At 41.6% G+C, this 144,179-nt stretch overlaps 2 protein-coding genes across 3 annotated transcripts; one reads left to right on the top strand and one right to left on the bottom strand.

The window, feature by feature from the left end:
- The first annotated feature begins 44,511 nt into the window (after positions 1-44,511).
- On the top strand, positions 44,512-48,109 carry CCN2 (cellular communication network factor 2). The gene is made up of 5 exons (XM_038397598.2): positions 44,512-44,992; positions 45,109-45,331; positions 45,710-45,961; positions 46,203-46,414; positions 46,789-48,109. The coding sequence occupies exons 1-5, from the start codon at positions 44,573-44,575 to the stop codon at positions 47,083-47,085; spliced, it is 1,404 nt and encodes a 467-aa protein (XP_038253526.1). The 5' UTR covers positions 44,512-44,572; the 3' UTR covers positions 47,086-48,109.
- Positions 48,110-67,327: 19,218 nt separating this feature from the next.
- ENPP1 (ectonucleotide pyrophosphatase/phosphodiesterase 1) lies at positions 67,328-143,826 on the bottom strand. Of its 2 annotated transcripts, XM_038394985.2 has the most exons (25): positions 143,480-143,804; positions 117,007-117,079; positions 115,666-115,782; positions 114,726-114,851; positions 114,268-114,328; positions 111,637-111,734; positions 103,678-103,757; positions 100,782-100,901; positions 98,919-99,028; positions 93,953-94,018; positions 92,580-92,652; positions 90,366-90,474; positions 89,161-89,292; positions 88,286-88,317; positions 85,882-86,009; positions 84,007-84,076; positions 81,329-81,416; positions 79,077-79,249; positions 78,494-78,545; positions 75,547-75,701; positions 73,688-73,823; positions 72,082-72,159; positions 71,103-71,235; positions 70,137-70,293; positions 67,328-69,166 (listed from the first exon to the last, which is right to left on the bottom strand). In XM_038394985.2, the coding sequence occupies exons 1-25, from the start codon at positions 143,660-143,662 to the stop codon at positions 68,999-69,001; spliced, it is 2,718 nt and encodes a 905-aa protein (XP_038250913.1). In that variant the 5' UTR covers positions 143,663-143,804; the 3' UTR covers positions 67,328-68,998. The 2 variants fall into 2 exon arrangements, with proteins under 2 accessions (XP_038250913.1, XP_038250914.1); XM_038394986.2 differs by lacking the exons at positions 67,328-69,166; positions 71,103-71,235 and having other exon boundaries at positions 70,157-70,293; positions 143,480-143,826.
- Between the last annotated feature and the right edge of the window lie 353 nt (positions 143,827-144,179).

Genomic DNA, 144,179 nt, shown 5'->3' with positions numbered 1-144,179 from the left:
ACTAAAATGTCAATTAAAAACACATTAAAGAAAGTGAGGCCATTTCTAACATTACACAATGGAAACAATTTTGAAATCATTTGCAATTATTTTCCAACCAGCCCTAGGTATTCGCTGTTCATAGTGTATATTTATCAAGTATATTTATTCAAAATGGCCTTAATAAATAAGGCTTTTTCCCTCAGTGGTCAGCCCCTTTAAATTTAACCATTTGTAGAAGTATTTTTAAAGCTTTCTTATGACTTGCCCAACTGAAGAATGCCATGGAGCTGTGCCAGGCATGGTTCTGATGCTGAGCCCAGGAAACTGAGTAAAGGAGTATTTTTAATTACAGAGCTACCCCATCTACTTGTGATTATTAAAGTGCAGTTGACCCCACCAGCTGCCTAATCCTTCCTTTTAATTTCTCCATGATCTGTTAAACATCCCCACATACAAGTCTCTCTGCTGGAGAAAGGCTCTTGCAGTGTCTATCTTTCTAGCTGCCTGAAAAACCCTTTTGCTGGCAATGAGATTGTACAGAAATCCTTTCATATATTACAGTACGTAGGCTTACTCATGACCTTGCAACAGTATGCTCCTACACTGGGTCAATTTCACTGACAAAGATTAAAATGCTACCTATGGTGTCCCGTGGCTGGATTTTCCAGCAGCCCTGTAGCTTCAAAGAGAAGCTGATATAAGTGTTTGGTGTCCTGTAACACTACTCTTATGCAAGGACTCTCTTTTGCACAGACTCTGGACCATGGCAAGGAAAACATCTGCTTTTTATCTGAGCTGCTGTGAGAATACTGTGTGCAGAGAAAACAGTAAGGCCCAAATGAGCTAACAAACCACTGCAATTCAGGCATGCCCTCTTCTGATCTGGTTACTATGATACAATAGGTCCCTCATTGATAGCCTCTGGATATAAAGGGGGTTTTAAAGCTATTTCCCTTTCTGCTGGATTAATTTGTACTAACACCTTCAAACTCACCCCAAATAACAATAGGGAAATTACAGTCTTTATGAACAACCTAGTACAACATGCAGTATATGTCCTCTGCATGGGAAGAAAGCCCCAGAATTCACATGCCTGTAAAGTAGCTATTAATGAATTCAGACTTAAAGGTGAAATGTAAACAGACATTTGAAAAATAATGTCTGAGAGCGCAAATTATTCTCTTAATTTAGATTGTCAATCCTAGGGCAGATTGTCAATCCCAGGATGAGATTGTCTCTCACTGTGTTTGCATGGTATCCAGAACAATGAGGTCACAGCACTAAATGGAAGATTGAGCATTACTGTAATATAAATAAATAATAACTCACAATTAGTAGCAGAATTTAAATGTTGCTTTTAAAAATATATTTTTTAATGTTGAGGTTTTGCACTTGTGAAAACATTGGCACTAAATTCTGCCCTTACTTGCACCTTGTGCAACCCCATCAAGTCAGAGCATACTCTTGGTCCTGTAAACAAAAGTCCTCTCTTTTTATCCACAGAACAGCTATTACAGTCAGCCACAGCGCAAGCTTCCTCTGACTTAACCCAACTGACCTTACACTAGGTGGGAGAGGATCCTTTAGTCTCCATGATCATTCCAGCCTTGGTTTCTCAGCTGAGACGGCCAATAAGGTATGAGTTAGTGTCAACTGAGTGGGAGTCGGCTTGAGATGTTGACACCTATCCCTTGGTAAATAGGTACCCCCAGTTTCCTAACAACCATTAAATGGTAACAATTTCCATTCACTATTGATGTAGGCTGGGTTTGAATCAGCAACCCAGAGATGAAAGATCCTATAGTGCTTCATCAAATCTCCAAGTCATCAGCCCCCATGAAGTGTTGTTGAAGTAAGCTTTTACTCTAACTCAGTGTTGCCAAGTCTCAATTTAGTTTTTGTTAAAGGCCCAGCACCTGAAGTCATGAGATTACATGAGACTCTCAGCTTTCATTTTTTTGTAAATAAAGTAAGTTTCTTGCACTCATGACTGGGGAGAAAAGCTTAAAAACATGGGCTGAGTGAAACCTAACAGCTCAGAAAGCTACAGAGAACCTAAAACGTATTTTTGGTTTAAAAATCTCATGATTTTTGGGGACCTCAGTCAAGATTTTTGAATGCCTGGGATTAGCAATATTGCTAACTACACTATTAAAATTTGGGAGGTTTCTGACTAATAAAATTATAACTTGCGGGTATGTGAAATAAAAATAACATTAAATATTTTAATTCTTATGTCTACATTGCAGAAGAGACTCCACTTGCTGCTTTGTCCCTATGCTCATCCACTCCCTTCTTCCTATTGGTAACACAAGAGAGGGATCTGATCAGAATGCAAATAGGACACATCAGTTCAGCATGCAGAGCTTTATGCATGCTGATGAAGTGGAGTCACAACACTCCTGTCCCGTAGGAACATCTTGCTGTCTCCATTTCAGAGATGGGAAGACTGAGGCACAGAGAAATTAAGTGACACATGGCCAAGAACACTTCAGAGCAGGGACTGCCTTCAGAGCAATGTCTTGTATAAAGGAGCCCTAATCTTTGTTGGGCCCGGGGCACTATTGTAACAGAAATAAAGTAATATTAATAAGTAAAAAACATACACGACTGACACATAAAAGGTAACTCTTCTATTTGATGTGTTTGCATGATATCAACACTCCATATTAGAACTAAGGCTCACAGAATCTCCACAAGTTTGTGGTCCAGATCCTCAACTGGTGTAAACTGGCATAGTTCCACTGAAGTCAATGGAGCTACACCCTTTACACAAGCTGAAGAGCTGGCCCATATAGTTCTAATGTCCAATACTTTTGAAACAGTCATGAAAGCTCTATTCAACTCCCTTATGTGTTTTTCAACCCATTTTTTAACATTTAAATGGTTCATTTCATTGGAAAAATGGAAATTATCTTGAACGACATAAAACTTATTTCATTCTACACATCTGTGACTTGAAAACCCCCCCAGCAGATAGTTATATTTATAGATTCCTTAGACAATTCAAAGGAGTACTTGTGGCACCTTAGAGACTAACAAATTTATTAGAGCATAAGCTTTCGTGAGCTACAGCTCACTTCATCGGATGCATTGTAGCTCACGAAAGCTTATGCTCTAATAAATTTGTTAGTCTCTAAGGTGCCACAAGTACTCCTTTTCTTTTTGCGAATACAGACTAACACGGCTGCTACTCTGAAATTAGACAATTCAATATGCCAGGGTTGAATTCCTTTGTGAAGTTCTTTGTCTGTGGCTCTTTCCTCTGCCAGTCATCTCATTCTGTTTCTAAAGCTTGATCTGTCTGGTTAGTCTAGTCTGTCCTTACTAAGAACTCAACCATATCACAACCAGAGATTTACACAGTAGGCCACACAAAGAGACAGACACAAAGAGACTCCATCCCCCTTTGTTCTTTCAAGCTTCTTTTGCTTCACTCCTCCTGTCTTCAAGACCACTCTAATGGCTCCAGTGCTACAGAACCTTTCTTGTTTCTAGGCTGGGACCTTTAGAAGGCTTCTTCTATAGTCCTCTCTTTCTGTCTTAGCCAAGCCCCATTCCTCTTTCAGGCTCCTCTCTTGCTACCTGACAATGAGCTTGTCACATAAAAGTTCCCAGTGTAATTTCTGTTCAGCTTTGCCTCTTCCCCTCCTCCTTTTCCACACACAACTGCTCGGACTGATTGGTTGGCAGAGGAAGGAAACCATTCCATAAATTCTCTTCCCTCAGATAAGTTTAAAGGGATAGTTTTTAAATATAATGTGAGCAGGAAAATAAGCAGTTCTGTCAGAAATGTTGAACCCACAATGTCCAAATTCTCAAAATGAACTCCTAGGCACTAAAGCAATGCTCTGTGAAGTTTGAAAGCTTATCTCCTTGGCACTTAGCAAATGGTTTTTATGTGTGCATTCTGCTTTTTTTTTCTGTCCAGGTTTTCATCTTGGAATTTAGATTAAATAAATTAGATTAATTCAATTACAGGTATTAGTTTAGTACTGTGTTGCTCATTGTATCATTCTCCAAACAAAAATGGTCATCGTATTTTCTGTAGATGTAAGCAAATAATCTGCGAAGACTAATTAAATAGTATAGTCATGAAGAAGTGTCGATACACGAATTGAACTCTCAAGACTATTACCTCTTATTCTGTACCATGTTTTGGAAGTTATACTATTTGTGCAAAACATTTTCTGAATAGAGAACAAATAGTATAACTTGGGATGTCATTTAATATGTAGCAGATGCAGGCTATTGTGGATGTAGTGGATGCATAACTGATCAGACTTGAGGACATGGCTATTCTGAGACATGGTAATGAAGATGAGAATCTAGATATGAAGGAAATTGTCTCTATGTATTCTAAGGTTTCAGAGTAGCAGCCGTGTTAGTCTGTATTCGCAAAAAGAAAAGGAGTACTTGTGGCACCTTAGAGACTAACAACTTTATTAGAGCATAAGCTTTCGTGAGCTACAGCTCACTTCATCGGATGCATTTGGTGGAAAAAACAGAGGAGAGATTTATATACACACACACAGAGAACATGAAACAATGGGTTTATCATACACACTGTAAGGAGAGTGATCACTTAAGATAAGCCATCACCAACAGCAGGGGGGGGAAGGAGGAAAACCTTTCATGGTGACAAGCAGGTAGGCTAATTCCAGCAGTTAACAAGAATATCAGAGGAACAGTGGGGGGTAGGGTGTTAGTCTGTATTCGCAAAAAGAAAAGGAGTACTTGTGGCACCTTAGAGACTAACAAATTTATTAGAGCATAAGCTTTCGTGAGCTACAGCTCACTTCATCGGATGCATTTGGTGGAAAAAACAGAGGAGAGATTTATATACACACACACAGAGAACATGAAACAATGGGTTTATCATACACACTGTAAGGAGAGTGATCACTTAAGATAAGCCATCACCAACAGCAGGGGGGGGAAGGAGGAAAACCTTTCATGGTGACAAGCAGGTAGGCTAATTCCAGCAGTTAACAAGAATATCAGAGGAACAGTGGGGGGTAGGGTGGGAGGGAGAAATACCATGGGGAAATAGTTTTACTTTATTCCCCATGGTATTTCTCCCTCCCACCCCCCCCCCCACTGTTCCTCTGATATTCTTGTTAACTGCTGGAATTAGCCTACCTGCTTGTCACCATGAAAGGTTTTCCTCCTTCCCCCCCCTGCTGTTGGTGATGGCTTATCTTAAGTGATCACTCTCCTTACAGTGTGTATGATAAACCCATTGTTTCATGTTCTCTGTGTGTGTGTATATAAATCTCTCCTCTGTTTTTTCCACCAAATGCATCCGATGAAGTGAGCTGTAGCTCACGAAAGCTTATGCTCTAATAAATTTGTTAGTCTCTAAGGTGCCACAAGTACTCCTTTTCTTTTTATGTATTCTAAGTATTTCTAAGGTACTAATCACTGTCGTACTTAAGTACCAAGGATATCCACAAGGGGACAGAATTTTGCGCTCAAAGATTGTGCTTACGCTAGCAGTTTTTGAGAAACATCTCATAGTTGCACTAGTACCAGTATGTGTAACACGGTATTGTATAGATTGACTTTGAACAGACTTAGACAACATGGCGGCAAAAGTACCAGGGGCTGGTTTACACTAGTGCTCCCATCATTGCTAGAACAGGTGGAGCTATGCTAATGCAATTGTGTGACAATTCCCCAAAGTTGACCATGGAGAGGAGACTAGCCCCACTGACTTCACTGGGCTACGCTGAGTAACTGAGAGAAAAATTTGGCCCTAGATGAGTTAATCTGATACATCAGCAGAAGTGATCTGGCACCCAACAACCTGACCTTTGAGAAGGAAGGAAAAAGCAAGAGAATTAAGGGCCATGTTTCTATTTATAAATGGTCAATAAAGGATTAATAGAGGCAGCCGCAGTTCCCACTTTCAGCCCCACGCACAGCGGGCTCCTTCTGTCAAAATTGCGGTAGAAGTCTAATATTGCAGAATCTTCAATTTCCACAATAATGCAAGTTAAGCAAGGCCTCAATAATAACTGATTAGCTATTTATTATAAACATATAGTAAGAATTTATGAACCTTTATAAAGAGGTCCTTAATATAAGGATGAACTAATTCAATTTAAGATCAGGCACCACTGACCTATTTTATAGGACTCCACAAAGTCCTACTGCTCAGTGGTGGCACTCAGCAAGAGGGTCCCTGGTATCACTTTTGTTAATACTATACACATCTGTACATATAATGCCCTTTCAGAACATTGATTTAGGGCCAAATTGGGACTGGATCTTATGTACATATGTGATGGGGAAAGTGGAAGGGCAAAAGGCGCATGTATCCTAAAGGTGGCGCACTGTGTCTAAGTGGGCTGTTTAAAGAGGGATTTCACCTCTCAGATCTCCTCTTCAGGTAGAGTACAGGGTTATATGTATAGCGGATAAACTGGCCCTTAATGATTGGATAAAATCATTAAAGACATTACCAGCCTTTAGTATCTAAATTCAGAAGAGTAAATTATAACGTTTAGCCAGTCTTCAACTCTAATATGTTGCATGCTGTGGTCGAACCCTCCAACATCTGGGTTGTGAATATGATACTGCCAAAGTTTTAGTCTGCGGTTGCCAAATTGCTGAGTCCATGTGTGGCTCCACAGTTTGATCTCTATGGATCTCGACAGTCATTCCAGTTCAGAGAAATCATGACATATTTCAGCAGCATGAATCAGCAATTGGGAAGGGATCCCTTATATAAAACAATTAAACCTGACCATATATGGAATATAATCTTTAATGAAGTCAGTGAACTCCACTGAACATGACATTATTCAGGTGGTTACTACACAATACAGCTAACTGGCAACATTTCTACTCTCAGTGACAATGGTGTAAATCCAAACTAAGTCCATTTTCTTCAATGAGTGCAGAATTTGTTCCACTGTGTACTTTAATGTACATATATACAGGCTTTCTGCCTGTTTTTTTCTGGAATGATAAAGTGCTCCTTATGGTAGATTTTGGAATTCTCCACACAGCGAGGGAGAACATGTCATAATAAAAGAAAGACTTCACTGGGATTGCAAGGAATGTAGCAGAATTTAGTCCCTTATGTTTGAAAAACAAAAATATGTAATTTGACAATGAATTTATAGATGTGAATCGTAAAAAAACAAAATATTGTATTTTTACACATACCCACACACTGTGTAGTTAACTCCGTAATGGACTTTCCCACTCCCCTAAAAATTTATTCAGCAACGTAACCCTTTTTTCTATTTGTGGCTATTCAGTTATCATATCATGATTCCCTTCAATTTATTAATTGTTAAAATTTATTAGATTATTTTCTCTATCACGCTGTGACACTCTTTACCCTAAAGTAACACCCCATATTTACGATGATGATATAATTATGATATGTTTTGCACAAAGTATGCCTTGAAAGATATCATTCTAAAAGTCTTGATCCATTGAATATTAATATCCTCTTGGATAGTATGTACTGTTGTTGTACCTGAAGTTCTGAATATTGACTATGTACCAGTATTTCAAATGTGTCTGCTCCTGGGGTGACACCCATAAGATAGTTTACATCCAGTCTAGCTAGCACATTGTGAATGAACCATTCAAGGTGATAGCCAATTAAGAACACTATAGGCCATAGAAGAAGCTTATCCCCACCTGATGGGTTTTCCTATGGACACTTCAGCCAGTATATAAATAATAACTGCTATGGCTCATCAAAGCATGCAAGGGCATGTGACTAGATCATATGATACTGGACTCCATCTTATGCCAGTTCTTTTCCACAAACTGGGCCGGGGACTTTGTTTTGAACAAAAAAGTATCCTTGACATAAAAGAAGCTATAAAAGCAGGAAGTGACATCATCACTTGGCCTCACTTCCCTCACAGCTCAACACCTGGAAACACCTTAGGTACAAAGTCTGAACTGGGGAGGTGATCCCAGGTAGGAAAGGAGGAATCCCAGCTTGTGTATGGAAGACTGGTGAACTGTTTGTGCCATCAGGGTGAGACACTGCTTGATTCAAATCCTGCCTAGTTTATAGAATTTAGATTGCAATTTTGTTTTATTTCTTAGGTAATCTACTTTGATTTATACACTTATTACTTATCATCACTTAAAATCTATCTTTCTGTAGTTAATAAATCTGTTTTATATTTTTTTACCTCAAATGGTGTGTTGGTTGAAGTGCAAAGGGAAATCTGCTCAGGAACAAGGGCGGTGCATTGTCCTCTTCACATTGAAGAGACTGCGTAATAAACTTACATTGGTCAGGCTTCTGACCAAGGCAAGATGGTACAGCTCTGGGGTCCTAGGCTGGGGAGCTGTGGGGAATTGGCTTGAGCCCCTCTATTTGTGGTTCATGAATGGCTGGCGAAAGCATTAATGTAACTCAGCTGGGTGTGTCCCTGCCTGTAAATGGCTGTGTAAGTGCAGGACCTGGAGGGGTCTGCAGCTTGTCACAGCATCACAATATGAGAGGGAGCCCAGGCTGGTAAGACAGAGGGCTCAGCGGTACCCCAGTTCCAGGTTGCACCCTGGGGAAGTACATCACACATACTCTATAGAGTAAAACATTGGAACATTGGAACTTCCAGCTGTATTTCTTAGTTCTGATTGGTGAGATAGAAACAACATCATCTGACCTATTCCCTGGTTGGCTGAACAGAGGGTGGGAGCACTAGAGAAGATATAATATTCTGCTTACAGGAAGCATGAGTGTGATACAGATTGATGGATGATAAAGAACAAACCAAGGCAGAATAATTGCTGTTGCAGTTCAAGTTGAGCAGTTCACACAGCACCACACAAAATAGGAAAAGCTTCCTTTTTAATATAGGATGAGAGATAAGCAGTCCTGTTCCCCATTCCCTCCTCCACACTGGTGATTGAATGAAGTGGAGATAGTGAGCTAAAAATAAAGCACATCTAGGTCAATTAGCATGGAAAGTCAATTCACTGAAGCCTGATGGATGTCTCTGGGAATCACACACTTCACAGCAAGAATCTGGCTGCAATGCCACACTCTCAGCACCTCAAAGAAGAATAGAATGCTACTCTCCCTTAGCCCAAGGCCTGAGGTGGGCTTTCTTAACCCCAGCACAACCCCCTTGCTGGAAGTGTGTGGGGAGGGCCCGGCAACTTATTCTCCCCTGCTTGTGCTCTATAGCACCTTCCTGCAATTTTACATGGGAAGGAGGAGCCAAAGCAGCTCATAATTCCACCAGGTCTATGTGTTGATCTCAGTAATTAGTGCCAGCTCCTTCCACCAGCTTTCATACAGAGAGTGTTACATACTGGCTAATTCACTCAGGCCACATTTATACTATAAACTTTCATTAACACAAGTTATGCCATCATACAGCCACTAAAGTGTGTACATCATTTGTACACACGAATACTTGGCTGCTTGCATCTGCACTGCATGTACTCACCAGGAGTGCTCGTGTCAATGCAAAGTGTGGTGCACCACAGGTATGTATCCCCATGTGCCACATGCCACCATTTGGTGCAATGCTTTTTGGTAAAGTTTCACTATGTGCTGGTGGGGGTAGAACTGACTTACTCAGGAATCTCTGTAAGCTAGGGTGTCAAGTTCCCAACATGTGATTGTCTCCATCCCATAATTCCATCCATAGCCCATAATTTTCACACTTATGCTTTTAAATACCACAACTGACATGTCACTTTTTGGCCTGCAGAGTTCTGCACTATTCTCATGAACTTTGCAAATAAAGGATGCAAAATATTTCTGTACTTGCAGACCCGCAGGAGGAACCGCAACAATGATGGAACATGACAATTTCTTTGGTGACAGATTGCTGAAGGATATAGCAAAAAACAGTTCAGGGTTTTGGTGGTGGCATTCATGGAGCAGTTGCAGACTGGATGCAAAAGGCCACCCTCATGGATCTGTGTGCCCAGCTCAGCCCAGCCCTCCTGCATAGGGGCACCAGAATGAGAGCTTCACTGACAATGGAGAAGTGTGTGTTGATTGCCCTCTGGAAGATGGCAACACCAGATTGCTACAGGTCACTGGGAAATCACTTTGGAGTTGGAAAAGTCACAGTGGGGGGCATTGTCACGCAAATATGTAGGGCCATTAAGCAGCTCCTGCTATGCAGGCCTGTGACTTTTGATAATACACGACATAGTGGATAGATTTGCAAGAACGGACTTCCTGAACTGCAGTGGGGTGATAGAATGCGCGCACATTCCTATTTGGGCACCAGCCCACCTTGCCATTGGTAAATCAACAGAAAGGGTACTTTTCTATGGTTATGCAAGCATTGGTTGATCAGCAGGGATGCTTCATTGACATGAGTGTAGGCTGGTGAGGGAAGGTGCATGACACTAACCTCTCTAAGAACACAGGACTATTCAGAAAGCTGCAAGCAGGGACATTTCTTCCTGATGGGCAGATTACCATTGGTGATATTGAAATGCCAGGAGTGATTCTGGACCCAACCTACCCTTTGCTTCTCTACCAGTCATACAATGTCCTCTTGACAGCACCAAGGAAAAATTCAACTACCGACTCAGCAGGTGTGGAATGACAGTTGAATGTGCTTTTGGTAGAATGAAGGAGCACTGGTATTTAGTCACTAGACTAGATCTCAGTGAGAAAATGGTCCCAGTGGTTATCGCTGCCTGCTGGGTCCTGACTCCTGCATCACGTCTGTGAGGCAGAGTGGGAATAGTTGCCACCAGAGTGGAGGTGAAGTGGCTGTTTGCTGAGTTTGAACAGCCAGACACAAGGGCCATTACAAGAGCCCAATGTAGAACTATTTGGTTGAGGGAGGCTTGGGAAGAGCACTTTAACAGGCCATCACTGTAGTGTTCTGGGCCTGGAGCTTTGGGTGTTGGTGGGAATTGTGTAGTGCTTGCTCTACAGGTATAACTGGGACTGTGTATTTTACTGAAGCTAGGAATCCTGCAGTGTTTACTATACATTCATAAATATGACTAGGTGTTTTCTTGAACCTATGAGTTCTGTGATGCTCTACACTGGATGCTGAGGACCATTAGGCATTCTGAAATATGTGTTGTGAATTAATAAAGATAATTTTATTTTCAAAAAATAGAAATGTATTGAGTGACAAAACAGTGCAAAAAAAACAACAGACAATGCGACGCAATCTATAAATGTAAATTAACAGAATGAGACTTTAAAATTGGAGAGGCAGCAAACATTTCTATCCATTTCAGTGCACAAAGAGTCTGCGGTGGCTGCACATACACCAGTTATGATTCTCACAGGTCTGTGTGTGTGAAGCTGTGGTTTTCCTTTCTGTCCCCGGGCATGGAGTGGTGAGGGTATGAATGTGGCCTGTGAAGCCACATGGCATGTTGAGGGGTGTAGGGAGCTGCTGGTGTGGAATTCTCCAAGGACTGCAAAGGGTGAGGATGCTAAGACTTTTGGACCTGTAGGTCAAGCAGCATTTTTTGCAGCATTTATATTTGCTGCCTGAAAAGGCCAACTATGTCCTGGTGCATCTCCCTCTCCTTTTCCTCTTTTCCCCTCTCTGTTTTCTCCTTCTCCATGCTGTCTGCGATGTTGGCCCTCCAGGCCCTTTGTTTGCAATCCGATGCATCATTGGCTTGCAGGATTTTGCTGAACACGTTCTCCCTCGTCCTCTTCTTTCTCCTCTTCAGGGTCAGGCATTCTGTTGGTGTGGAGGGGTTACCTCTCAAGTCTATAATGGCAGATAAAACAGACAGATGTATCATTGGGTTTACAATCACAACAGAAAGGGAAAGATAGGTTTAAAAACTTTCTTCTCTTATTCTCATAATAACTTTCAATAAGACATGTTTATTGAGACTCCAGCTTTAAAGCACTTCTGCACAGCCCGGCTCTCCAGCCCCAAGCATGATGAGTATGGCCCAGCAGGAATGTTAGATGGGGAGGAATGCTGGTTGCACAAGACAATAATATTTGGGTCCTTATTCCACAGATACAGCTTTAGGGCAATGGAACTGAATATAGGCAGTATTTTCCATATGTAGTGGTGATTTTAGCCAATATCTCACTCCTGAGGGTAACAAAGTCACAGAAATCCCAGAGGCTACCGGCATCCTGAAGCTGCTCAGGCCCTTATGCCAGTAGCCTGTGTACTGCAATGGTGCCTGTGAGCTTGTTGTGGAGTCGCATGGGAAAGTGTCCTTCTGTGGAGGAAGAAATAAGGCAGCCATCCGTAAAAACCTTCGGGAATGGATTGGAGAATATCTCAATGAAAGTTTCATCGAGATCTCAAGGGATAGCCCTATGTACAGAAACAGCCTAACCCTAGAGGGGAATGAAAAGCAGATAACCCTACCTCTGTTTGTTGTATTGCTATCTCTTCTTGTACGAGTAAAACAATGAAATGTCAATACCTGTGTCCAGATACCTTGGGGAGATGGGCCAGGCACCATCTTTAAATTTAAACATTGCAAGAGAAAATACCTACACAACATTACCTGAGGTCCCTTCCCTTTCATTGGGCTTGTCCATGCTCAACTGCTGAGACTGGCTAGAGTGTGGTGGTGTCTTGAACAGGTCCTGGCTTGTGGCATGGCTGCACCCCGTCAGCCGCATCTCCCCCCTCCTCTTCCTCCTCCTCCTTTCTGTCCACAGCAGGGGTCTCTGTCTCAGGCTCCTCCAAGGAACCCAGAGTGGTCTGCAGGATGCTGCAGGGTTTCTGCCAGCTATGGCATGCAGCTCATTCTAAGAGTAGTCTGCAGCTCAGCACCAGCTCAATTGTTGGCCTCCCTGGTCCTGTGGTATGTCTGCCATAGTTCCTTCTCTTTCCTATGGCACTGCTGCTGATCCCTGTAGTGCCCTTTGCCAGTAATCTTTTTGTAGATGTCCACATTTCTACAGCTGGTCTGTAGCTCTGCCTGCACATCCTTTTCTCCCCACAGGCTCAGGAGATCCAATACCTCCTGTTTATCAAGGCTGGAGTGTGTCTAGTGCGTGAAGCCAGCATGGCTGGTTGGGCAGTTGCACATAACAAGAGAATGCTGCTAGGTGTGTTTGTCAAGGTGGGCAATCAGGAAAAGGCATTGCAAAAATATGTGAGAGGTTGTAAGGGAGTAGGGAGATGCTTCCAGTCTCTGTGGTGTATGGGCAATGAAGTTCACAACTGTGACCAGATCAGTCACTGTCACAGGTAATGGGGCATTGTGGGAGAGCTGCTAGAGCACTGTTAGGGTTAATACATGTGCAGTTATCTACATGTGGACTGCGTCGACTTCAGTAGGTCGACCATGATTCCACAGTTTTTTGGGAGGTGGTTTTACAGCGTCACCATAATAGGGCACTTATGTCAGCAGAAGACAAATTTGAGTGTAGACACAGGCACAAATAGGTCGATACTAGGCAACTTATTTTGACCTAACATCATAGTGTAGATCAGGCTCAATGATGAAGGAAACAGACATATTGGAGCGAGTCACAGTTGAGCTTGGCTTCTTTTTGCCATTCTGCTGGTATAAAGTGGCCTTAAAGGGAATGCACTGGCTTGCATAGAGCTGCCAAAGTAGTTTTTTGCTCCTCCCAGTCCCCAGTGTAGCAGGTATGAGACGGTGGGTTGGGAGAGGAAGTGTGCATAGCCAAAACTCAGTGATCCAGCTCTTCTCTGCTTCCCATGTCCCAGGAGGTCTGAAAGCCCCCAGATGATTCCAAAATATAGTGAGCACAAAGATGGCTTAAATGATAGATTTCATGATTGCAAGAAAAGGAAGGAATAAGAGTAGCAGAGTAAGAACAATGATTTTCAAAAAAGCAGATTTTAACAAACTCAGAGAACAGGTAAGTAAGGTCCCGTGGAAAAAAAAACATCCTAAGGAGTTCAAGAAACCTGGCAGTTTCTCAATGAGACAATATTAAAGGCACAACTAAGAACTATCCCAATGCAAAAGAGAGATAGGAAGAATAGTAGGAAGCCAATATGCTCCTTCAGGAGTTCTTTAATGATCTGAAAAATCAGAAAGGAACCCTACAAAAAGTGGAAACATGAACACATTGCTAAAGAAGAGTACAAAAGAATAGCACAAGCATGTTGGAACAAAATCAGAAAGGCTAAAGTACAAAATGAGTTACACCTAACAAGGGCAATAAAAGGCAATAAGAAGCAAGAGATAGATGAAAGAAAGTGCAGATCCTCTATTTAGGGGGAAGGAGAGCTAATAACTGATGACATCAAGAAGACTGAGGTGTTTAATGCCTATTTTGCTTCACTCTTCACTAAAAAGATTAATGGTGACCAGATACTCAACACATTTAATATTAACAACAAGGGGGAAGGAACACAAGCCAAAATAGGGAAAGAACAGGTTAAAGAATACTGAGATAAGTTAGATGTATTCAAGTTGGCAGGGTCTTATGAAATTCATCCTAGGGTACTTGAGGAACTAGCTGAAAGCAATATCAGAACCATTAGCGATCATCTTCAAGGTGTCATGGAAGACAGGAGAGGTCCCAGAGTACTGGAGAAGGCAAACATAGTACCTATCTTTAAAGGGAGGGACAAATAGGACCCAGAGAATTATAGACCAGTCAGCCTAACTTTGATATCTGGAAAGATACTAGAACAAATTGTTAAATGATCATATTTTTAAGCATCTAGAGCAGTGGTCTCCAAACTTTTTGGCTCGCGCACCCCGAGGGTGACCTGCTGCAGGCATGCCACCGACGGAAGAAGACCGGAAGACCTGCTGCAGGCATGCCGCTGGAGGGGAACACCAGCCATGGACGTGCAGAGCTGCCGCCGAAGAAAAAAAATGGTGGAGTGCTGTCCAGTGGCGCTACTGTGGCCGCGGACCCCCTGGGATCATTTCGGTGCACGCACCCCAGTTGTAGACCACTGACCGAGAGAATAATAGGGGTTATAAGAAATAGCCAGCACAGATTTGTCAAAAACAAATAATGCCTGACCAATCTCATTTCCTTCTATTACAGTTTTACTGGCCTAGTGAATGAGGGGAAAGACATCAGTGTGACATATCTTGATTTTAGTAAGGCTTTTGACCCAGTCTGACCTGGCAGTCTCGTAGACAAACTAGGGAAATGTGGTCTAGATGAAATTACTATAAGGTGGGTGCACAACTGGTTGAAAGACAGTACTCAGAGAGGGGTTATCAATGGTTTGCTGTTAAAATGGAGGGAGTAGTTAGTGGGGTCCCACAGGAGTCAGTCCTGGGTTCAGTACTATTCAATATTTTCATTAATTACTTGGATAACAGAGAGTATGCTTATAAAATTAGAGGATGACACCACGCAGGGAGAGGTTGCTACCACTTTGGTGTATATTAACATGAGTGTTGTATACCAGGCACGGGCAGTAATTGTCCTGCTCTATTCGGCACTGGTGAGGCCTCAGCTGAAGTACTGTGTCCAAATCTGGGTGCCACACTTTAGGAAAGATGTGAACAAATTGGAGAGAGAGAGAGTCCAGAGGTGAGCAACAAAAATGATAAATGGTTTAGAAAAGCTGACCTGGGAGGATGTTTAAAAATATCAGGAATATTTAGTCTTGTGAAAAAAGGACTGAGCAGGCATCTGGTAACAGTCTTCAAATATGTTAAGGGCTGTTCTAAATAGGATGGTGATTAATTGTTCTCCATGTCAGTTGAAGGTAGGGCAGGAAATAATGGGCTGCATCTGCAGCAAGGTTAGATGTTAAGAAAATCTTTCTAACTACAAGGGAATAGGTTTCCATAGGAGGTTGTGGAATCTCCATTATTGGAAATTTTTAAGAACAGATTAGAAAAACACCTGTCGGGAATGGTGTAGGTCTACCTGATTCTGCCTCCGCATAGGGGGCTGGACTTGATAACGTCTCAAGGTCCCTTCCTGCCCTACATTTCTATGATACTATAATTCTCTCCTAATCCTCTTGTCCTTATGCTGAGGAGGGGAAGAGTATAACAAAGAATCAAGGCCCTGGTGTGAGCAGCTGCTTCTACACTGCTGATGGCAATTCCTTGGACCTCAGTGCTCAACGGTCCGAAATATGAAGTCTACCTTTATACTCAGAGCCCAGAGCCCCATGCTAAAAAGGAGTTTACCTTAATCTGCCTCTGGTGGCCAGAGTAGAACTAGATCTGTTCTCTCTGGAGATTGTGGTGATCTTTATTTACATGCATTTGGACCAACCATCAACCTGCTTTAGAGACTCAGGTATTTCCATCCTCTGTTTAAAAGAGCTAGCACTGTAAAATTTACAAGAGATAGGATAAGTCTCCTTCACCTCTTTCATTGCTTGGGAAATGCCAGCATGGCATCAAATTAACAATGGCCAATAAAAGAGAGACAGCAGCAGGGGCTGGAGTGATGGGGAACTGGGTGACAGAACTCATTGGAATAGGGAGCCTTTCATAAGACTTTCTAAGATTATGTCTACACTGCAATTGGACACCCGTGGCTGGCCCATGCCAGCTGACTCAGGCTCATGAGCCTGAGGCTAAGGGGCTGCTTAATTGTGGTGCAAACATTGAGGCTCAGGCTGGAGCCATGGGACTCTGCAAGGTGGAAGGGTCCTAGAGTCCGAGCTCCAGCCTGAACCTGAATGTCTACACTGCAATTAAACAGCCCCTTAGGCTGAGCCCTGCAAGACCAAGTCAGCTGGCAGAGGCCAGCCACAGGTGTCTAATTGCAGTGTAGATATACCCTAAGTTTGCTGCTTCAAATTCATCCCCAGTCAGTAGTGATTAAAGATTTTCTATTTGATCACACTTTTGGTGACCTTGGCATGGTACCTTCAGTCCAGCTCCTAATCAAGAAATGTCCACATCCTTGAACCATCACTACTGGGGTTTGTAACCTGGTTTGCAGGACTGGCAGAAATCAGTGATGGAAAGGGCCTGGAAACTGGATCACTGTCTAACTCCTAGAGGTGGCCTGTAAAGTCAAGAATATGATAGATTGCAGGGAGGGTTGATGGGTAGGGCAGCCTGCACTGTACCTGTTCTGGGCCCAATTTGCCATTGCTCTGCATCTTATGAAATCACTTACTCTAGTTCAAACAGTGAGTGTAAAAATGTTGCTACCGAGTTAGAAAGGTAATATTTTACACCCACTTTGCACTGGTGTAAGTGACTCTGCAAGGTGCAGGAAACCATGAATAAAGAGAGGCCTTCAACCAGAGCTGTCAATCCAGCACCTTTCACAGGCTGTAAATTCACTTACAAGGTTTTTTTAGTTCCTTTTTTTTTATTACCCCAGAAACAGCTCTAGTGCCTCAGACTGAGTAGCAAACAAAACACTCTGTTTGTCTTGGCAGCAAACACACGCATATAAAACCTCCTCCCCACACACAAATACAAGGAATTTGTCTGTCTCTTTTCAAGTGTATACCAGCAGGAATGTACACATTGTAAAAAATGGAGCAAGACAACATTAACAGTAACATTTTCCATACATGTGGTTTTATTCTGCTCACAACAATTCTTTCTACTGTTAGCAGGGATAAAAAAATTACAGTTGCAGGCAACATTGGAGTTAGCTGTGCAGTCGCCAGTCGAGGCACCATGCAAATGAGACTACACCTTCCAAACATCCTCCTAACAGTAAGGAAAGAACTAGCTGTAAATAAAAATACCACCCCTTCCTTGAACCAGCCTCCTCCCATTGTGTAAAACATGAGTTTCCATGTAAATAAGACTGCTCCTTCTGAGGGTCTGCCTGCTCTCATTTGTGAAGACAGGCTCTTAAGTACATTGGTTTGTCCTTTTTGCAAACTATCAAGTAGAACTAAGAGTGATGTAAATAGCATTTACATTATTTTTACTCAGGGAAAATCTAGTTCCTTCTTTTGGAAAACTAAGTCCTTAGGTTCCATCTGTGTATTAAATTCCATGAGTCAATCCAAGTCTTTCCTCAGTGTTCCTCTAAGGGAGATTGCTTTATGCACAAATTACTTTCCAATAGAATATGGAAATATGTTTTAATATGGAAAAGTTACCTTACACAGTCAGCCTTCTCAGGTTTTTACATTGATATTGTATTGGTCCCTTAGCTCCAACTTATGTTTTATGGACTCTGCTAACAATAGAAACAATGACGTTTTAAATACATCCTCGTTTTCCACACACACATATTCCAAATAACGTGCAAAGTTTATTTGGGGGTATTCCCACCTCAGTACAAATTCAGGATGCATGTCCCAATAGGTAAATAACTAAACTGCAGCCAGTAGTCAATGTAAGCTTTTCCAGATGCCACAATGGTTTTCAAGACCAACTGAACCGGCTCTAAATCAGCTCTGTTTGAGGACAAAAAAAAGCATAGATACCAATAAAACATTATCATTGGACAGTAAATGAATTATCTGGAAACACTTAGGATTTCTAGGTTGAAAAGGGAATCAACTTGAAGGCATTATCAAAGCAAAAACACAGTTCTGAAGTATGCTCCTCACTTACAGTAACATTTGAGAAATGAAATATGTGGACTTCTGGTTCCCTAAACTAGATATATGGGACATAATGAAAGTGCTTGTAATGGCCTGCACTGTAGCCAAGAAGGTGGTTTTTATAAAACTGGGAAAGGGTGGATTGCATTCCCACAGAAATTATGGAAACACAGATGTTGTCTAAGTTTAAAAAAGTAAAATTGCCCATGTTTTTGATGTTTGCACCAAAGGAGGAACTACTTCTTGGACCATTTGATGGAAAAGTATTAAAGAAAACCATTAATGATAGTTATTGGGCTCCCACTAGCACTAGAAGAGTCCAGAGTTTGCCAGAATTTTCATTATTAATCCATTTTTCAGAAGAATATCTTTTGACTAGATGTATTAAGTTGGGGCTGAAATATGGAATGCATGCTTTCAACTTGGAACTGAAAGCCAATTTGGCCATTTACAAAATAATAGTCGGCAAAAAAACAATAGAATTTGTATTAGTTTTAGTCCTTTTGTTACTGTTGTGTTACAGTGGTCATCAGTGATGAGCAACTTCAAGAGGTTTGAAATCAGTTCAGATAAGCATCCAAATTTTGTGTGCTCACTTAAACTATCTACAACAAGCAAACCTGCAAAATTCAGCTGGAAATCATGAAATAGTTCAAAAATAATTCTCAAAGTCCCACAAATAAAACCCATTATCACAACACAAAGATTCACACTCAGTTCTGGCTCTTCTGCCAGACATGGAACTTTTCTTCTGTCCCAGTTTGCTCTTCCTGGAGCCAACATTCCCAGCACTTTCTATCTGGAGCTCAACTTTCTGTCTCAGGCTTCCTTCTCTTTTTGGCATCTCTCCTGTTCTGAAGTAGAAGGCAGTGTATATACTGCCCTCCTTCAGAGAGCTCATCCTGATTGGCTGGGAGAGAGGGGAACCGTGTCCACTCTATACAAAAGGACCCTTAAAAGGACAGTGTCCTGGGTTTTCCGCATCCAACTACTAATTCTCTGGGATCACTTTCTCTTTTCCAGATTCCACCATTTCCTGCACCGTTGTTCATTCCAATATTTCTGGAACAAGGTCTTCTGGCTGTGTAAAGAGGTTAGCCGGGGCTCGTCTCTATCCAGGGTGGCAGGAAACCACACCACCTCACTAGACTCGGGAAGATGTCTTGTGGGGAATTAGTTCGGCCATGGGAGTTTTCCTCTGCGGCCTTCGTGAGGATAGAAATAAACACAGTAAGCCCAGGCCCTAGGTCAGGGTGGGGCAATGGTGAGTCAGGCGCTCAGGCCCTCTGGCAGGGCTAAGCCTTAACAATATATAATCACATGCCCAGGCCCTAGGTTCCAAAGGGCCTGGGAGATGGAGAGACTGCCATCCATGAGTTGGGTGGCAGGGGGGATGCAGGATCTCCCACTCCACTGTGTCCCAGCCCGGGGCCCAGCAGAGGTAGAAGACATGCTGCTGCATCAGTGGGGATCCTGTCCACAACACACTGACTTGGGTTCTGGCAGTGCTGCAGCCAGATTAGAGTCAGCTGCCCCTGGGCTACTTCCAGACTCCCCTTCTTGAGGTACCTAGGTCGGGGTGGTGTCCTCCGGGGGATCCAGTACCATGGGTTCCTCGGGATAGCTGGCGCAGGGCAGACTCGTCAGCTCCTCTGGGTAGCTGGAGAGGGGCAGGTTGGGTCAGTCCTTGGGTTTACTGCAGGCCGCTGGGGTTTTCCAATCACAAGCTAGGCTGGAGGCGTCACGCCTCCCTGGCGGCTGCTCTTCCAGTAAGCTCTGGGGTCGGGCCTTTATACTTCCAGTGCAACGCCTGATCCTCTGCGGGGTGGACTCAGAGCTCCCTGGCTCTACCCACTCTGGTGTCCAAAGGGACTTGTCTCCCTCCAGGGCAGCAGGGAACCACACCGCCTCACTACATGTCCCCTGTAGGCTTAAAGTGCCAGTATATCTTACTACAAATGCATATTTTATTTTACTGCACCACACCAAGGTACCTCCTGGGATCACAATACTAGTTTCTATCTGCTACTGTTGCATTGCTCACTGTTCACACTGAGCCAAAAAGCCACTTCACGTACACACATTCCCTTCCACCTCCTTTCTCTCTATTTCTACAGTCTTCGTCCACATTTCAACCACCAGACCTGTAGAAAGAAGAATTGAAGACCATGAAATCCATTGGGGATCTCACTGTGCAAATATAACTAACCTGTGAAACATTCAGATAACTATGGTAATGGGCTCTAGTACAAAGGCCATTTATCTAGATGCACAGAACCCCCATGGAACAGAAACAAACAATCCCTGGCCCAGGAGATCTTCCATCACAGACAGCAGCAGCTCCACCAGGGCCATGCATGCTCTCTACCCCATAGCCTTTCTGACATTATTACAATCACTGACCTTTAGAACTTGGACGCTATTGACCAGACTTTAAAAAAGCTTACATTTAGGCACCAAAATAAGTGTCCAGCTATTTACTCCACACATTAAGTCACAAGTGTCACAACAGGAGTTGCTGGGTATAGCGTTCATTTGAAAATCTGGCCTTATGTTCCACCATTGTGGTTGTTCCTCTTCTCAGCATTCCCCTCTCTACTACCACCACTACTCCTTAGTTCCCCAACTGTAGAAATATAGGCCTACATTAGACCGGGGTGAACTATGATTTTAAATTAAGTTTGGATGTTAGTATGTGTGATAGGCCAAAAGTATGTGACTAAAAGGAATGGGTTCATGAGAAAGAAAACATGTTTGTGTTAACTTTGTAGTGCTCCTGGAAATACCAGTGTAATCTTATTGAAGATCTGGGCTGCAGTAATAGAAATAAAGTAAATATGGTTGACTGGGGACCAGGTGCAGTGTTTAGCCCTAAGACTTTGTGTGTGTGTGTGTGTGTGTCTCTCTCTCTCTTTGGCTAAAGTCCAATAACACCACTTGTTTTTTAGGGCATATAAAAAGCAAGGTCTTCTAGGGGTTCGTTGTCAGAGCTTTTCCTTACCCCTCTGGAGTCACATCATGGAGGGAAGATGTATCCCAGACCTGAACCTCTTGTAAGTATGTTGGCCAATGCTTATAACTATATTGTTACTAGGATAGAAAATATGAGGATGTATGTGCATACCCTGATATTTTGGATGTAATCAGTACCAAGTGGCCTTTGAACTAATAAAGGAATGCTTGGGTGGAAATTAAGTCATGGTAAACCTTAATAAATTTATTAGGGACATTATTTACTACACCAACCGTCTTCACCCATGTTCTCCTTTTCTCCCTTGCAGCCACCTCTCCAGTAATTCTCTCCTCTCCCTCCCTTTACCGTTAGCTTCCTCCTACAATCTTCCACCCTATCCACCTATTCTCCTGCTCTTTTCAACTTCAGTTTCTCCCCTAAACTCAAAATAACTGACCTGTGATGTTAAAATTATTATTGTTGAATTACCGTATCCCCTAGGAGCCCTAGTCACAGAACAAGACCACACTGTGCTAGGTGCTGTACAAACATAGAACAAAAAGACTGTCCGTATCCCAAACAGTTTGCAGTGTAAGAATATGACAAGAAACAACTGCTGGATACAGACAGACCTGGGAGTACGTGGAAACAATGAGACAACATTGATGATAGGCAGAAGTCAAAGCACACCAGCAGCCCAACCATTGTCAGGTTTGTTGTAGGAATCGAGCAAAGGAGAGTGTTGAAGAGGGATTTGAAGGTGGATAATGAGGAACCTCATGTTTCAGTATATGACTATATAGTATAGACCTAGTATATATAGACCTAGTAACCATAGCACCTTCTTGTTCACCCTGTCCCTGCTTCTCCTGCCATTCTGTCTTAGATCCCTTCATCTGTGCAGAACAACCTGCAGGATCAGAGCCTTTGACTATAAGCTCTTCAGTTCAGGGACAGTATCTTACTATGAGCTTTTTGCAGCAACTTACATAATTGGGCCCCAATCCTGATCAGAGCTTCTAGGCACTAGCTTAATATAGATAAATCACACACATCCTGAAAGTGTGGCCTAGGATCACAATCCTTTCCTAGTTCAATAAATGGGTAAAATACCTTATTTTAATTGCTTGACTATTTAGATATATTGGAAAGATTTAACAAAGTCACTAATTCCTCCACTAACCCTTCCTCCCTCCCCCCGCATTTGTCTGTGAACAACATCTACATATTAGTGTCTGGAAAGTATCTTGGAAACAAAACAAAAAACAACCAGTTGGTGAAAGACCAATAAACACACCCTAAATTACAAAGGTTTGAACAAGAAACACTGATCCCTGTATGGCTGTTCCAGAAATGGAAAATGAGAGAGATTCTTAACATCCAAATAGGGTGAGAAGACAGCGTTCCAACAACAGATTTAAAAAAATGTCTTTTCAGATCCAAATGGTTTTGAAAATGAAAACTGGGATAAAAAAATAATTAAAAAATGGAAAGCTGAAACATATTCCCATGATTTTTTTTTATTGTTTCACTTTAAAAGGAACACTAAATACAAACCAGGTCCTGTTGTCACGCAGCACCCTGTGTATTTTCTGTGGCTTGCAGATAAGGTCCTTTTGACAAAGATGGGATTTAAGACAAGTACAAATAGCCAAAGCTTCATTTAAAAACATAAATGGAAGAGGTGTGTGGGGGTCAATAATTTATAAACCACTAGGAAGGTTCTAGGCAAATCAGGTGCCATGGGTTGCTCCCACTCCAACTTTTCTCGGTGGGAATCTGTCATGGTGATTCTGAAACAGCAGCTGATCTGAAATCTTATCCTGTCCATGCTTCACAGGCTTTCCCTTGTGGGATTCTATTGCCCTTTGTTCTCAGTAGGAGGGAAAGCATGGGTAGTGTGATGTGTTTGATAGCAGCTCTCTTAACTCAAGATAATATTTTGCATTACACAGAGCACTTTTCCATCCAAAGGTTTCAAAGTGATTTCAAAGGCTGGGTAAGCATTAATATCCCCATTTCACAGATGGGATCACTGAGGCACAGAGGCTCATATTCATCCATACTCCCAAGCAGAGTCTGACACAGGGGCAGGGAGTGAACAAGAATGGTTCACCTGTGAGCTGCCCTATCTTGCACCTGGCTATCAACACCTTTTATGGACTGTACTGGTAGCTGTGAGGAAACGACGTGTTAGAACCTTTAGCCACATTCCCACTTCCCTGGAAATGCCACTGCTATGTCCCCTGTGCTCGGGGTTCCTGAGGAGGCATGACCTATAGCCAGCTCAGACTACTGGGGATGCTTCCTATGATGGATAAGTTCCACAGGGCCACTTAGGTCAACTTTATATTGATATTTTGGAGATGATGAATCAGGCCCAGGCAGGTTAATGCCAACCCTGCAACATGTAAAGCCCCTCCTGAGAAATGCAGAGCACTCCCAAACTCTCATTGTGAGATCCTGTAGGACTGGGTCCGAAACTCTCTGTACCTCAGTAAACTCATCTGTAAACCTAAGGAAGAAAAAGTGCTACATATAATGCAAAATATGATCTAGGGATGCGGAAGCTTCAGCAAAACATTTTAAAAAATACATTACACTTTCAAATGTCACTCTCCTCCAGTTGATATGAAGAGCAATGGAATCCTGTAGGTGGAGTCTGGGGAACTTGTACTCGGTGGAGGTAACAGTCAATCGGAGCTGAAGGTAGGTAGCACCTCACAGTATTGGCCACTCAGTCATTTGCTCAAAGTCGCCAAACATGTTAGTGGCAGAGTCAGTAATAGATAATACTAGATAATCTAGACAGTCTAGATAATACTTAGTCCTGCCATGAGTGCAGGGGACTGGACTAGATGACCTCTCGAGGTCCCTTTTAGTCCTATGATTCTATTAATAGAAGCCCAGATTTCTGGACTCCCAGCCCTTATATCCAGGAATTGGATCTTTACACTACTTAACCCAGCCAGGCTTCACAGAGTAAATCATTCATAATAATAGGCTTAGGGTTGCAAACACCCACAGTAATGGAAAGCAATAAAAATGTTTTGCCAAGTATGTTTTACATAACAGCCTTTACTGGCTCAGAACAAATTATTAATCTAGAGGTATAACATTTAAGAGAAATATTAACTTTACAGACCATAATGGCTTCTATAGGCCTGCTTCTGTCAGTGAGAAAAAATCATGTATATATGATCCCTAAATTCAATTTTTAAAAAGATTATTGTGAGTGGGAGATATTCAGATATACAAAGGGCATTTAGGCACCCAACTCCTATTGGCTGTCAGTGAGAGTTGGGCAATTAATTACCCTTTGTGCCTTTGAAACTCTCCTCTCATAATTTTCACTTCTGTTTTAAGATATCACTACTTTGTCCAACTGACAGACCACAAAAGTTTCCAAAGATTATTAAAAAAAAAGAAGAAGAAGAATTGCTATTCCCATCCTGGTTCTCCTGCTTGGCAAGCACAGTTTTCTTAGGTTTCAGAGTAGCAGCCGTGTTAGTCTGTATTCGCAAAAAGAAAAGGAGTACTTGTGGCACCTTAGAGACTAACAAATTTATTAGAGCATAAGCTTTCGTGAGCTACAGCTCACTTCATCGGATGCATTTGGTGGAAAAAACAGAGGAGAGATTTATATACACACACACAGAGAACATGAAACAATGGGTTTATCATACACACTGTAAGGAGAGTGATCACTTAAGATAAGCCATCACCAACAGCAGGGGGGGGAAGGAGGAAAACCTTTCATGGTGACAAGCAGGTAGGCTAATTCCAGCAGTTAACAAGAATATCAGAGGAACAGTGGGGGGTGGGGTGGGAGGGAGAAATACCATGGGGAAATAGTTTTACTTTGTGTAATGACTCATCCATTCCCAGTCTCTATTCAAGCCTAAGTTAATTGTATCCAGTTTGCAAATTAATTCCAATTCAGCAGTCTCTCGTTGGAGTCTGTTTTTGAAGCTTTTTTGTTGAAGTATAGCCACTCTTAGGTCTGTGATCGAGTGACCAGAGAGATTGAAGTGTTCTCCAACTGGTTTTTGAATGTTATAATTCTTGACGTCTGATTTGTGTCCATTCATTCTTTTACGTAGAGACTGTCCAGTTTGGCCAATGTACATGGCAGAGGGGCATTGCTGGCACATGATGGCATATATCACATTGGTAGATGCGCAGGTGAACGAGCCTCTGATAGTGTGGCTGATGTGATTAGGCCCTATGATGGTATCCCCTGAATAGATATGTGGACAGAGTTGGCAACGGGCTTTGTTGCAAGGATAGGTTCCTGGGTTAGTGGTTCTGTTGTGTGGTGTGTGGTTGCTGGTGAGTATTTGCTTCAGATTGGGGGGCTGTCTGTAAGCAAGGACTGGTCTGTCTCCCAAGATCTGAGAGAGCGATGGCTCGTCCTTCAGGATAGGTTGTAGATCCTTGATGATGCGTTGGAGGGGTTTTAGTTGGGGGCTGAAGGTGATGGCTAGTGGCGTTCTGTTGTTTTCTTTGTTGGGCCTGTCCTGTAGTAGGTGACTTCTGGGTACTCTTCTGGCTCTGTCAATCTGTTTCTTCACTTCAGCAGGTGGGTACTGTAGTTGTAGGAATGCATGATAGAGATCTTGTAGGTGTTTGTCTCTGTCTGAGGGGTTGGAGCAAATGCGGTTATATCGTAGCGCTTGGCTGTAGACAATGGATCGAGTGGTATGATCTGGATGAAAGCTAGAGGCATGTAGGTAGGAATAGCGGTCAGTAGGTTTCCGATATAGGGTGGTGTTTATGTGACCATCGCTTATTAGCACCGTAGTGTCCAGGAAGTGGATCTCTTGTGTGGACTGGTCCAGGCTGAGGTTGATGGTGGGATGGAAATTGTTGAAATCATGGTGGAATTCCTCAAGAGCTTCTTTTCCATGGGTCCAGATGATGAAGATGTCATCAATGTAGCGCAAGTAGAGTAGGGGCATTAGGGAACGAGAGCTGAGGAAGCGTTGTTCTAAGTCAGCCATAAAAATGTTGGCATTCCACCAAATGCATCCGATGAAGTGAGCTGTAGCTCACGAAAGCTTATGCTCTAATAAATTTGTTAGTCTCTAAGGTGCCACAAGTACTCCTTTTCTTTTTGCGAATACAGACTAACACGGCTGCTACTCTGAAACCTGTGATTATGCAAGGCACTGAATTTAGCCGTATAGAGTGGAAATCTGTCAACTTCATGAAAAAACTCGCACAGATACAGACAGACATCATCTTCCTCTCCAAATGCAAACAGATGGACATCATACCGAAAGGACTGAAGGTAAAAAATCCATTACAATCTACATACCACACAGACTATGCTGACAGCTTGTGCCACACACTCTCAAGGAAACTGCGGAACCACCTGATCAACATCCTCTACAGCAAACAGGGAAAGATTAAGAATGAGCTCTCAAAACTGGATACTCTCATAAAGAACCAACCTTCCACACAAACTTCCTCGTGGCTGGACTTTACAAAAACTAGACAAGCCATTTACAAAACACACTTTGATTCTCTACAAAAGAAAAAGGACACTAAGCTATCTAAACTACTATATGCCACAAGGGGCCACAACAATGGTTCCCGTAACCCACCCAGCAATATTGTTAATCTATCCAACTATACTCTTAGCCCAGCGGAAGAATCTGTCCTATCTCGGGGCCTCTCCTTTTGCCCCTCCACCCCCACGAACATGATACAGTTCTGTGGTGACCTAGAATCCTATTTTCGACGTCTCAGACTCAAGGAATATTTCCAACACACCTCTGACCAACATATTAACCCACAGAGACCTTCCTGCCAACACTACAAAAAGAAGGATTCTAGGTGGACTCCTCCTGAAGGTCGAAACAGCAGCCTGGATTTCTACATAGACTGCTTCCGCCGACGTGCACGAGCTGAAATTGTGGAAAAGCAGCATCGCTTACCCCATAACCTCAGCCATGCAGAACACAGTGCCATCCACAGCTTCAGAAACAACTCTGACATCATAATCAAAAAGGCTGACAAAGGAGGTGCTGTCGTCATCATGAATAGGTCAGAGTATGAACAAGAGGCTACTAGGCAGCTCTCCAACACCACTTTCTACAAGCCATTACCCTCTGATCCCACTGAGAGTTACCAAAAGAAACTACAGCATTTGCTCAAGAAACTCCCTGAAAAAGCACAAGAACAAATCCGCACAGACACACCCCTGGAGCCAGGACCTGGGGTATTCTATCTGCTACCCAAGATCCATAAACCTGGAAATCCTGGACGCCCCATCATCTCAGGCATTGGCACCCTGACAGCAGGATTGTCTGGCTATGTAGACTCCCTCCTCAGGCCCTTCGTTACCAGCACTCCCAGCTATCTTCGAGACACCACCGATTTCCTGAGGAAACTACAGTCCATTGGTGATCTTCCTAAAAACACCATCCTAGCCACTATGGATGTAGAAGCCCTCTACACCAACATTCCACACAAAGATGGACTACAAGCCGTCAGGAACAGTATCCCCGATACTGTCACGGCTAACCTGGTGGCAGAACTTTGTGACTTTGTCCTGACCCATAACTATTTCACATTTGGTGACAATGTATACCTTCAAATCAGCGGCACTGCGATGGGTACCCGCATGGCCCCACAGTATGCCAACATTTTTATGGCTGACTTAGAACAACGCTTCCTCAGCTCTCGTTCCCTAATGCCCCTACTCTACTTGCGCTACATTGATGACATCTTCATCATCTGGACCCATGGAAAAGAAGCTCTTGAGGAATTCCACCATGATTTCAACAATTTCCATCCCACCATCAACCTCAGCCTGGACCAGTCCACACAAGAGATCCACTTCCTGGACACTACGGTGCTAATAAGCGATGGTCACATAAACACCACCCTATATCGGAAACCTACTGACCGCTATTCCTACCTACATGCCTCTAGCTTTCATCCAGATCATACCACTCGATCCATTGTCTACAGCCAAGCGCTACGATATAACCGCATTTGCTCCAACCCCTCAGACAGAGACAAACACCTACAAGATCTCTATCATGCATTCCTACAACTACAGTACCCACCTGCTGAAGTGAAGAAACAGATTGACAGAGCCAGAAGAGTACCCAGAAGTCACCTACTACAGGACAGGCCCAACAAAGAAAACAACAGAACGCCACTAGCCATCACCTTCAGCCCCCAACTAAAACCCCTCCAACGCATCATCAAGGATCTACAACCTATCCTGAAGGACGAGCCATCGCTCTCTCAGATCTTGGGAGACAGACCAGTCCTTGCTTACAGACAGCCCCCCAATCTGAAGCAAATACTCACCAGCAACCACACACCACACAACAGAACCACTAACCCAGGAACCTATCCTTGCAACAAAGCCCGTTGCCAACTCTGTCCACATATCTATTCAGGGGATACCATCATAGGGCCTAATCACATCAGCCACACTATCAGAGGCTCGTTCACCTGCGCATCTACCAATGTGATATATGCCATCATGTGCCAGCAATGCCCCTCTGCCATGTACATTGGCCAAACTGGACAGTCTCTACGTAAAAGAATGAATGGACACAAATCAGACGTCAAGAATTATAACATTCAAAAACCAGTTGGAGAACACTTCAATCTCTCTGGTCACTCGATCACAGACCTAAGAGTGGCTATACTTCAACAAAAAAGCTTCAAAAACAGACTCCAACGAGAGACTGCTGAATTGGAATTAATTTGCAAACTGGATACAATTAACTTAGGCTTGAATAGAGACTGGGAATGGATGAGTCATTACACAAAGTAAAACTATTTCCCCATGGTATTTCTCCCTCCCACCCCACCCCCCACTGTTCCTCTGATATTCTTGTTAACTGCTGGAATTAGCCTACCTGCTTGTCACCATGAAAGGTTTTCCTCCTTCCCCCCCCTGCTGTTGGTGATGGCTTATCTTAAGTGATCACTCTCCTTACAGTGTGTATGATAAACCCATTGTTTCATGTTCTCTGTGTGTGTGTATATAAATCTCTCCTCTGTTTTTTCCACCAAATGCATCCGATGAAGTGAGCTGTAGCTCACGAAAGCTTATGCTCTAATAAATTTGTTAGTCTCTAAGGTGCCACAAGTACTCCTTTTCTTTTTACAGTTTTCTTAGTTACTGTACCTTCCTGTGACAGGAGGAACAGGTCTGTAGTGCTTCAAGGAGGTGGACCTAGAGCCCTGCTGCACCCCGCCCCAGTGGTGTCCTTTGGAAGTAGCTGCACAGGGCCAAAAAACGACCTGGAATTTCAGGAGTTAATTCTCAGCCAGGAATCAGAGGCAGCTCAGGGGAGCATCTCTTTAGGTTTAATACCTTAAAAGAAAGGGATGCTGCTCTGGAGACAAAAAAAGGAGGTTCATCAGAAACCAGGGTGATCGAACCCTGGGGAACATCTGCTATTTTTACCTTTCTGCTTGGTGAGAAAGGTGCAACTCTTTTCTTTCTTTTTTAAACGCAGATGTATCTGTCATAACCACAAGGAACTACAGGAGCAGCTTAGAGGAACCTCAGGAAGGTACTGTGGAGGGGGAAGCACAGTGTGTGGAGAGATACTAGCCCAGAAGGCTGGTTGTGGTGGCAGGGGTAGAAAAATTCATAGTCAGAGGAGAGAAGAGTTTGTAAAATTAATGGGTGGGATAGAAATCATAAGGAGTGAACTGAATGTTTTGGCAGGGGTGAGAGGAAGAATATTCTGTCCAAAAATGTTGCATGGATCACTGATTAATTGAAATTTTGGCAGTACACCACTGGCTCAGAGACTGCTTCTGAGTCTTTAGCTATGCCATCGCAATAGTGACGAGATAAGGTGCTCAAGTTAACTACTCCCTGGTGGCAAGGTGTTTTTCTGTGAGGGATTTGCAGCCATGGAACAAATTCCTCCACTTGTTCTGGTATAATCAGTGGACATTCAGGGCATTTGTATTATTGCAGTGCCATATTTTAAGGTGCACCTATTTTCTCATATTTCTAGTAAGAAGCTGGGCTGAGGGTTATGAATTAGGCAAAGGGGAATTTGTTGTCCTGTAGCTTGATTTTTTGGGTTCAATCCAATTGATTAGTTATATCTAGATTTAGTTTATGTATTTCTAATTGTATAAACGCCTACACTCACTTTTTTCAGCTGCTCCTCACTTCCATAAAAACATTTCTTTAGGGCTGAGGTATCTTTGTGCTTAGTCTCAGCTCAAAATTGAATTTGTTTAGAATCTTTGAGCAAAATATATTCAGTTATTTCTGTAACTATGCAAGGGTGATAAATAAAACACTCTTTACCAAATGTTTTTATTGCAAAGTTTATACTCACAACTCAAAAATAGCTAACTAGCTAAAATAGCTAAAAATAGACTGTTTAAAGTTGCCATTTTCATATATCAACATAAAAAATTTCTGTCCTTTTAGAGAAGTTTTGTTATCATCCCTGTTTAGGACCCTTTGTTACAGTCCAGAACCAAGAAATACGAAACCAATTTTCTTGAAATTATGGCCAACAGTGAGACTTTTAAAAAAAACCCCTTAAGTCGCAACATCATAAGTTGAATAATCATAACACAAAATTGATTCCACTATGTACACCTTTCCTTTTCTCATTAAAAATCTTTGTCACAAGGAAGAGAAATCATTATCTGAGTGCCTCATTGTGCCTAGCCCTACTCTCATATAAGTCAAATGGAAAAGGTCCCATTAGCTTCAATGGTGCCAGTTCAGCACCATATTTTGCAAATATAGCAAGGAGTAATACTACTCTAACTTTTCAGAATTAATTTGCCTCTTCTTCTTCCTTACTATTCCCATCCTGGTTCCCCCAACAGCTCCCAAGCATGAGTTCATTAATTCCAGGAGTGTTGGGTATGCCGTGAGTCTTGTTTAATTTGGCTATTTAAAGGGCTAACCTTGTTGTAACTTGGGCTCTTGGCAATACCAGGCCTGTATATGACAGACCTTTTTGTTAACTTGGATTTTTATTTGTGTATATTAAAATATTTTAATAATCAAATAGTGAGAATTTAGTACTACATGTTATTCCTAGAGAAAAGCCGGGCTCCCAAATGAATTTTGAACAAAAAACACAGCTTTGACAGGATTTGCATCAACAGGCCTTGCAGGAACAAAATCAGACACCTCATCCATTCATCAACGAGTTCAGACTAGAAATACAGTGCATATGTTTTTATTACTGGAATTTATCATAATAAAATGAATAACACATTTTAATATGTTACCAAAATTATGACTCACCTCCATGAAAGTGAAAGTCTATATGATAGACTCTCTGAAGAAATTGAGCCTGTGACTTTCAGAACCAGAAGCACATATCGCCACCACTTGAACTAAAAGAGTATCTATTACATCATAGAAGTAGTAGACTCTTCTCTTCTATGTGGACTAGCGCCAGTGGGGGGCATAAACACATTTAGCCAGAATGTTACGTAGGCCTTATTTATCCCCATTTTACAGATGGAGAAAACTGAGATACAGAAGGCTAAATGATTTGCTCAAGGTTAAGCAATAAGTCAGTGATAGAACCAGAAATCCTGATTCCACTCTTGTGCTCTAACTACTATACAATACTTTCTCAGAAGCAAAACCCAGAAATAGGATTACTGTGATTTTCTCCATCAAACAACCAACTAACTGCCCAACAACCAACGCCTTTAATTTCTGAAAAAAATAAAGTGATGAAACCTGAAATACTCATGAAAAGTTTATGAAATGAAACCCAAAACACAGAATTTGTTCACTGGAATGCATCCGATGAAGTGAGCTGTAGCTCACGAAAGCTTATGCTCAAATAAATTTATTAGTCTCTAAGGTGCCACAAGTTCTCCTTTTCTTTTTTGCAAATATAGACTAACACAGCTGCTACTCTGAAATTTGTTCACTTTGTAAGCATGCTTATTTCTCAAACATTCAAAAGCCACACATTGTCCAGAATGGAAAAAAACTTGCAATTTTGTAAGACACGACTACACAATAATCAGGTCTCTAGGCCCCTAACTAGTTAGAGCCATCACTCTTTAATATCTGCCCTTACATACGGAGTTGTTGTAGCTGTGTTAGTCCCAGGATATGAGAGAGACAAGATGGGTGAAGTAACATCTTTTATTGGGCCAACTTCTGTTGGCGAAAGAGACAAGCTTTCGAGTTTCACAAACCTGAAGAAGAGTTCTGTGAAGCTCGAAAGATTGTCTCTTTTACCAACAGAACTTGATCCAATAAAAGATGTTACCTCATTGTTACCAACTTATTTGCCTTTTCAGCACCTGGCCAATTGTGAACTTCTGGATAAACTAAATTGAAATGTGCTTTAAAAAAGGACATGCATGATAATAAGCTAGCTGGACAGGAGCACAAGAATCTTGAAAACTCTGAATTAAACTCTCTTGTCTTTCAAGTCTTTATTTCTGTTGTTTTCTACCACTTTGGTGCAACAGATTGTGACACAATCTCCTTTGCAAATAAAGATTTAGGGAAGAAATGGGATCTTCAATTTGAAATTCTCTGAGAAAAGGGAAGAACTGAGGACAATATTCTATTAGATGCATTTCATTCTCTTTCAGTTCTGAGTTCACTCTAAGATCTTTGTATTTGGTATCAATTGGGTTGGGTAGTGGAAAGATTACATAGCTGCTCTGAATTATTTTTTTATTTTGTCCTTGTGCTTCCAGTTTTAACTTGAATTAGCTCAAGCCAGACTTCCAATAAGACTCTGAAATAGTGTCAAGTCCCTGTAAAAATGCCTTCCTTTTTTTTGTAAATTTGCTGCCTCTCTAGATTTCCTTGTTGTGTAAAATGTTTGCTATGATTTGATCAAAGATATCCTTGCGCTCCATTAGAATTTCAATATACTGGCTAAATTCAAATATGGAAACACTGTCTTCTGAAAAGTCTTTCAAGTGTCCTTTGGAAGCCAAACCCTCAATTCTTTTTTAAAGTCAACCATTAGGCTGATGGTGGCTGTGAAAGAATTTTTAAATTTCTCAATGTGCTTTATGAATGTGTTGCTACTTTCTCAAAAACATTTAAATAGCATGCTGCATACCCCTCCACCATAAGTCTAGACAGATTGTATCTGAAGAGTTCACTCGTTTTTCCGAGTTTATTTTCGGTGTCCAAGTTAAGGGCAAGGACTTCCTTACCATAATTTTTTTGTATTCTTGACAGGCATCTTCAGCAACTTGGACATAATATTCTGTACTGGTGCTTGTAGCAGGCATTGTTGGTCATTTCTCATGTTAGACCAATCATCCTGCATTAATGTCAGAGTTATATCTAATTTCCTTAATATAACTCATTCTCTGGTGCATAATATTAAAGTGGAATGCATTACAGTTGGTGAAATACCAGATTGGAACACACTAGCATGGCCCTTTCCAAACTTATACTCCCCCCTGTGGCAGCTTGATGGCAAAAAAAAAAAAAAAGAAGAAGAAGAAAAAGGAAAAGAAATCCAAGGCACACTTAGTGAGTCACGTACAGCACCATCACTATTTACAAGGAAAGAATTAGACAAATGCCTGTATAGAGTCTCAGGAAGTGTGGGCCAGAGAAATGAAAAAATAGCTGTTTCCAAGAATTCCACACCTACATGACACCTTTTCCTTAAGAATGATCTTAACACAGAGGCAGTTAGTTTACAGGGGATTTTAAAACTCACCTGAAATTTGTAAAAGCAGTTTGTATCATTGTGTCCCTAGCTCAGAGGAATATTGTGAGAATTAATTAGTGTCTGTCTTGATCTGAAGAATTCAAGAACTATGTAAGGTAATAAAACAATAGAAGGCAATAAATGAAAATCCCAGAGCAACCACAATTTAATCCAAAATAATCATAAATATTAACTGCACCGTTGAATTAACATTTTTTTTCCTGTACTGTATTCAACATGCTCTTTCATCAGAGGGCACCTCTTCGCTAGAAATGGACCTCAAACAAAAGCCCAATCAAACTTGAACTTCACAACTGAATCCACTTTCCATACAGGTTAAACCAAAATGCCAAATACAAACAACTCCAAATATTGTGAAACTTTAGATTCCAACCTATGAAGTTGGAATTTATATTTATATTTCTTATACAACTTTTTTTTTAAAAAAAGTAGCAATACTGGTCAAAAACACTTTGGTGTTATTTCAGAGTAGCAGCCGTGTTAGTCTGTATTCGCAAAAAGAAAAGGAGGACTTGTGGCACCTTGAGACTAACAAATTTATTTGAGCATAAGCTTTCATGAGCTACAGCTCACTTCATCGGATGTGAGCTGTAGCTCACGAAAGCTTATGCTCAAATAAATGTGTTAGTCTCTAAGGTGCCACAAGTACTCCTTTTCTTTTTGGTGTTATTGTTACATTATTTCTAAATATTCTATGTTTATTAATTAAAAGGCACCCATCACCATGGTGTCTGTAGTAACACTAGTGTAAACTATAGTCTTCTGCACCATTACTGTAAAATACAATCGGGGGGAAACCCAATTGGTATCGAAGACAACTCTTTTTTCTGGTTAAGTTCCAGTAGGAAATCAAGATCTCTTAGAAATGTACCTCATGTTTCCCCTCCTCCCCCTGCATATTTCTCCCACACTCTACTTTCCTCGTCTGTATGTGACAAACTGTCTGAGAATGAATTCCCCACAGACACTGGTGAGATTATGGTTATAAGACTGTATTGAGACCTGATCCTTTAGTTGTTAAATTTCCCATACATCCACAGGTCAACAAGGAAGCCCCATCAACATAACCTTGTATGTCCTAAACTACATCCTAGGTTCCCCATCTGCGTCACTTGCAGAGATCTATTTACGTAGTGTGCATATCACAGAGCACTAGCTGCAAAACTAGCCAACCATGCTGGCAGCTAAATCATCTGGAATCATTCTCTCAAAAATTAAACAATTTTAATAAGACGCTAGTGTGTTGCAGTCACTATGTTCTTTTGTCAATTTATAGTTTTCCTATCAATGTCTCTACATGCAAATACAATTTAAAGGCACATACAATAATCCAACTCCACCACCGCCTCAGTAAGACCTGAGTAAACACAACAGCCCTGTCATGTTACAACAAGGTCAACTCGCTCAGGCTATGTCAGACCAAGGAGGGAAGTGAATTCCTGAGACAAGGACCCATCACTGAAGACACCCAGACCCCAAATGTATAAATCAGGGAAATGCCAGCTCAAGCACCTGAGCAGTCAGGGAAGAGCACAAGGAGAGAAGGAATCTCAAAGAAAACCAGGACCTGGAGCACAGAGGGCTTTCCCAACCAAGACATTCCTAATTATAAAAGATTCATGAAAACAATTCATCTACACTATTGCTGAGGCACACTACAAAGGCATTGAAAATAATGCAGTGTCAATGAGTTTCATATGCGATGATGGACACCAATTTGGATGCCACTAATATACTGAATACTAATAGAGCTGTCATTCACAATGATCACCATAAGCAGTTGTTTGTTTAAAACCAAATGAACAAGAAATTTTAAGAAGATATACTCATATACGTGTAGTATATATTACATGCACAGATCACAGACACTGCCATTTTCCTTGGCATCTCCCCACTTCACAACAACATAAATTAATATCCTCATAGACTGTTGCAGTTTTAATTCCATTTGTTAATTGAAAGATAATCTGGTCAGGCCCTAAATATACCCTGAAGCTCTCAAATTTGGTCTCTGTGGATCACCAGAGGGAACAAACAGACTGCAAGACTGTGGGCCCTGCAGTGAAGAGACCAAGCCAGTTTCAGAGAGCTCAGTTTAAGTAATCAAACAGTAAGAGGGATTCAGACTGAAGTTACCAGGAAGAGTCAGGAACAAAAAAAGGTAGAGCATCCGATTACTTGGTACCAGAACATTTTAGGACTGTCTGAATACAATCCCAGCCAATCTGCATTTTCTTTAAGATCTTCAGGGCAGGAAGTGTTGTGTCTTATACAGCCCTGAGCACAACATCAGTTCTTAATAGGTAACAATACTTTAAACTGCACTCAGAAGCAAACAATACACCAACACACAATACATGAGCAGAGCTGCTCCTTTCCAAAAGTGGCAAGCTGATGTATTTTTCACTAGCTGAAGCCTCTGTTTCTGAGAGTGTCTCAGAAATAGCCCCAAGTAGTGCACTTCGCAGTAATCTAGACTTGGCTGCAAGATTACAAAGTTTGGTAATAGTGTGGATGCACTACTGCCCCTCTGCTAGACAAAATCAGAACTATTCAGCTGTGAGTCATAAACCCTAAACTACTAATCACAGGTTCTGACTTTCATTTTTCTGGATGGGTGCTCCATCCCCTATCTGCCCCAAGGCCCCGCCCCCACTCCACCCCTTCCCCCAAGACCCCACCTTCACTCCGTCTCTTCCCACCCCGCTCTCCCCATTCTCCCCATGCCCCACCCTCGCTCCATCTCTTACCTCCCCTGCTCCACCCCCCGAAGCATGGCCCGCCCTTGCTCTGCCTCTTCCCTCTCCTGCTCCGCTCCTCCCCTTCCCGAGTGTGCACCACCTTCACTCTGACTCTTCCTGCCCTTTCTCCACCCCCTCCCCCACTGCCCCACCTCACTCCACCTTTTCCCCCCCGCACTGCCCTCTCCCCCAGCACCTCCTACCTGCCACAGAAGATCTGATCAGCAGGGGCCACTGAACAGCTGATCGGCAGGTGGCTGGTGGGTGCTGAGCACTCTTTTTTTTTTTCTGTGGGTGCCTCAACCCCAGAGCTTCCACGGAGTCAGTGAGTATGCTAGTAATAGCTAAGGGAGACAGAGTAAACAATCTGAGGACTCCAGGACTTATTATTTGTTACTCTTCTTGCCACTCTGAACTGCACAGAGCAAGTAGGGCTGGAAGTTGAAGCTAGATAAATTCAGACTGGATATAAGGCATACTTTTGTAACAGTGAGGGTAATTAACTATTGGAACAATTTACTAAAGCTTGTGGCGGACTCTCCATCACTGATAATGTTTAAGTCAAGACTGGATATTTTTCCAAAAGATATGCTCTAGTTGCAACAGAAATTATTCTGGAGGAGTTCTATGGCCTGTGTTATAAATAGGCTTGGCAGAATTCTATTTTTATTTTTTTATAATTTTGATGGAAAATATAGATGTTTATTTTTAAGCATTATCTTCAATTTTTACCAATTTAAATTTCACAGTTACAGGAAATTATGGGGGATGGGGAGGAGGATCAGACACCAGGGTGGGTCAACAAATTATTTAACAAGAGAGACAAGGTAGGTGAGGTAGTATCTTTTATTGGGCCAACTTTTGTTGGTAAAAAGCAACCAGCTTTCAAGCTTACACGGAGTTGTTCTTCTGTGTATGCTCAAAAGCTTGTCTCTATCATCATTTCGTCCAATAAAGATATCACTTCATCCATGTTATCTCTCTAATATCCTGGGACCACTACGGCTACAACAACACAGCAAAAAATATTTTTTAACGACAGTAGACATTGTTTTCAAAAAGTTAAAAGCTTTATGACCAGGATTAAAACTGCAGCAGTCTACAAGGATCTACTAATATAAATTGTCAACATCACATGTCAAAATATACAAAGTAAATATCCTTAAATCAAATTCTAAAAAGTTCTCAAGAAGCATTTTTCTTACTTTGCCTATCTGTAAATTTCTGCTATTAATGATGGACATATGTTTCCGTGGGTTTGTGTGTGTAAAGTGAAATTGATATTTACTGATATTTACCAATAAAAATATCCTAATCCTTCCAAGTCTAGTTACACAAAATGCCAAAATAGATCATCACAATGGTCCCTTCTGGGCTGGCCTTGGAAGCTATGACTCTATGGATGGAGTTCAAGTGTCCTTCCTCCAAAGGGACAGGCTTCTATCACGTGTCCTAAAGGGACACCATATACTTTTATTTTGTCTCTATCAGAAAGACAGAGAAAGAAAAAAAGGATCCAGAGTGATGAGGGTATGGGACAATCATTTTCAATCAACAAAATTGTTCAAACACTAGAAATAAGACTTGTCCATATAAGACTTTCCCACCTTTACATATGCACATACATTCTATAGTTACAACAGAAGTTACTGCTGTATGTTAATTTGATACTCACAGATAGAGCTCCTGAAAACAGACATCCCTGTCTGATTGATGCAACAGAACTGTCATTGTGCATCAAACTGTCAAATCATCAGTTCTTGCAACACTTTTTCTTCTTTTTCTTGTTCTTTTTCAATGACAGAGACCTGCTGGGTGACTCAATGACTTCCTGTCATTCTGTGGCTCAATACAAATGGGACACCCCAAAAAGTTTATTGATTGGGCAAAATTTTCTGGAAGCTTAGCCACTTTTCCCTAAGTGTCTAAGTAGGGACTGAGGTGCCCAGGTGTAGACACACATTCAAACATTTTGGCCTTTATTTTCAACATTCTGTCAGATTAACATATTGCTCAAATATGTGTGGGATTGCCCTAATTGCACTCCTGCAGCAAGGGTAAGAGAGAGAAATTCATAATGGCTTTGGCATGCAGAGCAGTAAAACGATCATAGTGGATTTCAGACCTCCCTTGGGATGTGACCAAGTCTCACTATTTTTATGAGAACATGTTAGGACTTCCAGTAATACCAGAATGGGTGATTCGTGGTCATCCTAGGACCAGGAAGAAGCATACAAGTACAGAGGCAGGAGAAATTCATGCATACCATGACATCCTTTATATTACAAATGAAAGACAACATTAAAGTTTAAAAATGAACTAAAAATAATATTGTACATGAAATAAGTATTCTTAAGATCTTACATCAACAAGGGGACCATCCTACTCTCCTAACTCAGCAAAGTACCCTTGATTTGGCCCCAAAAGAATTTATGTGCAAACTTTAGAAAATCTGAGCAAATGCATTTTAAAACAAAATGGGATTGATTTGCTGATGTAGGAGATCAGGAGGGAGGGGCACCAAGGGACATTAGCCTTCAGGAGAGGGAAGGCAATGTTTCCATCACCACTCTCCTAAGGGGTTCCTCCAGGAGAGGGCATCAAAGGTTGCCTAGGGGAATGAACTGAATCCAGAGGCTTAACCAAAGGAACTATCAACTGAAACTGATGCAGGCACACACATACCGGGTATAGCTTGCCCCATCTCCAGCCACCTCCACTCACTTTTTTGGACTGTTCAAGTCGTTGTCAAAGCAGGGTGAGGAGTGATTGTTTTGAGTCATTCCAATCCCACACTAGTTGGACTTACCATTGCTGGAAATCCTATACCCTCTAGCAAAATCTGGGAATAAATAGAGCCTGATAATTGAGAGTCAATTCCCTCTTCACTCACATACCATGACCTGTGTTACGGGCTCTGTTTTTCCCGGCAAATACTGATGACATTGCTGACATCTACATTAGTGCAATGAATGCAGTTCCCTGCACTGTCAATGGTGCCATCAGATGGTTCAGGGGAAATCCAGATGCTCTGGACCTGGGTCTTGGCAGGTAAAATGCCTTTCAGTTCACTTTAAAGGTAATCTTGACTTAATGTAGACAATTTTATATACGTTTGGAATACTCTCATGATTAAGATTATTTTATTTCCAGTAATCACTTTACCACTTTAAGACCACACATGTCCATGAAAAACTATGGTGACTTTTCAGAGAATTAATCCAGAAGTTTAAAGCAACCCTTCTAGTGACATTTCAAGTAATAAAATATCACATATTTAAGTGACAATATCTATGATTAAGGAATAAGAATGAACTCACGTCTATGAATAGGGAGTTACATATTATGGCATAGCCTTACTCATGCTGCTGAACAGTACCTAATTCCACAAGTGGTCTCCGGGATAACAATTTGAGGCCAAATTCTCTGCTATTGATTTTGATTTCCAAAAGAAGCTCCACCAACATAGAATCTACCTCTGTGTCTTTAGTATTGGATTTGAACCAGCAATCTAGTAATAAACAGCTTTGTAGGTGAGAAGCCATCCCTCACACCACCCAATCTCTCTTTGCCTGTATTCTTCTAAGAAGAGTTAATGCCATTAACAAGTAAAATCTCATTGGCAGGATTAGCGGGTGTAAATTGGTGAAGTTTCATTTAAGAAAATGTACACCAGCTGAGGATCTAGCCCACAGTATTATAGTTATACAGCAGATCAAATAAACTAGATGGAAAACATGGAAAAGCTGCTTGACAGTTCTTAGGAACTAGAAGTGTTTTCTCTCCATTTTTCTCTGCCTTCGCCGATTCACTAGCTCATGAACCCCGCACCCCAAAAAGTTAGTGAAACTGTGGCAGTTATTGTACCTGAGCACTTTCTATACCTGTGGATATGCTGAATGAGTCATCACATGAATTCTAAGAAAGACAAACAGAAAGGCAGCAAATTCAAGACAGAGTACAGCTTTTTATTTTTACTTTATTTCCACTTCTGCGCTAGCACAGCAAATCTTGCTTGGAGTCTCTATTTTAAACAAATACATGTTGATGCAAGTTTAACTGGATCCCTTAGGATTTTAGGATAATATTTATTACAATTTAAGAAACATTCTGGAGAGCTTTTGGGGAGGGAAATTAATGTACATCGTTAAACCTGAGGCAAACTAGAAATGTCTGTAGCCAACTACAAGACCATCATGATGAAAAATAGCTCAGGGTACACATGTCCATATACGGCCAGACTTCCTATAAGGAAGACGGTACTGTATGTGCATTGCGTATGGTTCCTGGATCAGATTCACATTCCTTGGGTATGTTTCTCTGGGAGCTTTTGATTTCCGCTTTGAGGGCTGGCTCAGACTTCCAATTGCTCTTATAAGAAAATATCTGAGACTGAAAGTTGAAAATGTGCAAGATTCCTTCTTTAAGTACACAAACACTCCAAGTCTAGCCACTTTCCTGTAGTTCTGCCAGGTTTTCAGTATGTCTGATACTTGATCAAGTGAACTTTTTGGGGAGAAGGAAAAACATAAGGGAAGGAATGTAGCATATCCACACCTGTACATTTTACAAGACTGAACCAAAGGAACTGTACCAACTGAAGCTGATGCAGGCACACACATACCGGGTATAGCTGTGTCAATAGGGCTGTGCTGCCAACATAGTGAATTCTTAATTTCACCAGAAAAAATATACTGGCTAAAAAGCATTTGCTGTATAATCACCTGTATCTAACTTAATATTAGTGCATTTTAACTTTTTATGAATCAACTCCAAGATGTATTTCTTCAAACCATGACATACTGCTCATCAATAAGGATAGGCTAGAGAAGACTTGCTGAGTCATTTATAAACAGTGAAAGAAATAAAACATCATGAAGCCAAATTCTCCAGGGTTGGATTCTGGGCATATTTATACTGGTGAAACACCTTAGATTCCAGTGAGATTACTCCCAATTTACACCATGGTAAGCAAGCACAGAATTAGTCCTGCAGCCAAACTCTTACTGAAGACAATGATGGATGAGGACTGCTGTATTTGGCCCATTATGAGATTTGAGTTAAGGACAGACTTGGCCCTTCACTTAGGATTTCCTGGCTTTCTGGTGGTTTGTTACTTTTAAACATACTTTTTCTGTCAATGAACTTCTTAGGTCTTTGTTTAATAAAAAAATTGTTTCTCTGAAAAAAATTCTTACACAGAAAGCTATGAAACATATCTAGAGCCTCTCTCTGATGATCTCCTACCATATTTAGACATTTTTAAAAGGCAGTCTGTTTACCTGGTTACATTTGCATTTTGGTATGCATGTTATACATAGTTTGGTATGCATATTATTTACCCAGTACTGGGGTCATCACAGTCTTTAGGTAAATATGGATTTTGGAAAGCTTCAGAAGTTTGGAAATGTATTATTTACCATAACTGTTCCTCTGGATTTTTTTAAACAGCAAAGATATAATTTTTTTATGAAAAATTGGGATTTTTAGCAGAAGCGAGTCAAGAACCTTAACTTGAAGGCAAAGAGGAATGCCAAGAAGAACCTTAACCTGAAGGCAAAGAGGAGTGCCAAGAAGATAAATACACTTTTGCAGTACAATATAGAATATTGGGTTTTTAAATGAGAGAGATTTTGAGGTACATTCTCCACTCCATACATACTCAGTCTCCCCAATGACATTAATGGAAGTTACACACACACAGAGGAGAGATTATGTTTATCATCTTCACAGATCAGCTACCAATAAGTGTAGCAAATGTCTAAACAGGCCAATCAAATCTTGCATTTGGGCATTCAAATCAGCACCTCAGTACTACAGCCCAGTCTAACTCCCATTAGAGTTGAATGAAAGATCCATAAAAGCTGGATAGGGTCTATAGAATGGCCATTAACATGCCTAAAGGTCAAATGTTGCCCTCAGAAAAGCAACAAGCCAGTGATGTATGTATCTGAGGACAGAATTTAGCCCAAGTACCAATCTGAGCATCCAAAAGTAGGATTTCGGTTTCTCATAAAGGCCACATATTTGAAAATTAGGCCCAGAGTGTGAATTGTTGATAACATAAATAACCATTTGCAAGTGATATTATTTATAATGGAATCAGACTGATTCAGTTTGTTAAAATGCAGTAGAAGAGATGAGATCACTTTCTGAATTTAGTTAATTTAGATAGGCTGTAAAACTGTGTAAATCCATGCTGTTGTATTACAAGTGTGAAAGCGTGGGAGGAGGGAGTGGTTATATGCAAACATCTTTTTAAAAATATCCATCATCTAGACTTCAATTTGCCTAACAAAGTGCATTAACTCTGTCTGTCTCATTAAACACAAGCATACTTAAACAGGTCAAAAGTCAACATGCTGGCATTCATTGTGTTAAAGCTTGGGTCAATCAACATGACAGCACAGCACAGACAAATTATGCAGAATTGGGAAGCCATCCTTCCTGCTGAAATAAATAAGAACAGACATGGTCCATGATTATTTAATAAGGACCAAGATACTTAGGACAAGCCAAACTGACTTTTAATCGCATGAGGCATAATCAGCAAGAGGGAAGCAGAGATGCCCTAGGAATGTGTTACTCACAAATGACAGCTGCAAGCAGGCAGTGGGAAATAAGAGACACTTCTTCCACGCTTCAGCCTCACTTCATTGTGCCAAGTATTTCAGGGTAAATAGGCACTCTCTCTATTCATAGAGAACATCTATTGGGGAAGGAACACATTTCAAATATTCAGTATGATTCAGTAGCACACAGACTCAATTTATAACCAGTCCTCATGATATAATTATGACTTTTTTTGGTAGTAACAAAATGCCCAGAGTGTTCAGTGCTCCAAAACTGGTTGCCAAAATTGAAAAAGTGTGTATCTAGGGAAGGCTAGTCACCCACTTTCCAAATAAGTCAGTAGAGAGCAATCCACCTTTTAAAATTAGTAGTGTCTTGTATTTTCTAGCCAAGAAAAAAAAAGAAAGAAAGAAAGAAAAAGAATTCCCATGGTTGTTCCTAGCAACCATCCCCACAACCTTTCTCCCTGTCCCCCCCCCCCCGCACTTGAACTAGCTGCCTGTCACAGCATTAATCGCTTGTGTTGAATCGAACAACAGGTTCTTATCTACTATTGATGAGTATTTTTCTCTGGAATAATTTAGTATCAAAGAATGTGCTTCCTTGAAAGACAGAATAATGGAACCTCCCCTCCAAGTAAAAGGTTAATTTTTAATTATAGCAAATTAGTCTCAGCTATTATAGGCCAATAAACTTGATTAACAGTCTCCATTAATTACCTTCCCTCTAAATGACACCTTCTCAGATAATATTATAAGCAGCAGCAGCAGCACTAGTTAGTATGAAAACCTTTCTCCTTCCCTAAGGAAGAATGCTGAGTTCATAACAGATTTTACATGCAGTTTCTTTTGGACGCCTGTGGGTTTTAAAACAGCTCCTTTCTTGTTACCAGGGCTGCTGGTGGTGGTTCAAATGTACCCCAGATATAGATATATAGATATTTAAGATGTCTCCGCTGGTTCAGAATTCCCAGGAGTTGGTATCTTGTAGTGAAGTGCCTGGTAATATGATTCATGTAATTTGGAGGCAGGGTGGGCAAAGCAAAAGCAGTCTGAAACAGAGGTTGGTCATCTAAAACATAATTTGAAACGGTATTTTACATCTCATGAAATCAGTAGGAGTAGGAGGCTGGAAGGGGGGAAGATGCCGTTTGGGGATGGAAATACAGCGCCCTTTTTGTGAGCTGAAGCGTGCCAGCTTTCGCAGACAGGAGGAATGCTGGGTGTCAAGGGGTCAGGATCAATCCGGTGCGAGCTGATGAGGCAGGAAGGTGGGGAGGAATGTCAGGAATGTCGCTGTTTGTGTAGGACTCCATTCAGCCGATTGGCGAGCCCGGGGCGCCCGGCGGGTATAAAAGCAGCCCGGCTGCCTGCTTCAGCCCCACAGAACCACTCGCCTGCCAGAGAGACGGGGCCGTCGCGAGGCGCGCAGACGAGGCGCTCGGGCAGCAGGCGGCCTTGGCCAGCAGGCAGGAGACCCAGCGCCACACCGCGGCCCGCGGGCTCGGCCTCGGCCTCCCTCCGCCCGCCAGACAGCCCAGCTGAGGAGCCTTTGCACCGCCCAGCGCCGAGCATGGCCGCACGGGCGGGACCCAGCAGCTTCGCCGCGGCGCTGCTCGTCGCGCTGCTCTGCTGGGTAAGTGCCCCGCCGCCGGGGGCCGGCTCCCGGGGCAGGAGTGGAGGGAGGCTCGCTGGGGACGCGGGGATCCGACGCGCTCCCCTGACCCGCCCCCCGTCCCCGTCTCTCTGCAGGAGGTGTCCGGCCAGGACTGCAGCGGGCAGTGCCAGTGCGCGGCGGGGCCGCCCCCCGCGTGCCCGGCCGGGGTGAGCCTGGTGCAGGACGGCTGCGGCTGCTGCAGGGTGTGCGCCAAGCAGCTGGGCGAGCTGTGCACCGAGCGGGACCCCTGCGACCACCACAAGGGGCTCTTCTGCGACTTCGGCTCGCCGGCCAACCGCAAGATCGGCGTGTGCACCGGTAAGCGGAGTGCGGGGGGGCCCCGGCTTCTCCCCGCGGGGGAGGGGGGGAGTGCGGCGGGGAGCGGGGCGCAGCACGGGCAAGCCGAGATCTGGGGTGCTAGAGTCCCCTCATGTTGCCTTTAAGAGCCCAGTGCATGCCCAGCCCCCCTCTGGCTGCCTCCCAGAGGAGAGTGGGCCCTCGCTCCAGGCCACAGCTCCATTGCACCGGGGTGACCTTGTCGTCCAGCCTCCTCCCCCTCCCCCAGCAGGAGCCAGGGAGACTACTGGCTGCCCCAGCTCCTGCTGCGTGCCCTCCCCACAGTGGCAGCGGGAGTCGCTGGGCTGCTGCCCAGTCTGCAGCGCTTATGCCCGGCTGTCCCCCTCTCCCTGCCTGCAGCTCGGGACGGCGCCCCTTGCGTGTTCGGAGGGATGGTGTACAGGAGCGGGGAGTCCTTCCAGAGCAGCTGCAAATACCAGTGCACTTGCCTGGACGGGGCAGTGGGCTGTGTGCCCCTGTGCAGCATGGATGTCCGGCTGCCCAGCCCAGACTGCCCTTCCCCCCGAAGAGTCAAGCTCCCCGGGAAGTGCTGCGAGGAATGGGTGTGCGATGCCCTCCGAGAACAAACGGCGGTTGGACCCGCTCTAGCTGGTGAGTTGAGATCTGAATGAATTTTGTTGGCCTGCCAATGCAATAGATTGAAATACACAGTGCAGTGATGACTATCCTAATGGACCAGATTCAGCCCTGATGTGACTCCAGTGCTTTCAGTGGAATCACACCAAGGACCAAGATGATGCCCTACCTTTATGCAGCATTAATACGCTAAGAGGCTAGCATCTGCACTATTGCTGTCTGCCACAATCTCATCCTGTTGACCTGTGCTCCACAGCTTACAGACCGGAAGACACTTATGGACCAGATCAGGCAATGATGCGTGCCAACTGCCTGGTCCAGACCACGGAATGGAGTGCCTGCTCAAAGACCTGTGGGATGGGAATCTCCACCAGAGTCACCAATGACAATGCCTTCTGCAGACTGGAGAAGCAAAGCAGACTCTGCATGGTCAGACCTTGTGAGGCAGACCTGGAGGAAAACATCAAGGTAAATAGCCCATCTAATATACACTTCTAAGGATGTTTCAGCATAGATCCAGTTTTACAGAAGATGTATAGCTCTAACTTATTCACTTTCAGAACCAAGTAAATATTATATAAGGTCTCATCCCAGTAGTGAATATTTAAGAATTAAGTTATAAATAAATGCACCTATTTTAGCAATTCAATAAATATAATGCCATTTGAACACTATTTAAACTATCTTGTTTGCATGTGGATCCTTGTTTGCCTCCTTCATGAGGATCAGAGTATTAACCTCTTTGCATAGGACAGGATGAAATTAATGGATAGAAATATGAATGGGAATTGTACAATCTTTAAAAAAAGGCTTATAAACTTTTTTCATTTGTTGCCCCACAGAAAGGCAAAAAGTGCATTCGCACCCCCAGAATCTCCAAACCCATCAAGTTTGAGCTCTCCGGCTGTACCAGTGTGAAGACCTATCGAGCTAAATTCTGTGGGGTCTGCACTGATGGACGTTGCTGCACCCCCCACAGAACAGCCACTCTTCCTGTGGAGTTCAAATGCCCTGACGGTGAGGTCATGAAGAGGAGAATGATGTTCATCAAGACCTGTGCATGCCACTACAACTGCCCTGGAGACAATGACATCTTTGAGTCTCTGTACTACAGAAAGATGTATGGAGATATGGCATAAAGCAGGAGACACTAGGCTCTCAACTTGACCTGATTGGCATCTCATTTTGTAACCATGATTCGATAGCACAAAGTATTTAAATCTGTTTCCAAAAAGTTCAGACTGTTCCATGTGACTTAAGACAAATTGTCTTCCAACCCCAAACATTGGTTTGAAGAAGAAAGTAAAATGGCTCATGGGACCACAGCAAAGCACAGCTTCAGAGGACACTGTTCATGGAGTGGTGTTTAGGGAGTACTAGGAGGCATATGCAAGAAGATCAATGTTTCCTTAGTATGGTAACGTGTGTTCCACCTAGTAGTGCAATTGAAGAAAAGACCCTTAGCATGTTTGCTGACATTGGTTGAGTGACAGCAATGGCTGGAATGTAAATTACCCAGCAAGGTGCTAAGTAAAATGTGTTCTGTTGGTCAGGACTGTAATGTTTCAGCTTTGACACTGATTCAAATGACTTGTTCAAGAAGAATCAGAATCATGTCTATTTGACTGGACAGCTTGTGGCAGTTAATTTGCCTGTAACAAGCTAGATTTTATTAATATTGTAAATACTGTGTGTGTATATATATGTACAGTTATCTAAATTAATTTAAAGTTTTGTGCCTTTGTTAATGCTTTGATACTTTAAGGGTAGCTTTTTTGTTTGTTTTGAAAGAAATAGGTAGGACGTAAAGCTTGTCTGACAATGCATTCAAAGCATGAAATAGATCCTCTAATGGAAATTGTTCAGTTAGGGTGACCAGTGAATCAAACAAAAGTCAGAGATTGTTTACGAAAGATGAGGTGCCTGCATCCTTGGGAAGCATCCATTTGTGTGGTAAAAATATGGTTGCCTCAGCTTTAGTGAACAAATGGCTTCAAGTAAAATGATTGGCTCTTCTGTAGCTGATCAGTTTTTCCACCTGGGAGCATTTGTTTCTTTCTTTGACCGTGGCTGTTCTTTGAACAGTTTATTTGTTGAGAAGTGTGACCAAAAGTTACATGTTTGCACCTTTCTAGTTGAAAATAAAGTATTATATTTTTTATATAAATGACTTGGAATTTCATTTGCCCGACACTACCCCTACTCTCTTCCTACATATTCATCAAAACAAGGGTTTATTTTGTGATATATAAAAAATCAATGTTTTGTTAGTGGGGGTTTTTGTGGTTCCCCAGAAATCAATACACTGAGACTTAAAATTTCATATCTATTCCAATACAAACTTGCCAGTTCATAATCTTTGGTAGGTCAATGAAAGATGGGAGGCCATTTAGTCTTTCAAACTTTAAATAGGGGTCCTGGAGTGTTGAACCCAACACTGTTAAGGCACAGCTGGTTCATCAGTAACTAGGGCATGTATATAGCACTAAGTAGCTTTAGACTTCAGCTGTCTAGATTTTTATGCCATGCTTGTCATGATGTTGCATAGCAGGTGCTGAGATACCATCTATGTAAGCTGTTCAGTGTTACTGGACTTTTTCCAGAGTTAAGCACTTAGATTCCTTCTGAGCTATACTATAGCAAATATTTTTAAAAGCATCATTAAATTGACACTGTCTAATTTTGGGGTGAAATCAAAGTCTTTACTGTGGTAAAACCTTCATTGAAGAACCAGTGGGATTTCTGTTTGTGTGAGGACTATACTGTGGCTTAATGGATAGATCCCCGCACTGAGATTCAGGAGACCTTGATTCTATTCCTGGTCCTACCTCTGGTCTGCTGGGTGGCCTTGAGCAAGTTACTTCATTATTGTGCCTCAGTTTTCCCCATTGGTAAAATGGTGGTACTGATCTCCTTGGTAAAGCACTCTGAGATCAACTGATGAAGGGAGCTAGGTATTAAAAGGTGCAGGAGGGAATCTTAAAACCCATCTTAAGTAAGCAAAACAGAGTAAGTCAAGAGTTGAGCCATCTATACCCCAAATACTAGCTAGGAACTTCAACCCTGTATTAATTCCTTCATCAAACTAATATACATTGTTATACTCTTGTCTATTAAGAGTAGGAACTTTAAAACCAACTTCAGCATTTGAAGTATTTTCTTGTGTTTCGGATATCCAGGTATTCTCCAACAAGAATCACTTTCAGGAAGCCAAGTTTAGTCCAGCATTTCCCTGGGGAAGTTAGACAAGACTGTCAGCTGAAAAAAAGTTTGAGCCTGCACCATGCTGAGCACATTCAAATGTCCACTGATTTCAGTTGGAACTTGGGTCAACAGGACACTGCACCAAGTCTGCATTAATGACAGTCTAACTGGGGTTATCTAAAGCCTGTTGAAGTCAATGAGCCTCTTTCCAGTGAGTCAGTAGACACTGGATAGGGCCCCTGAAGCATTTCCCCTTCCTCCCCAAACTGTGAGGAATTCAGCTGGCTTGAGGAAGTTGTTTTCTGTGCCCATCTGAAATATTTAGGTATCCTCTGCCCTTAATAGTTCCTCTCGTTCTCCAGTATTGTCCTTGCAGATTATGAATATGGTGTAGCAGCTCTCTGGAAACACTCTACATTCACATAACCAGAAGGACAGTTTAGGCAACCACTACCTCAGCTCCACCCCACCTCGCCCAATAATAGCAGAACTGTCATTTCTACCTGAAGTCCAAAAACATACCTGGACTTCAGCCACAGTTATCACTGTAAATGCTCTATGAATTAGACAGTTGAAAAGATAATCACTGTCTAACAGGCCATAGAGGTTTGGTGTTTGACATTGTTAGTGTTCCTAATAAAAAAAGTTCAAATTTAGTAAAAATTGATATAAAATACTGTACATGGATGAAAATTCCCTATGTGGTTACATTTCTAATGAACACTTAATATTGTCACTCAAGGTCATAACTACCAAAAGTGATGCTTATTATAAGTTGCTTGACAAGTTGTGGCTCTTCTCTGAAGTATTATGTAAAAAGTCAACAATTTCATGTGTAACTGTAACACTCTAAGATCTTCATTTCTCTCACCCCAAGACCAGTCATGACTGCCATTTTGTAACATAGATGGGTGCAGCCACATTAGTAGAGAAACCCCGTATCCTGAATACATTGTTGCAGGGCCTCATGGGAATGTAATTATGCATTATATGGTTGTAGCACTTCCTTCCAAAGACACACATTTTCTGGTATCAAGCATGTTTAAATGATATGGAATCATAAGAGTACACATAGGTAAAAATGTAGGCCTCTCAACCTTAATATTGTTCCCTGCTTTCTGCCTTCATGCTTATGATTTAAGATCAATAAAAGCAGAAAGTGACCATAACAGGAATCATGTTCTAGGAATGGGGCAGTAAAAAGGAAAACTTAATTTAAAAAAAATCAGTTTCCATCTAGTTTGCTTCTTCAGAAAGCTCTACCACATGGATTTGCTGTGACAGCATTTTTAAAAAACTTGTTTACTATATTTAAGAATATTCATTCAAATGAATGTTCTGCTACATTAATGCTATAGTAATTAGAACGCCACCACATATTTGACACTGATTTAATGAACACTACTCAGTTAGCCATTAGAAGAAGCAATCTACATGACTGCAGACCAAAGTGTCAATTGACTTGTCAAAAAGCATTTCCCCATTTCAGTATTTTGTACCATGGGCAATCACGATGCATTTACATGGTTTGCAGCTCAGCATTCTAACACAATACAGATGTGAACTACAGACATGGATTACATCCCCATCATATGAGGCAAGCATTGTTCTCCAGATGGAATTTTGTCAGATTCCTCTTAACTAACAAACATCCAAAAGACACCCATTAAGAAACTCTTCAAGAATGAGTCACTTTTAATGATCTGTAACCATATAGGAACAAATAAGCTTTTTGAACAGAATCCAGTTGTTTGAATCACAAAGAAATGGAGTCAATTCAGAAAACTGGTTTTTGCTCACACAACTAGAAATAGCAAACAGCAATTAGATCATTTGTATTCCTTCTTGTAGTATAACATCTTTACCAAACACTGTGCTGTAAGAAAGCACCCTAGCTGTTATGCTAAATATTAAGGTCACAAAACAAGTAAAAGAACAGGAATATTCCATCCCACCATGTAACTTGATCCCACCTTCCTGACTTTGTTCCCTATCCCTGAATCCCCAGCTTCCTTAGAAACAAAGCTAAAATGTTGCTTTAACTCATTCATAAGGAAATATACTTTACTACCATATGGAGGCATATAGTTACTCCCCCCCAAAATGTCCAGCCAGTTAGGATGAAATACCAATGCAAGGCTTTGCCCCAAAACCAAGGAGAATCTGAGAAAAATAGCTCAGTTAACTTTTTTTTATCCCATTTTCCACTTTTTCCCCTCCTTCTAATTCACATATGCCCATAAATGTAAGTACCAAAACCTACCGCATTCTTATAGTATTTTCAGTCTGACCGGAACCAGAAAATACCAGAAATTTTTTTAGAGAACCTGTTCCGAAAGTGTGCTAAAGCTCTTGACACATTCAAAGCTTTAACAGAATTCAGGAACATGATTAATGTTATATCTGCACTAGAAGAATGAAACTGTATTTTTCCTCTGTCAGAAGATAACTCTTGGCAATTGGATTTCGATACAGCTGTAATTGTATTGTGGATTGCCCATTTGGTGAGCAGAAGCAGATTGTAGGAATTTAGGAGCGAAATTATAGGATCTGACCTTTCAGATGCTAATTACACTTAGGCCATATCTACAATAGGAAGTCAAACCATTCCCAAATAGAAAAGGAGTACTTGTGGCACCTTAGAGACTAACAAATTTATTAGAGCATAAACTTACAGACTAACACGGCTGCTACTCTGAAACCTGTCATTCCCAAATAGAAACATAGTTGGAATATGCTCACACTCATCATGCTGACTTGTGTTCTGCATTGTTGCAGTTTTGTCCCTCATCAACACTGGTGTGTTCTAAGCCATTTCAGTCACAGTGCCCTCTGGGTACTTCCCCCATAGCTCCCAGAATATATGCCAGAAGCAGTGAATTCTGGAAGATTTTGAATAGCTTCAGGTGCACTGCAAGACAGAACGAAGAGGAATATTTAACTGTTTGTGCTATCTCCATTAGCACTGAAAAGGTATTTAGATTTGCCAAAAGCAAGTCTAATCTGGTATGGTATATATGTTACTGGAAACACTTGTGTGTAGGGATGCAAGGCATTTTATAATCATGCTAGAAGAATCAAAAGATTCATAGCACTGTGCATTTCTCTGGTGTAGACAAGATTTTAGATTTAGATGTGCCTGCATTTATCACTCAGGCAAAACTGGCTGGGTCAGAGAGAGAAAGGCACTCCAGACATTTGCTTGTCTTTTAAAGTTAATCCTATGAAAGGTATAGAAAGATTTTAACTAGTTTTCAGCACCTAACACGAACTTTTTCCTTTTCAGAAAAAAAAGCGTAACTGATTTATACAACAGGGGCCAGATCCTCAGCTGGATTAGACTACCATAGTTCCAATGAAGTCAGTTGAGCTTCATTAGTTCACACCAGCTGGCCCAAGGTCCTGTTTTTATTTGCCTATAACAGATATATTCTTCTCCACATCATCTAATACTGTACTTCCATACCAGGAAAAGACAGAGACTGACATCTAGTGGACAAGCAGAGTAATAAATTATTGAGATGAACTCAAGAATTTGGAGATTTAGCTGAATTACATAGGAAAACACATTGTGAATGGCTAAAATTATAACCTACTAGGCAACTGAGAAGTTGTTGTGGCTGATAAGCAAAAGGTAGTTGTATAGAATTCAGAAAATAAGCCTTTGAAATATTAATATGCTACTCAAGCTTTAACCCTAGAGATATGTGATATCCAAAAAGATGTTAGACATATTATTAAAGAATGATACTGTAATGTGCTACAGTGCTAGATATCCCTTTATTTCTTAAGCTACAGCCTGAAAAATCCTGAAGTCTTTCCTGAATCCTTCATCAGACAAGGCACTCAATGGCTTCACTTTTAACTGAGTAAGGACTTCAGGATTTGGCCCAATATAATGTACCAGAAGATGAACTAGGATAAAGGCTGACAAAGGAGGTGCTGTCGTCATCATGAATAGGTCGGAGTATGAACAAGAGGCTACTAGGCAGCTCTCCAACACCACTTTCTACAAGCCATTACCCTCTGATCCCACTGAGAGTTACCAAAAGAAACTACAGCATTTGCTCAAGAAACTCCCTGAAAAAGCACAAGAACAAATCCGCACAGACACACCCCTAGAACCCCGACCTGGGGTATTCTATCTGCTACCCAAGATCCATAAACCTGGAAATCCTGGACACCCCATCATCTCAGGCATTGGCACCTGACAGCAGGATTGTCTGGCTATGTAGACTCCCTCCTCAGGCCCTTCGTTACCAGCACTCCCAGCTATCTTCGAGACAGCACTGACTTCCTGAAGAAACTACAGTCCATTGGTGATCTTCCTAAAAACACCATCCTAGCCACTATGGATGTAGAAGCCCTCTACACCAACATTCCTCACAAAGATGGACTACAAGCCATCAGGAACAGTATCCCCGATAATGTCACGGCTAACCTGGTGGCTGAACTTTGTGACTTCGTCCTCACCCATAACTATTTCACATTTGGGGACAATGTATACCTTCAAATCAGCGGCACTGCGATGGGTACCTGCATGGCCCCACAGTATGCCAACATTTTTATGGCTGACTTAGAACAACGCTTCCTCAGCTCTCGTCCCCTAATGCCCCTACTCTACTTGTGCTACACTGATGACATCTTCATCATCTGGACCCATGGAAAAGAAGCCCTTGAGGAATTCCACCATGACTTCAACAATTTCCATCCTACCATCAACCTCAGCCTGGACCAGTCCACACAAGAGATCCACTTCCTGGACACTACGGTGCTAATACCCGATGGTCACATAAACAACAGCCTATATCGGAAACCTACTGACCGCTATTCCTAGCTACATGCCTCTAGCTTTCATCCAGATCATACCACACGATCCATTGTCTACAGCCAAGCTCTACGATATAACCGCATTTGCTCCAACCCTTCAGACAGAGACAAACACCTACAAGATCTCTATCATGCATTCCTACAACTACAATACCCACCTGCTGAAGTGAAGAAACAGATTGACAGAGCCAGAAGAGTACCCAGAAGTCACCTACTACAGGACAGGCCCAACAAAGAAAATAACAGAACGCCACTAGCCAGCACCTTCAGCCCCCAACTAAAACCTCTCCAACGCATCATCAAGGATCTACAACCTATCCTGAAGGACGACCCATCACTCTCACAGATCTTGGGAGACAGGCCAGTCCTTGCTTACAGACAGCCCCCCAATCTAAAGCAAATACTCACCAGCAACCACACAACAGAACCACTAACCCAGGAACCTATCCTGCAACAAAGCACGTTGCCAACTCTGTCCACATATCTATTCAGGGGACACCATCATAGGGCCTAATCACATCAGCCACACTATCAGAGGCTCGTTCACCTGCACATCTACCAATGTGATATATGCCATCATGTGTCAGCAATGCCCCTCTGCCATGTACATTGGTCAAACTGGACAGTCTCTACATAAAAGAATGAATGGACACAAATCAGACGTCAAGAAGTATAACATTCAAAAACCAGTTGGAGAACACTTCAATCTGTCTGGTCACTCGATTACAGACCTAAGAGTGGCTATCCTTCAACAAAAAAAGCTTCAAAAACAGACTCCAACGAGAGACTGCTGAATTGGAATTAATTTGCAAACTGGATACAATTAACTTAGGCTTGAATAGAGACTGGGAATGGATGAGTCATTATACAAAGTAAAACTATTTCCCCATGTTATTTCTCCCCCCCCACCCCACCCCCCACTGTTCCTCAGATATTCTTGTTAACTGCTGGAAATAGCCTACCTTGCTTGTCACCATGAAAGGTTTTCCTCCTTCCTTCTGCTGCTGATGATGGCTTATCTTAAGTGATCACTCTCCTTACAGTGTGTATGATAAACCCATTGTTTCATGTTCTCTGTGTGTGTATATCAATCTCCCCTCTGTTTTTTCCACCAAATGCATCCGATGAAGTGAGCTGTAGCTCACGAAAGCTTATGCTCTAATAAATTTGTTAGTCTCTAAGGTGCCACAAGTACTCCTTTTCTTTTTGCGAATACAGACTAAGATGGCTGCTACTCTGAAACCTAGGATAAAGTCATTTGTTCTCCCCAAACCAAACCCTGTATTTACTTTTCATTTAGGAACATAGGAATTGCCAGCCTAGACCAGCCCGGTGGTCCATCTAGTCCAAAATCCTGTCTGACAGTGGCCAGTACCAACTGTTTCAGACAGAGACAGGGTTTTAGTTATGGAATAAGTTGTAACTTTGGTTCATGCCTTGAAGCACAAGTAGTTCAGATGCCTTTCAGAACTCTTACAGTTTGTTTTGGGTTTTTCTGTTTTTTGTTTTGGGTTTTTTAAATCCCTTATATTACAACTGTGGCTGTTTCTGATATCTATATAAATGGCCAATCTTTTTTTGAACCCTGATAGACTCTATGCTCAATGATTTATTAGTTAGTTTAGTGTTGGTGAAGGGTTCCAGACTGACCACCACAGAGATGGAAGTCCTTTGTTTATTAACAGAGAACAGGTAGGTCACAGCCATGCATGGATCCAAGCTTCCTCACTCTGCTCACCAGGGTGCCTTGCTGAGTTAGAGAGGCTAGGCGTGAGAGGGTAGTTCAATCTACATGACAGTTCATTTCTTGGCCTTTCTTCTAAATGTTTTACCAAGTACTGCTGAGTGGAGTGGTGTAGTTTTTTTTTACTGAAGAGCCATAGCATTTTAAGCCAGCATTAAACACCCGGAGAACTTTGGGACAGATTGTGCATGGCCTTACCTGCAGGACAGAGGAGGACAGAAAGGAGGGCAAATAAGATCATGAACAGCCTCCCCCAACCCACCATGTTAAAGTTAGATAGAATTGCAGCCCCCTTTTTTGAGAGAACACATGGGCTGTTCTGTCTCTACTCTCCTAGGTCTCCATCCACAGCATCCCAATGAGGGTAAGATAGGACAGGGGAAGAGGCAGCCCCATAGGTCTACCCCTCTGACAGTCATCCTCATAGTGTGGAGGTAGGAGCTGCATCCCAGAATGGGTACAGCTAAGGCTCCTCTGACACAATGCAGTTCCATGCCTCCCTTTATGATGCTCTGCACATACGCAGCACAACCAAAGCCTTTGTTGCTTTATTTTCATCTCGCTAAACATTCTACTCTTGAATTTTCCCCAAAAGCTATTTCAGCTGTGCAGTTCCTTGTTTTCAGTGGCAAAGTACCATTGTTTTGACTTCTCTCCCAAATGTATATTCTCCTGGGTACCATATATGTGAGAAGACAGAGCGCAATGGAAATGTGAGCCATTTATAGGGGGGAAAATAGCATCTGCCCTTTGTTCATTTGCACACATTCTTCTCAGGCTAGATTTGTGCCAAGGTGAAATAGCTATCTGCACCTATATTTGTGACATCTGATATGCCAAGAGTTAATGGAGGCAGTGTTGCAGCTGTGCTGGTCACTGAATATTACAGAGACAAGGTTGGTGAGGTAATATCTTCTGTTGGACCAACTTCAGTTGGTGAGAGACAAGCTGTCAGGCTTAAACAGACCTGAAGAGCTCTGTGTAGCTCAAAAGCTTGTCTCTCTCACTAACTGAATTTGGTCCAATAAAAGATATTACCTCACTCACTGTTTGTTCTCCACAAAGAGAACACATTTTTTAAAATATACCTTAGATTCATCAGAACCCATTATACAGATTCTGGAATTTGTGTTTTGTTAATATACTGACACCGGAAGCAGCCAAAGTCTGACCTGTGGGACTAGCACAACTGCATATTACTACAAGAGGATCCAGCTCTGCCCAGGAGAATGAAGAATTACATCCTGGAACCTGTAGTCTCACTTGGCTGCCCTTCCCTGTTAAAGATGAGGGCAAGTGCAATCTACTCTGTTTTATTTGATGTGAGTATTTAGGTAGATTACTGCAGCCCTTGCTGGGGCAATATTTGAGCACTTCTGATATACAATGTTGTTCTATATCCTGGGTAATAAAAGTACACTATATTCTAACCTAGTTTTTATTTATTTTCATATTAGGACCTTGATTTAAGATTAAAGCAATAACTCCCCAAATCCTTAAACTAACACATACTATGTACCTATCATGTGCTATATATCTCTTTTCAGTGACCTCTCATTCAAATCTCTTTCTATGATTCAAGAGAAAAGGAGTACTTGTGGCACCTTAGAGACTAACAAATTTATTAGAGCATAAGCTTTCGTGAGCTACAGCTCACTTCATCGGTTGCATCCGATGAAGTGAGCTGTAGCTCACGAAAGCTTATGCTCAAATAAATTTGTTAGTCTCTAAGGTGCCACAAGTACTCCTTTTCTTTTTGCGGATACAGACTAACACAGCTGCTACTCTGAAACCTTAGATTACACTGACACCTTGTGGTCACTATGGCATATTTGCAAAATGGCTGAACCATGTTTAGTGCAATGGTTGCACTAAGGTAGATGAAAACAGCTCAAGACTGTTTCTGTTGTCTTCAAAAAGAAAATTTATTTGCATCCGATGAAGTGAGCTGTAGCTCACGAAAGCTTATGCTCTAATAAATTTGTTAGTCTCTAAGGTGCCACAAGTACTCCTTTTCTTTTTGCGAATACAGACTAACACGGCTGCTACTCTGAATGTTCTCTTCAGTTACAGTTGAGCTATTGTGTTCCCAAACACATTTCTAAGTTTCTGTTTCTTGGGTTTTTTAAAAAGACATCTAAGTATAATACGTTGCTTGTTCTTCAAGATGCAATCACTGGCAGAAAATTGTGGACTGAAATATATGAGAATTACACGAATGGCATAAATTAAATGTATAGTTATTAGAAAATACTTTCTAATGGAGTTATCACATACTATTTATTATGAGTGCTAGCTGCATTGGTTATGATAAAACAGAATGCATTGTTTTGTGACATGTACTTTATATTTCACTGCTGTATCTATTTTAGAGCTGCAGAAAATACAGAACCTGCAGATTTCAAACAATTGTCCACTTAAGGAATCTTCAGAAACCAATTGCTGGTCATTAATAGAGGTTGCTACATCAGGTCCCCTATTTTCTAGTCTTCTCTGGTGTTCCAAGCTCACTACAGCGTAAATAGCAGCAGTTGCACCTCTTAGGCCCTCCCCTGTGTCCCATATCTTTGAATGCACACGCACACACATACACACACACCATTTCTTCTTTGAAAACAGCTCGCAGCAATTTTCCCCCTGTGAATATCCCTAAAACTCATCTTAAATAAAGTAGTGTTTATTTACCAAAGAAAATAAAGAGACAACCAAAGTAAAGAGAATTTAAAGAGAGGCAGCCTGGCTGCGTCTGCAAGGTTTGCGAGAGTTTAGCTCACCAGACTTTAGGGTTGCCAAGCCTCCAGGATTGTCCTGGAGTCTCCAGGAATTAAAGATGAATCTTTAATTAGATTATGTAATGTAATGAAATCTCCAGGAATTTGTCCAACCAAACTTGGCAACCCTAAGGCTAAGAAAGGTCTGAAATAAAAGCTTTAAATAGTACCTTCAACGGCTCTGCAAACAGTTCTTCCCCTAACTTTCTTCAAGAGAGAAGATGCACGTTTGGACACTGTCCCCTCCATGGGTCTGATACCTCAGCATTTGGCATTGCAACAGTGTCCTCAATTAATATAAGTCGCACCTCTTTCTTACTGGCTAGTTCACAACTTCAAATGAACTTCTGAGTAAGCCGCTTAGCGGGAAATTTATTTCTCTCTGGGTTTCCTCTAGATACATAGACCATGATTCATGTCTCCTTTGTATAGCCCTTACTTAGATTTTTTTATGTATGTATGTATTTATTTATTACCTTAAAACCAGAGCTACTCCTGACCTGGGGAGCAATTCCAAAATCCTCTCTAACTTTGGGAAAATTACGATACCAACTTCTTGCTTGGGTCCATCTCTCTGAAATGAGTATGAACTTATGCATCTGTAATGGGCAAAGACAGGTGCTGAGAAAAATACATAACCATTACGTTCCTGCACCTCAGGTTACTTCTGAGGCAGCACAGGTCAGAGTTCTATCTTTTCAGGGTTTGGGGTTGTTTTTTAAAGGAGTCCTCAAGGCTACAGTATGCAAAACCCTGACTATAGGTGTTAGTAAGCTGCTAGTCGTATTCAGAGGCTAGCATGCCATTTCTTATTGAACAAACATTTAATTCTTACACAAACAGTATTTGGCATATTTTTGAATAACTGCTTTAAAAAACTACAAGACAGTAGACCTGTGTGTTCTCTATAGTCTTCCCCACTTTGTTGCTACTGCAATTTTTAGTACACACAGACCTCCACAGATGCTTTCTCAGTCTCTGTGGTGAGGCCTCACATGACTGTGTGTCCTCTGGATTCTCCAGATCCTGAGGAGAACATCAGCCTCAGCTCCCCTCCAAACACATTAGAATTGCCTGAGCAAAACAGTCTGAACATCCTGACAGCCAGCAGCAATTCCAGGACCTGAGTGAATAGTTGACTGTCTCACTAGCGAGACTGGTGACAGGCTACAGATTCCCTAAATCAGGGGTGGCCAACCTGTGGCTCCGGAGCTACATGCTGCTCTTCAGAAGTTAATATGCGGCTCCTTGTATAGGCACCGACTCCGGGGCTGGAGCTACAGGCGCCAACTTTCCAATGTGCCGGAGGGTGCTCACTGCTAAACCCCTGGCTCTGCCACAGGCCCTGCCCACACTCCATGCCTTCCCACGCCCTCCCCTGACCTGCAGTGCCCTCACTCCTCCTTCGCCTCCCCACCAGAGCCTCCTGCATGCCACAAAACAGGTGATTGGGAGGTGTGGGAAGCGCTGATCAGCAGGGCTGCCAGTGGGCGGGAGGTCCTGGGAGCTGGGGGGAGCTAATGGGGGGCTGCTGACATATTACTGTGGCTCTTTGGCTATGTACATTGGTAAATTCTGGCTCCTTCTCAGGCTTGGGTGGTCCAAGCACTGTGGCATAATCTTCACAGAACACATGCCTTGATCTTGCCATCTATCAGCTGCCCTGTCCACAGTTCTGTCACCAGCTTCCATATTTATAACCATTTCCCCCTGAGCTCAGATTGTCTCAGCTGTCAGAGAGTGAAGGTATTGAGCCTGCAAGTCTGCTTGCTTTTAATAGCACCTTTCAGTGAAGAAGACTCCAAAAGCTAGTGAGCATGTATAGTAATAATTACTACACCCCTCCCCTAGATGTCTCTCAATCCTTCTAACTAAGGGTATGTCTACACTTACCATGGATCCACATTGCAGCGATCGATCTACCAGAGGTCGTTTTAATAGGTCTAGAGAAGATCCGCTAAATCGACCGCAGATCACTCTCCCGTCAACTCCCGTACTCTACTGGAACGAGAAGCATAAGGTAAGCCAACAGGAGAGTTTCTCCTGTTGACCCAGCATGGTGTAGACACCACAATAAGTGGACCTAAGCTACGTCAATGCTAGTTACGTTATTTACGTAGCTGGAGTTGCATAACTTAGGTCAACTTAACCCATAGTGTAGACCTGCCCTCAGTTACCTACCCTGGTCTTTGCAGGTGTGCACTGTACAGAGATGCAAGAGTTAAAATTCCTCTCTCCCTTTCTTGCATATGGGTTACACCCCAACCCAACACCCCTCTACCACCTTGAACTTTTATTTAGATCCCCATCCAGACTTCTTGACAGAGGCCCATCCTATTCAAAACATGCCTGTCTGCCTGCAATATTATCTCAGCTTCCTTAGTAGCCAGAAGTGTTAATAGTCAAAATTATTAATTCTTTAAATTTAAAGCCAACTATTCTGGCTAGAATTTGTCTCCTGTTATGATATGTGAGGAGTTCAGACCTCTAACAGTCATTGTGGCTGAAAACTAAGGGTATTTGTGCTCCAGTTTACATTGCGTAAACTTTGACACTGAGGACACATCTGCACTAGCATAGCATCAGTGCTGGGAGTCTAGGTTACAGAACAGTTATGATCCAATGATTAAAAATATTCTTTTGTTGAGTGTTTTTAAATGATACTATATCCCTGATCTGTTCAAGCCTATAACATAAATTAGGGACATGCTTAGATCCTCTATACTACAAAACAGAATTGCTAATAAATGGATTGTAATACTGTTCCTTGGATATGCCTAGTACCATGGAGTATGTAATGTTATATATAGTGTTACTTTTTTTTTAAAATGAGGCTCCTCTGTCTCTCAAAGCACATCTCTCATCTGAAAAAGGTTTAGAACATAAGTACATAAGAACTGCCCTACTGGATCAGACCAAAGGTCCATCTAGCCCAGTATCCTGTCTTCCAACAGTGGCCAATGCCAGGTGCCCCAGAAGGAAAGAACAGAACAGGTAACCATCAAGTGATCCATCCCGTCGCCCATTCCCAGCTTCTGGCAAATAGAGGCTAGAGACACCAACCCTGCCCACCCTGGCTAATAGCCATCGATGGACCTATCCTCCATGAACTTATCTAGTTCTTTTTTGAACCCTGTTATAGTCTGGGCCTTCACAACATTCTCTGACAAAGAGTTCCACAGACTGACTGTGTGTTGTGTGAAGAAATACTTCCTTTTATTTGTTTTAAACCTGCTGCCTATACATTTCATTTGGTGACCCCTAGATCTTGTGTTATGAGAAGGAGTAAATAACACCATACCAACATAACTTCTTCCAGTCTTTTCCTTTTGTGCTTCCAGTTGCTATATGCTTCTAGAGAGGTTGCTGGCCCTTCTGGTCAAAAGCAATGATGGTACCTTTCAATTAAATCCTGGCCAGACTGAAGTCAGTGGCAAAAACTCCTGTTTGTTTGGGGAGGAGAGGGCAGGATTTTACCTATTAAATGACACATCAGTGCCCAAAGATGACTGCTACTGTGAACTTGCATAGTGCCTTAATCAGCATCATTCTCTGTGTTGCCTGGGGTACAGTATCTCTGGCAGTGAGAAAAATTTGAGAGATGGCACAAGAATGGCACAATAATTTACATGGAGCACAAAAGAAATGGTGAAACCAGAGGTGAGAAATTTCTGGGATATTTTCGCAAGAACCAAGCCAGAGATTTTTGAATTATGGGAGCAGAGGAAAAACCCTACACTTTTCTTATTTCAAGTCGTACTTGTCAGAGTTCAAATTGGGCAAGTGGATTGTAGTTAAAATGAGTAGAATGCCAAAGTTGGAACAAAGTTTATATAATTGTAAGTTGTATAATTTTAGAGTTACGTATCTCTTTCAGAGGGAATGCTACAGGAGAGCTATTGAGTTATGAGGTGCCAGCACAGATATACAAAACTCACATTTATAAATGTCAGAGTAATTCACTAGTAGCCTCTAAATACAGAAAGAAAAAACAGGAGAGTGAAAAAGGAGGAGAAACTGAAGGGAAAGAAAGGGGGAAAGAACAAAAGGAGGCCCACTATATTTAAAATCTTGATATGAATTACCAAACTATAAATGGAGCTATAAATAAATAAAGTTGGCCCTCAAGAAGAGCCCCCGAAGCTTGGTGTCCTGTTCCCTACTCTGGAAAGTTGCAGAAGGAGCAGATTGGATGTGGGGCTGGAGGAAAGCATTTTTGTGGGGTTTAGGAGATCCATAATTAATTGATGGGTTGGAGGGTGAGTAGCTGTTTGGCCAATAGTTTTGCTCAAAAGAAGGGGGGATGTAAAGAGTCAAAACATTTTGTTTTGATATTTTCAAAACAATGTGTTTCAGTTTTTTGTTTCAAAAATGACATTTTGAAATTTAGCTAGATTTAGCTAAAAATGAAAAGGATAAAATAACCACTCACAGTGAAACAAAGTCGTTTTGTTTCTAGTCAAATTAAATGTTTCATTTGACCCCATTTTGTTTGTTTGTTTTTTGGCTTAGCCACTGAACCAAAAAAATCCATTATTCGCCCAGTTCTAGTTACATGATAAGCGAAGCTCCACTACAAACGCTTAGCGGAGTGGACCACCTTTGTCTGCATGCATTTAAGGTAGAGCTTAAGCCTGAAATGATAACATACTGTTTGATGGTAGTGGATGAGTACATAGATATGTAGATTCAAAAAGGAGATTTAAAAAAATCTTGGAGTTACCAGTACTGTGTAAGCACACCATGAATGCCCTCTGTTTCAAGAAGGTACTTTTCTTATTCTGTTAATTTTAAACTGTTTATATTTTACAGCACAAGCTAAATCTAGGAACCATTTTACTCACCGGGGTATCTTTGCCCTTAGAGCATCCTACACGGAAGGAAAAATAGCAGCAAACTGAGCTTTATATATCTGGAGAAGGACTCTGTGATCCTTGAACTTTGACCCAGGCATTAAAGCATGATGGGAAATGTAGTGCATTATTTTAGCAGTCTGTTGAGGTCCCTAGGGATTCCCCCTTAGGACGGAGGAATCCTCAGGAAGCCAATTATGCCTAGGTTCTGCTAAAATGATCACCAACGAAAAAGTCAATGGCATTTTAAACTGTCATCTTTAGATTTCAGGGTGAATGGCCCACTAAGATAAAAGAGTACAATTAAGACTTAGGGCTAATGTTTCTGGCTATTTGCAGACTACGGACAATATTGCTGTGTTGTTTACATTCAGATCACATTGAGAAGGTTCTCTTCACAATCAGAAGGACTTGAAATTCTTTTTTAAAAGAAAGCTATGATTCTGGAGCACAGTTCTGTAGCTCCTGTGGGCCAACTTCACAGTCACAAAAGGGGGTTACATTTATTGTAATTTGTGCCCTGTTGAGGGAGAAATTTACAGAAAAACTGTAGAGAATTTTCTTTTCTTTTAAAACTTTGTCATCCAAATTTTGTTGTAATCAAATGTTAGATCCATGGTGATCTTGACAATCCATTACACTTATTCATTTGAATTTTAAAGAATTTTAATACAATGTGTTTTTCCATACTATTGACAGTGGCATTCCTGGCATTCCCAGATGAAAAGTATATCTCTATTACTCAGGATTATCAAGTCTGTTAGCCAACATATTTCAGTCTGGTTGCTAAAGCATTTGCCGTTGACATTCAAAAGTAGGATGTTCACATTCTGTTTAGTTTTAAAGTTTTATCATATATTTTTCCCTCAGGGTCCAATGTGATACATATTAAAACAACCACATTAGAAAAGTTAGCCACAAAAGTTGCCATATTAAATTGTCAAATAAAACAATTCCCTGTACTGATCATTTGTATTCCCTCATTAGCTCATAGCTCCTATATGAAGTTGAGGGGTCTGAGGCTAAACGGCCTTTGGGTAATATGACCATTTTAGGAAGCAACCTCTTGCTAATGTCTGCTTTGTTTTACAGGTGAGACTTTCAAAACCACCTGGAGGGGCTGGGTTGACAAATCCATTGAAGCTTGGTGTCCAGATCCACTAGGCATCTTTGAAAATCTCACTCAATGTGTTTATTTAGATGAATTTTTCCTTTATTAGGCAATTTTTTTTACTACCTGTGAAAAATTCTATTTAGAAAGGGACTTTCCCAGTCCTTGATCCATATCTCCTCATCTGCCCCTGAAGGGGAATTCTGGGATGTCATGGAGAGAATTAAGGGGTCTGATAGGTAGTTCACATTTTCACACTACTCCTCCACAAAAATTTGGTGCATAACTTGAAAGAGTGTGTATGGGACAGTGATCCACTACCAGGACAACACCCTTGATTTACCCCATACCCCAAAGCTAAATCTCTTGTACAGAAAAGAGCAGGAAGATGGTGTGTCTAAAGAATTGCATCTGACAGCAGCCAGACTTAATTTACTAATACTAAGCAACTTAAAAACAAGCAGACTTTCAGGTCTTCTCATACTTTGTAAAGAAGCAATTTTTCCCCTCTTGCAGGCTATCTTTAAAAAATTCAGTTTGTGGTAGTATGGTACTAAGGCAATAGTCAGGTTTTATTTAACACTTTGAGTAGCAAGAGAAGAACTGAAACTGGTTTTATTTTGAGTTTATTGGCAAAGTCTTCATGGAGGCTTTTTCATACCCCGTACTTTGCAGCAACAAAACTAATTTTATTAGTCTCGTGTAGTCAAATGGAGGTTTTGATGATGCTCACTATAGTTATTCCTGTCCTGTCATAATTCCAAGAACCCATAAAATGTTCTGCTATTTAAGTGCAAAACTTAAGATGATAAAATTAGAAAGTTGCTGAGGAAAATTTAGGTTAGGGAGCACTAGGGGAGCACTGTTGCATCAAATTCCTATTTCAGAATTCAGCAGCTGTAGGAAACTTCTCAGTGCAAAAACCCCTGTATTTATGCAGTTACGTTTGCATAGTTCAAGTAAATACTAATTTGGCAAGTTGCACACATTGTCTCATTTCCATTTTCTTGGTTACAGGAATGGAGGCCCACCCCTGCTGTAAAATACACACTGTAAAATATTTCACACAAAAACCTAAATTAAAAGAATATTGTTAAAAGTTGCCACGTCAAGCACTCAAATTCTCAACGTTAATTCAGCCACCTTGTATGTCTACAGTACGATACACTCTTTTATTACATGATCACATACAACTATTTTTCACAGAACCATTCAGAGCACAGAATGGACAGTGCTCATTTAATGAAGACAGCTGTTCAAGATTTTGTTTTCTTCTGGTTCAATGTATGGTCCTATGTTTTATGCAGTGTACTTCTAAACCCTGCTCTGAAGACAGAATTATTCGTTTCTCCATGTGTTTTTCTACAGCACTCATTACTACAATATCCAAGTGCTTCATGGTCATTAAGGAATTTATTTTCACACCTCCCTTGGAAGCTTAAGGGTATTATTATCCCCATTTTATAGCTGGAGCGCTGAGGTAGAGCAGGGGCCAGGTCCATGCCACTTCCTACAACTCCCATTGGCCAGGAATGGTGAACCGCAGCCACTGGGAGCTGCGGGCAGCTGTGCAAATGTAAACAAATGGTCTGGTGGCCCGCCGATGGCCTGCCCTATCAGGCTGCAGGTTGCCCACCACTGCTCTGTGTGGACCTGCTCTGGAAGGGGATGACACGTTTCACCTGATGTCACACATTTGCTGATGTCAGAGACACAGTGAGATTCAGAAATCCAAGGTTCCATTCCAGTCTCTAAAGGAGTGTGTCCTCTAGTGCAGTGGTTCTCAGCCAGGAGTCCAGGTCTCTTGCAAGGCCACGAGCAGGTTTCAGGGGGGCCACCAAGAATGGCTAGCATTCTACTGCCCAGGACCTAGGGCAGAAAGCCAAACCCCACTGCACAGGACTGCAGCTCAGAGCTCTGAGCCCCATCACCCAGGGCCGGAGCCAAAGCCTGAGCCCGTTACCCTGCTTGCTACCCCCTAACGTCAGCCCTGGCTCTTAGATGCAGAAAAACAGTTGTGGCACAGGTGCGCCGTGGATTTTTTATTGCAGGTTGGGGCGGGGCGGGCCTCAGAAAGAAAAAGGTTGAGAATCCCTGGTCTAGTGGACAGATCCATTTCCCCCTCCCCCCAAACTTGACCTCCATTTGCCACTCCAACCTGTCCCAGTCTTGTCTCTTCCCCAGCCTCGCTACTTGCCCTAGTCCCAGTTTCCGTTCCTCAGGCTTCTCATCCTAGTCCCCGTTTCTTTCCCCAGCCAGTTCTAGACTCCCCCAAGAGGCTTGCCAAGTCCCAGTCCCCTACCCACTCCCAGTTTCTTTCCCCTTCTACACTTAGTCCCAATCTCTCCCACTCCACACAGCTCCTTGTCCGATCTCAGTTTCCTCCCACACATTTCTCCCACCCTCCACTCTGGTTCAGTTTCCTTGCCCAACCAGTTCCAGTCTCCTCTCCTTCTTCAGCGTCCCAGCCCAGCCTCCTCTCCCAGAGCTGCAGGAAAGCTGACAGGTTTGGAGATGCCCATGGTTCAGAGACATCCCTTAGGGGAAGATCTATTAATAGGTATTTGCTACGTTCTAGTAAAGAGGAGAGGATAGAAGTTGATAAACTACAGATAAAAGCTGGAGAGAAACAGGCTTGTTTATACTCTGGTTATAAGTTTATAGAGAAATTCTTGATCATAAAATTGTCTATACTAGGATAAAAGGTAATTTTAACCAAGTGTGGCTACACCCCCTAAAGGCTAGATACCATTTTTTTTTAGATGAACTCAGACTCTTCTGTAATCTGACCCTGTTAAGGAGATCCATATATTGGAGTTTCTATTTGACTGATCAAGGTATCTGGCATAAAAAAAGGAAACAAACTGCAACAGCCTACACTTTTTATTTGTCCAAGTTGATGTTCACATTATTTAGTGTATCACAGTCATGATGCAATGTTACTGCAACACATTTGCACTTCACACAGTGAAACTACTTTAGGAGAATGTTATGCTTGTGACAGAAGAGATCAAGAAAATACAAACAGTGAAAGGAGAAAGTCTAGGGGCCTGATCCAGTTTTACTGAAGTCACTGGAAAAGCTTCCATTGACTTCAATGGGCTTTGGCTCAAGCTGCTACATTTCTAGGCTAAACAAGAGCATAAATATCTCTGTCTAGTGCTCTGCCACAGACTCTACATTCTTTTACTGTAGTTTGTGGTTTTTAAAAAATAGAAAGGTATCATTGATTATAAAAGAAATCCTATGTAGAGAGCCCAGTCTTTACAGACCAAAGGAGACAAAGTGAGAATATTATGGAAGTGATGGCATATTGCATCACCAGTAGCTGGTTGTTCAACATTACAACTTCCAAGAGAGCTGGCTGTCTCCCCTTGGTGGCTTTGCATCTGCATGCAAGGTAAGTGAACAGCAGTTCTAGGTATATTGGAGATAAAGGGCACAGCTGAAAATGCAGATGGGATCAAGTCAGTTGGTGCCTCTCTAGGGGTATACTATGCTGAAAAGGGGTTCAGGAAAAAAAAAGTCAGCCTTGAATATTAGTGTGGGGGAAGATCATTTTTCACTATTAATGAAAATGAAAGCAATGGTCTTCTGGACAATGGCATTTTTCCCCTCAAAAATGTCAGTTTTCCTCAAAAGGACAAATTTATTCCACCAAATCTAAAAACCACCTTGAACCTTTAAGAAAGCAAAATGTATTAATCAAATCTAAGTTCATCTGGAGTGAGACATTCTCCAAAATTGTCCTAAGATACTATTTGATTAATTTCTTATTATACATGTACTCTGAAGCACCACATCCCTGCATAGTCACAGAACACGTGTGTAACATGTGCATTTCTCTTTAGTTCCTGGTCCACTACAGGATAATAACCTACTACTGCAACCAGTTACAATAGGTATGGTTTTAGCTAGAGGCCTGTGCCATGAAAGTCTTAGGCTCTTCCCCTACTGATGACCCATTTGGGGGTGGATACCATTACACATGTAATATAGCTTTATGCAGCATATTGCATGATATTTTGATAGCACAATACTAAAAGTCTAATTCACTAGATGTTCTGCCCCCCACAAGAAGCCAGAATGAAAAGGATCCATTGTGTATATTACATTAATCAGGATTTTAATGGCTTTCCAGGATGTTTACATACTTGCCAATTATCTCTATTTTTGATCAAAATATTGATAATTATCCCTCCCTTATAAACTTCTTCCACGCCACCGTAATTAAAAAGATTTAGAAGGTTCCATTCATTTTCTCCTCAGTGTTTCTATATATAGAGTTCAAATGCCAGCAGATCAGCTTTAATAACAGACACAATTCTACCACATTCAAGTGGGAGTAAGACCAACAGAAGCTGTCTTCCTGTGTTATACTTAGTCCATCAAATATCCCTGAGATACAAATGTGACACAGATTCTTTCCAATTCTTAATATGGTCAAATGCTCTCAGTAAGTGTTCCAGCTCATTGAAAGAATTTTTTCCTGTAGATAAAATAGTGTATTTACAAAATTAGTTGTGAAATAGACAAATTTCACTCCATGGGAAAAGTTGGTAAATACGTTTTTAACTGTAAAATATCAGACACTGGCTGTTTTCTGTCTTGGTAGAAGCTGAGTCCAGTGAGAAGTTCTACATCTCTGACCCGGGCTGTATGAAACCTCATTCGCTCTTCAACCCACAAAAAGTCATGTTTGTATCTCTGTTGGGGTAGGGAAACAAGAGAAAAATTAGGGATATTCTCCAGAATTCTGTTTCAAGGATTACACATACAATATGCTAGTGAAAAGCTGTTTTGTAGAAGTTAAGGCAACAAATTTTCACATAACATAACCAAGAAGTTGAAGAGATCAGTGGATATTAAGCGTTTACAAATATAACTAACATAGCACCTGATCTTGTTTTCACAGTTTCATAGATTCCAAGGCCAGAAGGGACCATTGTGATCATCTGGTCTGACCTCCTGAATAACTAAGGCCATAGGACTTCCCCAAAATAATTCCTAGAGCAGATCTTTTAGAAGAATATCCAATCTTGATTTAAAAGTTGTGATAGAAAATCCACCAGTTAAAAATGTATGCCTTATTTCCAGTCTGTATTTGTCTAGCTTCAACTTCCAGCCATTGGATCATGTTATACCTTTCTCTGCCAGATTGAAGAGCCCGTTATCAAATATTAAAAATAAAAGTTAAAATTGGCTGTCTTGTATAAAAGGCAATATTAATTTAGCAAAGTGATCCTGTAAACTCAAAATGCAACTGATTTTAACCTACTGAGTTATAAAAATGTGGAATCCAGTGGCAGGGGAGGTAATCAAGTCAACAGTAATGGATTTGTGTGTCAACTATTGTGATTTGGTGTTGATACTATAGCTGTCTCTGTTTAAGTGTCATAATAAGATTCTCTCACACTATTGTGTTTCAAACCCACCAGCTCTAACCCAACCACTCTTTACAGTTCAAAAGAGCAAAGCACACAACATAGCTACTTTCACACACAAATGGATATACCACACTTATGTAAAATTAAATTGTTTAATCTCACTCTAGGACACCATGATAAAATACTTCAAAAGACTTTACAGCCATTAACTAATTCCCCACTGCTCTGTCTGCAGTGCGAGCCAAGCCTGGCTTCAGATTTATACATGGAGCTGAACAAAGGTTACTTACTGCACAGCTTTCACTGTTGTCTGGCCTGTGAGGTACAATGAAAGATAAGGCATCTAAAGCCCCTTCACACTGCAAGGGGGTCTGGGAAATATTTTTACAACTTGTCAGCACAATGAAGTAGTGAGTTGGAACCAGAACTTCTTGGTCATGGGTTAATCTGAAACGCAAAGAGGTGGCATTTTAGATCTACTTCCTCCAAAACTATCAAATTAAAGTAGCGCAAAGGACACATGGCACAGTGACACCTGGTGTACTTTAGCAAACGGTTTTATTAACCTCCTTGGCCCAAGGGAAACCTTCAGAAGCTTAGCAGTAGAATATGCCAGTAGAATACTTTGAGGGGCTTTCTAGATTGCTGTCGCACAAGCCGAGTTTGGCTGGCTTGATGGTCTGTAGAGTAGGTCTAGTGATGGTCTCAAAAAGAGAAAAACCATGATTCATCATAAAAATAGGCGAGAATCTAAAGTAGATTACTGGCAGAGTTCAGAGCTCTGGCTCAGTTAAAGGAATGCCCAGCTCATCTGTTATTTTGAACCAATCTTGCCAACTATAAGAAAATAGCAAATCTTTACAGAGAAGTCTATCAATAGAACTTAGCCAGTTACTCTGAATCAGGAAGGAATCAGACTACCAAGGACGATGGGCTCCTTCCATTGCTCCCGTTTCCTCCAGTACTGGAGGCAGCCTCATGAAGTTTTAGGTATAACCCCATTCTTACAGCTGCCACTGTTCCCAGGTGGACCTAATGTACAGGGTTTGTGATTCTATACTTCTGGGGTGTTTTCTTCTTTTTACCTTCTCTTTTGTTGGGCTATTAGCTTTAAAGTGATGTGTTTGGAGCTATGTGACTGGCTACACATTAGCTGATGTATCCTGCCAGGAGCCCCTCTTGGGAGATAGTTATTATGAAATGATAAAAAAAAAGGAAAGAAAAAAAATGAGCATTAGAAAGGAGAAAATTCCCACCTCTTCACTTTTTCTGGAGTATCGTACAGCCCATTGTAGTCATAATCGAACACAGGGCCACTGACTACATTGACACCATTTCTTGCCAGAGTGTATTTTGGCAGCAGGACATCATAAAAATAGTTCCACAACACTGGAATACAATATGGTAGTGGAAAATGTTATGTCAGGGGAGAATTTTTGAAAATAATTGCCCTGTGTATTTATCAGTATACAGACAGCTATGATGAAGATAGAAGAAGAGAGATGTTTGTTAGTCTTCAAGGTTCTCCTCATGCCTCTGGGAGGCTGATGTCCCAGTTAAGAGTGAGCCACCTTATGTTCTCCATGTGAAATATAACTGTATTAGGCTGATGCAGACCTGCTTAGCAGGGGGATTAGTTCTGTACCTAGTTTCTCAGATACCAACTCAATCCCAGTGTCCTACATACACTCATGCATGTCTAGCTTGCACATCCCTTCTCTGCTAGATGTGAGATTGTTGCCCTTATTACTACAGCAGACCAGGTTTCAGATAAGAAACTCAGTTACAAGACCATCTTTGAGCCTAGAAAGCATTCCTAAACTGGGAACTGGTCTTAATTATTTAACTGCATCTGCGTCCATTAAAGACACTCTGCCCAAAATACATGCAAGTGAAATTCAGACAGGAGGAAAAATAAGCAACAAAACATTGTAAAATGTCAAATTAAGAAATGAGTTCTGGGCCTTTGTTTACATGGGACCAGAGACTGGGAACCCCAAAATCATTGTGGTGAGCAGTTATTCACATGAGCAATTCCACTGACTTTCGTGAAACTACTCAAATGAGTAACTCCTTGTCTATGTAAGCAAGGAGTTCACAGTCTGGCCCAACTGTTACCAATTATCTTGGCAGGGACTTAATTTACAGAGGCAGCTGAGCCAGGGATCTTTTGCAATGATTTGGAAACAAGCAAATCAGCAATGTTTTTGCATGTAAATAAATATACATAATTACCTTTAAACTCATGATACATAGGCACAATGTTGCTGTTAAGTAGTGCTTCATAGGAACTCTTTGTGTCTTTTCTTAGATCTAAAAGAAATTGAATGATTAATTATTCATTACTTTGTAGGGTCACCTGGAAAGCCATGAGATGCCAGCTACATGGAGGTTAAATAAATCAACTTAAAAACGTTAGTGGGTCTGACCTATTTCAAAAGAGTAAATGCACTTGGGGCCTGATTCTGCTCTCACTGAAGTCAATGGGGAGGTCTGTTTATTCTCTTAAATGGGTGTTGGATCAGGTGCATAGAGAATGAAGAAATCTAGGCAGCAGCTCCAGTAAATGCAGTTGTCAAATATAAAGTGGACACATTCCTGAAAATATAAAAATCTGTGCACACTTTTAGATTTCACTAGTCACCTCTGGATCACTGCATGAATTTTAGGGACTGCTACTAACTCATTCTGCCTGCAGAACAGATGAAAAAAGTAGAAGGGCCCAGCTCTATCTAACCCTAGAAGATTCTGCCCTAGCACCCAAAACTTAGTGTGGATGCTCAAATAATCAAAAAGAAATAATACCAAATAAAACCAATAATACCTGATTCTCCACTGCTCAGCACCATGTGTAGCCATTTACATCTGTGCAAAGTAGAGATAAAATGCTACTGGAGCAGAATAGCAGTGTTTCACATTCACTTTGCACAGGTATAAATAGCTACACAAAGTGTTAGAGAATCAGGCCCAAAATATTTAAGTGCAAACAATTAATTATTTTACTGAAGACCTGATGTGGGATAATACTGTATTTCAGATATAAAATGAGTTCCATCCTAGTTGATTGAAGGAAGTTTCTCACTGAATGCTACGCCCCAGTATTTGACATGAGCATTCTTGTCCACAAAACATGTGGGTTTTTTGAAATAGTAACAACCACTTAGGAAGAAAGTTTGAAACTTGAACTACTTGTATTTTCCCAGTTCACAAGACTTGATTCAGAGTTCATAAACTCTTTCCCTCTTCCTGTGTGAGGTACCATGTTAGAAACTTGACTACCTCGCAAACGTCCAGAGGGACGGTGGAAATAATTCCATGCTGTTGTTTAAAGGGATGAAGAATGTTCTGACACAAGGTTTTTCCATTTAGTGAATCAATACACTGTAACTAAGAGGCAGGCCTAGCCAGTTACACTTTTCACAGCTGGTGAAATCCTGGCCTGACTAAAGACAATGGCAAAATTTCCATTGACTTCAGTGGAGCCATGATTTCACCCAGTATTGGTCTAGCTGTAAAATTTTTTGCAAGTGATTTTCCTCCTTTTCCTCCTGTGTTGTTCAAAACACCCTGAATTGTCTTTGGTGACAGCGGGAGTAAGAACATCTTGGGCATCCTGCCAACCACCAAAGTAAAGTTTGGAGATTCCTACTTATTGCATGTTAGCATAAATTGCAGATTGAAATGGACTACACTGCAAATGGCTTAGGAGTAACAACCTGATGCCTTCAGTTAATTCCCTGGATCATTTTATTACAAAGGGTGCCCCCTTCCACTATTGCATGAACAAAACAAAGCGATGACAGAACTCAGACAAGTTGTGTGAAGAAGACAGTGAATTTACTTGGAGGGAAAAGGAATCCGTAGTTCAGTTGATGGCGACTTTTATAAAATGAGCAAGTCTTGCTAGAACTAGAAGGGATACGAATGTCCACATATAAACAGTTGGACACGTTTTCCACAGAGGCAGTCCAGTTATCCTATTGAACAGAAACAGAATAATAATTTGCTGTACAAACAGCTGAGTCACCATTATGGTTCACTTCAATACGTGGGTTTACAAAACCCTAAAAAATTATCTGCAATTGCTCTTAGTTGTGTGAGGAGACTAAGTTTCAGAAGGATTAAATGTTCTTGCATCCTTATTTTGATAAGGCAAAAATTGCTTCATATGAGTATCTTATAAATACTAAATAAATAAATAAATAAATAAAACAACCAAACTTAGGCATTCCATGTGCTATGGGAAGAAATTCCCTTATCAAAAAGAAAACTTAGATGTGCATGTTAGAGGTGCCTGAGATCCTTCTGGAGGTGTTGTGGCGGTGAAGTGATTTAGCAGTCCCAGATTTTATTTTTTGTGACGTGTTTGTGGCCTCTAGCTTATTCTTAAGTATAGTTTTGTATGATGTGTTTTTTAAATAAAACAAAACAAAAATAAAAAACACATTTATTGAAAATCCTGCAATTTCCCAAAGTAATCAGATTGAATAACATTCTCTGCTGATCCTAAAGTGTTTTTAATCTAAGGCCACTCTCCAAATACTTTATTTCATAGAAATATTTATTTTCTATACCATCTTGTGTGTTTCAGTCTATTTTACTTTAAAGATACTTGCCCTGGATTCATCTGTATATTTATTATAATTTCCGTGATGAGTATTTAGAAGGTGACATCGGGGATCAGTGTATTTGGCAACAAATTATTGTTAGCCTCTTCTAATATTTAAGAATTGGATTTGGTTCTTGTCATCAGTTACTGTCAGTATCTCAAGTCAAACATAGGTTATTGGGCTCAATGCAGAGGTAACGGGTGAAATTTAATGGCCTGTTTTATAGTGAAGGTCAGACTAGGTGATCTAATGTCTCCTTCTAGCCTTTTAGTCTATTAATTTGAATCTATCCATTTACCAGGTGGCATACAGGAAAGAAGGTGGGTATTTTTGATTTTTAAATATTCTCAGAATCAAAAATGACAATTCTGAAATGCCTGGGCTAGTTGCACCCACAAGATTCCCAAGCAGATCTCCCCTGTTCTGCTTGGACAGCATGTTCATGTATGAATAGCGAACACTGGTTGTCAGCCTCCACTTCACCTCCATTTCTCCCGTCCTCAGACTACATAGATGGGCTTCCTGCCTTGAGAAAGGGAAGGCACAGGTCAAGGACCTGCCTGGTTTTTCATCATACATTAGCCACACAGAAACTACATAGGATGCCTTTTAGAAAAGGGCCCCCTCGTACTATGAAACCATTCTTAATGTGGAGGTTCCAGATGCAGCCACTATGATGGAGGCTATGGACCCACACTGCAAAGGAGTGGGCCTATCCAGAGACCCAAAGCCAGAGTGGATTCACAGGGCCTCTCCACCAATGGCTTTTGCCTACTGGAGATTGCCACAGTTCCTGGGGAACTGCTGGTTTCTGGAGGCAGAATTGGAGCTCACTTCAGGGAAGGGAGAGGTGCCACAATCCATCCACTGTATGTTTTCCTCCCCACATTCCCTCTCCTGTGGGTGTTTTCATGGGACAGATGCTATGGGCAGCTATTATGTGAATTTTGGGGCAACAAACATTCAAAAGCAGAGCTGCTTCCAGCCCTGAAATTCCAGTTTACAAAAAACAACAAAAAAAAACCAACCTCTGACCAAAAAGGATAACAGTAGGAAGAACAAAGCATTACAGAAGCCAGCTAATACTTACGTATTTGCTAACAGTGTAGGCACTCCACAAAGTCATATTGAGATCCTGGCTGTATCCATTTACATACTGGTGATGGTAAAGGAGGTAATATGTGCTTCTCTTCTGTAGAATCCTGGGCCTCCCATAAGGCAAACTGTATTTCTCAATCTTCTTTACTAGAGCAGAAACAGGGTTTATTACAAGTTCTATACGCTTTGCATATTTGTTGAGATTTTCTGCAGTGCACCTTCATATTTCTTGTGATGGCAAGAACTTGCCACAATTTCCAACTACCACACAGAAAAAGTATGATTAAGACAAGAGTAAGAGAAAGGTACTAGCCTGCAGAGCACCTCCATGATCATGCAACAGATTGGTTATTTACCAATATCAGATATTTAAATATCTGAATTAAACTCAAAGAGGAAGCAATGCATTTTGCCAGTACAGAGTAATCATTTAAAATTACAGATGGTCCTACATTTCCCAAAAATCTGGGTGGGGGTTTCAGTTCAAGTTTCTCTTCTGGAACCCACCACTCTTAGTGTGTAGGGAGAGACCATAACTAATTGATAGGTTTGGGACAGACTTCAGTTTTACTGAAGCAATGCAACTATATAGTAAGTCATATAATTTGATTTCAATGTATTTCTTTGAAATCCTTTAATTAATCAAGGACTTAGTGAAATGTTGGTTACTCCTTCATAAAGGTGTGCACTTAGTTCTACAATGAATTACTGTCATAGCCAGAGACTGTGCCTAACACCCTTTTTCTACCAACTGACCTGAGAAAGCAGGGAAAAAAAATTGCCATTACAATATAATTACACTACTGGAATGCAACTATACTACAGTGTAATTACAGTCACTCTAATAAAAAGTGTGCCTAATTTATCCATACAATGTAGAATAATTCAGGACAGTGAACATTTTAATGTTTTTGCACCACAGTAATTGTGTGTGGCTCCTTTCCCTGTGTGGCTATTAACTATTCTTTTCTTTAGAATCCAGAAGGGATTTATCTATTTGCTTTCTGCACAATATCCCCCCTACCTCTCAAAAGTATTACAGGATAGTCACTGTTTTTTTAGATCTGTAGTGACTCCTTTCACTTGTGCAGTAGAATCCCAGAGTTATGAACACCTCGGGATTGGAGGTTAGTTGCAACTCTGAAATGTTTGTAACTCAGAACAAAACATTATGGTTGTTCTTTCAAAAGTTTACAACTGAACATTGACTTAATACAGCCTTGAAGCTTTACTATGCCGAAGAAAAATGCTGCTTTTAACAATCTTAATTTAAATGAAAACAAGCACAGAAAAGGTTTCCTTACCTTGTTAATTATTTTTTTTAAAAACTTTTCCTTTATTTTTTTAGTAGCTTACATTTAACATAGTACTCTACTGTATTTGCCTTCTTTTTGGTCTCTGCTCTGTGTCCTTCCGATTCTAAATGAGAGGTGTGGTTGACCTGTCAGTTTGTAATTCTGGTGTTCGTAACTCTGAGATTCTACTGTATTTGGTAAGTGTAATCACTATAAATTTTAATATCCCCAAGCTCTGAATTACTGGAGTATTGTTATCTAAACTGTTAATCGTGCAGAACAGTCCTGCTTCCGTTGAAGACAATGACATTAACATCAATGGGTGCAGGACCAGGCCCTTAGACTTACATTTTTACAAAAGTGAGTTAATTGGAATTATGGGCCTGATCCTACAGTCTTTACTTAGGCCCTGATTCAGCAAGGTACTTAAGTATGTGCTTAACTTTAAGCAAGTCAGTAGTCCCACTAACTTCAATGGGACTACCCACTGAGTATCTTGCTGAATTGGGAACTCAAGCAAAATTCCCATGATCAGGCCTAAAAAGTTACTAAGTGGATCTCATTTTATTGATCATCTGCATGAGTGCTACAAAGTACAGAAAGCAAGAATTAAGAGGTTCTGGGATATGTTTTTAAAGTATCTGCTGTTATTGTTGAGTAGACTCATGAAAAACTCTTATCCCACTGCCTACACCACGGTCAGTCTACACATACCTGCCAAAGCATCAGGTTATTCATGAGTGGACAAAAAAAGTCTAATCCTGCCTTCAATGGGGACATAACCTTATAGATATTAATGGGAGTTCATGGGTACAGAATTTATTTTCATGGGAGGTGGTGATGTCATCTCTGTCTTGAATACAAACACAGAACAAGGTCCATACCAACTTATTGATCTTTCTGACATTCTAATCAACCTGAATCCATTTTTGATATTATTAATGCCAGCAGATGTAATTCACATGACCATTAGTTAGGTTTTAGTTATGATGACCAATAGCCAGTGACTAAGTCAAAGGCTCATTTAAGAGGAAAAAAACAGCTTCAGTGTGGTCATAACAGAATACATTCTATTACAAATCACAGTGATATACTGTTGACCATGTAAATAAACCTATTTTATTCTTATGACTAATACTCTAGACTGTCTAAAGTAAAGATTTTCTATGTTTCATCATATATGCAGGCTTCAAGGCATTAACATTTGCAGGGTTTTCCTAGCTAATTTCTCCTCATTAAATTCTTATGTATCCAATGTTGTAAGATTCAAAATCTACCATAGGAGAATTCAAATATATCTAGATAATCAAGAAATAGATGGCATATATGCCATATCAGTTCTGTATTTAACAGAGCAACCATGTAGTAATGGCCCCAAATATAGACTACATTTCTATAAAAATATACTGCATAGTAATAGAATTTTAAAGAACAGTACTTTACAAGACAGAGGGATCTATTTGTAAAGATGAATAGTTTAGGTAAATACCGGTAAAAGATGAGATTCTTTGTTCAGCCCATGTACTTGAGTAGGACTGAGGATAAATCTAGGCATTGGTCAAAACTTTTTTAAAGAAGTAAAACCTTTTTATTTTATTTAAAACAACAAAAACACCATTTTCTCCTATAAAATAAAATGCTTACCTTCTGATGCAGTGTGATTTAACTGTTTCTGAAAATCCCTTATGGGCAAGCCCTATAAAACAAAACACAGGGATGCTACTATTCGTTATATAGAGCACAATTCCCTGCCAACAGTTCTCAACAATAAATATACAAAACCCTTTGTTAACAAATTCAAGCCCTCTGTTCCACAAGCCTTCCACACAGGAACTCCCAGTGAAGTCAACTGAGGGCTGCCCATCAACAGCGTGCGTGATCAAGGTTTAAATTAAGAAAATAAAGTCTTCAATTTTATGTACAACTATCCTCCCAGGAGGAAAATTCCCATATGATAAAGTCAAGAAGGCAAGAGTTCAATGCTTCTCTGTCAAACCTTGCCTTCCAATGGCAGCATTTGGTCCTACGCGAAAAGGTAGATCAGGCCCTCTATACCTATTGCTCATTAAAATCAACAGAAATCTTTCCATTGATGTCAATGTGCACTCTATCAGGACTATAGATGGCAAAATTATGAATGTAGTGGTGATCACACTCAGGAGTATACAGTTTCAGACAATTACAAAATTATTTTGGCTCAGCAGTTTTATCCATCTGAATTACTTACTGCCAAATCACATGAGCAACCAATGTCCAATGAAGAGGTGGTTTTCAGGAGTGGATAAACAGAAGGATGACTTTCTTCCTCTGGATGTCTTGGAATGTAAACAGGATTCTTTAAAAGGTGGTTTAGGCTTCCATGAGTTCCATTGTTATAGGCTGGTGTTATACCAAGCAAATCTACAAACAATTCAAACTGAACATTAAGGGGGATCCAAAAAAAATACAGGGCAGTTTGGCTGTGACTATACTCATGTGGGTGCCATGTCTGCAGCATTGCCTGTTTCTGTCTTAGTATTCCTTACAGTCAAACTAAGTCAGGTGGCAGATTAATGTAGCTGCTTTCACAGCCAGCTACCACTTGTGACAGTCACTTGTAGTGAAGGAGGGAGACACGATTTCTCATCCACCTGCCTCCTGATAGTGGAGAGGGAAGGGACAACATTCCCCTACGCAAAAAAACAAAAACACACACTTGTACCTTGTGGAGTTGAACTTGTAGCCTCCAAATCTGAAATAGTGGCTAGAACTCTAACAATTGGTGCACAAAGTTGGTGGCTATTGAGTACGCAGGTTTTGGGGGAACTCCTGATCAATTGTTATCTTTTGAAAGTTGAGATGCTGGCATGGGTACCTGTTGAAGGCACTAGGGCCTACAGCTGAACTGGCTCCTCTGAGCTGCCAATACAGACCTCCACTCTTGCTTCTCTCCATAAGAAGTGATAGCTCAAGGGAGAAGCTTGCATAGCTGCAGTGGAGATTAACTGGTGACTAGTCTACTATATCCTTCATCAATGATAGTAGCAACAGTCCCAGAAGGAAGCAACAATGTATGTGCAAGTAAGAGAAAAAGGGACACTGCTTCCTGCTGATGGCCCTGATCCACTAAAAAATTTAGGCACCAGAGCTTTCCCACTGACTTCAGTATGCCTATTCACAGGCTTAAGTGTTTTTGTGGATCAAGGCCTTTGGTAACAGAATCTCCCTTGAGGAGAACCAAGTACAAGGGTGAATTCCAGTGAAAAAAGGGGAAGGAGGAGTTTCTAGGAGAGGCTTTAGAGCAGACAAGCCAAATCTGTGGGGGGCGAGGGAAATGCAGAAATTGGGCTTGTTTTTGTCTTAATTGGCTTGTGAGTTGCTTGTTGGCTAGTTTTTAGCTTGTAGCTTCTTTTTGGATCGGCTCCTGGCAAGGGGGGCAAGGAGGGGGAAAAAGAGTCAGGGGTGCACAGCAGGCCCACCCCAGTCCCAGACTGCACATCAAGGGGATCTAGTCACAGAGTGATGCGGTTCTTAGGAATTGGCCTGTTTTGGCCTTATTTTGAAATGGGATTAGCTTGATTTTTGGCTTATTGTGAAAGCTTATTTACTGCGTGAAAGTTGGCAACTGTGCTTCAGAGGGTGGAAAGACAGGTGGACACCCCAGGGACACAGAGGGAACTAGCAGGTGGAGAGAGAGATGTGGAGGATTATAGACACAGACAATGGAAGACAGTGGTGAGCTAAGAAAACCAAGAACAGAGAAAAGTAAAAGAAGTAAAAGTAAAAGAAGAGACAACATAATATGAGGGGAGAGCAAAGGAGCCAACAAGGCATTCAGTTTTCAGAAATTCAGAGTAGCAGCCGTGTTAGTCTGTATTCGCAAAAAGAAAAGGAGTACTTGTGGCACCTTAGAGACTAACAAATTTATTAGAGCATAAGCTTTCGTGAGCTACAGCTCACTTCATCGCAATGCATGCGATGAAGTGAGCTGTAGCTCACGAAAGCTTATGCTCTAATAAATTTGTTAGTCTCTAAGGTGCCACAAGTACTCCTTTTCTTTTAGTTTTCAGAAAGAGATCTTAGGTTGATGTTGCTGTTGCAATAAATGCTAATGTTATAGGAAATAAAGTGACAAGTGCCTGAATAAATTGTTTGAGGATGTCCCGTCAGTGAGCACACAGGCATGCAAGAAAAACAGGAAACACATAAATCAAGTAATGTAGAAAGGCTACTTTTTGGCAGGGGAAGGATAGATTAGTTTAAATTCTTTTATGTCAAAAGTCAAAATGTTCCAATCAGAGAGTTCATATTAATCTGTTTTTTTACTCTAGGGGTCTGATCTTTCTCAGGAATAAACATGGCTTCAAATTTATGAAATGCATTAGGCTCTAAGGGAGAAGCTTCAGAGATTTAAACACATGTTTATTAAAATTTTTATTTTTATGCCCAAGAGGTTTTCACAGGCTTATGAGGTTAAAAAAAGAGATTGCTTATTCTTACCACATATTAAATTATAGATTTCAATATTTTCAAATGGGTCAACTTGAGTCTTGAACTTGAATCCAGGTCCAAAGCCAATAAAGAGAGCCTACAGTTTAAACAAAACTCCAATTTACTTTTGTCTTTAAGGAATATTATGTAAAAAAGTGTACATATTACATAAACTGAAACCACTTTTATCCATTTACATTTTAATCACCACATCTTTGATGAACATATACAGTGTGCCATGGACTGAACTAGGTGCAGATTTCTTTTTTTTTTTTATTAAAGATAGATATATATTTCACATGACAACATGAGGCTAATCATGGAAGAAATCTGAAGAGGTAGAAGAAGCATTTGCAGAAGATTGGGGAGGTGGACAAGTCTGAGCAAAACTGAATTTGATTCACAGCTGACTTTAAAAGTTTTCAGCAAATGTAAACCTTGTGATGTATGAAAGTCCCCACTCTCTTCCCTCCTTTTGAGCAAATTAATTCTGCTTCCATATGCTTACTTAAATAAAATCGCTTAAAAAGAAACTTAGTATAACTGTTGGCCCAACATGACTGGCATACGTCACCCGAACAGCTTATTTGCAAGCCTTTAGTCTGAGGCACTCATTGGTTTTCCCTTTCTGGATGAGAATTGCACACCCAGTAGATCACAACCATCTTTGCAGAAGCGATACAATACTATTTCCCTTCTATATTACCTTCCTTGGCAAGATCTAAAAGCTCTTTGCAAACAATGATCACAATCTCAGATTCAGTCACTTTCTCAAAGTCACAAAAGCTTGGTGGCAGAGCTGAGAAAAGAACCCAGGTGTAGCTTTCAGTCCCTTTGAATTAACCATAAAACAATCCTTCCTCTTGGGGGATGGGGGTGGGGGGGTTGGAAAGGCTAATTGGCCAGGTTAGGTGAATAATACAAATATGGGGTAAAGTAAATTACATGTGTTTAACTATGACTTAAGACTGTTTGATCTCAACAATACGTAATTGTTGAAGGCATGTACAGGTTTCTCTAGTAAAAAAGTCAAATTTCCATTGTATTTACTAATTCCAGCTCTATAGAAGGAGCACAGAAAGGAACAGAAATATTCATACATTCCAAGGCAGAAGGGACAATTGCGATCATCTAGTCTGACCTCCTATATAACACTGGCCATAAAATCTCCTCAAGTAATTCCTAGAGCATAGCTTTTAGAAAAATAGCTGATCTTGATTTAAAAATTGTCTGATGGAGAATTCACCACGAACCCTGACAATTTTCCAGTAATTAATTACATATTTACACCTTGTTTTCCATCTGAATTTGTCTAGCTTCAAGTTACAAATAAATATTTCAATTATTAAATATATTTCTTTCCCATACTTATAAACTAATGAAGTCACCCATTAATCTTCTCTTCACTATAGGACATGTTTTCTAATCCTCTAATCATTCTCTGAACCCTCTCCAATTTATCATCAACATCCTTCTTGAACTGTAGGCACCAGAACTGGACATAGTACTTCAGAAGTGGTCACACCAGTGCCAAACATTGATGTAAAATAACTTCTCCATTTCTATTCAAGAGTCCCCGTTTATACATTCAAGAATTGCATTAGCTCTTTTGGCCACAACATCGGGAGCTCATGTTCAACTGATTATTTGCTATGATCCCCAAATCTTTTTCAGAGTCACTGCTTCCCAGAATAGAGCCCCTATCATTTGTACTTTCTTTGTACCTAGCTGTATTAAAATGTATATTGTTTGCTTGTGCCAAGTTTACACCAAGTAAACCAGATTGCTCTTTATTAGTGACCTGTTCTCTCCATTATTTACCGTTCCTGTAATATTTGTGTCATCTGCAAACTTTATCCTTGATTAATTTTATTCTCAGCATCTTGATTTTGTGCTGAGTGCTCATATCTTTCATCATTTTACCCTCCCCTTTTGTTATAAGTTTAATGCCTTCCTGACTACTCTAGGCTGCCAGCTGACCTTGATGGGTCTTCAGCAACTTGGCCCTCCAGCCAAGACACAAAGTTCAAATAATACCCCAGATGGGGTTCAAATAGTCCAATAACTATATTGCATATTTGCCCTTGCTAGAGTCATCAGTCCTAGCTCTGGGCCCTTTATTTGGGCTCCCAAATAAGACCTGTCCCCTTCTTGGGGTTTATAACACGTCACCTATGGTTAGTAGGGGAACTCTGGGTTCCAACCCAGGGACCCTATAAACTGCAACCACACACTGTACTATTTACTCTAATCCATAGTTGTTACTTTCCTGGGCCTCTTCCTACCAGGCCCTTTATCTCCATCCTTATCTCAGGGCCAACATCCACAGGTTCTCTAGTTCCATCCCCCTTCTTCACTCCTCTCATCCCAGGCAGGAACTGATCCGCTAAGGTCCTACAGAACCTTTTCTTTCAGTCTGCTGGGCTCAGATTGGCTGTGGCTTCCAAGATGGCTGCTCCATTGAGGCCTCTCTAAAACCACCCATCTTTGCTTCTCTTTTTCTCCCACCTCACTGCTTCCTGGAGTAGGGTCTAGCAGAACAGCATGGCCTGCAGCAGGGAGCCCTGGTACACACCGTTACAAGGTGTGTCCTGGATTAAACAAACATATGCACGAAAATCATCCTTTGCAACCTGTGAATAAGGTGAATTAAGCTACCATAAGCGTTACCATCTTCTGAATCTTACCTGCATACTCATGAAGCGATTGTCTGAGCCATGGAATCCACCACTGCAATATTTCTTTTCAGATGGTTTCCTATTTAAAAGAAGTCACAGGGTATGTAACCAATAATACTTACTTTACAAAATGCATTTATGAAAAAATATATTCAGTAGCTGTGTTTGTCTGCATATAAAATGGGACATTAACTAAAGTGAAATCTATACCCAGGGGCCTACAGAATCTGTAAGCTCTGGAGGAGTAAAATCTTTAAAATTTTGAAGAATAGAAACTGCCATCTCCAGTTATAATCTCTGCAAGTCATGGGGAGCACCAGTCTCTTCCCAGTGGGTGGGCTACACAGAAAATGGGGGGGTGGCTGCGCCCTCCCTTGCCATAAGGCCCCACCCGTCTCCTTAGTCCTGTCCCCTGCTCCTCCTCAATTAAGTGCCAGCCCCGCCTCTTCCCCCGAGGCCCTGACCCAGTCGGAGACTGGAAGCCAGAGTTGGGCAGCGTGGGGTGGCTGCTGCATTGGCTGGTGCCATGGTGCAGACAGCCACAGAGCTCCCCCGTCTAATCCTGCTGCTACTCAGGACCCTGGGGCTCTGGCTGCTCCACAGCTCCCCACCACCCTTCAACTGTTCGCAGCTTATGTGGGGGGACCTGCCTCTCGGGACGGCAGAGTCTTCTGGGAGCAGTGACTGCAAGGGGTGGTGCCCAGGAGCGTGGCTGTAGCGGGTCAGTCCAGGTCACTGTGGGGAGCCCCAGATCCTCCACCTGTCCTGGAAAGCATTCCCTGGTGGGCAGGGATACAAGCCAGCGGCTGCTCTTGGGCATCCTAGCACCCTGCCCGGGCTTACTTCTGTGCTGCTGCACTGCCTTCAGAGCTGGGTGGCCAAAAAGTGGCAACTGCTGCTGCTGGCCAGGTGCCCAGCTCTGAAGGCAGTTTTTGCTGCCAGCAGCAACAGAGAAGTAAGTGTTAGTTTCATGATTTGATTACGATTGTGTTCATGCAATAATTTGATCAGTTGTTTATCTCAATCTATATTCTTGACTTATTGATTCCAATGTATACTATTGTTAATTCCTTGATTCATTCCTGTGATCTCCATTGTAACCTCAGTTCAATTATTTTACTGTTTAGTGTTTTAGGGAATTTAGTAAAATTGGTTAGCTTTACATTTGCTTGTTTATTTTAAAAGTTGTAAAACATACACCAGACAGGTTCTCTCATCAAATGTCAACATGGTATATATGGACCACTGCCCCACTCCTAAATTAAACCCTTATTACCATTACACAATATACACTATTATTCTGGCAATGGTAAATGTATAGGTCAGAAGAAACAATACAATTTCTGACAGTGAAATAAGAGAACAAGACATAATGCAGGATGGTTCAGGAAATTTCACCTCTAGGTCCCCAGCAAATTTTCCCCCTGGGCTGCTAATAGCTAAAAGTACAATAGGGTTGTTCAATAGCTTGTGAAAAGTGAGTTGATTCACTGCAGTTCACAGGCGGACACTGATTGAGCAAAGCACTTATACCCTTAACTTTAAGCACATGCTTTGGGAATTAAGCAGGTACTTAAGTGCTTTCCAGAAATGGGGTCTTAATTGACAAGTGTTCACATCACAAAACCCACCAATACCTTAGGCATATTTAGCAAGGAGAAATTCATATAGACTAAGATGATCCCACAAAGTCAGGGACAAGGGCAGTGTAGGAAAAAGCATACTTTGTGCTACACCTATTCTGTGGATAAACAGAGACCTCAGTCTCCAATGGCTGTCAATCTAGAACCATTCACTTGTTGTTCTTTTGCTTTGGAGGAGAAAAATTAAAAAAGTCAAGAAATTCTTTACTGTAGAATCAAGTACTGATGAATGGTAACTTACCGAGCGAGTTGCCACTGGGGGTCTAAGTAAAAATGTACTCGTTCAATTCGGTCGTTGTTGACATAGTGAAAACGCTTGGGTAAGAACTCTTTCATAAATGCTTTGAAATGCTGATCTGGGTCTATGCACTGAAATTTTTAAATTAAGATATACATTTAATAATGTGTGAAAAAACTAGCCATGACCATCATGCATAAATTCTTATGTATATCATAAACTAAGTGCTTAATAGTGCTTTAACGACAAAAGGTCTTGTCCAACTCCTGTTAAAGTCAATGGGAGTCTTTCCATCACACTCAAAGACCTTTCAGATGGTGCATAAATATCAATTACTTACATTTGAGAGTCGGTCAATATGTATTTTAACACTTATATTTAAGGGATGCGGTCAATGAATTTTTTTTAATTATCTAATTTTTTACTCCTTTTTCTGATGAGATTCTGACCACACTGGACTTGAGAACCCTGGCTGGTATTAAGACCTTTATTAATTGAGGTCTCTCTTATGTAAGAGACATCACATGAACAGGATCTCAAAGTCTAGTGGTGTTGAATTGTCCAGTTTGAGAATGCTGCACTCTATTATGGAAAAATCATACACATACAAAGGTTTTAATATATTGGTCACCCATGGATATTTAATATTCTCCCCCACCAACATTCCCTTTTCCTTTATGTAATCCCCACTTGGAGTTTGCCAGCTCCTGGAATACCAGACTGAGCCACTTAGGGGGTCCTACCCTACAAACTACAACAATAATAGCTACCAGAGCCCTCTGACACCATTTTCCACTATGCTTGGAGTCAAAGGTGGGAACAGAAGGGGCTAGAAAATCCTGATGAGGCCAATACGGAGGTTTCTGCATGGGGTGATCTGGATGGTGAGTGTGATGTAATGTCAGCTGAGAGAGGAGTTAAAAATAGAAAAAAGTCTAATGAATGACAAACAAAACTTAAGTCATTTATCTGCCCAAAGTGAGTCACTGAGGTCACAATCATAGAAACGTAGAGCTGGAAGGGAATTCAAAGGGTCATAAACTTTGGCCCCCTCTACTGAGGCAGACCCAAGTAAACTTAGATCATCCCTGACAGATGTTTCTCCAACCTGTTCTTAAACGCCTCCAGGGTTTTAGAACCTCCATTGGAAGCTTATTCCAGTCCTTAACTATCCTTATATTTAGAAACCTTTCCCTAATATCTACCCAAAATCAACTTTTGCTGCAGATTAAGCCCATTACTTCTTGTCCTACCTTCAGTGGACATTGAGAACAATGGATCAACATCCTTTTTAGAAGGGCCCTTAACATATTTGAAGACTGTTACCAGATCCCCCTTCAGTTTTCTTTTCTCAAGGCTAAATATGCCCAGTTTTAACCTTCCTCATAGGTCAGGTTTTTGAAACCTTTTTATCATGTTTGTTGCTCTCCTCTGGAATATCTTCAATTTGTCCACATCTTTCCTGAAGTGTGGTACCAAGAATTAGACACAGTACCCTAGCTGAGGTCTTGCCATTGCTGAGTAGAGCAGGACCATTACATCCCATGTCTTACATACACCATTACCATTAATGCATCTCAGAATCATATTTGCCTTTTTCCTTAACCGCATAACATTGTTGACTATTATAACCCTCAAATCCTTTTCAGCAGTACTACCACCTAGCCAGTTATTCCCTATTTTGTAGTTGTGCATTTGATTTTTCCTTCAAGTGTAATACTTTCCACTTGTCTTTAATGAATTTAATCTTGTTGATTTCAATTCTCTAATTTGTCAAGATCATTCTGAAGTCTAATCCTACCCTCCAATTTGCTTGTGACCCTTCCCAGCTTGGTGTCATCCACTAATTTTATAAGAATACTCTCCACTCCATTTTCCAAGTCATTAGTGAAAATATTGACTAGTACTGGACCTAGGACTGACCTCTGTGGCATCCCACTAGATATGCCTTCCCACTTTCATAGCAAACCACTGATAACTTCTCTTTGAGTACAGTTTTTCAACCAGTTGTTCACACACCTTATTGTAATTTAATCTAGACCACATTTCCTTAGTTTGCTTAGGAGAATGTCAAGTGGGACTGTATCAAAAGCCTTACTGAAACCAAGACACATCATGGCTACTCTTTTCCCCCTACCCACTAGTCCCCCATCAAAGAAGGAAATTAGGTAGGTTTGGCATGATTTGTTCTTGACAAATCCTGCTGGCTATTTCTTATACCCTTATTACTATAACCCTTGTCCACTTTTCTTTCTCTGTTGTTTCTCTACCTGTCATTGTGTCATATCTAGATTTGGGTAGTAACCTGTTTGGGGCAGTGTCCTTCTCTTTTTATATGTTATGCTGTAAAATAATAAATGTCAAAATGAATCAAGAAGCATGAGCCAACATTAAAGACTACACTTACTGTAAGTTGTCTGGTAACGTACTGGTAATCAACTGGAAGAGTCACATATAAAAATTAGTCACCTAAAGTTTAAACAAAAAGATGCAAAATAAAAGGCTTCCAACTATGGAATGCTGATTCAATACCATATAATGCAGTCATCTAGGTTAAAAATAAATTTCTAAATGTAATAAACTTGTTTTTCCTGTATGAAAACTAAGCAACCAATAGTAAAAACAAAATCAGTCAGAAAATCTTCAAGCTATACTTTTTAACTAGTCTTTTTAGGAGAGGTTTCCTTCACATTTTCTTCTCTCCAGTTGCTTTGGTTATTTACTTGTAATGTTCAGATATTTATAGTTTAAATAGTGTTGACAGAAAAGGTGTTGACAACTAGAATCGGACATTCCAGATTTTATTGCAATGTGCACATAAGAATGTGTTGTGCTAGTCTAATAACTTGGAGCTTTCTTGATTTCTTTGTACAGTGTTTATAAACAAGAAACAAAATAAATTTAATCCAGCAACCTTCCTTCATAGAGCTTAAGGCCAGAAGGGACCATTAAGTTATCTAGTTTGACCTCCTGTATATCACAGGTCATTAAATTTCTCCTAGTTACTCCTGCATTGAATCCAATGACCTGTGTTTGGCTAAACCATATAGAGATTAAGGGCCCCAGCTACACATGCAAGTGAACCATGTTTTTAAATGCCTTTAAGAGTAGAAGATATATGCTTCTAGGTCATAACTGTTTCCCCAACCCTTATAGTTCATTTCTCTGTAAATTTGTACTGAATCTGAGGAATATCAGTATATTCTGTACATATTCATCCTCACTTATTTTTTAAAAGTTTAGAAATAGATAATCAAGTAACACATATCAGCAACTACATACAAGAGAAATACTCATCTGGAACGTTTTGGGGTCTTAAGCGAGCTGCAGGGCCAGGAATTATTGTGATATCTTGAACATTCTCCATATATGTACTCAGATATGCTGTTTTACTACAGCTAGCTGTTTCCATGCCTGCAAAAGGGAAAAAATGTTATTTTTAAAAGAGGTAGTACAAATCTGCAGTACTCCTGATAACAGCATGTGTAGTTTTTTTGTACAAAGGGGAAATGTAGCTTTCCTGGTTAAATCACCAAGCACAATATAATCTGAACAGCAGAAAGGAACTGTGAACTCATACTGTACATAAACATCTACCATTTCAGCAGCCCAGTAACACTCCCTCATGACAGTTCTCACAAGAAAACTGAAATAGATTTTCCCCACTGAAGGAGAAAAATAAAGGATACTGTGGGAGCTGGACTGGTAGAGTGGATAACGTTTCACTTCTGGACTGTGGTCAGAAATCTAAGGTTTATACACACAGCCCTGCAGTAAATGACAGGTCAAAGGAAGCTAGTGGAAATAACAGGCCATGGCTGTGGCTTTCAGCTTCATTTGTGCAGTGTGTATACACACACCAGTGACTACTTAAGAAAAACAAAAACAGGATGTTATAATAAATAAAAACTAATTTAGTCTTAAAATTGAATCTATTGCTTTGAAGTCACTTAAGGTGGAATGTGGGGGCGGGGAAGAGAGATTGGTGCAGCATGTGAAAAGAAATGAACTATCATTCCCCCCACCAACTCCACAAATTAACAATAAAAGGACGGATTCTCAGGTACAATGCAGACCCAGAGGTAATAAATAAATAAATAAATAAAATGGCATTTTGGTGATGGGCCTTGGGCTCATGGGAATTGAGTGAGACCTTGTGGTCTCTCTGGGCCAAGGTAAGACTTAGTGGCCTTCACGCCTTTGGTCCGTGCCCTTCTGCATCCTCTGTTCCTCTTGCAGCAGGGAGGGTGCTAAGACTGATTCCTGGGGGGTAGGCTGAGGAGAGCCTACCCCACACTGAGTTTCTATTGGTAATGAGCCCTATAACCCCCAAACTGGAACCAATTAAATATCTGGTATAGAAGAGTGTGGGTGATGGGCAGGTACTGTCCCTTCCCTGTGCTAAAGGTTAATAAAAGTTGCAGCCTGCCACTTAATTCCATGCATGTGTCTGTCCTCATTTTGCCATTGTTTACATATCAATTTACCATGATCAGAAAGAAGAATAATGTTTAGGCATTTGTGCAAGTTCATTTGTTTGAGACCATCCATCAGCATCCCAACTATGTTGTCCACTCTCTGTAGTGCAAGAATGACCTGCAGAATAGAAATGTGGTGATGTAAAATAGAAGTTAAGCATTTAGAAACCAATTCATATATCTGTATTTGGTGAATATAAAATGTAAGACACAGTATGGCCCATATACAAATAAAAGACCTCTTCCTGCAGACTCTATTCACATAAGTATTCCCAGAGATTTCAGTTGAACTATTCATGTGAATAAGAATTGCATGGTCAGACCCAAGTTTTCACTTCAGGTTAAATATGAGCTATTTGTTTAAAAGGAGAAATTATTACAAAAATATAGTCCAATCAGTTTCATCTTCACATAAATTATATACTTCTGTCATTTGGGTAATTTTAACAGGGAACATAGGGATGGACTAGTGACTTGGGGTCTTAATCATTGGTTGAAAATTTAATTTTAAACCAAAAGAAATGCCATCCTATAGCTTAATTCTTCACCCTTTTTCATGTTTAGTATTTAGTGACAGTGGACTCTGTGGGACTACTTGCAAGAATAATTTAGATGCATAAAGTAATCAATACGAGCAATTAATATTTATAATCAGCTGGTTACATTTGATGGGACTACTTGCATAAGTAATTCTACTCAGTGTGAGTAAGGGTTGCAGAATCATGCTCTTACAGAGCTAGTCAGATGTCCTTACAGTGGTTTTTATTCTTTAAAGTGTTTCTGACATACGTAACCTACATTTTATTTACTAACCAAAGATAAGGATAACTGAGTTTAATATTACCTAAGAAATGGGGAAGGGGAGGGGGGAAGACAGAGACACCACTGTCAAGCTCTCATTGGCAGTTAATTAACTAAAGAACTACATTGATCTTTCAGTATTATCACAGAAACAGTGTTCAATTTGTGAAAGCGCTCCACAAGAGAAATTGAAAGCTTCTTGCTGTTGATAGCTCCAGTGAAATTTGGAAAAGTCAGTTATAGATGCCAAAACTTTTCCTTTTTGCAAATACAGACTAACACGGCTGCTACTCTGAAAACTTTTCCTGAGTTCAAGATAGTACCATTCTCTAATATTCCCAAATCACCGAATAGTTTTTTTCCCCTTCCACCTCTTCTTGTTTTTGTAAGTGCATTTACTGAAGGATGTAACATTGACCTGTGGTGGAAAATGAAGGCTTCTCTTTATTTACAGAATGGGTACAGCATAGACAGTGGTAATATCTGCTTCCCCTATGCCAGTGGTTCTCAACCAGAGGTCCAGGGCCCGCTGCAGGCTGTGAGCATGCTTCAGGGGGTCCGCCAAGCAGGGCCAGCATTAAACTCGCTGGGGCCCAGGGCAGAAAGTCGAAGCCCCACTGCATGGAGCTGAAGCCCAGGGGCCCTGAGCTCCACCACCCAGAGCGGAAACCAAAGCTTGAGCAATGTAGCTTTGTGGGGGCCCTGTGGCATGGTCCCACAGGCAGTTGCCCTGCTTGGTACCCCCTAGTGCCAACTTTGGCTTTTATATGCAGAAAAGCAGTTATTGTGGCACAGGTGGAGCCATGGAGTTTTTACAGCATGTTGGGGGTGGGGCCTCAGAAAGAAAAAAGGGTTGAGAATCCCCGCCCTATGCCAAAGTCTGACATGGAAGGAGATACGATTCATATCCACCTAACTGTGGTCTGAGACAGCCAGCAACCGTGCCAGATACAATGTGAATAGCCATCCACAGAAGTGGACTGGGATTAGAGCTGGTTAAAATGTTTCATTCATCCCATCTCTTCCAACCCACCTTTAAGTCCCCCCCCCAACTGATAATGTTCATGAAAACAATTTTTTTCTTTCCAAAAATTTCTAGTATTTTTTGTCAAAAGGGAGAACTAGTGTATGAGTGGGGGGGAAGGGGATTAAATATACACCATTTACAACCTCATCCGCAATTGCAATTTTAAATTATAATTAAAATTAGTACCTAATTTTTTAGCATTGAAAACAGCACATTAAATGCCCTTTTACTAGGTATGTTAGGTCATGTTCACCCTCCCACAAAGTTGTTGTTCTAATAAATACACTGCAGATGAGTGCCCCAGTTTATGGCTGTTAAATTAACATACTTTACAAAGCTTTATCACTAACTCAGTACAGAGTTTGAAAAAACAAAACAAAAAACTGCCTACTTACTCCACTGCTGACTGGTCCAAAGTTATGGCCTGAGGAATCTGGTTCTTCTAAATACAGAGTGTAAAAGTGTGGTCTATATCAAACAGCACCAAAAATGTAATATTTTACATACACATTGAAAAAGAGTCTGGAAAAAATTATAATTCAACAATGGATATTAAGTAATAGAAACAACTGTGCATCACTTAGTGAGGAAACATTTTAAAAGAAGAGAACGGTAGACAATTTTCTTAGAAACAGGCTTGAAACAACTAATTTGTTGATCATAAATGATCTGGGAAAAAGTGGTAAAGTTGGCCAACAATACAAAACTACTCAAGATAGTTAAGTCCAACGTAGACTGCCGAGAATTACAGAGGGATCTCATAAAACTGGGTGACTGGGCAACAAAATGGCAGATGAAATTCAATGTTGATAAATGCAAATTAATGCACATGGGAAAACATAATCCCAATTATTTATACAAAAATGATGGGATCTAAATTAGCTATTACCACACAAGAAAGATCTTGGAGTCATCGTAGACAGATCTCTGAAAACATCCGCAATGTGCAGTGGCAATCCAAACAGTTAACAGAATGTTCGGAACCATTAGGCAAGGGATAGATAGTAAGACAGAAAATATCATAATGCCACTACATAAATTTATGGTATGCCCACACTTTGAACACTGTGTGCGGTTCTGGTCACCCCCTTTCAAAAAGGATATGTTAGAAATGGAAAAAGTATCAAGAAGGGCACCAAAAATGATTAGGGGTATGGATCAGCTTCAATATGAGGAGAGATTAAAAACACTGGGACTTTTCAGCTTGAAAAAGAGATGACTAAAGGGGGATATGATAGAAGTCTAAAATCATGACTGATGTGGAGAAAGTGAGTAAGGAAGTGTTATGAAATTAATAAGCAACAGTTTTAAAGCAAACAAAAAGGAACTATTTCTTCACACAATGCACAGTCAACCTATGGAAATCATTGCCAGGGATATTGTGAAGACAAAAAGTGTAACTGGGTTCAGAAAAGAATTAGATAAATCCATCAATGGTTATTAGCCAAAATAGTCCAGGATGCAATCCCATAAACCAGGGACTTTCAGATTCTGGGACTGGACGAGAGGGGATGGATCACTTAATAATTGCCCTATTCTTCCCTCAGAAGCATCTGGCATTGGCCACTGTCAGAAAACTGGATACTGGGCTAGATGAATCACTGGTCTGACCCAGTATGGCCACTCTTATGTTCTTATGAAGTTATTGAAATAATGCACACAGGGTATTAAATATAAACAACATTTACATTGCAATGTATTTATTAATCATTATTTCATTATTTTAACACTGTAAACAGAAGCTTTACATTTGAAATTTAATACCTACCTTTCATCTTTAGGTAACTGCAGCCAATGAAGAATAGCTATCACCCTTTCTTCAAATGGGATTGAACTGTATCAGAACAATACAACAACTGTATTTCAAAGAACCGAAAATTATGTTCACGTGAGTTACAAAACCTGATTTCAATGATCTTGAAATGAAGACACTTGGCAACATTAAGGTTGGATATCCATTAAATATATGACAGGTTTCAGAGTAGCAGCTGTGTTAGTCTGTATCCGCAAAAAGAACAGGAGTACTTGTGGCACCTTAGAGACTAACAAATTAGTCTCTAAGGTGCCATAAGTACTCCTGTTCATTAAATATATCTAGATCAATATTTTGGAGTACTACAATGACGGCAAATTTTACAAATAAAAGGCTAAGGGCCTGATCTAAAGGCCACTGAAGTCAACAGGAGTCTACCTTCCATGGGCTTTGGATAAGACCCTAAATCTTGCTTGCCTTCCTCATACAAGCAGTCCAACTGATTTCACCAGGCATGCTCACATAAGGTGAAAAGGATTTGTCCCATAAACTGTATTTTTAACACCATTCTGGTGTTTATAATGTGAGCCCAGTTGCCAAGTTTCTAATGACCACACATAGGTAAAATCTGGGATCAAAACTCTTAAGTTGACTGACAATCATAGATTAGTATACACCCACTAAAAACAGCCTATATGTTACTGAGACAGCACCACTTGTTGCTGATGACAGTTGTAGCTTGAACGACACAATGCAATTCAAAGTGACCCTGTTCAACTAACTGGAGAAAAGTGTAGAATGTCCCCCAAGCAACCAACAGTCAGAATCTACGTGACAAGAAAAATAGGTCCTGAGAAGAAGATTGAGGACCTCAGCGAAGATTTTTTTTTATTATTAATGATGATCCTCAAATGCACACACTTTTTCCACTACAGAGGAATGTTTATTCATAGGTAGGAACAGTTGACCATGAAGGCTACTGGCTTACTGTGAAATACCTTGAAAACTTGCAATAAGGTCAATTTGACAGTGAAATGTTTTCCATAACTACCTCATTACATAGAGTTTTTCAACTACATAGACAATATCATGTAAAGATTTTCCCATTTCATGTAAGGGAAGAGCTCAGATTGAGTGATCAGTATTAGAATGTAGGTATTTGTGAAATATTTGCACCAAGACAGCAACACATCACCAGATTCAGATGGCAAATCATTTGCATAGCTCTCCTAAGCATGTTATAGCATAATAGGTTCTTCAGTCAGTTACACGACATGCATAATGGAAAATGCAGGCTCTGGCTAGTGGGATTCTGCTTTTTCACACAATGTGCAGATGCGATGTTACGAGTGTAATAGAAAGAAAAGGAGTACTTGTGGCACCTTAGAGACTAACAAATTTATTTGAGCATAAGCTTTCATGAGCTACAGCTCACTTCATCGGATGCATTTGGTGGAAAAAACAGAGGAGAGATTTATACACACACACACACACACACACACACACACACACACACACACACACAGAGAACATGAAACAATGGGTTTATCACACACTGTAAGGAGAGTGATCACTTAAGATAAGCCATCACCAGCAGCAGGGCGGGGGAAAAGGAGGAAAACCTTTCATGGTGACAAGCAAGGTAGGCTAATTCCAGCAGTTAACAAGAATATCAGAGGAACAGTGGGGGGTGGGGTGGGGGGGGAGAAATATCATGGGGAAATAGTTTTACTTTGTGTAATGACTCATCCATTCCCAATCTCTATTCAAGCCTAAGTTAATTGTATCCAGTTTGCAAATTAATTCCAATTCAGCAGTCTCTCGTTGGAGTCTGTTTTTGAAGCTTTTTTGTTGAAGGATAGCCACTCTTAGGTCTGTGATCGAGTGACCAGAGAGATTGAAGTGTTCTCCAACTGGTTTTTGAATGTTATAATTCTTGACGTCTGATTTGTGTCCATTCATTCTTTTACGTAGAGACTGACCAGTTTGGCCAATGTACATGGCAGAGGGGCATTGCTGGCATATGATGGCATATATCACATTGGTAGATGCGCAGGTGAACGAGCCTCTGATAGTGTGGCTGATGTGATTAGGCCCTATGATGGTATCCCCTGAATAGATATGTGGACAGAGTTGGCAACGCCTGGACCAGTCCACACAAGAGATCCACTTCCTGGACACTACGGTGCTAATAAGCGATGGTCACATAAACACCACCCTATATCGGAAACCTACTGACCGCTATTCCTACCTACATGCCTCTAGCTTTCATCCAGATCATACCACTCGATCCATTGTCTACAGCCAAGCTCTACGATATAACCGCATTTGCTCCAACCCCTCAGACAGAGACAAACACCTACAAGATTTCTATCATGCATTCCTACAACTACAATACCCACCTGCTGAAGTGAAGAAACAGATTGACAGAGCCAGAAGAGTACCCAGAAGTCACCTACTACAGGACAGGCCCAACAAAGAAAATAACAGAACGCCACTAGCCATCACCTTCAGCCCCCAACTAAAACCTCTCCAACGCATCCTCAAGGATCTACAACCTATCCTGAAGGATGACCCATCACTCTCACAGATCTTGGGAGACAGGCCAGTCCTTGCTTACAGACAACCCCCCAATCTGAAGCAAATACTCACCAGCAACCACACACCACACAACAGAACCACTAACCCAGGAACCTATCCTTGCAACAAAGCCTGTTGCCAACTCTGTCCACATATCTATTCAGGGGATACCATCATAGGGCCTAATCACATCAGCCACACTATCAGAGGCTCGTTCACCTGCGCATCTACCAATGTGATATATGCCATCATGTGCCAGCAATGCCCCTCTGCCATGTACATTGGCCAAACTGGACAGTCTCTACGTAAAAGAATGAATGGACACAAATCAGACGTCAAGAATTATAACATTCAAAAACCAGTTGGAAAACACTTCAATCTCTCTGGTCACTCGATCACAGACCTAAGAGTGGCTATCCTTCAACAAAAAAGCTTCAAAAACAGACTCCAACGAGAGACTGCTGAATTGGAATTAATTTGCAAACTGGATACAATTAACTTAGGCTTGAATAGAGACTGGGAATGGATGAGTCATTACACAAAGTAAAACTATTTCTCCATGGTATTTCTCCCCCCCACCCCATCCCCCACTGTTCCTCTGATATTCTTGTTAACTGCTGGAATTAGCCTACCTGCTTGTCACCATGAAAGGTTTTCCTCCTTCCCCCCCCCCTGCTGCTGGTGATGGCTTATCTTAAGTGATCACTCTCCTTACAGTGTGTATGATAAACCCATTGTTTCATGTTCTGTGTGTGTGTGTGTGTGTGTGTGTGTGTGTGTGTGTGTGTGTGTGTGTGTGTGTGTGTGTGTGTGTGTGTGTGTAAATCTCTCCTCTGTTTTTTCCACCAAATGCATCCAATGAAGTGAGCTGTAGCTCACGAAAGCTTATGCTCTAATAAATTTGTTAGTCTCTAAGGTGCCACAAGTACTCCTTTTCTTTTTGCGAATACAGACTAACACGGCTGCTACTCTGAAACCTGTGGAGTGTAATAGAATATCTCATTGAAAGGTGAGAGGGCCAGAAAGAGTTAATTAACTCACAGACTGACCTGACCCATGGCTGAACTTTAGAGACTGGTTAGGAAGATATGTAAATGAATAGAGCTTTGAAATGCAAGCCTGTATTGTTAGGGATAGAAGAGTAGATGTTTGCTCAGGTCTTGTGATATAAGCAAACCAGTCTTGTCTATGGCTATAGCTTTGATTCAAAGATCAAAAAAGGAATAATTAACATATACTTGAGTGAAATAGTATTACTGTCTATGTCTTTTTGAAGGTTGATATAACCTGTATCTGAACTATTTAATGGATAAATTATCCTGTGCTAATTGCCATGATGTTTGGAAGAAGGAAAGTTAAGCCTATTGTTTTCTCATGCCAAAAGGCTGCAGGAAATGTATAAAAATCTTGGGACACGATCTTTCTTCATCTCAGATCTGCTTTGGGTTTCAAGAGGGGGAACCTTAAGCCATAAGGATTGATCCCCAGTCACTGACTGGAGTCACCCTGAATATGGACATTGGACTATAACCTATGGACGATTTCTAAAGGACTTGGCAACTACAAGCTCATCTCTGCTATGTATCTGAACCTCAAGAATTGAATTCATGTCTGTTGACCTTTTAACCAACACTATTTTCTTTTTTAATAAATTTTAGTTTAGTTAATAAGAATTGACTGTAAGCATGTATTTTGGGTAAGATCTGAGTTATCATTTGATCTGGGTCTGGGACTTGGGATCAGGAGAACCTTTTCTTTTATATGATGAAATAAGATTTTCAGAATTTATCATCATATGTTTGACATGTGTGGCTGGATGGAGGCCTGAGGCTGGATACTTTAAGGGAACTGCATTATTTGGACTTCTGAGTAACCAGTGAGGTACTATAGAAGCTGTTTTGTGCTGGCTTGGTAAATCTAAGTATTGGAATATCCACCAGCATTTGGTGTTTGTTTGAAGTTCACCCTGATGGAATGACCTCAGCTGGTTCCCACAGGCAGCACCATCACAGCAGGACTATATTAGTAAACAGGAAGATATTTATCTTCTGTCTATCATCCATTTTGTGAAAGCTGATCCAAACCAGAAAAGGAAGCAGAACAAAGCCTACATATCATTTTCTCTATCTCACACACACCCCTAATTCAAGGTCAGATGGGCAGACCACGAGCCAAATCCAGACCATCAGATGCTTTTGAACAGGACTGGAAAAAATCTTTGTTTTTACTTATTATCATTATCGTTATTTTTGTATTATTTTCTCTGGAGTCTAGACCATGACCAAGACATTTGGACTTTGACAAAAAATAATTGACTACCTCTCCCCTAATTTATTGCTCTACCAAAGGAGAGAAAACAAACAAACAAACAAACAAACAAACAAACAAACGTTTTACATACCCATTGTATGTTCTATACAAGTCTGGAAAAGTTCCATTAATTCTCACATCTGATCCAGGCCAGAAGAATGTACCAGCTTTTAGACCTTGATGCATAGCTGTCAGCCAGATCTGTGGGATGAGGACAAATATAATTATTTAAGGCTTGGCTACACTTGCAGATGTAGAGTGCTGTGAGTTAAACCACCCTCGGAAAGCATAGTAGGGAAAGCGTTGCAGTGTGTCCACACTGTCAGATTCAAGTGCTAATGTGGCCACGCCAGTGCAACTCTTCCAACGGCCACAGAGAGCAATGCATTGTGGTAACTATCCCAGCACGTTAGTGGCTGCAACGTGCTTTTCAGATGGGGTGGGGTGGAGTGCGACAGGGAATGTGTTGTGTGTATGTAGGGGGAGAGAGAGTGAGTTTGTGGGGGCTGAGAGCGTGTCAGCATGCTATCTTTTAAGTTCAGACAGCAGCAGACCTCCATCCCCTGCCTCTCTCTCACACACTCGCAGCAAGCAACATTCCACACTAATGGTTGCTTTGTCCCAGAGCAGATAAGCAGCCGGCTGTCAGAAACGGAGCTTTGAAAGGGCATATCTGCATTCCTGCAGCCAATTCCAAAACAATAAGAGTGGCCACTTGACTTAAGGGGATTATGGGATGTTTCCAGAGGCCGATCAGAGTGCAGCAATGCAACACCTCATTCACACTGACGCTCGGGTGTTCGTTTCAGCCAAGGTGCAGCAAGCGTTATGTTTCTCGTGCAGGTGGATTACCAGGAGCGCTCCAGCTGCAGAGTCCAGGCGCTCTAAGTGCCTTGCCAGTGCGGTCGGGTGGTGAGTTAGGGCATCTGGGGCTGCTTTAATGCGCTCTAACTTGCAAGTGTAGCCATGCCTTTAGTGTTTGTCATAAAGTCCCAGCTCCTAGAGTCCTGTTATTTCATGAGAATTTCCACTTTCATTTTAAAAAACAAGTTCTAGCACTCATGGTTGTGGAGAAAAGCTTGAAAAGGTGACTTGAGAATAGCCTAAAGGTTCAAAATCCAAAAGGCAAATAAGAACCAAAAATGTATTTTTTGAAAAACCTCATGATTTTTAAGCCAAGATCATGATTTTTTTGAGACCTAACATAATTTTTAAATGGTCAGGTTGGCAATAATATGGCAAGTTGGGGGAAAAGAGGAAGCTGAAACTAAGTTAGGAGAGGATAAGTAGGAGACCTAATGAAGGGAAGATGAGTACCATAGGCTGGAGGAGAGGAATAAATGGCAAGAGACAGAGGATGGAGAGTGAGAGACCTAAAAAGCCAGAGAAATGGAAAAAAGAAAGGCAAAAAAAAAAAAAACAACAACCCACAAACACACAAACTTTTAGTTCTTTCTAAGGCATTATTTCCCAGGTAGAAAAGAGAGGGGGTAGGAATCTTTGGGTCACTGCAGCTGGAGTGTGGAGAGGGTTAGATGACTTTGAGCTCTGGGTATCCAAGGAGTTGGGACTGTACCAAGATGCCTTTCCCAATTAGCATCTTCCGGGACCTTGGACTAGAACCATTCTGCAGAATTAAACTTTTTGGCGTGGGGCTGGAGAGGAGGCTGAAAATAAATAATGAAAATGTTCTAAATGGGGATAATATAAATAAGATCATTAAAAATCCTGCCACCTAATTTTTTCGTTATTGCAGTTTACATGTAAGCTATTTCAAAATCCATTTTACAGCTGCAACAATGTAATCATGTAGTTATGCTGAGTGACAGCTTCTTGGCTGCTTTGGAAATGCTCTCTGTAACATTGTTTCTCAGTATCACCATTTTCCTGAGAAATGACTAAACATAACCACTCTCGTGTGTCTCATAGCAGTATATTAGTTATTAATACTTACAGGCTGTCCTTGGTACCACTGTGGATTAAACTTCTCTGCATTTTTAAGTGAGAAGAAAGCATTTCTATGGGGGTCGTAGATCTTGTTATCAATTATACCATGGGATTCTGGATACAGCCCCTACAATGAAGATTGTGCCATTGTATAAAAAAGAAAATCCTTTTTATATAAATCCTTATGTACATGTCACAACAGTGTCACATTTCACTGCTACAAAGATCAAATACAGATTGACACTTCTCAAAAGTAACCCAGCGTTTTTCAGACTTTGTGTAAGTGGATGTAAGTCTATTGACTTACACAAGGTCTGAATTTGGCTTGACCTCTTCAGGCTGAATTTACAGCCTACTTGCTATAGTTTTCGCTTATGCTCTTTTAGAGATATTTAGGCAAAACAGAGCCTAAATGGATGGAATAACCTTAGCTTTTCTCAAAAAGAAAAGGAGTACTTGTGGCACATTAGAGACCCACAAATTTATTTGAGCATAAGCTTTCGTGAGCTACAGCTCACTTCATCGGATGCATTCGGTGGAAAATACAGTGGGGAGATTTATATACACACACAGAGAACATGAAACAATGGGTTTTATCATACACGCTGTAAGGAGAGTGATCACTTTTAAGATGAGCCATCACCAGCAGCATGGGGGGGGGGGGGAAAAAGGAGGAAAACCTTTCATGGTGACAAGCAAGGTGGGCCATTTCCAGCAGTTAACAAGAATGTCTGAGGAACAATAGGGGTGGGGGGGGGAGAAATAACATGGGGAAATAGTTTTACTTTGTGTAATGACTCATCCACTCCCAGTCTCTATTCAAGCCTAAGTCAATTGCATCCAGTTTGCAAATTAATTCCAATTCAGCAGTCTCTCGCTGGAGTCTGTTTTTGAAGTTTTTTTTGTTGAAGGATAGCCACTCAGGTCTGTAATCGAGTGACCGGAGAGATTGAAGTGTTCTCCAATTGGTTTTTGAATGTTAAAATTCTTGACGTCTGATTTGTGTCCATTCATTCTTTTACATAGAAACTGTCCAGTTTGATCAATGTACGTGGCAGAGGGGCAAAAACCTGAAGCAAATACTCACCGGCAACCACATACCACACAACAGAACCACTAACCCAGGAACCTATCCTTACAACAAATCCCATTGCCAACTCTGTCCACATATCTATTCAGGGGACACCATCATAGGACCTAATCACATCTGCCACACTATCGTTCACCTGCGCATCTACAAATGTGATATATGCCATCATGTGCCAGCAATGCCCCTCTGCCATGTACATTGGTCAAACTGGACAGTCTACATAAAAGACTAAATGGACACAAATCAGGTTTTTTTTCCCACCAAATGCATCCGATGAAGTGAGCTGTAGCTCATGAAAGCTTATGCTCAGATCAATTTGTTAGTCTCTAAGGTGCCACAAGTACTACTTTTCTTTTTGCGAATACAGACTAACACAGCTGCTAGTCTGAAACTTAGCCTTTCTGACATCTTAAGGGCAGCACAGCGGGTTTGTCACAGAACGGGATGGCCTTCATGAAGAAGTTGGGCGGATCCCCACCTGTGACTAGATGCCTTCCATAAGATAACAGACCAACAAGTAGCTCCCTGATAGGAAGCGGCAAAAGTAAGGAGGCTCCTGAGGAGACCATGTGACAGGAAAAGGATCCAGAAGGGTGCTTATTACTCCAGCTAAGTGAAAGGCCAGGCTGGGGATACCTGCTGTGTGCCTGGTTTACCTATTTTGATTGATGTTGAACTGTGTTTGTGATTGAATAAACACGTCTCAGAAAAAGGAATGGAATAGTGACAGTGGGGAGCTTTATTTACACTATCTGGAGAGTTAGTCCCCCAGCTTTCATAAGAGTGGGAGAACTGAGACAGAGGAGGGTCTGATGCCAGGTTAGGGGAAACCCCATTACAAGAGGCAGAGCAAAATTCTCTCTACCAGGCCAACTCTTCAAATTTGGGAGTGCGTGTCTTGGGGCGAGGGGGGCATTAAACAACTTTTTTTAAAAAAATAAGTAGAGATCCAGAGACTGTGCACATAACAGCATCCACTGCCACGCCACCCAAAGAGGCAACAGCACTGTTGAGTCAGGAGCAGAAGGCAGTGAGGCTGTGATTCCATCAGTCTTAATTTGAGTTCTAAACTCTTTAACCATCAAGCTCAAGCTGATATACCATAGAAGGCAGTAAGACACAATCCAGTTTTGGAAGCTTTTTTTTTTTTAAATTGGTTTATTTTCTCCTGTATATATTCAAGATGGGAGAAACCTTAGAGATCAGTTGTTTGTGACACCTTCCACCCTTGGGCTGCCTCTAAGCCAGATTTGAATCTCAGCCAGCCTTAGATCTCTTCACATCTTCAAAACTCATGAGATATTCAGATTGCTGGTTCCATTTCAGACCTCATCTATATCTATATAATGTCACACTTTCTGTTCCATGGGCAGGGCATAAGGCACATATCTTCCCAAAGAAAAGGAATGAGAAAAGAACCTAGCTTGCTTCTACTCCACTGGCCAAAACTGTGATTCAGCAAATTATACCAGATTCATACCAATGCACAAAGTGAAGAAGGATACCAATTTATAATGCCACAGGAATTGCTACACCTGGTATTGGATAGTTTTTATGAATTATCTGGATCAAGTTAATCTAACCAGGCATAAATTAATCTAACCAGGCATCATTATATAGTGATTGTCACACATTAAGCCAGATCTTAGCATGAAAAGAAAAGATAAGTATGGAATCTACATTTTCATGGTCCTGTGGGAAATTTTAAGTATTGTTCTTGTTGGATTTAATAATCCACAAATCCCGTTTCCCCTGGAATTGATTAAATTTAGAACAATGCATCTTCTAGAGAGAAAAACACAGAAGTTCTTACTGTGACAATGGTGTAGTGATTGGGGAACGTTTTTGTTGGATACACTGGTCTCATGTTGGGAGTGTATGTTCCACATTTTTCTAGGGAGGAAAAATGTAAAGTTACAAAAAAGTGAAAAAATTTCACAAGACTCAACTATGTATACATTCAGTTTCAAAAATCAGACCTGTAGAGTTGCACTCTACAACATTCTAGAATTCATACCCATGTCAGAAATGACCATGTCACATTTGACTTAGTAGCTAGTGGTAGAAATGCATTCTAGATACTCCTTATGGGGCCACTGACTTCAGTGGTCACACAATCAGGCCTTTTAAACAATACCTTGGTGCAGATGTATATAAGAAAGATCAAAGAAGTCACGCTGTTCCAGTTTAGAACACAGACCTGGCAGCTAGTGAGAGTGCTGTACAGTGAGCACTAGTAATGATTTCAGTCTGGGAGTTCCCAGAAGCAAAGTAGCTTTTAACTGCGGGCTATAAATGCTGTCTTGTCCCAGTTCTCTGAACTGTCATCTGACAAAATGCTATTTACTTTGCTTTCAGTTTATATACACACCCCATAAAAAGGAGTGTTTATCATCATTTTCTCTAGGCATAAGCTCAAGCTTATGTTCTTGCCATAGAATTGCAGGTCTCTTAAAAAAAATAATAATCACTGACAATATATATTAGAATGAAAAATCATTCATGTTAGGCCAAAATTGTCAAATTTGGCTTCCTAAAGCAAGGTGCCAAGTCTATACACAAGCACCTAAATAGGTGTTCTCGTCTTCTGAAAATAAGGACAATAACCCTCACTAAAGTATAAAAAAAAATCACACACAGACCAAAAGTTTTGTGTAAAGGATATAGATAAGCGTAAAGTTAATGATTCATCAGATTGATTTTCTGCTCTGTAATCTATGCATGCACTTTTGATCATTCTCTCCCATATGTTCAGTATAGTATAGATTGGGGTGAAAGTAAGTCTTGGGACTTACCGGTACATAGAATCATAGAATCATAGAATATCAGGGTTGGAAGGGACCCCAGAAGGTCATCTAGTCCAACCCCCTGCTCAAAGCAGGACCAAGTCCCAGTTAAATCATCCTAGCCAGGGCTTTGTCAAGCCTGACCTTAAAAACCTCTAAGGAAGGAGATTCTACCACCTCCCTAGGTAACGCATTCCAGTGTTTCACCACCCTCTTAGTGAAAAAGTTTTTCCTAATATCCAATCTAAACCTCCCCCATTGCAACTTGAGACCATTACTCCTCGTTCTGTCATCTGCTACCATTGAGAACAGTCTAGAGCCATCCTCTTTGAAACCCCCTTTCAGGTAGTTGAAAGCAGCTATCAAATCCCCCCTCATTCTTCTCTTCTGCAGACTAAACAATCCCAGCTCCCTCAGCCTCTCCTCATAAGTCATGTGCTCTAGACCCCTAATCATTTTTGTTGCCCTTCGCTGTACTCTTTCCAATTTATCCACATCCTTCTTGTAGTGTGGGGCCCAAAACTGGACACAGTACTCCAGATGAGGCCTCACCAGTGTCGAATAGAGGGGAACGATCACGTCCCTCGATCTGCTCGCTATGCCCCTACTTATACATCCCAAAATGCCATTGGCCTTCTTGGCAACAAGGGCACACTGCTGACTCATATCCAGCTTCTCGTCCACTGTCACCCCTAGGTCCTTTTCCGCAGAACTGCTGCCGAGCCATTCGGTCCCTAGTCTGTAGCGGTGCATTGGATTCTTCCATCCTAAGTGCAGGACCCTGCACTTATCCTTATTGAACCTCATTAGATTTCTTTTGGCCCAATCTTCCAATTTGTCTAGGTCCTTCTGTATCCTATCCCTCCCCTCCAGCGTACAGGGCAGGGCTGGGCCTGGCTCTGGCCCCTGGAAGGAGCAGGGCCTCGGGTGGAAGGGGTGGGGTTGGGGGAGGTCAGAGCCAGCCCTGGCCCACCCTGTACGGGCAAGTGCCTCCTTCCCCCTCCCCGAGGTAACAGCGGCAGCTGGGGACTCTGGCAGCGGTTTAAAGGGCCCTGTGTGGTAGCGGCGGCAGGAGCCCTGGGCCCTTTAAATTATCCCTGGAGCCCTGCCGCCACTTCACCAGGACTCCAGCGGCAAGGCTCTGGCTGCCACTACCACCCTGGGCCCTTTAATCGCCGCCCCAGCCCCGCCGCTGCTACCCCAGGGCTCCGGCAGCAGGGCTCTGGCAGCAATTTAAAGGGCCGGGGGCTCCAGCCGCTGCTGGGAGCCGTAGGGCCTTTAAATTGCTCTTGGGGAAGTCGATCCACCCCAGTACGGCACACAGGTTCTTGCCGGTACACCGTACCAGCTTACTTTTCACCTCTGGTATAGATGTTGACAGAGTTCAAGAAATCTTTATATCCAACATGTGTTTTTGCTACATCAACTGAACCTGATCTAAGACACATTGAATCCACTGGAAAAAGTATTATGTTGCTTTCAATGGACTTTGGACTAGGCACTAACTGGAGAAAAACAAATGTAGATAAAATAAGAACAGGCCAAATCCTCTCCTAAAATTCATAAAATTCCCTTTTTAAGAGTATAATAAAAGCCATCCTCTCTAACCTTCTGGTGCTCTGGGACATAGTCACCCCTTCAAGCATTTCTAAACTTCTTGTCCTAGCTGTCTCTCCAGATGCTATTTTTCTAAAGCCTGAAAAAAATAAATCTTGAGGGACTTTTTACTCTGTCTTCTATTCTACTTGGTTCACTTCCCATATTTCAAAGCCAGATAAAGTTGAAGACAAAAAGAGGATTTGTTTGAAAATGTTGTATTGAAGAGTCAAAAGAAATCTGCAACCCCCTTTTCCCAAACCAAAATGTACATATGACAGAGTGGGATATATCTGGGTCAAAATGTGAACTCCAATTTGTCACCTCCATTTTGGATTAGGACATCCATTTTTTGTTAAATGCTGAACTCATGTCTAACCTTGCTCAAAACAAGCTTATTGCAATGTATTCTACTAATCTACCCTGCCCAGGAAAGATATGATCTCTAAGAAGCCATCAAGACAACAATCTAGGGCCGTTGGCTGTCTTTCAATTACCAGCCCATTGCCAAGGAACAATGGACTCTCTACACAAGAGCCCAGAGGGGAGAAGGGATAAGCATACCAGTGGAGCACATGGCCAAAGAGGGAGCAAGACTCTATAAAAGAGGGCTTCTCTGTGAATAGGGCCATCTATCACCACATGCAAGAAGACTGCTGGAAGCAGAGGAAATCTGCCTAGCCTGAAATGCAGACAAGACTTCGGACTCATAGAAATATCAGATTTATTAATTTGCAAAGTTCTGTCACTTTAGAACTGTTAAAGAGTACAGTGACTGTGGTTAAGAAATTCCTTTACTAAGCCTGTCTTCCTTGCTTTCCTGCCATGTTGTCCTGTGGTGGTTAAACTAGAAGCCACAGCGTCCATAGCTAGGTGGAATTCTGAGGAAGTGTGTACAAGCAACTAGGAGGTCGGGGAAGTCTGAGGCAGTAGTCCCATGTCCTAAGGAAGGGATCAGAAAAAAGATTAGAGCCTGGGTGTATGCCCTAGAGACCAGAGCTAGGAACAATGACTAGACTCAGCCCAGACCTAGTTGGCTTAGTAACACATGGACCTAGCATTTGTGTCCACTCACAACAAACTGGTGACCATCCAGGGATTCTGGGCCAGGTTGTAATACACACTCCTGGAAGACTTCTGAATGCCAGCTCCTTACCCCTGGCACCTTAAAGGTGGAGGATCAGGATGATGGCAGCCTTCCACCAGGGGGTATAGATTATGGAAAGAAACTATAGTTATTGTTTTGCTTAGTTAATTTATCTGATAAATTTTGGTGGGTTTTTTATTGTGATTTCCTTTCCCCACATCATTTAACTAGTATTATAAATGAATGTGACCTACAAATGAAGTGAGTCTGACAAGTTCCCATCAATTGTCAAGCAATTTATTAATTGTTTTTTTAAGTATTCTACTAGTAACAGATATCTTTCACTGTTTCTTCCTATAATATGTCATAAGTCGCTGGATGTCCAACAGGGAATTTAGGCCCTCATCTCGCAAACACTTATCCACATGCTTAATTTTATGACATGAGTAGTCCCACTAACTTCAGCGGCACTATACACTGTAAAGTTAGGCACATGCATAAGGGTTTGCAGGATCAGGACCCTAGAATGGCTAGTGCTGATGAATTGTTATTTATGTCCCAGTGCAAGACTGATATTGGTTCAAGAAATTGCACCCTCTTATCTTCATGAGCAAAAACTGAGTTTTATGTTTGTAATTATACATATTTTAATAAAATCTTAGTTAAAAAAAAGTAAATTTTTATTTTTTTTTCCATGTCTAATAATGAATGCTACAGAGACATTGTTCTATGGGGGCTTCTAATCATCTCAATTTGGCTTCTTAAATCTTAACTGTTAAGTGGAATGAACGGGAAGTTTATATCCATGGGCCCCGGTCCTGCAAATACATATGCATGAGTAGTTCCAGTAGTACTACTGACCTGCAGAGTTACTCCTGTGTGTAACTATTTGCCAGGTCAGAACTATTAATTAGTATAATATAGTACTATTAATTTATTCAGTGTGCTATGAAAATAAGTTAGCAACACATTGATTTACAATATTAAATGACAATAACTTACATACAGCACCTACCATTTCAGAATTTTGGCCTGTAGTTTGTAACAAAACAAAGGCCACTTAAATCAGTAGGATTCTTTCTATTAACATCTATGGCTTTCATCAGGCTTCAAACCTTTGACAAAATTATGGGGAGGAGGCGGCGTCATTGTGCTGCAACAGCAGTAGCTGATTCTCTCCCAGAATTCTCTCCCAGAATTCCTCCAAGGGCCCACGGTTGTGCACACTACATCAGGAGCACCAAACTTTGAAAGGGTCCATCATGTATTTCCTCTCTCATGCTGGCCCAGCTCTTCTAGTCAGTGCAGAGGTGAGGCCTGTGTACCCCAACTTCACTTTGGGTAAGATAGTGCTACTGCTGGCTCCAGGCTAGCACAGGGCTTGCATTCCCTATCCATACTGTGGCTGTCCCCTGTGCAAGGCACAAAGGAGAGGCTAAGGCTCCTTGCGTCATATCCTATCCTCCTTGTGCCCCCATGCATTGACAGCTAAAAAAACCTCTGGACCTTAAAAAAGGCTCAGCTTTCAATTTAAAAAAAAAATGGACTTTGACATAATTCTATTTCATTAAAGTGTTTGAAAAATTTTGATTTGGTTCAGTACAAAATGAAAAGAAAATTTCAAAACCTTGAAAGTTGCTGTGATACGGAATTGTCATCCTCCGGTCAGCTCTAGTTGTGATGAATATCATAGAACTGAAAGGCACCTTGAGAGGTCATCTAGTCCAGTCCCCTGCACTCATGACAGGACTAATTATCTAGACCATTCCTGACAGGTGTTCGTCCAACCTGCTCTTTCAAAAAATCTCCAAATGATAACGATTCCACAACCTCCTAGGTAATTTATTCCAGTGCTTAACCACCCTGACAGTTAGAAAGTTTTTCCTAATGTCCTACCTAAACCTTCCTTGCTGCAATTTAAGCCCATTGCTTTTTGTCCTATCCTCAGAAGTTAAGAAAAACAATTTTTCTTCCTCCTCCTTGTAACAACTTTTACATACTTGAAAACGGTTATATCCCCTCTCAGTCTTCTCTTTTCCAGACTAAACAAACTATTTTTTCCAACCTTCCCTCATAGGTCATGTTTTTTAGACCTTTGATCGTTTTTGTTGCTCTTCTCTGGACTCTCTCCAATTTGTCCACATCCTTTCTGAAACATGGCGCCCAGAACTGGACACAATACTCCAGTTGAGGCTATCAGCATGGAGTGGAGTGGAAGAATTACTTCTCGTGTCTTGCTTACAACACTCTTGTTAATACATCTCAGAATGATGTTCGCCTTTTTTGCAACAGCATTACACTGTTGACTCATATTTAGCTTGTGATCACTATGACCCCCAGATCCCTTTCCGCAGTACTCCTTCGTAGGTAGTCATTTCCCATTTAGCATGCATGCAACTGATTGTTCCTTCTTAAGTGGAGTACTTTGCATTTGTCCTTATTGAATTTCATCCTATTTACTTCAGACCATTTCTCCAGTTTGTCCAGATCATTTTGAATTTTAATCCTATCCTCCAAAGGACTTGCAACCCCTCCCAGCTTGATATTGTCCGCAAACATAAGTGTACTCTGTATGCCATTATCTTAATCATTGATGAAGATATTGAACAGAACTGGACCCATCCCTCGTTTCATGCCTTGACCTTTCTAATTTTGTCCGTACATACTTGAGTTATTTGTTTATATTCATCCTTTGTAATTTGACATAGTAGTTTCCACTTTTTGTAGGATTCTTTTTTGATTTTTAGATCATTGAAGATCTCCTGCTTAAGACAGGGTGTTTCTTGCCTTACTTCCTCCCTTCCTACACAGTGGGATAGTTTGCTTTTGTGCCCTTAATAATGTCTTTGAAAAACTCAACTGTCTTCTATTGTTTTTCCCCTTAGACTTGCTTCCCATGGGATCTTACCTACCAACTCCCTGAGTTTGCTAAAGTCTGCCTTCTTGAAATCCATTTTTTTTCCACCAAATGCATCTGATGAAGTGAGCTGTAGCTCACGAAAGCTTATGCTCTAATAAATTTGTTAGTCTCTAAGGTGCCACGGGTACTCCTTTTCTTTTTTTGAAATCCATTGTTTTTGTTTTGATGTTCTCCCTCCTACCATTCCTTAGAATCATGAACTCTACCATTTCATGATCACTTTCACCCAAGCTCCCTTCCACTTTCAAATTCTCAACCAGTTCCTCCCTATTTGTCAAAATCAGATCTAGAACAGCCTCCCCCTGGTAGCAGTCTCCATCTTCTGAAATAAAAATAATTGTCTCCAATACATTCCAAGAATTTATTGGCTAATCTGTGCCCTGCAGTGTTATTTTCCCCAATAGATGTCTGGGTAGCTGAAGTCCCTCATCACCTATGCTTCAGATGATTTTGTTAGCTGGTTAAAAAAAAAAAGGCCTCATTCACCTCTACTTCCTGGTTAGGTGGTCTGTAGCAGACCCCCACCATGCCATCATTTGTTTTTACCCCTTTTATCCTTACCCAGAGACTTTCAACAAGTCTATCTCCTATTTCCATCTCAATCCAAGTGTATACATTTTTAATATATAAAAGGAGAGAATGTTTTCATTGTTATTTTTAGGTAAACAGACTATAGTTACTCCAGATTGTAATTTGGACAGCACAGCAAGCCTGACATTGCTACTCAGGCAAGAAGTACCATGGGATTTTTACAAGTGGCCAAGAGTTTGGCTGTATGCCTTATGTTTAAACTATCCTTATAGTTAAAGGATAAAAAACTTTGGGCTTTTTTTAAAAAACAAAAAACAGTTCATATTCTGTAAAACACCCCAAAACCTGTGGAAAAATGCTTCAAGACTACAGCCAGTTCTGGTCACTCATTCATTTAACAAAATGAAACTCCTCCCTCAAATGTCATCACTTTCCTACTCCATGCATCGGGTCTTACATTTTATTAGTCATTTCTCATATTTTCTCCACCTTGCTTTCCTTTTCAAAATATTGAAATGCTTTCTACCCCTCTTTCCATTATTTTGTCACCTCCCCACCTAAATACAAGTCACTCTGCAGGCTGAATGATACTTTAGAATTGGTATGGAGTCAAAACATTACATTAACTAGTTTATTTTTCACAACAATGTAAATTCATTGCAAAATTAGCACTGCTCAACCACAGAAAGGGCTGCTCAACCATTTTCAATCTCTCACTGAGAGCCCAAAGAATACTTGGCCAGTTCCTGGTGAAGTGTTTAAAAGAGTTCTCCTTGTACTCTTAAGACAATGGACAGCTTAGATTTTTCTAATTAAGTGCCATGTTATTGCCTAGACAGAGAATCTACTCACGTAATTTGCTAACAACAGGAAGAAGTCCACCCCATGTGTGCAAATACTCTGCTCTGAAGCCATCCAAAGAAAACAACAAAACTGGGGGTTTCGTAAACCTGAGCAATTAGAAATGAGAATTAAAAAAAAACATGGAATATCTATACAGTGCTTTTTCAGTGTAAAGAGCTAAACAGATGCTCCTTAATGTTCACAATTAGAGCTGGGCAGAAATTTTTCTAAGTTTGTTTGCTGAAAATGCAGTTTCAGTTAACCAGAAGCTATTCATGAATTTGACCTGATAGTTTCTGCTGGAGAAAAGTTTTTCAAGGTCAGCAAAGTTTGTCTTTCAGCCCTTTTTATAAGGTTTAGCTCAATGGTTAACATACTTGCCTGGGCTATGAGAGATGGGGGTTTGAAGCCCCACTCCAGGGCAGAGACTTGAACTCAGATCTTCCCTCTTCCAGGCCAGCACTCTAACAACCAGGATATAGGTCATTCTGCAGTTAATTGATCACTCTCACTCCTGTTGGAGCTGGTCAACTTTGTATAAATTCTTAAAAGTCAATTGAGCCAAATAGCAAGAATAACTCGATAGCCTGGTGATTAAGGCACTCACCTTGGAGGTAAGAGATGTGGATTCAAAGCCTTCCACTAAATCAGCCAGAGAAATGATTGGAGTCTACATATCTTGCCCCCTTGAGCTAGCCTACCCTGAAACTTAAGGATGTCTGACACATTCTTTCTCCATCACCACAAGAAAAGACAAGAATTTTTCTTTTCAAAAGAAAAATAATTTATCCCTTTGCATAAATTGTGTAGGCCCAGATTCTGCAGAGACTTCAGTGCATGCTTAACTCTAAGCATGTGACATTCCTGTTGAAGTCTGTGGGATTACTCAGTTAATAAAGTGAATAAAGTTAAGCACAATTAAGCTTAAGTATTTGTAGGATCAGAGCCTTATTCTACTCTGGATCATCAGAACCCACCCAATGCAACCCAAAACAAAGAATTAAGAGCGATTTAAAAGCACAATATATGCAAGTATGACAAGGAAACACCAATTGTTGTTAAGTAAGGCTACATTAGGAAACACTGACATACACTCAAAATACAAAAAAATCCAGTTGTTGTAGAGACCCGAGAGCAATTCTATTAGCTCATTTAAGTATTTCATATGTAATAACCCAACTGATCCACATAGTGGGAACAAATTAGGAAGAGATGGGCAAAAAATATTTTTAAAATTATTCCATTTGGAGTTAAGTAGGGACTGTGAAGACATCTGCACAGTGGTCCCAAACACCCATGCATGTGGCATATCCATAGTAAATATAACATCTATTTTGGTTTCAGAAGCCAGTGCTCACAGCTCAGACTGAATCCCAGACAAGACTTGAATGGCAAAATTCCCCAAACCTCAAGTAAATAATTTGCTGTTGGCTAGTGTAACTATCCTTATGTTTCAAAGCCAATTTTACTAAATTGCCAGATGTGGCTTAGTCCCCCAAGGTATAAACCAAACTAAAAAAAACAAACAAAAATTCTGAGAGCTTGAACTGATTTAATCTGTGAAGTAGAACAACTATAGGAGCTACACAAATCTTGGCAGTTCCATAGGTGACATTTTATACACATTTTTAAGGAACTAATTTGCATACTGTAGATAATTTGCATATGATCATAAAATTCCATGTATGGTCAAAATACCTTCCACCTAGCAGTGGTGGTACGTAGGACATGGAGCTGTCCAAAACCTAATTCTTATCCGGATGTCATCTGGGGTTGCTGGATTAGGTGGGTGGATTCTAGGGTGCTGAGGTTGGTGGGTTCTGGAGCATGTATAGGGTAGTTGGGAAGTTGCCTGAGTACTGCTCAAGGGGCACTGGGGTAGGTGTGTAGTAGGAGTTGAATGTTGTGCTGACTGGGAGGGCAGCTGTGTCTGGCTGCGCTCAGTACTGAGCCCCCTTACCTTCTGGCCCTGCCAGTGGGATACCAGCTGCTGCTGCAACCCCTTAATTTCCTCTCATTGCTGCTGGACGCTTCCATGCTCAACTCCTACTGGGGAAGCAGCCACAGGAGAGTCTTATGGGCCACCTGGCTTCCTGTCCCCATGCTTCACAGTGGCCTTTAGCAACCAAAAGGGCCTACTGCTGCTCTAGTTTACAGGTCAGCCAGAGGCAAGATTCGTGCTGAGCTGCAGGTAGGGATGATGAGGCATGCAAGATGCATGACACTTCATAGCCCTGAATAATACTTCAATTGACTCCCATGCCTCTCTAGCTGGTTGCACAGAGCACAATTATTTTTAGTTCATAAGTCTGGAATATCTACCATAACAAGAAATTTGTTACTTTAAAAGACCCAATGCTGCAGGATTCTGAGATGGAAGAAATGAGCACCCAGCACCTTGCAGGATTGGACATTTATGGGAGATTGTATATTGAACCTTTTACCAGGATAAAAACAAGCACCATTTTATAACACCTATATTTGTAATATTACTGATACACTATAAAGAATAATGGAATATAATTACTATTCAGAGACTGCTGAGGTGAGGAGTGGTTTATTTGATTGTAAACAGAGAACATTACCCTTAAAAATATTGTTCTAAATGCAAACTTCCAAATAAAGAGAGACTATCCTTACCCTGCTGGGCACTGGGGTTCATTTATGTCCTCACATTTTTCTTCAACCCAACTTTTTGCTCCTAAAATAGGTATAATCACATTAAGAAATATTGTACAGTTCTCTTATTAAATTAAATAAAACTGATCTGCTAAATGTCCATCACAATTTCTCAAAACAGAAAACAAAAACAAAAAAGGGCAAATAACTTTTCACACCGATAGGAGGCAAGGCCAGGAGTTCTCAGGTAGCATCATTACTTGTAGTAATCTTAGTAGTGAGAACTTGGCAGCCATTAGCAAAAAGTTGGCCAGAAATAAAGCAACAATGGTAACAAGATCTAAAGATTTGAAAAAGTGAGAAAACTAGGGCATGCTCTAGACACAAGTTTTGTACTGTTATTATTCCTGCTTCGTAACTTTTCTATTGTTCCTTTCAAACAAGCAGGGTGTGGTTGGAAATGTAAAATGGGAATTTACCTTGGCAAACTATATAATAATTGACACAACAATCTTTGTTTTCCACACAATCATCTGAACAGGAGCAACGATTCTCTGGCCGCCTCTTCTCTCCACACCGGAACTTATTGCAGGTCCATATATGAGCTACAATCAGAAATCAAATGCAAAAAGTACAATTTTTAGTTCTTGTCTACATGCAGATTTATATGAGTAGTTTCTGTAGCTAGAATATTTTTTTATTTATTTTAAATGGTGACAGGAAGCCGCCCCATCGACCAACCCTCCTCCTTTTTGATCCGGGCTTTGGACCGGCACCATCTGACATGAACAACAATCTGGATTTAGACAAGGGAGATCATGCACAGATGCTAATTTCCCCCTGAGACGAATTATTGAGAACACAATTGAATTCCAAGGCAGTCTTGCCATCAATTTTGTGGACTCTCAAAAGGCATTTGATAGTGTAAACAGAAACTGTGGAAATTGTGGAACAATGTGGAATTCCAACAAAATTAATTAACATTATGAAGGCATTCTACGCCAACTCAAAATGCTGCATTAAAATGGATTGAGTAAGCCATTCAGGATCAAGACAGGTATAAGGCAGGGATGCAGCCTGTCTCCTTTTTTGTTTATGCTAGTCATCAAATATGGATTCAAACAATGCAACAATGATACATATTGCCTAAAATGGAACAAATCAAGACTATTTGATCTAGACCTAATAATAGTAACCACTGTAGCTTCATTAATGAAAGCAATAGTGGAATCACTAGCATAGACAGATCAATGGCATTTTAAACCACAATGTTCTTAAAGCAGGTATAAGCAACACGGTGTTTAAACCGCCAGTAGCTGCTGATGACCTTTCTTCACTAGCACTCCCACCGGTGGCACTAACTTATAAGGTAGATGATGTAACTGTTTCCCTTTGTCTCCCCAATGTTTTCACCCTTACCTGGCTGTATACATGCTTCCTGGAAATCTAAGCAGCAATTTCCAAGTTCGACACAATCTCTATCACATCGGCAGCTTCCAAATGTCCTTTCAAAGCAACGGCCTTTGCAAGTTTTGACTGAAATATTGGACAGTGTCATTACTTTCAGTAATCTCAGTATTAGGAATTTAGCAGCTGTTAGCAAAAAGTAGGGCAGAACTCAAACAATGGTAACAAGATCTAAATATCTGCAAAGGACAGAAAACTAGCACCCGCTCTAGACACAGACTTTGTACCATTATAATTATTCCAGCTAGGGGTATGATTAAAGACTTAAAGTGTTATGATTAACATTCCTTCATATCTTTTCTATTGTTTCTTTCAAATGAGCAGTGTGTAGCTATTAGGATGCTGTTGGGGAATACAAGGTGGGAATTTAGAGGCTAAATTCAATGGGTAAACTTTAATACTGAATTGGTCAATATGCCTAGAACATCAATCAGGTCATTGTAGGGAATGACACAGCTATATTGTACCACTATTTAGACAGATGCGTTTATTCTAGTTTTGCAATATCCTGTGATTGCCTAAAGTTAGATATCATGGTGATTGGCATATTAAATAAATATTAGGCAGCTGGTTTATTTCCTGATAAATAAAATTACATGTACTAGCCTCCATCTACAAGGTCCGACATAAGCATTTCACAATTACTAAAAGAGAAAGACAAATAGAGGATGGAAGTCAACTACTGAATCAAGAGTCCACCTCATCTCCTGCTGCTGATCAGTTCATTGGTCACGAAAAAATCCTGGTTCTCTCTGCAAAGTCTGAGTAAAATGGTAGAATACCAAATGGATTCCAGTGGGGATTTAACAATAATTGGAGTATCAGGGTAAATACCATCACAGGATTATTGGCTGAGCTTGAAAAGGCCTTACGCTCAACTCAATAGCATTTCTGTGTTCCGAGTCTGGTCAGAATCTATCACAATCCACTCACTCCCTCTTGGATTTCTTTGATGGGGATTTACTCATTTCACTAGTCAAATTGTTTCCTCATTTGTTCCAGTTCCTAGAATACAACCTCCCAGTCTCCTGTCTAGGCAAATCTTATAATGGCGGGGGGGGGGGGGGAGAGGAGGGGAAAGAGAGGAGGTGGAAGACACCAATGAATTAGAAGAGACCCACAGGAATTCCCACAGGCAAGTCCTCAGATGAACTTGCTGGCAGTGGAAACTACTTCAGGTAAGGCACACAACTGCCTTTCCTTGCAACATAAGAATGATATTCTGATACCTTCATGATGAATTTTAAAAAGGAATTGCTCAGACTATTTATATTGGAGAATTGCATTAATTACCATCTCTTGAACAGCTAGGCTTCAGTCCAAATATACATCCTAGGATTATGGTTAGCACACAGGCAGACAGTACCTGTAATATAGGAAAGAAAATAAAAACTGAGTTAAATGTCACTGTAGGATCATTTTGAAACCCCTCTTTTAGATAATGAATCTAGTTATCCAGTCTATATGAAGCCATGCAAGCTTGCAGAAGCTGATAAATTTACAGATTAGGAGACCAATCCCATAGCCAATCACACAAGTAGTCTTTACTTGTGCAAATAATCCTGTTGATTTCAATGAGACCATTCACATAAATCAAGATTGCAGAACTGGGCCTTTACATCTTTCACTTTCCTTACAAAAATATTAGCACCAGATACTGTCCTATGTCAATTACTTACAAAGATTTTCCTTCCCCAAAATGAAAAAGTTGATTTTAAATGCTTCTGTGACTGGTGCCTAGAATGACCTAGACTGAGAATGCCACACTCAGGGCAGACTGCAAGAAACAGGGCAGAAACACACCAAAAATTAGTGATTTATTCTATAATTAGATTCACCAAGCCAGTAACAAAAGAGGTTCTGTAGAACCACACACCAGTACAAAGTGGCCGCCAGTATCAGCCCGTAAAGCTGACTTTAAAGCGCTGCCGCAGCAGCGTTTCAATGTTGCTGCCCCTTTCACACACACACACACACACACACACACACACACACACACACCCATCCTCCCACCCCCTCCTGGGACACCGCCCCAGGGCCTGCGATTTAAAAGGGCCTGGAGCTGCAGCAGCGGCAGGAGCCCTGAGCCCTTTAAATCACAGCTGGAGCCCCTGGGTGGCATGGACCAGACAGCACGGATGGGCTGGCTGGGGGATGCTGACCCCCCACCCTACCCCTTCCACCTGAGGCCCCGCCTGTTCTGGTGGGGCCACAGGTAGCCCCTGTACCGTAAGAGTTCAATTTTTCTTTCACCCCTGTTGTCAGCCAATCCTCAGTAACTAACTAAAGATGTATTAATAAAAAAAAGTTATTGAATGGTTAAAGAATCATATATGTTACAAGAGATTGCTAAATCCTCACATCAGAATTGTGGCATTGATGGTGAATTTTCTGGTTTGCACAACAGTCTCTGTGGAATCATTTCAACAGGTTAGAATCCAAAGGCAGCTTATATGTAAAGTCTGTTAGAGTCATTCCAAGGATTTTGCAGGATATTCCAAGTAACTTCTTGGAAAAATCTTAGTCCAAGCTTTACCTTTACCTCTTTAAAAGGTGAGCATACTAGAGTTTTACCTCTTTAAGCTTTACCTCTTTAGAGATGCAGAATCAGGCCAGAGGTTTCTCTTTTGTAGCTGAAACAGGCGGTTAAGTGTTTTGAGCACAGCATGTGACCACAGCTCCTTTTTTGTCAGCACACACTGACCCATCCTTTGAAGTTAACATTCCAGTTCCTATGCATACACAGGTAATCTAGTTACATTGATTTATATGTGGGAACTGCCTGACATTCATTATAACAGGGATAGATAAGAGGAAGACCCTACAGGTAATATTATGAGTTTCCTGCAGTGTCTCACATCTTCGATCTTCAGATTAACTGAACACAGTCACATGCATAATATAAAGGCAATTAAGACAGGAAAGGAACTTAGAAGAAATTAAATTAGCCTGTCGATGCTAAAAGGAAGTAGGTAACCTCAGAAAAATACACTTAGTATCTACTCTGATTCTTATCACTACAAGTATACAAGTTAGAGCAGGAGTCACAACCAGGTTGGCACCCGACCTGTCAGGGTAAAGCCATTGGTGGGCCTGGCCAGTTTGTTTATCTGGAGCCTCCGCAGGCATGGAGCCCTGCAGTTCCCACTGGCCATGGTTCACTTTTCCTGGCTAATGGGAGCTGTGGGAAGCAGAGGCTAGCATGTCTCTCATCCTGCACTGCTTTCAGATGGCAAGAGCAGGTGGAAAACAGAGGGGGGAAAAAAGGTTTTAGGAAACAAAGTTTCAGATTTCAGGTAAATATTTCCTGGAAAGAGTAGCCTTTATCTACTTGATGAAACTTTGCTTTGGGGGAGGGGAGGAGGAGTCAAGGAAACAAGTTGCAGAATTAGTCCTTTGACTCTAATGTTATGGATTAATTATGTATTATGCTGTGGTGAAAATATTTTCAATACTTTACGAGCTCATGGCTCAGTTAACTATGAGCTCTTTAAAGAAAAAAAGATTTTTATATAGTTAGCTATAGATATTAGAGTTCACAGAACAGGTAACAGACAGTACGAAGGCAACCCCTTGAATTTGTAGCATAAGAATGGCCATACTGTGTCAGACCAAAAGGTCCATCTAGCCCAGTATCCTGTCTTCCAACAGTGGCCAATGTCAGGTGCTTCAGAGGGAATGAATAGAACAAGTAATCAAGTGGTCCATCCTGTTGCCCATTCCCAGCTTCTGGTAAATAGACGCAAGGGACAACATTGCTGCCCATCCTGGCTAATAGTCATTGATGGACCTATCCTTTATGAACTTACCTAGTTCTTTTTTGAACCCTGTTACAGTCTGCACCTTCACAACATCCTCTGGCAAAGAGTTCCAGAGATGACTGTGCATTTTTTGAAGAAGTACTTCCTTTTGTTTGTTTTAAACATGCTACCTATTAATTTCAGTTGGTGATCCTTAGCGTTTGTGTTATGAGGAGTAAATAACACTTCCTTCTTTATTTTCTTCACACCAGTCATGATTTTATAGACCTCTATCATATCCCCCCTTAGTCATCTCTTTTCCAAGCTGAAAAGTCTTATTAATCTCTCCTCATATAGGAGCTGTTCCATAGCCCTAATCATTTTTGTTGCCCCTTTTCTGTACCTTTTCCAATTCCAATATATTTTGAGATGGGGTAACCAGATCTGCATGTACTATTCAAGATGTGAATAAATAGAGGCAATGTGATATTTTCTGTCTTATTATCTATCCCTTTCCTAATGATTCCCAATCTTCTGTTAACTTTTTTGACTGCTGCTGCACATTGAGTGGATGTTTTAAGAGAACTATCCACAATGACTCCAAGATCTCTTTGAGTGGTAACAGCTAATTTAGACCCCATCATTTTATACATATAGTTGGGATTGTGTTTTCCAATGTGCATTACTTTGCATTTATCAGCCCTGAATTTCATCTGCCATTTTGTTGCCCAGTCACCCAGTTTTTTGAGATGCCTTTGTAGCTCTTTGCAGTCTGCTTTGGACTTAACTATCTTAAGTAGTTTTGTATCTGCAAATTTTGCCACCTCACTGTTTACCCCTTTTTCCAAATCATTTATGGATATATTGAACAGTACTGGTCCCAGTATAGATCCTTGGGGGGACACCCAATTTACCTCTCTCCATTCTGAAAACTGATCATATATTCCTACCCTTTGTTTCCTATCTTTTAACGAGTTACTGATCCATGACAGGACTTTCCCTTTTCTCTCCTGACAGCTTACTTTGCTTAAGAGCCTTTAGTGAGGGACCTTGCAAAGGATTTCTGAAAATCTAAGTACACTATATCCACTGGATCCCCTTGGCCCACATACTTATTGACCCCCCTCAAAGAATTCTAGGTTAATGGTGAGGCATGATTCCCCTTTACAAAATTCAGAGATCACTCTGGATTTATGATCTCCAATCTATTAAGAAACATTAAAAAAGAATACGTGGATGCGGTACAGTACACGTCAGAATTACACAGCCCCTGACTAATGACACTTAGACAATACAAGTTCATATTCAATTAAAAGAAACATTTAGAAACAATTGATTTAACTGTGGCATCAAAGCCAGACAACAAAACAAACGTAAATGCAGTACCACCAGCTCTAAAGTGGTAATATTACAATGCATAAAAAAACAACCTGAAGATGTTTAGATAAAACCTAGATGAGACATAATTACCACAACACCATCCATAAATCATTGGTGTTATTTTGGCAGCTAACCACCCCATCTGTACCTCCAAATAATATGACTATAACTCATCTTAACAAGCAGTACCCACAATATGATCCTGGTCACCAGAGTAAATGAATCCTTCACTGTGGTCGGGAAGTCTGGTTTGAGCATTGGCCTGCTAAACCCAGGGTTATGAGTTCAATTCTTGAGGGGATCATTTAGGGATCTAGGGCAAAAATTGGGGATTGGCCCTGCTTTGAGCAGCGCGTTGGACTAGATGACCTCCTCAGGTCCCTTCCAACCCTGATATTCTATATACAAAAGGTCAGACTAGATGATCTAATGGTTCAAATAGTAATGTTACTGTTGAGTTGCACTGATTCATGTTCTGGGGTCCTCATGCATGCCAAATTTGGGCAGCTTCACAGCACCACAAACCACAAACACATGACAAAAATAGTCTTCTGTTTAAGACAAGCCAGAAACTCACTGTAAATACACAGCATGGAAAAAAAAAAAAACTTGGGACAGATCCTCAGCTGGTGAACTATGCTGATTTATACTAACTGAGGATCTGCATACTTGCATTTACCCATTATCTTGGATATTCATTTACTGGGCTTTTTTTAAATTAGTCTCATTATCTTTTTAAGTTACACCATCATAAAAAAACACTTTCATTCTTGCAACGTTGCATAGCAATCATTTCTATTACAGAAACTGAAGGCTATTGTATTTTCTTTCTGTAGCTTAAAAGTAAGGCTTGCTGAAGAGGGATGATGTCTCAGTAGCTTGGTAAAGGGACATTTCACCCACAAACTGCCAAACAACTCCAACACAGCAAAAGAAAATGGTTACCGCCTAACATTTAGTAACTTATGTGGATCTGAATGTAGGGTCTGACCCAGCACCTACTGAAGTCAATAGGAGCCTTTCCCTTCAGTGGGGTTTGGATCAGGCCCCCATTTCCACAACATTTACAATTGCTACTCAGTATACCACTTATGGTCAAGTTTTAGTCCCCACTGCATGGCCTAAGAAAAAAGTTTCATAACACCCATAAAACTGCCATCATTAGGGTGATCTCAGCAGAGAGGCCAAGGACCTGATAGGCAAGGCCCCTGAACAGCCATCTTACTCATCAAGATGCTGCCTCCAGACAAGGGTTGAGGCTCACTGCCAGGACACTATGGCTTCCTATGCCTGGTCTCTGGATAAACAGTGTACAGAAGTTGTCAAATTAGCACCTTTCATGAGAAGTTAACATGAAAATAAAGAAAATTAAAAAAAAACAAAAAACAAACAAAAAAAAACAGAGCTTGGCATCAGTGGAAGTGCCCCTTGACCTTGTCATGTTCTGTAATTTCCTGATATAATTTAGCTGAAATGCCAGAGAGTTGCTATGATAAACAGTATTTGAGAAAGTTTTCAAAACAAAACGACAGAAAAATATGCTGTTTTTCTTAAGACATTTGTGTGTGTTTATTTTGGAACAAAAACAAGTCAATATTTCCTCTAAGGATGAATCTCTGTCATCTCACTGCTTCCTCTATGTGGGAAGACACAGGAAAAGCCTTAGCCTATAAACATGATGGGTGTTGTCAACAGATGATTGGAGAGATGCAAAAGCTATAATCCAGAAGACATTTGGAAAGATCCTTATTTTGAGTTTGACTGATGGCATAGTGACACCACGGTTAGGCAGCAGGTTTGCATATGTCACTCACTAAGGACCTGATCCTGTGAAACTGAAGTCAATGGGCATTTCACCATTGACTCCAAAGAAGCAGGAACAGAGACTAAGATAGGGATAATGTAAATATTGCAGATATGACACCCTGGAATTCCAAGGAGCTAAGCCATACTGAACCAGAGAACCACTACCGTGGGCCAAGCTGTGGGTGCTCATGCCTAATGAAGAAAGCCAGAGTCAGGAAACAGGAGTCAGAGCTGAGCGTCAGAGCCAGAGTCAGGAAACAAGCAGGGCTGGAGTGGACTGGGGCAGGGCAGGAGTGTGGCTAGGAACAAGGCAGGCACAGAGGTGATTGCAGCTACAGGCATAAATGTTGAGCAGCCACCAGCCTGGGCTGCTGGGCTTAAGAGCAGACCTGGTGATGCCTCTCAGGGAGTCTGGTTGATCAGGGTGTTTGGCTGTAGGTCAGCTAGCTGGTCTCAGGTTCAGCTACAAGTGCTGATTCCAGACAGTGTCCTACGGGGTGATTTACAGGGAAGTTTCTCACCATTGCTTGCTCCTTGCCATGCTTCCTTTGCTTTCCTGTTCGTTCAGAAACTCACTCTCTTGCCCTGTCCTAACGCTACCCCTCCATCCTTCCTCCTCTCTCTCCACTCTTCTTGTCTACCCCTTCTTTTGCACTGACAGGTCTCTAGTATTCCCCATCCCGATTTCAATCCCAAGAAATCTGATAAAATCATAGTTAATTAGAATAATTTTGAAATAAATGTCTCCTTCCTCCCCTTCCAACTCCCCACTCTTCCTCTATTGTCCTTCCTTACTTCCTGTACCTACCATGCACCTAATGGTCCTTCTCTCATTCTCTACCCTAAAGTCTTTCCTTTTTCACAGTGTTTTTGTCCCCAGCAAAATTCAACCTCTCCCCAGTTCAACCCCAAGCCTTCTTAAATAAATTTTGGAAAAAAATGCCAACCAAGACACCTGTGTAGTTAACAAATCCCTAAAGCCTCATGGTTTTATTTATTTAATCCTTGTTTTCCATGGTTTACTGTCTCCAGATGTTATGCCATCTCTATGTCTGGGCTAGTCCTGAGGGTCTCGTCCTTTCTGCTATGCCAGCTCTACACCTAGAGAATTCCCCAACACCTGTGAAATCCTGAGAAAGGAAGATCCACTAGGTTTTCACTGCTTTGTGCTATCAGTGTAGCACACACCAGGTGGAACTTAATATTGTAAGATCTTCGGGGAAGGTAGCATGTCTTATTTGTCAGTAAAATGTAAATACAAAACATAGCACAATAGAAATTATGAATAAGAAACAAATAAGAATAAGAAATAAAAGTCATGTCAAAGAGGAAAACCTGTTCTGCAACCTGCCATAGAAGAGAGGTAGCCTTTAATGATCATGTTGTATAGAGGAAGCTGGGGAGTTACCTGTTTAGCACAGAGCAAAGTCTGTGTCTTCCATTCAATCTCCTTTTGGAAGTTACAGTGATGTATGGCTCAATAGTTTTATATCGCAAACAGGAAGATACTTGATAGTTCTGTATTCTCCTTTGGCAACATCTGTATCATATCAAATAAATTTCTTGAACTGAAGTTAGGTGAAAAGGCACATGAGCCTCAGAGATGTGTAGGGAGGGGCAGTCCCATATTGTTTCAGAGCTGGGTAGTTCACTGAACACCCAGTCTTTAGATAAACTGTGGACTGGAACCTCAAAGTGGAACGTTTGAATGGAGTTGCCAGTGCTGTTAAACTTGCTGGGGGCCCAGGACTGAAGCCAAAGTCCAAGCCCCACCGCCCAGGGCTGAAGCCCTCAAGCTTCAGCGCTTCCCAAGACGCAGGGGAGGAGGGGCTCAGGCTTTGGTCCCCTTTCCTGGGGTCTTGTAATAACTTTTGTTGTCAGAAGTCGCAGTACAATGAGGTTTGAGAAACCCTGGATAAATGTATCAAACAGATGTAAATGTAATATTTTAATACTTATTTCAGGTTTCTAAGTATTTTTCTTATGCATCTTCAGACATATTCCCCGACTTCACACTCTTGGCCCATATTAAATGTCTATTTGTAATCTATCATCTCGGGAACGGAGAGAGTGTGAGGTTGGAGGTCAGGTGTTAAAGTCAACACATTGATGCGGTCTGACCACAAGACAGCCCTTGCAAATCTGAGATGTGGGAGCTGCACATTTGGCGATCCTGGTTACCCTAAAGCAATGCATTTGAGGTGTCTGGATTATCCTAACAGCAATATGCAAAAATATCGGGAGCAAGCTGAAGTTTGCATGGCTATAACCTCCTTTGAACTGAAAAGGGAGGGTTATTTTTAACAGATGTACATAGTTGTTAGTTCTGCTTCAAAAAGAAACATGGAGAAGGACTAGTCGTGGCATCTAAACTAAACACTCCCAAAACTTTTATTAGCATCTAAACTGAACATTCCAAGGCTATTATTGCACACTATTTCCACCTAAGGTTAAGGGGGGAAGAACCCTTAAAAGTAGCTGAAGTCATTGTCAGCCATTATGAACAGCCTTTAGGGAGTATACCAAGGAGTGAGAACTTTTCATATGATGGGGTATTTCTTTACATTTACCTGTGGGAGACATTGACATACAAAACTTTCTAAATACTTAAACACAAATACATCAGAGACTGCTTTAGCAGCCAGAGAGATGACAAACTGATTTCAGCAGAAAAAGAAACTAAAAAAGGTAAAATGAAGGATTAAATACTTAGGATTTAAAATGTTTGCCACATAGATCATAATATCCTGCAGTACCATTATAGCTGCTGGGTTTTTTTCCCATTCACTTCTTGCCAATATAAAATATAGACTGTTAGCAAATGGAGAGGAAATTCAGAAAAGTAAAGGATTTACTTCCTGTCTAATTTTTAAAAGGGAAGGAAGCAAATGGTGCTGGTGTTTAATCATGAGGGAAGTTCTCTTGAAACTTCAATGAAAACAGAGCTGAAAAGTGATCTTTGTGTGTTAGAAAAGGTCAATATACTTTCAAAGACTATTCTTAATCCCAGCAGGGTTGCCAACTTTTTAACCGCACAAAACCGAGCACCCTAACTGTGCCCCTTTCCCCAAGGCCCTGCCCTGCTCCTTCCCCCTGGCTCTGCCCCCAACTGACTACATTCCCCCTCCCTCAGTGGCTCGCTCTCCCCCACCCTCTCACTTTCACTGGGCTGGGGCACAGGGTTCGGGTGTGGGAGGGGGTGAGGTCTCTAACTGGGGGTTTGGGCTCTGGAGTGGGGCCAGAAATGAGGGGTTCATGGTGCAGGAGGGGGCTCTGGGCTGGGGCAGGGGATTGGGGTACAATAGAGGGTGAGGGCTCCGTCTAGGGATGGAGGCTCTGGGGATGAGGGGCTTGAGGTACAGGAGAGGGCTCCAGGCTGGGGCAGAAGGGTTCAGGGTGTGGGAGGGGTTTCTGGGCTGGGACAGGGGGTTGGGGCGCGGGCTTACCTACGTCAGCTCCAGGTCAGCAGCGCAGTGGGAGAAGCGCGTGCTAAGGCAGGCTTCCTGCCAGCTGGCAAGTCCAGCTCCTATGCAGAGGCGTGCAGGTAGCTCTGCGCGCTGCTCTGGCCTGCAGGCACCACTCCCACAGCTCCCATTGGCCGTGGTTCCTGGGAGTGCACAGCGGGTGATCTGGGCAGGGGCAGTGCCGAGCCTGTGGCCCTCCCATCTAGGACCCAGACCAGCTGGCCACTTCCGGGGTGCAGCACAGAGCCAGGACAGTTAGGGACTAGCCTGGCTTAGCTCCACAGTACCAACGACTGAACTTTTAATGGCCCAATCAGTGGTGCTGACCAGAGCCACCAGGGTCCCTTTTCGACCGGGTGTTCCGACTGAAACCCGGACACAGCGGGTCACCCTAAATTCCACCAACAGTGAATCATAACCAAAGAATAACAAAGATCATTGCATACCACCCATTTTCAATGGTTATAACATAATATATAGTAGCATGTGTTCATGTACTGCCAGTCCTACGCTGAGCTTACACCTCTAGTCCAGCCAAGCTGCATTCTGTGCATGAATGGAGGCAGAAGTAATGGGAAATGTGGTCTTAAGCCACTGTTACACCCTTCTTGTCCTAAAACCAGCCTCCAGCATAAGCCTGGAGGTGTTCTGATTTATAGTACACCCAGCTGCCCATAATCCCCAGGGGTCATTCTAGTAGCAGGGCATCAGCAAACCATAGGAATTCCTTTGATCATGCCCCTGCCCAAAGGCCAAAAGCATGGCATTGGTGCCACTACAGCTAGTCTATACCCACTGAGGCCAAAGGTAGAATCCCTGGGGTGGGGGCAGGAGGGGTTGGCCACTTTGCACTGCCAGAGCACTGCAAAACAGCCAGAGCAGGGCCTAAGATCTGCCCACCATGTTCAAACTAAGGAGGAACCTTGCCAGGTTTTGCTCATAAGTGATTTTGATCCTATATATTACACTGCACAACAATAAAATGTTCTAGAAATATAGTCTTATGTATAAGTAGTCTTTCCAATACTATTTCAAAAACATGGGACTGGTCTCTTATCACTCCTACCACACCCCTCCTCCCAATATTATAATTAATTAATTATATTTATTAATAAATAATAATAAGCAGTACTCACCTACACTCACAGGGGGTGTTTCTTGCTGCTTTTTGCAGCACTCAGGAACTCCTGATCTTGTTGCACAGAGATGAAAAAAATAGGGGACGTCCCTTGTAATAAGGGACTGTTGGCAACCCTATGTATGAGGTATTAATGCTGCTACTGTGCTTTTCTCTTGTTTTTTTATTACATCATGAAACTAGTACCCCTAAAGAGCTGAGGAAGAGCTCTGTGGAGTTTGTTGGTCCAACAAAAGGTATTACCTCACCCACCTTGTCCACCCCTCATTTCCCCTGCCTGCTATTTCTCTGATTAAGGCTATATCTACACTAGAGACCTTAGAGCAGCACAGCTGAACTGATGCAGCTGCGTCACTAGAAGATCTCTTGGGTAGCTGCTCTATGCCAATGGGAGAGGGCTCTCCCGTCAACATAATTAAACAGACCCCTACAGGCAGTGCTATGTTGGTGGGAGAAGCTCTCTCGCTGACATAGCGCTGTACACACTTACACATATGCTGGAAAAACTTATATGGCTCAGGAAGGTGTTTTTTCCAGATCTGATCTACCATACCACTCTCTCACTAGAAGGGAAAACCTATAATGGCAGCAGGATGTAAAAGAGACCCAGTTTGGGAATATTTGAATGAAGTTCCTCTACCTGTGGGTAAGACAGGCATGCATGCAAAATGCAAACAGTGCAACAAAGAAATGCAAGGCTTGGTTGCCGGAATGAAACAACTTCATGAGAAGTGTGCCTTCTCAGGAGGAAGCTGTGTCGAAGATGATGAAAGGAATATGTCTGAAAATGCAGGATCTTCAGGTTGGATTTTGTTTAGATCTTAGATTTTGTTCTAATAGCTTTTTATTATTACTGTAACACTGAACAGACACATTCATGTGGACTTAAGAAAAATGAAATCTTAAACAAAGAGCTTGTTCCCATTGAAGGTTACAGGAAAATGTTAATGGACTTCTATGAAAGTGGGATTTGGCCTTAAGTTTGTAAAAACTTGTATTCGTTCATCATTAAAATCCAAAGCAGTGTCCACTTAGCAATGAGATTTAAAGGGAGCATACCCATTGAAAAGATACGTGCAGCAACAGAAAATAGCCACATTTTGGTGTGGATGTCTATGTGATCTTCCCACTTGGAAAACAGTAGTATACCTGAAGTCAGTAGTATACCTAAAGGTAGTGCCTGATGGAACAAAACCACATCTGGAGTATAATTACATTGCTGTGAATATAGACTGACTCCAGAAGTCTAGCGAAGAGAAGAAACTGCAAGTACAATTGAGCTGTGGGGCCATCTTTAGGAGGATGCTTAAGGGTGTCCTGCAACCAGGAGGTGGGTTTTGTGGGACATTGGGTGCTACACACAGATGAAGTTCCAAACACAAAGTTCTACAGAAGTTCTGAGTATGTTAGTACCAGAAAGAAGTTGACCAGTGTGGGGACTTCAAAAAAGAGCAATACAAATGATTATGGAGGTGGAGGTCTAGACTTATGAGGGGAACATGTACAGAATTTGCTCTTTAAGGACTGCCTGTCTTCCTTCTGGACTATTCTTGAATCCTCGTGTTGGAGCAAAATTATATATATAGTTTCTCTAGTTGTTTCTCTATGGTACTATCATTTTAGATGCAGTTGTGATAAAAAAAGATAGCTGAAATAGGCAGATCTTCCTTTTACAATTTCACCTTTAAAGTAGTACTGAGTGTCAGGGAATGCAATGAGTAATACTAAATGAGCAGTATGGTAATAATAATTAAATAACTGAATTGACTTATTTCAGTTAGGAGACTCCATACAGGAGTCAACATACAGGATTCTGAAGACTATCCACCTTCAAGATCACCATCATTTTCTATAGTTTCAGAGTTATCTGAAACGCTATCATTGGCAATCACATCATATATGTCACATAGCCACAGTATATGTAGCAAAAAGAAAAAAAAAATCATCCAGAAACAGCCATAGATAAGTTTGTGATAAGCACCAGCAGATTACTAAAAGAAGCCTGCACTGCTTCCCGCAGCTCCCATTGGCCAGCAATGGCAAACCATGGCCACTGGGAGCTGCGAGCGGCAGTATTGGCAGACGCTTAGGTAAACAAAGCATCTCATGGCCTGCCAGGGGTTTACCCTGAACAAGCCGCTAACCAAGTTTGGGAAACCTTGGTCTAGAGGGTAAAATTGTTAACCTGAGTCTCAGTGGGTGGAGCAATGTCCACAATGATCCTGTTGTATGTGCTTGTGTGACAACAGAAGAAGGGAATGTCTTCCTTACAGAAACAATTTATACATCAAGAAATGCACACGCAGCAGAATACTTACAAGAAGTAGCAGTAAAAGCTATAATAAACTGTGAAAAAAAATTTCAAATGTTTAGTATGCAGCTTGGTCACAGACAATGCTGCAAATGTATCCAAGATGAGAAGAAATTATTTAGCAGAGAGTGAAGAGAGTCCCAAGCAAATAACATACGGTTGCAGTGCTCAAACGATGCAGCCAAAGACTTCAGTGTTCCAGAAATAAAGGCTAATGTTGTTGAAATTGCAAAATACTTCCATAACAACCACTTTGCAGAAGCTGCTCTGAAAAAAGTGAGAGGAACCAAGCTAACTCTCTCACAAGACGTGCGATGGAACTCAATAGTGGACTGTTTTGATTTGATTTGACAGTTCTAGATCAAGAACTGGCCTAATCTGATGACAGTTTGTGAACAAAATTGTGAAAAAATAGATGGCTCTGTCACAGCCAAAGTTCTCAACACTGGACTTAAAAGAAATGTTGAACACATGTGGAGTACCCTGAAGCCTATTTCTGTAGCCTTGAACAAAATGCAGGGAAATAACTGTTTTATTGCTGACACTGTTGAAATTTGGAAGGAACCGAGCAAGATCTTAAAAAGAGAAATATGCAATGACAGAGTTAAATTACAAGCATAAAAAAAACAAATGGGACGAGCACTATCTCCAGCTTATTTTCTCAAAAATATTCTCAATACTCAGTACCAGGGTCAAACCTTAACTGCTGAAGAAGAGGAGTGAGCTATGACATGGACATCGAGCAGTCATCCCTCCATAATGCCAACTACAATAAACTGCAGAGCTAAGGGTGAACCATTCAAGAAATATATGTTTGCGGATGATGTTTTAAAGAAAGTCACACCAGTGAACTGGTGGAAGTTACTTGGATTCAGAGACTGTTGAAGTGATAATCTCATTTTTAACAGCAGGAGCTTCTTCTGCCCGTGTAGAAAGTCCAAAAGGAAGAAAATATTCTAATTCATTCCAAATTAAGAAATTGTTTGGGACCTGAAAAAGCAGGAAAGCTTGTTTTTCTTTTTCAGATTATGAACAAACAGGAAAATGAAGGTGAAGACAACTGAGTTAGCTGCAGAAGCCAATATTTTAAGTTTCTCATGTTGACCTGGCTGACAGTAGATTTATTTTTTTTTAGTATTTCATTTAACTATTTTAGTTAACAATTTTAACAAAAACAAACCTGATTTTAAAAAACTTGAATGTTTAAATTCAAAAATTCATATGCTTGTTTTGTTAAAATATTATAAGTTTGTTGTTGAAGAAAGAAATCCAGAATACATAATGTTGTTGTTTTAGTTAAATAAAACAATTTAAATGTCTGTCTGGTGATGTTCTCCTCCTAATGCAGCGTGGCAAGAAAATCCTCCAAATATTAATGATTAACCCGTTGAATTGGAGCTATTTATAAAGTCCTTGGGAGGCGAACTGTCTGCTTCATTTATCTTTGGTAAGTGAAATAACCAAACAATCATTCATTTTCTGATATAGCTGTAAAACTAATCTGAAAAGTTTTCAAAATAAATCACTGTAAAATTGTATAGTGTGTACCTTCTAAAAATGAAACCTACATCTATCTCCGAGTTGTGAAAAATACGTATTAAGGTTATAACAACCAACAAGAATGCACTTTTATGTAGAAATCCATGATTAAAGCGAGTTTTCCTGACTTGTGATTTAAATCAAATCCACCCTGAATCTGTCCCAACTTGTTTTTAAGCTCACACACTCAGCTTCTTTCCCCAGACCTGAATAAGAGCTCTGTGTATCTCAAAAGCTTCAACTTTCTACCAACAGAAGCTGGTCCAAAAAAAATATTACCTCACCTATTTTGCCTCTCTCTCTCAGAGTTTATAGTTAGACCAATGACTCAGATGGTAAAACAGTGCTCTATGGCAAAACAGTCTTCTCTACATTAGCCATTTTTTCCTAAAATTTCCCACCATTTCTAACACCAGTGCAGCTCCACTGACAGTAAGAATTAAAAGAGTTTTAATATTGACAACACACAGGAGACGATCACTGTCATCTAGACAAATATTGTAGATGAGAACATGAGAATACACTTCCACTTCTGGATTGTTCAACAACTAACTGTGACTATTATTTCAAGTATTCGCTACACATAGTTAGCTTTTCATACTGTGTGATTGGTCATCTAAAACAATTGTTTATGCTTCTTAAATGGATGACTCAAATCCACCAGCAGTTTCTAAAATTGCTACATGAATTTCCAGCATAAAATTATCTTCAGTAACTCCTCACTTAAAAGGAGGTTAATGTTGTTTCGTTGCTGATTAGGGAATGTGATCATTTAAAGTTACGCAATGCTCCCTTATAATGTCATTTGGCAGCCGCCTGCTTTGTCCACTGCTTGCAGAAAGAGCAGCCCGTTGGAGCTAGCTGGTGGGGGTTTGGAACCAGGGTGAGCTGGCAGCCCCCCTATCAGCCCTCCCCTATTAAGGGAGTGCCTCACTCCCTTAAGTTCCCTGTGAGGCAGCCACCCAGCAGGCTATCAATTGCCAGGCAGTTCAGGTGTCCTTCCCCCCACTGCCATGTGCTGCTCCTATCCTCTGCCTTGGAGTTGCTCCAGGGAGCCTCCTACTTGCTGGAGGGGTCAGGGAGAGAAGAAAGGTGCTAATGTCAGGGTGTCCCCCTCCCCTCCCGCCCTCCTCCCCGCTCCTTTACCCGATCTCCACAAAGCGGGGGGGGGGGGGCAGAGGGACAGGGAGGAGGAAGACAGGACAGGGCTCAAGAGGGAGGGAGTTTGCTGGCAGCAGCTGCCATCTCAATTTGCTGATCTACTTAAAAAGGCAATGCACTTAGAGTGGGGTAAGCGTACTTAAAGGGGCAATGCACAGCTCTCTCAAACACACAGGTTGTGTGTGTGTCTCTCTTTGCCATGCTGTCTCCCCTCCCCCCATTTGTGCTGCCTAGTAGAGTGTGAGGGTACATTAACAACGTGTTAACCCATATTGTTTATTTGGAGCATGTACTGATGGCTAGTGACAAGTCAACAGTAAAGTTTTGAAAAACCTGGAAGAATTTTGAGTCTGCTCCCACAACTATATTGTCATTCTCTGTAATTTTTAACCTAATTCAGCAGATATCCAGCTTCCACGGTAAAACAAATTGGAACAATTCACCCCTTGTGTGTTTCCACTGATGTCAGAGTTACTCCAAGGAAGAATTTGACTCAGCAATAAATCAGAAGTAAGCCTTGCATGAACTAGATATTTATCTCTTTCAGACATCATCTTTATTAGAAAAGTTGCAGCAGTGTATCTAATTATAACCCCTAATGCAGGTATAGCAAAACGAAATAGTTATATGGACCCCATTACTCTGGCTATCTGAGAGCCTCACAACACCCCTTTGAGGTAGAAAATGTCTATTGCCCCCCATTTTACAGATAAGGAACTGAGACATGGTGGATAGGTCTATACCGAGTCAAAAAAAAAAACAAACAAACAGCGGCACCAAGTCTCAGAGCCCAGGTCAGCTGACTCGGGCTCACAAGGCTCCAGCTGCAGGGCCAAAAATAGGCAACAGTGTAAACGTTCAGTCTTGGGCTGGAGCCTGGCTTTCGAGACCCTCCTACCTCACAGGGTGTCAGAGCCTGGGCTCCAGCCCAAGCCTGAATGTCTACACTGCAATTTTAAAGCCCTATGAGCCTGGGTCAGCTGACCTGGGCCAGCCATTACTGTGCCATGAATCTTTTATTGCCGTGTAGACATAATTTTCCCACAGTCATACATAAAGGCTGTGGCAGAGCAAGAAACTGAACCCAGACTAATACCCTATCCAATGATCCAGTCAACTTTCTGAATATAAACAAAGCCTCAGCTCCAAGCAGTATTCCTTCAAATAATGTTTCAACTTTGCATCAGCACTTGCCCTCTATCATCAGATATGCAGGATAGCTATTTCATTTGAGCAAGTAAAAACTGAAAAATAGAGCGCTACAAAAGGGTCAGAATTTAGAGGAACAATTAGCTTTCCTAGATTTTCCCTGCTCTGAAGGAGAAAGATTATTCCTTTTTAACTTCTTGTGTCTCCAACACCCAACTCCAATAACCACCACACACACCTTCTTCTTATCCAAAGGTATAGAAATTGTACACCACACACACACACAATTTCTATAAGCTTAATGAGGAGCTAAAACAAATTCTATAGGCTGTGTTACATTCAAAGCCACCTTTGGAAAAGGAGATTAACAGAAAAAGTGACTGTGTTCTTAAAATTCCTAAAAGTTAAGATTTTCTCATTTTCATGAAATAGAGTGGGTAACACTGCATGTAGACATGTTGGGGGAATATAATAAAAAAGGAATCAGAGGACCCATTCAATTTGAAACTAGTACTTTTTATTTAACAATTAAAATGAACACCTTTAAAACTCAAACATGAAATTGATGAAGCAGGAAAGTTGTAATGTTGCAAAAACAAAGAAAAAAAATTACATAATGTCCTTGTCCCCCATATTGCTATTCAAGTATTGCTTACTTGCAAAATAAAAGAATACTTCAGGAAGACCAGCAATATGTTTTAAACTGAGACCCCTTCCCCAATAAGAGCACATAGAATTTCAAAATTCAGCATATCATGGAGTTTAAAATTGCTATTTCAGACTACCCATTAAACCTCCATTTGGTATCCCAGCATTAGTTACTCTGACCTTCTGTTTTGCCTACTTATTACTTTTTAGGGGCATCTTTTAGAAATTTTGTGGAGATCAACCACATTACTATTATCATCATTATTATGTATTGTATTGAGGTAGCAGCTGAAAGCCCCACTGAAAAGCAAGGGTCCATTGTGGTAAGCACTGTACAAACTCATAGTATGAGTGTCCTTGCCCCAAAGAACTTACAGTCAAAAAAAAAAAAAAAAACGACAAGACAGACAAAAGACAGGAGTGGAAACAGATTCTCAGAGTGGAAGTGACTTGCCTAAGATTCATAGCCTCACTCATAGACTTTAAAGTCAGAAGGGATCATTGTGACTTCCTGTATACTGCAGGCCACAGAACTTCACCCACTCCTGTAATAGACACCTAATCTCTGGCTGAGTTACTGAAGTCTTCAAATCATGATTTAAAGACTTCAAGTTAGAATTCGCTATTTACATTAGTTTAAATTTGCAAGTGACCCGTGACTCTTGCTGCAGAAGAAGGCAAAAAATCCACAGGGTTTCAGCCAATCTGACCTGAGGGAAAATTCCTTCTCAACCCCAAATATGGTGACCAGTTAGACTCTGAGCATGTGGGCCCATCAGGCAGATATCTGGGAAATAATTCCCTGTAGTAACTCAGAGCTCTCCCCATCTAGCGTCCAGTCTCCAGCAATTGGGAATTTTTGCTCTTGGTAGTTGCTGATGGCGACATGCCATCATAGACAGTCTCATCATACCATCACCTCCATAAACTTATTATGCTCAGTCTTAAAGCCAGTTAGGATTTTTGCCCACACTGCTCCCATTGGAAGGCTGTTCCAGAACTTCACTCCTCTGGTGGTTAGAAACCTTCATCTAATTTCAAGCCTAAACTTGTTGGCCAGTTTATATCCATTTGTTCTTGTGTCCATATTGGCGTTTAACTTAAATAACTCCTCTCCCTCCCTGGTATTTATCCCTCTGATGTATTCATAGAGCAATTGTATCTCCCCTTCTTTTTGTTAGGATAAACAAGCCAAGTAATGTCAGTCTCCTCTCATAAGGTAGGTTTTCCATTCCTCGGATCACACAGGTCGTCAGTGGCAGAGCCAAGAATAGAATTCAGGTCTCCTGAGTCCCAGCCCAGTCCTCTAAACATTGTATCACACTGCCTCTGGATTGCTTTTGTTGAATCTTCTAATCAGAGCTACTGGAGCAGAATTGACAATTATACCACATGGACATAATTCAAAGCCCACTGAAATCAATGGCAGTATTCCCAATGATTTCAGCGGACTTTTGCCTCAAACCCAATGTGACTTCTCTGTGACATTCTATACCTTGGGGGAGCACGCTGTAACCCCCATATTCCTCATTTTTATATCGTCGTGATCTTACGTATAAAGCATGACTTGTAAGGTATCAGGGGAAAGGTTATGATCTGCTGAAAGTTATTTCTCTATCCATATATGTATATATCATTAATGCATATGAAGTTATGAGCATTGTGTAGTATTGTTGTCACTAAAACATTCTGTAAATTGGGGGAATCAGCCAGAAATTAGCTCTCCAGAGGCAACAGCAAGGAAAGTAACCAATGCCCGGGCGGGGTCTCAAACAACCATCAACAGCCATTGTCCAGCAAAGGAGCTACAATGCAATGACTCACCTGTATGAGGCCACACTAGGGGAATTGCTCAACCTTGCTTGGAGAGACTCAGTAATGCTCACCTGACTCTGAGGGGGGGGTGGGGGGGGGGAAGAGGGAGAACAAAGCCAAGAGGGAAGAAAGGACATGATAAAAGGTAGAGACATTTGCTATGCTCTCTCTCTCTTCCATCTACATCTACAGACATCACCACCACCACGCGACCGAAGCACTGATCAAAGGGGAGACCTGGCTGAAGAGCAGTCAGCCTGTGGTGAGAAGCATCTAAGTTTGTAAGGACATTGAAAGTGTTAAGATCAGCTTACAATGCATTTTGCTTTTATTTCATTTGACCAAATCTGACTTGTTATGCTTTGACTTAGAATCTAAGTGATTATATCTTTATAGTTAATAAATTTGTTTGTTTATTCTACCTGAAGCAGTGCGTTTGGTTTGAAGCATGTCAGAAGCTCCCCTTGGGAGAACAAGCCTGGTACATATAAATTTCTTTGTTAAATTGATGAACTCATATATGCTTGCAGCATCCAGTGGGCATAACTGGACACTGAAAGACAGCTGCTCCTAGGGTTGTGTCTGGGACCAGAGATATTGGCTAGTGCATGCGCTCGCAAGTAGCTGGAAGCAGCTTACATGCCAGAGGCTGTGTGCGAACAGCCCAGGAGTGGGGGGTTCTCACAGCAGAGCAGGGTACAGCTGGCTCCCAGAGTCAAGGATTGGAGTGACCTAGCGGATCACTCACTGGTCCAGATAACACCAGAGGGGAACGTCACATCCTCGCAATCGTGTTTTTTCTTACTTCTAAATTATTAAGTACCAAGACACATTGTGTGGGTCGGTTTTAGGTGCAGGACTGGAAAATCCATAGTTTGGACTTTGGTTTCTGTGTGATTATCCTCCTTAGAGAGGCAAGGTCAGCGTTGCTTCCCCACAGAACTAGAAGAGAACTCAGTCCAAAAATGTACCCAATGTCAGGAGCTCTGTGGGAGGCCAGTGACATTTCTTTGGAGCCCCTGTGCCTCTGCACTGCTTCCTGGCCCAACCAGTCCCAGTAGCCTCCCATGTACACCTCCATTGGTTGTGACCCCCAGTGCAACCCCAATTACAGTGGCGGAAAGAAAATAATCAACCTGACAGCATAATCTTCACACTAGGTTATATATGTTTTTTCATGGGTTTCTAGAGGAAGACCTAGCAATCCCCAACTCCTTCCCTTCCCCACAGGGCTGTCATGGAGGGTCTTCTGTGTGATATTTATTTAATTGATTTATATAATAATAAAAAGATGCCTATACAAGATTCTAAGCAACCTAACACATTTGGTATTCCAGAAAAACCCCAACAGCAACACACACACACACACACCCCAATCCCTCCTTTCCACCCTTCATCGTCCTGGGAAGCACACCTTTGGCCCTCTCCAAATTCCCCAGCAAACAGGTGTATTTTTCAGCATGCCCAGAAGGTCACCAGATTTGAGCTACTTTGGACCATGGGGGGAGGGAGCAAGGTCCTGGAGTACCAGATCCTTCACAGAGAGCATGCTGCCACCTACTCTGTTTTAATGAGAGAGATCCAATTTGATCATCTATGCTGACCTGAACTGTGGCAGTATGGTATGGGAAGAGAGGCAATCCTTTAGGCTGGCAGGTTTTAGGACACTGAGATCAACAGGCAGCTAGTAAAGATCTTGGAGAGTTGATGTCATGTACTCCCAGCAAGACGCCCTTAGTAAGCAAGCCACCAGAGTCTGTACTAGCTTCAACTGCCAAATGGTTTTAAGATGCAGCCCCATGTAAAGCATATTGCAATAGTTTAATTCTGAGGTAACAATGGCAAGGTCTACATCTTAAAAGAAAGCCTGCAGCTGCCTACCAAGACAAAGGTGGCAAAAAGCTGGCTGGGTTACTGCTGCAGTATGATCATCCAATAGTTGCTAGTGGTCTAGAGTCCACTAAGTTTCCAACCCTGCATATTAATGGTAGATGAACTCCCTCAAAGAGACTGTTATTATTTCTGCCATCTCTTCAATCTGTTTCCCTCAAAACACCATTATCACTTAATTCTTGTCAGGATTGAGCCTCAGCCAGCTCATGCTCATCCCTGCACTGATCTCTGGTAGACACTGATTGAGGCACATCATCTGAGTTGGTGGAGACTGAGACATACAGTTGGGTATCATCAGCAAACTGAAGACACAAACCTCATGTCTTCTGATTAACCTTTGTGACAAAGTTCCTCCTCTGCCTTGGTGGGTCGTGCACTTATTGGCAGATTTCCTCACCTCAGAGGTTCACAGCAGCCCTCAGTTTGGCCACTTTTGCTAGTGGCTCAAGTCTGCTGTTCACTCAGCTAACCTCATCACTGGCCAGCATGGGAAAAAGGAAGAAGAACAATCCCCGCAGTCTCTGCTGATCCACCATGTGGGGCGGGGAACAGCCCAGAAATCTTTCCCTCTCGTGGAACCCACAGTCCAGGTCAACTACTCCTGTGTCTGATCAGAAGTTGGGAGGAACCCAGGCCCGCCCTCTACTCTGGGTTCCAGCCCAGGGCCCTGTGGACTGCAACTGTCTAGAGTGCTTCCTGGAACAGCTGCACAACAGCTACAACTCCCTGGGCTACTTCCCCATGGCCTACTCCCAACACCTTCTTTATCCTTACCACAGGATCTTCCTCCTGGTGTCTGATAATGCTTGTACTCCTCAGTCCTTCAGCAGTATACCTTTTCGCTCTTAGTACCTCTTGCTCCCAGCTCCTCACACACACACACCACAAACTGAAGTGAGGTCCTTTTTAAACTCAGGTGCCCTGATTAGCCAGCCTGCCCTAACTGATTCTAGCAGCTTCTTAATTGGCTCCAGGTGTCCTAATTAGCCTGCCTGCCTGAATTTGTTCCAGCAAGTTCCTTCTTGTTCTAGAACTTCCTGTTACCTTACCCAGGGAAAATGGACCTGCTTAATCTGGGACTAATGTATCTGCCTTGTAACACTCTCCTGTAGCCATCTGGCCTGACCCTGTCACACCTTTTAATGGCCCCATATACATGTTCTACAGGACTCAGGAGGAAGAGCACCAGAATGGTACCCTGTAGCACACCACACTTGAGAGTTTTTTGGGAAGAGGAGCAATTGCCCACAATTACCTGTGGAGATCTCTGTGAAAGAAAACAATGAAGCCACTGAAGAGAAGCCCCTATCAGGGTGTGCAGGCAAGTCAACAACAACTCATGATCAATGGTATCAAATGCAGTTGACAGATCAATAACCAGCATGGAGACTTGATTCCTACCAATGGGTGGGAAGGGGAACAATGCCAGAGAAGTGTGTCTCTCCCCATTTTTCCCCCTCCACCCTGATCCGAAGTCCTCTAAGTACATTAGTGGAGAGAATGATCTGGCCACCAGTCAACAACTTTTTTACTCTTTGGGCCAGATCTTCAACTAGAGAAAACTGACATACATCCATGGAAGTCAATAGAACACATCAATTCACACCAGCCAAGGATCTGGCCCTCTGTTTACGCTAAAGACCATTTCTGACTCAGGTTCATATGGATGGTCCATGTGAGATATTTTTCATCCAAAGCATAGAACTCCCCACATTTATACTCAATGAACCAAATACAGTCCCAGTGCAAGGAGATGCAACTCCACTCCACTTTTTGTTCTGCCCACAAACCTCCATCAGCCACTATACATTCCTGTGAAGAGTGCCTTTGCTAAATACTGTTCTGCAGCTTATAAGGGCTTGTGAAACCACCACCCCAACCCCACCCCACAGGTAGAGCCCCCATACCCTGTTCCCCTCCACACAGAAGCTATGAAGTTCTTCTGTAATTTGGGCCTTGCACTCTTGTGACTGAAGGCAAGCCACATGATGCCCTATATATGCACAACTTCCATTGACATCTGTGGGACTAACCTGTAGCTAGAGAGAGGAGAATGTAAATGAGCCCTGTTGCTTTCTGAAGAAGCGAAAACCTTAATGCAAGTGCTCTCTGATCATCAGCCCTGAATCAAATGCATTGTTCAGTATCTAGCACAGCTGGGTGTGAAACCATTGCACATATTGTTACATCTACAACTAGAAATATTCTCTCTATAAGCACTGGCGAGATACAATTTCTCCATTATAGCCATGTTTAAGGGAGAGACTTTCATTTCTAACCCCACTTTTAAGGACCCTTTAGCTACAAATACTCATGTTTTTTCTCAATCTAACATCACCCCAATTTTTTGGAAAGTTTTGTAAATTCTGTGTGACCATTCTGCGTTATTGTAGTGTCAGCAACAACAGCAAAAGTGAAGGGCAAGTCATATTTTTAAAGAGATTAAAAAAACCACCTTTATTTGTGCTTGGATTACTCAAAAATTGCTTCATTTAAAATTTCAGACTCTCTGTGTATGTAATCCTCAGTGAGGGATGAACACTGAGACAAGTCTGAGAGAGAACACTGGTTGAGCAAATAGGGCTCTGATTTAGCAGAGCACTTAAGCACACGTTACCCTCAAGCATGTTTAGGTCCATTCTTGTTCAGCAAAGCTCTTAAGCATAGAACTGGGAGGAAAAGTTTTCCCATTCCATGAAAAATTTTGAGATATCAAAAATGTTCCCATTCAGCATTAGGACAGAACAGAAACATTATGAAATGTTTCTATGAAAAAAACAAAAATAGATAATACAATAGCCAGTATCACACAAGTTAGACACTGATTGACACCAGGGTCTTCATCTGGGTCTCCCATATCCTAGGTGAATGACATAACCACTGGAGTACACAGTCAGTGTCTTGTTCTATGGGACTATTTAATTATTAATGCAAAGTGAAATAGATTGAACAGGAGTCAGAACAGAGTGAGAGGACACCCACACCCCTCAACATATGTGACAGGCTCGTGGTTAGGATGTGCACGTTGGATGTGGGAGAGCTAGGTTCAAGTCCCTGCTTTGAATCAGGTGCCTTGAAAAAGTGAGCCAAGTTTTCACCATCAGCCCTTTCCAGCAAGCACCAACCAATTTTGACACTGTGCTGACCCTCTATAGCAGGGGAGGGCAAACTACATCCCGGGGGCCAAGGCCGGCTCTCCAGATGTTTTAATCGGGTCCTCAAGCTCCCACCAGGGAGTGGAGTCGGGGGTTTGCCCCACTCCGCACAGCTCCTGGAAGCAGCAGGAGCAGTCAGTGGGCTCTGCATGCTACCCTCGCACCAAGCGCCGTCCCCACAGTTCCCATTGCTGGGACATGCTGCTGCTGCTTCTGGGAGCTGCTTGAGGTAAGTGCCTCCCCAGAGCTGGCACCTTGATCCCCTGCCCCATCCCTGATCCCCCTCCCACCCTCCAAACCCCTCGGTCCCAGCCCAGAGCACCCTCCTACACCTCCAATCCCTCATATTCAGCTCCACCCCAGAGTCCGCACCCCCAGCCGGAGCCCTCACTCCGCACCCCAACCCCATGCCCCAGCCCGGAGCCCACTCCTGCACCCAGAACTCCTCATTTCTGGCCCCACCCCACAGCCCACACATTCAGGCAGAGCCTTCACCCCCTCCCACACCCAAACCCCCAATTTTGTGAGCATTCATGGCCGGCCATATAATTTTCATACCCAGATGTGGCCCTTGGGCCAAAAAGTTTGCCCACCCCAGTTCTATAGCTAAGTATAACATATAGAGTATGGCTGTAACCACCTTCCAATGCCAAACCTCCTTCCCCCCTCCATCACACACACACAAAAGGCTTTTCACCAGTGGGGCTGCCAGTAAGTTCTACAGCAGAAAAAACTGCCAAAAATTCTGGGGTAAATTTAGCATGTAATATAATTACACTACCTATAACAAGACTAAAAAAGACTCACAAGTGATTATGCACAGTTCACACTTACAGCTAACAGCTAAAGATTTTTAAAGGCAATTGTGAGGTAGTGCACAGTTCATTTGAAAGTGTAAGCAGTGTTTGTGTGTTAGCCCTAATTATCAAACAGGTTGCAAGTTCATAAATATATTTGAAAAGGTACCTCAGAGCTGTAGGCTTTACCCTACTGTACTTAAAAATGACTGCTTATGCATACACAAGCAAAAACAATATTTTGTATTTCTATAGTGCCTTCTTCACAAGAATGCCAAAGCTCTTTATATACATTAATCATTTAGGCTCATAACATCCTTGTGAGATATGGACATTATTATCTTCATTGTACAGATGGCAACTATGAGAACAGAGGAGATGCAGCTGTACTAGGAAACTGACCTACTAACAACCACTGTCAGCAATGGGTCTCCCTGAAACAGGACTGAAAATGGTTTCAAGGGACACCATAAACTTCTAATTGACATAACTTTAAAAATTAATGTAAAGTAGTTTCTGGAACAGCACCTGTCCTTCTGGTCCTCTACAAATTTTTCAGTCACATTTTTGTCTATTTTCTTCTCCCAGGTTGCAGTGCCAAACAGCCACAATAGGGAAAAAACAACCATTGATTTCAAAGAGAGGAAGCAGTGAAAATGAGTGCTATTAAATGCAGAAAGTAAACTAAATGGTGGAAAAAAAAAAAGAATCCCCGCTCCTCTAATCTCTTTCAGATAGGCTATTACTTATAAAGGTAGAAGATGAAATACTTTCTGACAGAACTGTGGAACACTCTCTCTGAGCTGCTAATCGAGGCAGGATGAAAGTGTTTTCAGCACTACCCCTCAGAGAGTTCCTCAAGAGTCGGTAGTGCTAAAAACTGTTCTGTGCCTCCCTAACAATTAAACCGTTTACAGACCAGGATGACCCCCTGCAGACAACCATGGTAAAAAACGGGTCAATTTCCTGGTTGGACCTGGAGAGCTGTGACTGGCTCGCCTACAGCCAGGCAATGAGCAGAGTAAAGAGGAGACCGCCAGTTCATGGCTCACCCTCCGTTCTCCGACTACAAGGATCTCCACGTGTCACAGAAGGCATTTTTTTAAACGCCCTGTTGAAGCACATGGCAAAGCCCTTCACACGGGACGCTTTTAAATCCAGAGTTAAATGCATGCAAGATAAAGTGAGGCACTTGGCATTTCTGCCTGGGTGTATCTCACGTACCCACACTGGCTACATCAGCCACGCACAGTAAAGCGCCACCTTGTTCGGTTTTATGAATGTTATGGTACAATGGCTAGTTCCTCAGACTCCCTCTTGAGGGGAAAAAAGGGTGCGGAGCCAAAGGCAGAGGAGTGGAGGTTGCTCGGCAGCAGGTTTTTTTAGTCCTCTGCAGCATTGCAGCACTCACCCGGGTGCCTTTGGAACCAACAAACGGGGCTGCCCTGCTCCTCACGGCCAGTGCAGCAGGGGAGCCCCAGGCAGCTGGGGACCACTGGTCCCTCTAAGCTGAGCACGTGTCTGCCCGCCCACAGATCCCAAACCCTGCGCACAGGGTGGGCGGAGCAGCGCACGCACAAAAATGGGCACAGAAGCACAGCAGTTTGCACAGAAGAAATGTTTTGCCCACACGGCCTGTCAGCAATTAGAGGGAACACTGCTGGGGACTGAGGTCCTACCGGGGGCTATTCACGGCCCCCTCTGCAGAGCAGCGGGACACGGCCCTAGAGGCACCTGCCCCTGACCCCTAGCACCTCGCTCGCCTCTTACCAGGGAGAGCACTTTATAGGTGTTGGGGTTCTTGCTTTTGCCTCTAGGCGCTGCTTTCTCCGGCTCCTGGGCGAGCTCCATGGCTGGGATCATGGGGGCCGCCGCCGGCTGCTCCGCTCCGTGGCTGAGGCTGAGGCTGCGCTGCCCGGGCAGGCTCCCCGTGACTTTCCCGTCTCCCTCCATCGTCCCCCCGCCTCTAGCCGGCGGCGCTGTCGCCGCTATTAATAGGGTGACAGAGCAGCCCCGGGCCGGGCCGGCCCCGCCTCCCTCCTGGCCAGGCGCGCGCCTGGCGCCTTCCCCCCCGCGCTCGGAGCTGGAGCGGGGGCGCGGGGAGAAGCCAATGCAGCTCGCTGGCCCGCGGCTGTGCTCCATGGGGGTATGAGGCGGCGTTTCCCTCCGCGCCTCTTTACGCGGCCCCGTTTCTCCGCTCGCCTCTCCCCGCGCCCGCCCGACCCCCAGCCCCCGTCCCAAGTGGCTAAAGGCGTCGCGCCCGCTGGGCATGAGGAACGTGGCTCCAAACAGACGCGGGAGGAGGAGGAGGGCGGCTGGGGGTGCTCACCAGGGAGAGCCACGCTGCTTTCCTTTGCGGCTAGAAAAGCGGTTCCCTCTGGTGTGCCCAGGCTTCCCCCGCAGCCCCTGCCCCGCAGCTCTGGACACAGTGAAGCAGAGACGGGGGGCGCGGGGGGGGGGGGGGGGCTTC

This window comes from Dermochelys coriacea, chromosome 3 (genome assembly GCF_009764565.3).
Source record: "Dermochelys coriacea isolate rDerCor1 chromosome 3, rDerCor1.pri.v4, whole genome shotgun sequence".
NCBI lineage: Eukaryota > Metazoa > Chordata > Testudines > Dermochelyidae > Dermochelys > Dermochelys coriacea.
This window is presented reverse-complemented; position numbering and strand designations above follow the sequence as displayed.

Bases quoted from the DNA above. Each gene is read 5' to 3' on its own strand.
- CCN2 (XM_038397598.2), top strand. From the start codon at position 44,573: ATGCTGGGTGTCAAGGGGTCAGGATCAATCCGGTGCGAGCTGATGAGG. The intron at 44,993-45,108 runs GTAAGTGCCCCG...GTCTCTCTGCAG, and splicing joins TCGTCGCGCTGCTCTGCTGG to GAGGTGTCCGGCCAGGACTG. The intron at 45,332-45,709 runs GTAAGCGGAGTG...CCCTGCCTGCAG, and splicing joins CAAGATCGGCGTGTGCACCG to CTCGGGACGGCGCCCCTTGC.
- ENPP1 (XM_038394985.2), bottom strand. From the start codon at position 143,662: ATGGAGGGAGACGGGAAAGTCACGGGGAGCCTGCCCGGGCAGCGCAGC. The intron at 89,293-90,365 runs GTAAATTGATAT...TCCCTTTTGCAG, and splicing joins TATTCTTCTTTCTGATCATG to GCATGGAAACAGCTAGCTGT. The intron at 69,167-70,136 runs GTAAGTAACCTT...CTACCCCAACAG, and splicing joins ACAACAGTGAAAGCTGTGCA to AGATACAAACATGACTTTTT.